This window comes from Tasmannia lanceolata, unplaced genomic scaffold (genome assembly GCF_043159265.1).
Source record: "Tasmannia lanceolata isolate RefF3 unplaced genomic scaffold, GAP_Taslan_0.1 ptg000012l, whole genome shotgun sequence".
Classification (NCBI taxonomy): Eukaryota; Viridiplantae; Streptophyta; class Magnoliopsida; order Canellales; family Winteraceae; genus Tasmannia; species Tasmannia lanceolata.
The window spans coordinates 27,219,843-27,364,021 of record NW_027518689.1 but is presented as its reverse complement, the minus strand read 5'-3'; the positions used below and the strand labels follow the sequence as shown (position 1 = coordinate 27,364,021).

General features: G+C 38.4%; 5 protein-coding genes and 1 non-coding gene across 7 annotated transcripts; 5 read left to right on the top strand and 1 right to left on the bottom strand.

The window, feature by feature from the left end:
• Positions 1 to 48,673: 48,673 nt before the first annotated feature.
• LOC143887777 (putative galacturonosyltransferase 6) lies at positions 48,674 to 69,806 on the top strand. 2 transcript variants are annotated; one of them, XM_077391952.1, is made up of 9 exons: positions 48,674 to 48,888; positions 48,976 to 49,010; positions 49,138 to 49,179; positions 49,620 to 49,767; positions 49,855 to 49,934; positions 63,172 to 63,404; positions 63,604 to 63,961; positions 64,413 to 64,922; positions 69,040 to 69,806. In XM_077391952.1, the coding sequence occupies exons 1-9, from the start codon at positions 48,771 to 48,773 to the stop codon at positions 69,313 to 69,315; spliced, it is 1,800 nt and encodes a 599-aa protein (XP_077248067.1). In that variant the 5' UTR covers positions 48,674 to 48,770; the 3' UTR covers positions 69,316 to 69,806. The 2 variants fall into 2 exon arrangements, with proteins under 2 accessions (XP_077248067.1, XP_077248066.1); XM_077391951.1 differs by having other exon boundaries at positions 63,169 to 63,404.
• Positions 69,807 to 72,000: 2,194 nt separating this feature from the next.
• On the top strand, positions 72,001 to 73,373 carry LOC143887778 (photosystem II reaction center W protein, chloroplastic-like). Its single transcript, XM_077391953.1, has 2 exons — positions 72,001 to 72,181; positions 72,919 to 73,373. The coding sequence occupies exons 1-2, from the start codon at positions 72,085 to 72,087 to the stop codon at positions 73,221 to 73,223; spliced, it is 402 nt and encodes a 133-aa protein (XP_077248068.1). The 5' UTR covers positions 72,001 to 72,084; the 3' UTR covers positions 73,224 to 73,373.
• Positions 73,374 to 82,191: 8,818 nt separating this feature from the next.
• Positions 82,192 to 98,416, top strand: LOC143887775 (Sec23/Sec24 protein transport family protein). The gene is made up of 2 exons (XM_077391949.1): positions 82,192 to 83,099; positions 96,587 to 98,416. Exons 1-2 carry the CDS (start codon positions 82,368 to 82,370, stop codon positions 98,246 to 98,248), a joined length of 2,394 nt encoding a protein of 797 aa, XP_077248064.1. The 5' UTR covers positions 82,192 to 82,367; the 3' UTR covers positions 98,249 to 98,416.
• Positions 86,959 to 87,039, top strand: LOC143889016 (small nucleolar RNA SNORD36). The gene has a single exon (XR_013254642.1). It is a non-coding gene; the product is annotated as a small nucleolar RNA SNORD36 (small nucleolar RNA).
• On the top strand, positions 89,389 to 92,374 carry LOC143887146 (uncharacterized). Its single transcript, XM_077391250.1, has 2 exons — positions 89,389 to 90,895; positions 90,998 to 92,374. The coding sequence occupies exons 1-2, from the start codon at positions 90,669 to 90,671 to the stop codon at positions 91,614 to 91,616; spliced, it is 846 nt and encodes a 281-aa protein (XP_077247365.1). The 5' UTR covers positions 89,389 to 90,668; the 3' UTR covers positions 91,617 to 92,374.
• Positions 98,417 to 103,542: 5,126 nt separating the features above from the next.
• GR (glutathione reductase) lies at positions 103,543 to 118,942 on the bottom strand. Its single transcript, XM_077391950.1, has 11 exons — positions 118,516 to 118,942; positions 110,575 to 110,800; positions 110,179 to 110,457; positions 109,919 to 110,095; positions 109,344 to 109,397; positions 109,094 to 109,242; positions 105,770 to 105,833; positions 105,526 to 105,696; positions 105,139 to 105,276; positions 104,889 to 104,947; positions 103,543 to 103,799 (listed from the first exon to the last, which is right to left on the bottom strand). The coding sequence occupies exons 1-10, from the start codon at positions 118,878 to 118,880 to the stop codon at positions 104,906 to 104,908; spliced, it is 1,665 nt and encodes a 554-aa protein (XP_077248065.1). The 5' UTR covers positions 118,881 to 118,942; the 3' UTR covers positions 103,543 to 103,799; positions 104,889 to 104,905.
• Positions 118,943 to 144,179: the final 25,237 nt, after the last annotated feature.

The following is a 144,179-nucleotide window of genomic DNA, read 5'->3' as shown; positions in this document are numbered from 1 at the left end:
GTTAGCTTTTGGAATCGAAGACCGATTATCGGGCAAGAATGGTGCATGTGGTGGATAACTCCCCATACCTTCCATTCTCGTAACCAGGTAGCGAGTCTAGATTTCTGGTTAATTACGGGTCCTAGATCCCACATCTAGGTGGCGACTCTGTCAGTCTCTTTCGTGTGGAATTCGGATTGCCTTAGTGATCCCAAGTTCACAGGAAAGATTAATTCAAATCAATAATAAAATGCACACGCCAATCGCGTGGATACGAGAGACCAAGAGAGAGAGCGCGGCGGCTCGCGCCCCACACCCCTCTCGCGGGATCAGGGTACCACACAACCCATTTTGAATTGGACTGTCAATCATAGTGTCCAAGGTCATACTTACGTTGGACACAATCAGGGCTTAGGATTGAGGGAGGGAAGAAGGATAAATCTTCAAAGAGAAAAGACTAGTCATCAAAACGAAAAGCAGGAAAAATAGTTTTTTGAAGAACTTCTCTACATTAAATCTGCGCTGATTTACACAGGAGACAACATGAATGAAAAAACTTGTCTGGTTTCTTGTTGAATGCAGAGAAGTTCCACCTGATTGGACGGTTAGTGTATTAACAAGGTGTATTAACAAGGTTTAGATTGTGCATTGGACGACGGAGATCAGACTACCTATAGTGTATTAAAGTGGTTTCGATCAACCAGACACATTTTTTTGTGATGCCCACAGGATTAATGCGGTTTAATTAGATGAACAGCCCCACTCCCAATTAGTGTGTGGGAAGTGATACATCCACCCCTTTTGATTACTAGGGACACCCAGCAGCAGTGTATCAATGAGTGCAGAGGGGCTGATGTACTTGAGTACTTCACGTCAGAAGGATTCAATGGGGCTGATTGCCACGTACACTGCTGTTGGGTTTCCCAAGTACTGAAAAGGGGGATATATCACTTCCCTTAGTGTATTTATGACTACATTTTTTACACTACAAGGGGTTGGCCTGAGGAAGGAAAATGTCTTGATTATATCATTTCCCTAAATAATATAAAAATAGGGAAGTATATGATCACACCCCTCTTTTTTACTTGGGACAGCCCCCTCTAGTTAGAAAGAGTTGTCATAAATACACTAGAGGGGGTTGTCCCAAGGAAAAAAAAGGTACGAGTATATCATTTCCCTAAAAATAATGTGGGGTTCACTTTATTGGGCCCACAAATAAAGGGTTTAGATCTAAGTTGGGCCTCTCTATGTTGGGCCCACAAATCAATAGTTTAGATCAATCTACATTATGGGAGCCACTATTATTGCTGCATTTGCATGCATGGTTGTTCACTCATTTAAATTTCAAAATTTGAATTTTCCCACTCATTTTTACTAGTGAATTTGAATTTTGAGATCTCCCACTTTTTCACGGAATGCAGTGGTTATAAAATGATGACGCGAAATGCTCATTTAAACAACCATTTTTATCATCAAATAGAAGAAATACAATGAGGTGGTGCGTAGGTGAGGAAAGCATGGCCCAGAGCTTTGATTGCGGTTTGTTGGCGAGGATCGGTGGGTTGCATGCCATGGAAGTGATGAACCTAGAGAAGTTAGGCCTGAGAGTCCTTGCTGCTCCATCCTCCATCCGTGTTGATTGAACTTCGATCTGCGATTCATTTTTGGTATCCTGAGGGACTCAGTCTTTCGTTTCGGGATGTAGTAGCTCTACCCGATTCATGAGAAACTATATACGATGCTTACACTTTCTGGCAATGGTAAAATTGGGCTTTCAACGGAGTTCATGAGCGTGGGTGAAAATACAGATTAACATCGGTGTAACTAACACCGACGGTCATCCCGATTGTTGGCAAATATGGCGTCCCTAAAGGGTTATACCGGCGTTCAATGAAAAACGTCAGTGAATGCATTTACACCGACCGTCCCAAAAAACCAAACATTAAATGCCGGAATTTACATATTCACTAACGTTTGAGGAAACGTTGGTGAAATATGAAATTTACCGACGTTTGTTTATCCCTGGCAAATGGCTTACATATACACCAGCATTCAGTAAATGTCGGAGAATAACTCAAATACGCATGAGAAAAAAATTTCACCGAGGTATATTGACCGTCAGAGTTATGCATATTCACCGACGCTTTACTTTAAACGTCAGTAAATTTTACAATCGCCGACGGTTTTAGTGAACGCCGGTAAATATATGATTTTTTTGTTTTTAATTTCAGATACAAAGAAACCCCAAATAGGGTAAAAGAACCTGCTAATTTCGACATACAAATACATGCTATAGTATCAGACATTCACATTCACATTCAATCCCATTAAATAGAGAGAGAGAGAGAGAGAGTTCCAAAACAAATGTCAGAATGTTGACTAAGGTGTGCAAGTAAAAAGATGTGATCCAGAGGCACAAAGTCAAGGATGTGATCCAAAAGGTGAGCTCCACCACTACACAAAACCATCCAACTCCCACACATGAAAACTACCAAGTTCTTTGTAAATGCTCTCATATATAATAAAACTACAAGGAAAAGCATAAGGTGGAACAACCTCAAGCTATCCAGTAAGCCACACTCGAGAAGTTTGATAGTATTTATCCTACTTGGAGAAAGAAATAGTAAGTTAGACCTTTTGGTATTGGCATGAAATGCGAACAAGAATTTCTCTTTTTTTAATGATTAAATGGGAACAAGAAATGCAAGGATGTTATGTGAAGCGATAATAAAAACAATCTGAAAGTTCCCATTTGTGCAAGCTTCCCAAAGACCAGAACACAAACACCAAAAGGGGGATACGATGAGAAACATAAAGTATTATAATTAAACCCACATACATTTGCACTTAATTACAGCCAACGAGCAGAAATTACGGCGAAGAAGCAGGTGTGTGCGATAAAAATTTTGACATTGTGAAATTTCAGAAAAACTTTTCTGCTTAGAAAAAAACAGAATTTCGACTAAGGTCATTTTCTAACAATAACTTCATCAAGTAAATAGGTTTTGTAACTTTCCCTTTGATTAATTTTAACAGTACATTTAGCACTATGAAAACAAGAACAAACATGGAAATCATCAGACCAAACATGAAAGACAAAAAGACAGGCCAAGTACTTCAGAGTTCAAATCAAATGACAGGATTCTTGATTCCAATTTCAAGAAATTAATAAAAAAAAATCAGATTCGAAAACAGTTCTTCTGACTTTATAAAGATCGATCAGAATTCAATGTTCCCCACCATCACCTTGGCATATGTTGAACATCCCAGCCAAAATAGGGAAAATGATGGAGGTGTTTGATTAGCTTGTTGGAAAATATAAAAGCCCATGCTAGGTATGATGCGTAAAAAAATCACATGAAAAATAATATATAATCGAAGATGCAATCATTCATGAATTCAGGACCCGCTTTTGACAGCAAGGCGATAGCACCAGATATACCCTAATTTCAGAATCATCCAACTATCCATAGGTGCAAAATAGTGACCTCACCCCTCAGAACACATCAAAATTTTGGGTGTAAATGGTGGGACACGACCTATGCATGGTTTTGTGGTGATGGTGGCCCCCATACCATCGAAACATGAGGTGAAAAAAATAGCTACAATTGGATGATAGTCAATTGTGCATAGTGGCAAGAGAGGACCATTACTTCATAACTCATTTTTCAGAAAGTAGAAACCTTAAAAGTGAATGACGCCATGAACAACTTGCTTCCATGGCTCATCCACTAACTTTAATTAATTCATGTGTTCCAGATAGAAGAAAAAATCCGCATCATACGTAGGCTAAGTGATCAAACAGTTAATCCAACACCAATCAAAGGCTTGACAATAGAGTAAAAGCTAGGTTACATAAAGGTGTTTCAGGAAATGCGGGTTGATGTAACCTGAAAACAAAGGGAAACCAAGTGTAATGCATAACAACTAAATATCCTACTTGTGAATAAATCCGATTATCAAGATATAATAAATTTGTCGTCGTATTATTATTACTTACCAAGAAGGACGGCCAAGCGATTACTCCACCTAAATCTTCACCAATCTCAGTGTAGATATCGGTTTGTCTAATCAGAGGTTCTTTAGGTTCCAATGCAACTGTGATCTGAACCTCAGTGAAATGAATGCCTAATGGCACCCCCTCGACTACATGTGTCTGATCGATGCTCAACCGAATACCACGGGCCACTTCAACCCCCTAATTTTGAATGCTCATTAAGGTAACCTTAGAAAAATCCAAATGATCATAAATAAATAAAAACAATTATTTATTAAGTCGCAAACCAATATATGATTTATACTAAAATTAAACGACATTAATACCCGATCGCCATGGATATCTTTGTGGCGAGGTCGCATGTGATCGTAACTGAGTAGGATCGCCAGGTGGCTAACATACAACAAGATAGATACATATAAAGGTAATAGTGAACTAAAAGAACTATGTAATGGAAAAAATTAAAGTCATACATTGCTATTTTCGACGCCTTGGAAATGTGCTAAGAGTGCCGTCAATTGGCGTTCCATATGGGCCAGATTTTGTAACATTTGGGCCTGCTTCTCTCTCAAACTTCCCACCTCATTTGTGAGTTGCTCGTTGGCCCTTTGAAGTGATGCAGCCCTTTCCTACGACATCCCACCGCTGCGTGTAGAGCAAAATAGGGTAGTAGTAGGGGTTGGTCCGGCACCCATCATGCACACCCTGTCGCATCTCTCCTCACCAAATACAAGGCCAAGGTTGTCATTTGGGGCAACCACGGGGATGATATCGGGATGCTGAGACTCAATCTCCTTTATTTTATCCTGAATAAACCAATATGTGATACAATAAAATCTTTTATACAGTTCTATAACATAAAAAAAAATAAAGTATCAATGTTATGAAACGTACTATAATATCTCTACAAACATCATCATAAGGGTTCTCGTCTTTGGTGTTGTTTTGGTGCTGTGAAGACGAATGAAAAGTTGGGCTCGACTTATAGCATTACCACCATTCTTTCTAGTCTGTTGTCAAATGAACAATATCATTGCTAGCTTGTCATAATCAAAAGAAAAGTAAATTAAAGAAATTCAATCACGACCCCACCTCTTCCTCCCAATATACTGGGATGGCCTTAGATCCACCGGTGTGTTTGATTATTTGTTTAGAGCTATTGAGTTTCTCAAATTGAAAATATAGGAGATTTGAGAGAACATAATAGTATAATCAATAAGTACATATTCCATCTGTTAGCCTAAGGGTTCAACAAGTACTCCCATTGAAATATTTTGATGATTAACAAACTCAATTTGTTATAAAAAAAAAGATTTTATATACTAATTATTTCCATTGGCAAAGTTATTGTGTTCATAGCTTTAGCATCCTCGAGATTGAACGACAAATGACAAATCATTCAAGCTCAAAGACATGAAAAAGGCATCACCATCACAAAGGCAATTCAAAGACAAATGAAGACCAACACAAAGGCAAGTCAAAGGTATTCAAAGACAAGTTTGAACTCATGCCCAACAATGATGGCAATCAACTCAAAAGTTCAAGCTTGGCTAAAGCATCAATGGAGTTGAGTGAAGACATGCCAAAGCCTCTACAAGGTGCCAACAAGATTGAAGACCAAGCAAAATTAGAATGTAAATGGTCTATCATGTATTGTCTAGGTCTAAAGCACAAAGGAGAGTTAAAATCAACATAAATAGAACTTAATGGGTTAGTGAATGTTCATAGTGGTGTCCCAACATTGTTGGACACTCATGACATTCCATTTAACTTGATAAAATAAAGTTCCAAAAGCCAAAACAAAATCAGCACAAAATATAAGGAAAAACTGCTGTGTGTAGGCTTCTCGGAGCTCCGAGAATGATTCCAGGTTAAAAAAATATATAGGACTACGGTCCGCTCGGAGCTCCGAGCCCGGACTCCGAGAAGACCGTGGAGGAGCTTAAAAAAGGCATATTTTCTCCCCTCTATAAATATGAACCTTGGGACTTTTGGGGAACAACCTAAGGAGTTTACAAAATATTCTAAGAGCACTAAAAGGCATTCATTTTCCTTCTCCTCAAGATTTTCACTCTCTATCTCTCTCTTGTGCCTTTACCTTAGATTATTCTTGAGAGATTTTAGGGTCTTTCATTTATTGATCTTTTTCTTGTGAGAGTGAGTGAGCTTTACATGTAATTAGCGTATCTAGAGGCAAGCAAGCTAAAACCTTCATCTTCTTTGTATTTGGCACAAAGGGCGCCGTAGAAGACCCTTGGAGCTCGAAGCTCGATTTGTACAAGGTGGAAGGAACGCCGTATTTAAGTCCCTTGGAGAAGATAGTGGAATCCTCAAGGAGAGCAACATGAGAAGAGTGGAGTAGGTCTTGAGCTAAGACCGAACCACTATAAAAATCCTTGTGTCAAAGCTTCTTTGTCTCTTCACCTCTTCTCATGTGGTAAGCATTTTACTCTTGCTTTGAATCCTATTTTTAATTTCCTATTCAATCTAAAACTAGTGCAATCAAAGTTTTCAAAATCCTTAAAATTTGAAAAGACACCCAATTCACCCCCTCTTGGGTTGCTAAGTGGAATTTCACTTGGTATCAGAGCTTACGCTCTTACATAGGACTTCTCTTTGAAAACCTACAAGGGAAAGATCCAAATGGCAACCTTTTCTCATAGCAATGAGGGGCAATCCACTACTAGACCTCCCTTCTTCAATGGCTTAAACTATCCATATTGGAAAGCTAGAATGAAAGTGTTTTTGAAATCTTTGGATTTTGATGTTTGGAGAAGCATCCAAAGTGGATATAAGGAACCTAGTACTAATATGGACCTATGGAATGAAAATGAAATAAAAGAGTCCACTATCAATGCAAAAGCAATGAATGCCTTGATTTGTGCCTTATCTCCCGAGGAGTTCAATCGAGTGTCTACTCTTGAAACTGCTAAGGAGATTTGGGATATGCTAGAGGTAGCTCATGAAGGGACAAATCAAGTGAAAGAGTCCAAGATGAATCTTCTCTATAGAGAGTATGAACTATTCATGATGGACCCTAATGAAATCATTGCCGAAATGCATACTAGGTTTAAAAACATAACAAATGGTTTGAAATCATTAAGTAAACAATTGTCCAACAAGGAATTAGTTACCAAAATACTTAGGTCTTTACCTAAAGATTGGGATCCCAGGGTCACCGCCATTGAAGAAGCAAAAGACTTATCAAGAATGGGCTTAGAAGACTTAATATGTTCTTTGATAACTTTTGAGATGATTTTAAAAGGAAGAGAAACCTTAAACAAACAAAAGGAAGATATAATAAAGAAAGGAATAGCTTTTAAAGCAAGAGTTGAGAGTGAAGAAGAAGAGAGTAAAGAAGACATACAAGATGATGATCTTGCTCTCTTCACAAAGATATTCCAGAAATTTCTTAAGTTCAAGAGAGGAGCCAACTCTAGCCAAGGAAGAAATAGGTCTTCAAGCAAAGAGGAGATGAAATGCTATAAGTGCAACAAGGTTGGTCTTATAAGGATTGCCCACTCATCAACAACAATGACAAGAATAAGCAGAATAGAAGAAGTTGCAAAAAGACTTTGTGTGTGACGGCTTGGGATGAAGGAAGTGCTTCATCCGGAAATAAATCCAACGAAAAGGATGAAGATGACCTTTGCTTCATGGGACTCGCCGATGTGCCACAAGACATCTCCGTATCCGAGGTAAATGATGTTGATGATATGTCTCATGAATTCTCTAATGATGACCTATTAATTGCTTGTGAAAAACTTCATGAAAATTTGGATTTACAACTTGCCAAAAACAAAACCAGGAAAAAATCCTTGCAAGATATAACTAAGGATTTTGGGTTCTTGAAAAAGAAACTTGATTTGCAAACCAACACAAGTGAAAAATTGTTTTGGAAAACAAGGCCTTAAATGAAGAAGTAGACAAATTAATTTTTGAAAACAAAAGCTTGAAAGAGGAAACTGAGAAACTCGTTTTGAAATGCAAAGAACTTGATTTAACGTTTAGAAAATTCTCATGTGGAAAAAATAAACTAGATGAAATTCTTGAAAATAAGCTTGTCTCTCTAGAAAAAGTTGCTCTTGGATACCAACCCCTTTCTAAAGGAGAAGCCTCATTCAAGAATAAGTTTGTAATGTATTCTTCTCACATGCATTCTAGCAGTAGTGCACTTGTCCCTACTTGTCACTATTGTGGTAGAGTAGGACACTTAAAGTTTGCATGCAATGTTAAGAAATCAAAAGTGTCTAAGTTTATTTGGGTTAGAAAATATGAGCTTTATGATGTTGCTAACCATGAAGAAACCAAGAAAAAGTGGGTACTTAGAACTTCAACATGAGCTTTGATTCTTGTAGGTGTTCTTGAAAGGAAAACCCTCAAAGGACAAGTGGTTCTTGGATAGCGGTTGCTCAAGGCACATGACGGGAGACGTAATCAAGTTCGCCTTCGTCGCCATGAGCCATCAAGAAAATGTCACATTTGAGGATGATACAAGAAGTAAAATCATCAGTGAAGGTACCATCAAAATTAAAGATATTAAAGTTGAACATGTTTTGCTTGTTGATGATCTTTCATTTAATTTGATAAGCATCAACTATGTGATCTTGGTCACAAAGTTCTTTTTGAAAAAGATAGATGTAAGATTTTGAATGCTAAGAATAATGAAGTTGAATTTGTTGCATATAGAGATGGCAATATGTATTCATTGGCATTAAAAGACCTTGAAAATCAAAACATCAAATGTCTCTCCGCCATGGATGATAACCCTTGGTTATGGCATAGGAGACTTGGTCATGCTCATATGGATTTGATTTCAAGATTATCATCAAAGAATCTTGTGAGAGAGTTACCTAAACCCAAACACATTAGAGATAAACTTTGTAGTGCTTGCATTCATGAAAAACATTCTAAAGACTCTTTTAAACCCATAAGTGTATTATCTACCTCTTGTCCACTACAACTCCTTCACAAGGACCTATTTGGTCCCATAAAGACTCGTAGTAGAGGAGGAAGTAGATATGCATATGTGATTGTTGATGACTACTCTAGGTTTACTTGGGTGTTGTTTTTAACTAGTAAAGATGAAACCTTAAAGAAATTTGTCAACTTGTGCAAGAGAATTCAAAATGAACAAGGGGTTTTCATAAATGAAATTAGAAGTGATCATAGAACCGAGTTTGAGAACATATAGTTTGATACCTTTTGTAATAAAAATGGAATCAAGCACAATTTCTCGACTCCAAGAACTCGCCAACAAAATGGGGTAGTTGAAAGAAAAAATAGATCACTTATTGAAATGGCTAGAACCATGTTAAATGAGCACAATGTTCCAAGAAACTTTTGGGTGGAAGCCGTTCACACCGCTTGCTATATTTTAAATAGAGTACTCGTTAGACCTCACCTTAACAAAACACCTTATGAACTATGGAGTGGAACACCCCCCCAAAGTTAGCTATTTCAAAGTTTTCGGTTGTAAATGTTTGTTAGCCCAAGGGTTCAACAAGTACTCCCATTAAAATGTTTTGATGATTAACAAACTCAATTTGTTATAAAAAAGGTTTTATACACTAATGATTTCCATTGGCAAAGTTATGGTGTTCATAGCGTAGCATCCTCAAGAGTGCATGACAAATGGCAAATCATTCAAGCTCAAAGTGATATCAAAGGCATGAAGAAGGCATCACCATCTCAAAGGTATTCAAAGACAAGGTTGAACTCTAGCCTAACAAGAATGGCAATCAACTCAAAAGTTCAAGCTTGGCTCAAGCATCAATGGAGTTGAGTGAAGACATGTCAAAGCCTCTACAAGGTGCCAACAAGATTTAAGACCAAGTAGAATTAAAATGTAAATGGTCCTTCATATATAATCTAGGTCTATGGCACAAAGGAGAGTTAAAATCAAACTAAGTAAAACTTAATGGGTTTGTAAATGTTCATAGTAGTGTCCAAACATTGTTGGACCCTCATGACATTCCATTTAACTTGATAAATTAAAGTTCCAAAAGCCCAAACAAAGTCAGCAAAAAATATAAGGAAAAACTGTTGTGCATAGGCTTCTCGGAGCTCTGAGAATGGTTCCAGGTTTAAAAAATAAAGGAATTTCGGCCCACTCGGAGGTCCGAGCCCGGAGTCCGAGAAGACCGTTGGGGAGCTTAAAAAATGTGTATTTTCTCCCCTCTATAAATATCAACCTTGGGACTTTTGGGGAAGCAACTAAGGAGTTCAAAAAATATTCTAAGAGCACTAAAAGGCATTGATTCTCCTTCTCCTCAAGATTTTCACTCTCCATCTCTCTCTTGTGCCTTTACCTTAGATTATTCTTAAGAGACTTTTGGGTTTTCATTTGTTGATCTTTTTCTTGTGAGATTGAGCTTTACTTGTAATTAGCCTATCTAGAGGCAAGCAAGCTAAAACCTTTCATCTTCTTTGTATTTGGTACAAATGGCGCCGTAGAAGACCCTTGAAGCTTGAAGCTCGATTTGTACAAGGCGGAAGGAACGCCGTATTTAAGTTCCTTGGAGAAGATAGTGGAATCCTCAAGGAGAGTAACTTGAGAAGAGTGGAGTAGGTCTTGAGCTAAGACCAAACCACTATAAAAATCCTTGTGTCAAAGCTTCTTTGTCTCTTCACCTCTTCTCTTGTGCTAAGCATTTTACTATTGCTTTAAATACTATTTTTAATTTTTTATTCAATCTAAAACTAGTGCGATCTAAGTTTTCAAAATCTTTAAAATTTGAAAAGACACCCAATTTACCCCCTCTTGGGTTGCTAAGTGGAATTTCACTTTGTATCAGAGCATAGGCTCTTACATAGGATTTCTCTTTGAAAACCTACAAGGGAAAGATCCAAATGGCAACCTTTCTCATAGCAATGAGGGGCAATCCACTACTAGACCAGCCTTCTTCAATGGCTCAAACTATCCATATTGAAAAGTTAGAATGAAAGTGTTTTTGAAATCTTTAGATTTTGATGTTTGGAGAAGTATCCAAAATGGATATAAATAACCTAGTGTTGATATGGAACTATGGGATGATAATGAAAGAAAAGAGTCAACTATCAATGCAAAAGAAATGAATGCCTTGATTTGTGCCTTATTTTTCGATGAGTTCAATCGAGTTTCTACTCTTGAAACCGCTAAGGAGATTTGGGATATGTTAGAGATAGCTCATGAAGGGACAAATCAAGTGAAAGAGTCCAAGATGAATCTTCTCTTTAGAGAGTATGAACTATTCATGATGGACCCTAATGAAACTATTGCTGAAATACATACTAGGTTCACAAACATAACAAATGGTTTGAGATCATTAGGTAAACAATTGTCCAGCAAGGACTTAGTTACCAAAATACTTAGGTCATTACCTAAAGATTTGGATCCCGATGTCACCGCCATTGAAGAAGCAAAAGACGTATCAAAAATAGGCTTAGAAGACTTAATAGGTTCCTTAATAACTTTTGAAATGGTTTTAAAAGGAAGAGAAACCTTAAACAAACAAAAGGAAGATACAAAAAAGAAAGGAATAGCTTTTAAAGCAAGAGTTGAGAGTGAAGAGGAAGAGAGTGAAGAAGACACACAAGATGATGATTTTGCTCTCTTCACCAAAAGATTCAAGAAATTTCGCAAGTTCAAGAGCAACTCTAGCCAAGGAAGAAATAGGCCTTCAAGCAAAGAGGAGATGAGATGCTATAAGTGCAACAAGGTTGGTCATATAAGGCCAAATTGCCCACTCATCAACAGTAATGACAAGGAAAAGAAGAATAGAAGAAATGGCAAAAAGGCTTTGTGTGCGATGGCTTGGGATGAAGGGAGTGCTTCATCGGGAAATGAATCCAGCGAAAAGGATGAAGATGACCTTTGCTTCATGGGACTCGCCGATGTGACATAAGATATCTCTGTATCCGAGGTAAATGATGTTGATGATATGTCTCATGAATTCTCTAATGATGAACTATTATTTGCTTGGGAAAAACTTCATGAAAATTTGGATTTACAACTTGCCAAAAACAAAACAATGAAAAAGTCCTTATAAGATATAACTAGGGATTTTGGGTTCTTGAAAAAGGAATTCGATTTGCAAACCAATACAAGTGAAAAATTAATTTTGGAAAACAAAGCTTTGAATGAAGAAGTAGACAAATTAATTTTTGAAAACAAAAACTTGAAAGAGGAAAATGATAAACCTGTTTTGAAATGCAAAGAACTTGATTTAACGTTTAGAAAATTCTCATGTGGCAAAAATAAACTAGATGAAATTCTTAAAAATAAGCATGTCTCTCTAGAAAAAATTGGTCTTGGTTACCAACCCCTTTCTAAAGGAGAAGCCTCATTCAAAAATAAGTTTATAATGAATTCCTCCCACATCCATGCTAATACTAGTGCTTTTATTCCTACTTGTTACTATTGTGGTAGAATAGGACACTTAAGGTTTGCATGCAATATTAAGAAATCAAAAGCATCTAAATTTATGTGAGTTAAAAAAGATGAGCTTTATGATGTTGCTAACCTTGAAGGACCCAAGAAAAAGTGGGTACCTAAAACTTCAACATGAGCTTTGGTTCTTGTAGGTGTGCTTGAAAGAAAAACCCTCAAAGGACAAGTGGTTCTTGGATAGCGGTTGCTCAAGGCACATGACGGGAGACATAACCAAGTTCGCCTTCGTCACCATGAGTCATCAAGAAAAATTGACACATTTGGGGATGATACAAGAAGCAAAATCATCGGTGAAGGTACCATTAAAATTAAGGACATTAAAATTGAACATGTTTTGCTCGTTGATGGTCTTTCATTTAATTTGATAAGCATTAGTCAACTATGTGATCTTGGTCACAAAGTTCTTTTTGAAAAAGATAGATGTAAAATTTTGAATGCTAAGAATAATGAAGTTGAATTTGTTGCATATAGAGATGGCAATATGTATTCATTAGCATTAGAAGAGCTTGAAAATCAAAACATCCAATGTCTCTCCGCCATGAATGATAACCCTTGGTTATGGCATAGGAGACTTGGTCATGCTCATATGGATTGATTTCAAGATTATCATCTAAGAATCTTGTGAGAGAGTTACCTAAACTCAAATACATTAGAGATAAAGTTTGTAGTGCTTGCATTCATGAAAAACATGCTAAAGACTCTTTTAAACCCATAAGTGTATTATCTACCTCTTGTCCACTACAACTCCTTCACATGGACCTATTTGGTCCCATGAAGACTCGTAGTAGAGGAGGAAGTAGATATGTATATGTGATTGTTGATGACTACTCTAGGTTCACTTGGGTGTTATTTTTAACTAGTAAAGATGAAACCTTCAAGAGATTTGTCAACTTGTGCAACCGAATTCAAAATGAACAAGGGGTTTTCATAAATGAAATTAAAAGTGATCATGGAACCGAGTTTGAGAACATTGAGTTTGATACCTTTTGTAATGAAAATGGAATCAAGCACAATTTCTCGGCTCCAAGAACTCCCTAACAAAATGGGGTAGTTGAAAGAAAAAATAGATCACTTATTGAAATGGCTAGAACCATGTTAAATGAGCACAATGTTCCAAGAAACTTTTGGGCGAAAGCCGTTCACACGGCTTGCTATCTTTTAAATAGAGTGCTCATTAGACATCACCTTAACAAAACACCTTATAAACTATGGAGTGGAACACCCCCCAAAGTTAGCTATTTCAAAGTTTTCGGTTGTAAATGTTTTATATTAAACATGAAAGACATCTTGCACAAGTTTGATTCAAAATCCGATGAAGGTATCTTCTTAGGCTATTCAACCCATAGTAAAGCTTATAGAGTCTATAGCAAAAGAACTCAAATTGTGAAAGAATCCGTGCATGTCAAATTTGATGAGTCATTTGAACCTCCTAAAGTTATTGATGAAGATGATGATGGTGTCAATCTTTTAGAGCCTTATAATCAAGTAGAGTCCATTGTTCAACCCTTAGAAAATCTTGATTTAGAAGGTCAACCTATAGAAGAGCTTGAAGTAGAAGGTCTTCCCAAGCATAGTAGAATCATGTCTAGTCACCCTTCTACTCAAATAATAGGTGAAACCTCACAAGGAGTCAAGACAAGATCTCACTATAGGAATGTTTGTACCAACATGGCCTTTATCTCCCAAATAGAACCCAAGTCCATAAAAGAAGCCGAAAATGATGAATTTTGGATGGTTGCTATGCAAGAGGAACTAAACCAATTTGAGAGAAACCAAATATGGAGAGTAGTTCCTAGGCCTAGTGATCACCCGGTTATTGGGACAAATGGGTGTTTAGAAACAAACTCGATGAGCATGGAGATATTCAAAGGAATAAAGCTAGATTGGCAGCCCAATGTTACAACCAAGAGGAAGGTATCGATTATGATGAGACATTTGCTCTGGTTGCTCGATTGGAAGCCATAAGGATGCTACTTGCATTTGCATCCCATAAAAACTTTAAGTTGTATCAAATGGATGTGAAGAGTGCATTCCTAAATGGATATATTATGGAGGAAGTTTATGTTGAACAACCTCCCGGTTTTGAGGATTTCAAATACCCGAATCACGTATATAGGTTGGACAAAGCCTTGTATGGTCTAAAGCAAGCTCCTAGAGCTTGGTATGAGAGACTTAGCTCATTCCTATCAGATAGTGGCTTTCAATTGGGCACAGTTGATAAAACCTTGTTCATTAAAAGAAAAGGAAAAGATATGCTTATTGTTCAAGTCTATGTAAATGATACAATATTTGGTGCTACTAATGATAAGATGTGTGAAGAATTCGCACAATCCATGCAAAAAGAGTTTGAGATGAGTAAGATGGGAGAGCTTACATATTTCCTAGGACTTCAAATCAAACAATGTAAAAATAGAATTTTCATCAACCAAGAGAAGTATACTAGTGAACTCCTTAAGAAATTTGGCATGGATAACTCACAAATCAAGCCAACTCCTATGAGCACTTCCACCAAATTAGAAAATGATGAAATTGGCAAACCGGTTGATGAGAAGAAGTTTAGAGGAATGATAGGTAGTCTATTATATTTGACCACTAGTCGGCCGGATATAATGTTTAGCGTGTGTATTTGTGCTAGGTTTCATCGGCTCCTAAAGAGTCTCATTTGAGTGCCGTTAAGAGGATATTCAAATATCTCAAAGGAACTCCTTCTTTAGGTTTATGGTATGAACGATCGAATGAATTCAACCTAGTAGGATTTTCGGATGCCGAATTTGCCGGTTGTAGAATTGATAGAAAAAGCACAAGTGGCACTTGTCAATTTCTAGGAAGGTCTCTAGAATTTAATTTAAAGCTCCCCCTTTTTCAAGGAAAAGACAAACCTGAAACTCCCCCTATTTAGAATTTTTATTCAACATAAGAGGGGATATTTTAATTATCCATAGAAAGATATTCAATTTTAGAGCAAGCCCCTAATCTAAGCACATATGAAGTGGATCATATGGGGGCTTTAGGAACCCAAGATTTCTTGGTTCCAACACTATCCCTAATCTTAGATGCACATTGAAATTGGTAATGACCATTTATTCCTCAATAATAGCATCTAACATGAGGGTTAGATACGCTAGTCCTATCATATGCATGTTTAGGTCTTTGACTAGTCTTCTTTAAGATTATGTTAATAATTTTGTCACCATTAAGAATCCATGGAGACATAATCTTCACCTTTCATTTTCATTATGAAGATGGGTTATTTGATTTAGAAAATCATTAAATTCATCTTCATAAGATTTGGAAGAGCTTGCCACATCTTGGAGTTTTGCAATTTGGCAAGTTTTCTCATCCAAACAACCCTTAAGGGTTTCAATCTCAAGTTTAAAATTTTCAAGTTGTGCTTGAGATTTGGAAGAATATTCATTTTTCAAAAAATTAAGTTCATTTTCTAATTTTAAAATGAATTTCTTTTGAACTTTATTTTTAGAAATTTGAGAGTGCAAGGTTGAGCACAATTCATCATATGATATTTTTTCACTATCACTACTAGATGAATTACACGAGGGGTTAGAGTTTACCTCATCTTCATGGGTGAGTGCCATGAAGCAAAGATCATCTTTTTTATCTTCCCCTTCGCTTGAACTCTTTTCCGAGGTGCTAGTAGCATCCCATCCGGCGGCAAGAGCCTTATGTTTCTTCCATTCCTTCTTTCCCTTGTATTTTGAGGAAGATGACTTGAGAAGTGGACAATCCGGTCTTTTGTGTCCGGTCTTCTTGCAATTATAGCACCTTATGCCTCCTTCTACTTCACTTTCTTCTTTCTTCTTCGTTTTATCCTTTTTATGTTTCTTTCTCCATAAGCTTTTAAATTTTCTTAAAGCTTCTTCTTCATCGCTATCCGCCTCGCTAGAGGATGATGAGTTCGCTTTGGAGGCTTGTAGAGCTAGAGATCGACTCTCTTTTTCTTTCTCTTTCGGCTTCTTCTCCTCTTGTCGGCTAGTGAGGAGCATCTCATGGGTGATGAGAGATCCTACAAGCTCCTCCATGGTTAGCGTCTTGAGATTCTTTGATTCTTGTATGGCGGTTACCTTTGGATCCCAATATGGAGGAAGAGACCTGAGCAACTTACTCACAAGCTCATCAGTAGGATAAGATTTACCAAGATTTGCTAGTTCATTAGAAATTTTAGAAAAATGGGTATACATTTCGGAAATGCTTTCGTTTTGATCCATTCTAAACATTTCATATTTGCTCTTTAACAAGTTTATTTTGGAATCTTTAACTTGAGATGTTCCCTCATGGGTAACGGCAAGTGTATCCCAAATAACCTTGGCGGAATCAAAAAGAGCAACTCGATTAAACTCCTCCGTAGATAGGGCGCAAAACAAAGAATTTATAGCTTTGTAATTTAAATTTGCATGCCTTTTTTCTACGACATTCCATTCTTCAAATGGTTTGGAAGGCAACATGTATCCATTTTCAACAATGTGCCAAAGTTCCACATCTATCAAAAGAAGATAGATGCGGATCCTTGTCTTCCAATGTCCATAATTGGACCCATCAAAGAAATGAGGTCTAGTTGTGGAATGGCCCTCCGGAAGTCCGGTTCCATTTCTATCCGCCATTTCACAATTAGAAAGTTGCCAAAGATCTTATGATCTTTCCCCTGTTGAAAACAAAAAAAAAATTTCCAAAGATTTTTAGAAAAGAAAATCTTTTAAGAGCCAAGGCTTTGATACCAAGTGAAATTCCAAGGGTGGTCCCGAGTACGGCAACTATGAGGAGTGAATATTAATTAGGTTTCTAGCAAGTTTTAATCCTTTTAAAAACTCAAACCCAATTTGGAAATTAAGAGATCAACAATGAAATTCAAGCACACAAGTTAAATCTAAAGGTGCAATGCAAAATAAAGAGCAAGAGTTCAAGAGAGAGTGCACCCGAGATTTAAAGTGGTTCGGTCCTCAAAACGCGAGGCCTACTCTACTCCACCAACCAAACCCGTTGATGGCTTCACTATGTGATCTTCTTAACTTCGGCGAAGATCGGTGCCGATGACAATTCCGATTACCTTTAACCTTGGTGGCAATCTTCACCACGGAGAGTGGGCTACGCTTCTCCGAACACTCGCCCAATACAAGTTCTTTGAGTAAGAAGGAAAGAACAAAAAATCCCTCACAAGGGTTTACAAGAATTGTAGAAGATGTACAAATTGAGCCTATGATCCAAATCCTAATCTTTAGAGGATGAGAGGCATAATCAAGTTTGATTCACTCTTTGGATATTCAAATGGAATTTAAGAGTGTTAGGATTGATCATTAGTATGTTAGGAATATCCATATATATAGGAAAAGACAAATATGACCGTTCAAGGGCATTGTCATAATTCCTGGAAAGTTCCCAACGGCTAAAAATCTGACTGTTATAGGGTTCTCGGAGTTCCGAGAAAAAATCTCAGAGTTCCGGGAATACAAACAGAAGTTGGAAAATGTCTACTGGACCATTTCTCGGAGCTCCGAGGAATCTCTCGGAGTTCAGAGCTCGAAGCTCCGAGAATTCTCTCGGAGTTCCGAGAAGCCTATGTCAAGCAGTTTTTCAATTCTTGTTTTTGGGCTTCCAACTTTACACCAAGTTTGGATTGTTATGAGGGTTCCACATTGTTGGAACACCATAAGGACAATCTTTTATACATTTAGGGTGTGTGTTTATTTACTTAATTATGCCTTTCAAAATCCTAAACTAGGATTGGATCTTAATACAATCTAATATAACTTTGATCTTCAATGGATTCTTCAAGTCTTCATTTGTCTTGGACTTCGATGTCTTTGGCCTTCATGATGTGGTCCAATGAGATCTTCTAGGCCTCAATCCAAGCAATGTTGTCTTAGCACCAATGTGATCTACAACTTAGACAATCAAACACATTAGTGATCATAAATCACTTGTGTATTAGAATCATCAAAATAAGATGGGAATGCCAAGGTGGAAACCATTGGGCTTATAGTTTATATATTTATGTCACTGTTATGATGTGTCGTGGATGCTATATCCTTTGACTGGTTGTATGCACTTCTATGTATGCCATTTCACATCATCTATATATATATATTTATATATAGATATATATATATATATATCTATATATATCTATATCTATATATATCTATATATATATATATATATATATCTTTGGTTTGTTGTGCGGTGTGCTTCTCTGTTCTATATTTTTGCTCGCATACCTTGTCTTATGATTGCTTTCTCTATTGCATTGCAATTCACTTGTCTCATTGGCACTCACCTACCCTCTTTCCTTTTGTGCCACCTTTTTTGTGATGACAAAAGGGGGAGAATATTTGAGCTCCTAAGTCATAATAATATGCATATATTGAGGGGGAGCAAAGCTCTATGCTTATAATTTTGCAATCAAATTCCATAATTAAAAGTAATGCTTTAAATGTTCAATTAAATCAAACTCTTAGGGGGAGAAAAAATTGTTTTATTCATCCCTAAATGGGGAACTCCTACCCTAAAACAAATTATGTTTGTCATCATAAAAAAGGGGGAGATTGTTAGCCCAAGGGTTCAACAAGTACTCCCATTGAAATGTTTTGATGATTAACAAACTCAATTTGTTATAAAAAAAGGTTTTATACATTAATGATTTCCATTGGCAAAGTTATGGTGTTCATAGCGTAGCATCCTCAAGAGTGCATGACAAATGGCAAATCATTCAAGCTCAAAGTGATATCAAAGGCATGAAGAAGGCATCACCATCTCAAAGGTATTCAAAGACAAGGTTGAACTCTAGCCTAACAAGAATGGCAATCAACTCAAAAGTTCAAGCTTGGCTCAAGCATCAATAGAGTTGAGTGAAGACATGTCAAAGCCTCTACAAGGTGCCAACAAGATTGAAGACCAGGTAGAATTAAAATGTAAATGGTCCTTCATGTATAATCTAGGTCTATCACACAAAGGAGAGTTAAAATCAAACTAAGTAGAACTTAATGGGTTTGTGAATGTTCATAGTGGTGTCCCAACATTGTTGGACCCTCATGACATTCCATTTAACTTGATAAATTAAAGTTCCAAAAGCCCAAACAAAGTCAACAAAAAAATATAAGGAAAAACTGCTGTGCATAGGCTTCTCGGAACTCCAAGAATATTCTCGGAGCTCCAAGAATGGTTCCAGGTTTAAAAAATAAAAGAATTTCAGCCCACTCGGAGCTCCGAGCCCGGAGTCCAAGAAGACCGTTGGGGAGCTTAAAAAATGTGTATTTTCTCCCCTCTATAAATATGAACCTTGGGACTTTTGGAGAACCAACTAAAGAGTTCAAAAAACATTCTAAGAGCACTAAAAGGCATTGATTCTCCTTCTCCTCAAGATTTTCACTCTCCATCTCTCTCTTGTACCTTTACCTTAGATTATTCTTGAGAGACTTTTGGGTTTTCATTTGTTGATCTTTTTCTTGTGAGAGTGAGCTTTACTTGTAATTAGCCTATCTAGAGGCAAGCAAGCTAAAACCTTTCATCTTCTTTGTATTTGGCACAAAGGGCGCCGTAGAAGACCCTTAGAGCTTGAAGCTCGATTTGTACAAGGCTAGAGGAACGCCGTATTTAAGTTTCTTGGAGAAGATAGTGGAATCATCAAGGAGAGTAACTTGAGAAGAGCTAAGACCGGACCACTATAAAAATCTTTGTGTCAAAGCTTCTTTGTCTCTTCACCTCTTCTCTTGTGGTAAGCATTTTACTATTGCTTTAAATACTATTTTTGATTTCCTATTCAATCTAAAACTAGTGCAATCTAAGTTTTTAAAATCCTTAAAATTTGAAAAGACACCCCCTCTTGGGTTGCTAAGTGGAATTTCAATATTTTATATTAAACATGAAAGACACCTTGCACAAGTTTGATTCAAAATCTGATGAAGGTATCTTCTTAGTCTATTCAACCCATAATAAAAGCTTATAGAGTCTATAACAAAAGAACTCAAATTGTTGAAGAATCCTTGCATGTCAAATTTGATGAGTCATTTGAACCTCCTAGAGTCATTGATGAAGATGATGATGGTGCCAATCTTCTAGAGCCTCATAGTTAAGTAGAGTCCATTGTTCAACCCTTAGAAAATCTTGATTTAGAAGGTCAACCTATAGAAGAGCTTGAAGTAGAAAGTCTTCCCAAACATAGTAGAATCATGTCTAGTCACCCTTCTACTCAAATCATAGGTGAAACCTCACAAAGAGTAAAGACAAGATCTCAATATAGGAATGTTTGTCCTAACATGGCCTTTATCTCTCAAATAGAACCCAAGTCCATAAAAGAAGCCGAAAATGATGAATTTTGGATGGTTGCTATGCAAGAGGAACTAAACCAATTTGAGAGAAACCAAGTATGGAAGTTAGTTCCTAGGCCTAGTGATCACCCGGTTATTGGGACTAAATGGGTGTTTAGAAACAAACTTGATGAGCATGGAGATATTCAAAGGAATAAAGCTAGATTGATAGCCCAAGGTTATAACCAAGAGGAAGGTATCGATTATGATGAGACCTTTGCTCTGGTTGCTAGATTGGAAGCCATAAGGATGCTACTTGCATTTGCATCCCATAAAAACTTTAAGTTATATCAAATGGATGTGAAGAGTGCATTCCTAAATGGGTATATTATGGAGGAAGTTTATGTTGAACAACCTCCCAGTTTTGAGGATTTCGAATACCCTAATCACGTATATAGGTTGGACAAAGCCTTGTATGGTCTGAAACAAGCTCCTAGAGCTTGGTATGAGAGGCTTAGCTCCTTCCTATTAGAAAGTGACTTTCAAATGGGCACAGTTGACAAAACCTTGTTCATTAAAAGAAAAAAAAGATATGCTTATTGTTCAAATCTATGTAGATGATACAATATTTGGTGCTACTAATGATAAGATGTGTGAAGAATTGGCAAAATCCATGCAAAAAGAGTTTGAGATGAGTATGATGGGAGAGCTTACCTATTTCCTAGGACTTCAAATCAAATAATGTAAAAATAGAATTTTCATCAACCAAGAGAAGTATACTGGTGAACTCCTTAAGAAATTTGGCATGGATACCTCACAAATCAAGCCAACTCCTATGAGCACTTCCACCAAATTAGAAAATGATGAAATTGACAAACCGGTTGATGAGAAGAAGTTTAGAGGAATGATAGGTAGTCTATTATATTTGACAGCTAGTCGGCCGAATATCATTTTTAGCGTGTGTATTTGTGCTAGGTTCCAATCGGCTCCTAAAGAATCTCATTTGAGTGCCGTTAAGAGGATATTCAACTATCTCAAAGGAACTCCTTCTCTAGGTTTATGGTATGAACGATCGAATGAATTCAACCTAGTAGGATTTTCGGATGCCGACTTTGCCGGTTGTAGAATTGATAGAAAAAGCACAAGTGGCACTTGTCAATTTCTATGAAGGTCTCTAGTGTCTTGGTTAAGCAAGAAACAAAACTCCGTAGCCTTGTCTACTACCGAAGCCGAATACATTGCGGCCGAAGCTTGTTGTGCACAAATCCTATGGATGAAGAACACTCTCATGGACTACAATCTTACATTTAGTAATGTTCCAATCCATTGAGATAATACAAGTGCCATCAACTTGACAAAGAATCCAATTCAACATTCTAGAACCAAGCACATAGAAGTAAGGCATCATTTCTTAAGAGATCATTCTAAAAAAAGGGATATTCACATTAAGTGCGTCCAAACCAATGAACAATTGGCGGATAACTTCACAAAATCCCTTAATGATGATAGATTTTGTGACTTTAGGAGTGGACTCAACATTTGGAGTTTGGATCAAGTCAAAGAGTTTGCACATGAAGAATGAATAACAGACAATATTCTCCTTATATGTATATATATCTCTTGTATTGATAGTGACTACATGGTTTAAGATGATCCAACCCTAACTCTAAAACTCACTCAATTGGTACCCATAGCCCACTTTGTTTCAAGGGGGAGTCAGTACCATCACCTTAATTAAGATACCTAACCCTTTGGTCATGTGTCATCATCTAAACCTTCGGTAAGTCATATGTGTGATTCATGCATTGGATTATGGTTTGAATTTGCAATGTCACCTATATACATGTCTATCTATGTGTATGTGTGTATAGTGTTATGCATGAGTGTTAAGAAGGACCCCATGTGTATGTGTCTATAGTGTTATGAGTATGTGAATTTGAAATATAACCTATATGCATATGTAACTATGTCCTCTATACAAAAAAAAAAAAATTCTCGGAACTCCGAGAATATGGGCAGAGGGAACCTGGAAAGGTTCTCGGAACTCTGAGATTTCATCCAGGAGCTCCGAGAAATGCGACAGTAGAAAATAAAAATAAAAACTGTTGTGTTCTCGGAACTCAGAGAATTTTTCTCGGAACTCCGAGAATCAGGCCAGAGGCGTTAAAAGCCCTGGACCGGTTCATTTTTTTCCATTTTCTTTCTTCTCTCCTTCTCCCTCTCTTATTTCTTCCCCAACCATACCTTCCCTTTCCCTTTCTACCCTAATCCGACCCCCATTCATCCTATTCTTCCTTCCAACCTCTTTCATTTTCCATTAAACCCTAGTTTCTTCCTCCCAAACCCTATTTTCTCCCTTGAAACCCTAGGATTTCGTCCTCTCTCCTCACACACCTCTTTTCTTCTCTTTTTTTCTTCCATTTTCTCTTTGCCTATCTTCTTTCCCTTCCATTTCCCTCCATCTTCCTCCATTTTCTTCCCTTCTCTTCCCCTATTTCTCCTTTTTCTTCCCTTTTAGGACCATCTTTTTTTTCCTCCACCCATATTTTCTCTCACCATGCCTCCTAAAACCAAAAATCTCAACATTAGAGGCTCCTCCCAAGTTGTCGAACCCGAATACGATCCCGAGGAAGAAAGACCTTCACGGAAGAAGGCAAAGGCCAAGGCTATGGTAGCCCAACTTCTTCTTTACTGGGGATAGGGCCAAGAAACTCTGGGCCGATGACAGCACTCGGGGCATCCTAACCGGTAGGTACATTGATCCCCTTGTCCTTTAATATTTTGATTTACAAGCCAAATTTGATGCCCTCCATTGGACGCCCATCCTTTACATCAACGAACCCATTTACCCTTGCTTGGTGTGTCTCTTCTACGCCAATCTCACCATTTCTCCTTCATTCTTCAAAATCGAATCTAAGGTCAGGAAAACTGTCATTAAACTCAACTATCACACTTTTACCACACTTCTTGGGGTTAGCCATGAGGGCTTGTTACACTATTTCTGGCCGAAAGATGGGACCCATTCCCTTGATGATCTTACCCATCACACTGTCTTTGGTAGGATTATCTACCGCTACAAACCCAATATGCCTGTGCGAGCCTCCGATCTCATCCCGGTTGGGCGAATGCTCCATAATTTCATGTACCACATCTTCACCCCTCGTGCTGGCATGCGCGAAGCCCTATGACCCTTAGAGGCCTATCTCATCTACTGCATCCTCGAGGGTCACCAGCTCTGTCTCCCCTACATCATGTTTCGATACATATTTCAGACACCTGGTCGCTACCGCTCTTCCTTGCCATATGGCATGATTCTCACCCATGTCTTCTGCCACTTTGGCATCACCATAGATGGCGAGATGACCATGACTCCTACTACCCCGTTTGATGATCATACATTTAAACGCATGGACTTTAATAAAGCAGTGGTTGAAATTGACTCTGATGAGGCCGATTCTGACGCTGGCGACGAAGACGAAGCAGAGGACCAGGCTACACCAACACCCTAGCCATCACAGGATACATCTCAGTTCTGCACCCAACAAGATTTGGCTCACATGCAGGAGGCCATGGAGCGATCCATGGCCTCACAGTTTGAGCGGCTGTCTACTCATGTCGACTCTGAGATGTCCTCTCGCTTTCAGACTCTTACTACCCATGTTGATGACCAGTGGGCCGCCTATTACCACTACATCTCCAGTGGCCAGTGGGGGCAGCAGCCGGGCAGTTCTTCTCATCAGCCACCGCCTCCTCCCGAGCAGTAGATGGCTTTAGGTCTCTGATACTGGACATCATTTTGATCAGACTTCTCTTATCTCTTAGGCTTATCTATATGTTTGTATTTAGCTAGGTTGTATTCGGATCGTTGGATCCTATTTAGATGGATGCTTTTATGATAGCTTGGAATTTTTTTGGGCTGTATTAGGTTTATCTTTCTGTAGATGTTATGATGTGTGGTGGATGCTATGTCCTTTGAATGGTTGTATACACTTCTCTGTGTGGCATTTCACTTCCTCTATATATATATATATATATATATATATATATATATATATATATTTGGTTTGTGTGCGATGTGGTTCTCCGTTCTATTTCCTATTGCTCGCATACCTTGTATTGTCATTACTTTCTCTATTGCATTGCCCTTTCATTGTCTCGTTGGTTCTCACATGCCTCGTTTCTTTTGTTTCGCCTTTTTGGTGCTGACAAAAGGGAGAGAATATTTGAGCTCCCAAGTCATAATATTATGCATATATTGAGGGGGAGCAAAGCTCCTTGCTTAGAATTTTGCAATCAATTTTCATCATTAAAATTAATGCTTTAAATGTTCGATTAAATCAATCTCTTAGGGGGAGCATAAATTGCTCTATTCATCCCTCAAGGTGGAGCTCCTACCCTAAAGCAAATTATGTTTGTCATCATAAAAAATGGGGAGAATGTTAGCCCAAGGGTTCAACACGTACTCCCATTGAAATGTTTTGATGATTAACAAACTCAATTTGTTATAAAAAAGGTTTTATACACTAACGATTTCCATTGGCAAAGTTATTGTGTTCATAGCTTTAGCATCCTCGAGATTGAACGACAAATGACAAATCATTCAAGCTCAAAGGCATGAAAAAGGCATCACCATCACAAAGGCAATTCAAAGACAAAAGAAGACTAACACAAAGGCAAGTCAAAGGTATTCAAAGACAAGTTTGAACTCATGCCCAACAATGATGGCAATCAACTCAAAAGTTCAAGCTTGGCTAAAGCATCAATGGAGTTGAGTGAAGACATGTCAAAGCCTCTACAAGGTGCCAACAAGATTGAAGACCAAGCAAAATTAGAATGTAAATGGTCTATCATGTATAGTCTAGGTCTAAAGAGTTAAAATCAACATAAATAGAACTTAATGGGTTAGTGAATGTTCATAGTGGTGTCCCAACATTGTTGGACCCTCATGACATTCCATTTAACTTGATAAAATAAAGTTCAAAAAGCCAAAACAAAATCAGCACAAAATATAAGGAAAAACTGTTGTGTGTAGGCTTCTCGGAACTCCGAGAAAATCTCGGAGCTCCAAGAATGATTCCGGGTTAAAAAAATATATAGGACTAAGGTCCGCTCGGTGCTCCGAGCCTGAACTCCGAGAAGACCGTTGAGGAGCTTAAAAAAGGCATATTTTCTCCCCTCTATAAATATGAACCTTGGGACTTTTGGGAAACAACCTAAGGAGTTTATAAAATATTCTAAGAGCACTAAAAGGCATTCATTCTCCTTCTCCTCAAGATTTTCACTCTCCATCTCTCTTGTGCCTTTACCTTAGATTATTCTTGAGAGATTTTAGGGTCTTTCATTTGTTGATCTTTTTCTTGTGAGAGTGAGTGAGCTTTACATGTAATTAGCCTATCTAGAGGCAAGCAAGATAAAACCTTCATCTTCTTTGTATTTGGCACAAAGGGCACCGTAGAAGACCCTTGGAGCTCGAAGCTCGATTTGTACAAGGCGGAAGGAACGGCGTATTTAAGTTCCTTGGAGAAGATAGTGAAATCCTCAAGGAGAGCAACTTGAGAAGAGTGGAGTAGGTCTTGAGCTAAGACCGAACCACTATAAAAATCCTTGTGTCAAAGCTTCTTTGTCTCTTTACCTCTTTTCTTGTGGTAAGCATTTTACTCTTGCTTTGAATCCTATTTTTAATTTCCTATTCAATCTAAAACTAGTGCAATCAAAGTTTTCAAAATCCTTAAAATTTGAAAAGACACCCAATTCACCCCCTCTTGGGTTGCTAAGTGGAATTTCACCTTCCTAACACACTGAAAATACAGAAGAAGAAGAAAACTAACCTAAAAAATTAGAAAATCCCAATATACAGTGGGGAATATCAGTGAGTAAGAACTCAGACATACATGTGGAAAACATTTAAAAATATTGCAGAAACTAAAACATAGACCATTCATATGCAGAGACCATTCATAAATTGAGATTACAACTCAGACATATATGTGAAAAACATCATATAGATTGTAGAAAATATAATAGTGACCATTCATAAACAGTGATTTGGGAAAACGAAGAACATGAAACTATAAACAAAGATCAATCTAGACTTGAAAAAATGAAAAGATTGCCAAAAAAAATCCTCAAGGGTTTAGACAATAATACTTGAAATATTAGCACTCGGCTTTCACGAAATAGGCAGATTTATACTTGTATGTGCATGAAAAAATCACGAAAATAGGAGAAAGCTAGGGTTTCGACCGTGGTGGATGAAACATACCAGGAACAAATACATCACGGAATAGGAGTAAGCCGGTTCACTAGTATTGAGAGACAGAGAGGAGAGAGACATTTTTTTGGCCGAAACCATAGCTTTCTCGCAATGGATTAGATAGACAAAGATAGAGAAAAGGAGAAATAAATGGGGGTTTTGCAAAGAAGACATTATAGAGAGAGAGAGAGAGATTACCTTGTAACGATGGAAATATCGTCGAAGCTTTCAGCGTGTTAAAAGAATCACAAAATTATGAAAAACCAACAACGTATGGAAAGGATTGTCGCAAAATCAGTTGAAAACTGACTGGAATCTTAAAAAAAGTAGTCGGAGAGGGTGAGGGTTTCTGCAGCGCGCGGAAGAAAGAAAGTCTCTAGACGAGGGAAGAAACAGTTCTGCCCTAATAATTTATTTAGCATACACTGACGTTAGTAAATGAATGCTAGTGATTATTACCTTCAGGGGCATTCGCACACACTCGGTGCTTTTCATCACTTAAAAAAATAATTAGCGACATTTTTTAATAAATCGTCGCTATTGTATTTATTTAGCGATGCTCAATGAATGTCGGTATAGACATACGACGTATTTTTTAGTATTTTTTGGGGCGAGACAAGTTAGTGGCGCGGGAATATCACTCCACCGTTGTTACTTTAGAAACGTCGGTGTATATGTAAAACTAGCGACGTTTTTTTTCGAACGCCGGTAATGGAACGTCGGTGAAGGCCCATTTTCTTGTAGTGTCCCTTAGTCAAGAGTTCCTTGGGGATGGGCTTCAACACCCTATTAAGCCATTTGATTGGTGTGTCGAAGTGGTCCTTGGCTCCTTTCCTTGACAGTCATGGCATTGCTCTAACTTCACTGTATCATAACCATCAAGAACATGTTTCTTTTCCATTTCATTCAATAAGAGCGACGCCATTACTTCCTCTAACTTCATTGTATCCTTACCACAAAATAAAGCTATCACCAGGTTCTCACACGAACCCGGAAGCGGATTAAGAAGCAAAATGGTCTTGTCTTCTTTCTTCATCTTTTGTTCAACCTTGTGGAGCTGATTCACAAGCCCATTGAACAAGATAATGTGCTCTAGAAGATCTCTAGCTTCATGCATCTTAAGTTGTACAATTGCCACTTCAGATACAATTGATTGGCCAAGCTTTTTGACAAGTAAATCTTTTCCAATTTCTCTCATAACTTAGGTACGTCTTGTTCTTCCATAATGTTAAACATTGCGTTAATTGCCAGACATATCGGAATTGTGTTGTCCGGCTGCGACTTAATGTTTTCTCACTCAACGTTTGTCATCTTCACTGGCTTCCCATCCTTTCCTTTCAATATCTTAGGTAGACCTTGTTGAATAAGGATGTGTTAGATTGTATGCCCTAAAGCCAATTCTTGTTGTATTGAAACTTTCATTTAATAAAGATTCATTATTTCATGACATCTATTGGGCACTTATTAGAGAGTACGAAGTGCTTCTTGACACACGCTTGTCCTTAGGTAGCATCATAGGATAGGTCATGCATATATAGATTATGTGGCGGGGAGATATGACCTTTCAATTCTTTGCAAACCTAAGATGTTCCTGGTTGGGGTTGAGATTGGACATCTCGTACCTGTACGTAACCTACATTGAACCTGCCTCCATAGATGCATTGGGGTGGCCTATCTCAGGCACTAGGGTAGTTGACTCTAAGTAGGTGGAATGGGTGCGGTGATTGGATCACGCACTGAATGGATCATTCTACAAATTAGCCCGTGGACAAGGATTTGGATAAGGTTATTCTGTCAGACAGGACCCTTGGGTATGTCCTTAAACCTGAGGGGTCATTTTGATTTGTGGGCGCTCCATGTGGCTTTGGTCTATCTAACCGTAGTCTCTAGTTTGGATTTCTTGAGGGTAGTATTGGGTCATCGGGAAAACTAATGGGATCAATAGTGATGCCTAACAAGGAATCCTCCACCTCTTTCGCAGAGGAATATCATTTACAGTTTCGATCTCAGCTAAGCCCTTTGAATAAAGGTTGGCCAGCTGGTTCAATAAAGTTTTTAATCAAAGGCTTCGTGAAAAGCATTGGTTGTTTTCAAAAGATGTTTGCAAATGCATTTGCGGGTTCAAATTGATAGATTGAAAGGTATTCCATTGAGTGGGCCTAGGGGTAATTGATGTCCACCCTGTAGGACTCAACTCAGTAAATGTATAATTGGAGGCAGGACGTGCATATTGGATGCGATTAGGGTAATTTGATCTAATGGTCTTTTTTTAAGGATAATGTCTTGGTGGGGGCCGTTGTGGGACCCTCGAGGGAAATACAACCCTCTCGATCTCCACATTATGGAGATCTCCGTGTGGCTCTCGATGTCGCTGCTCTCTCAATATGGATCATGGTGTACGATACCACTGGATTTGTGGTTAAAAGACCCAAAATCAAGTCGTACCGACGATTTCCCCACACTCAAAGATTTGATGGGGAATAAAGAATACAGTTGCCATCTGGGATTAAGGCCTAGAACCTAATATGAAACTATGTGCTAAATAAGGCATGCCAATGTCCCAAAGTGAAGGGTCAGTGCCTGGTTACGAATGGGGAAGGTGTTAGGCACCCCACTCGCTTGATGAACTCTATCACTAATGCCAATCTTATTACTTTTGGGAATTTTGGGCGAAAAAGCGTAAAATGGGAACAAGATAAGAACTATCTAATAACAGGCTATGCTAAGAAAGCAATAACCGAATACATGCTGATAAAGTGAATGGAAAGTAAACATACAACTAAGCAAAAGTTAATGCTAAAGAAACAGTAACCAATCACGTGCTCAGAAGAAAACACACAAGCAAACATATCACTAAGCAGGATAATGCTAAGGAAACAGTAACAAGTCACATGCTCTGAAGTAAATACACAAATAGCATACAACTAAGCAAGAGACTATACTAAGAAGTAAACAATCAGAGTAGAAAAGCAAACACATTAGCATCTAAAAGTAAGCTGTTACAAACCCGAATCGGTTCGTAACGTGATTGATCTTCTTACAGGGAAGATCGCCCTCTTGATCCACTTCGAGGGAAGGATCAATCCTTCTTTGTGCAAAAAGACACAATTTCTAAGATGATTTCTTGATTCATTCCTTTCCATTACAGTAGCATGTTCTTATATAAAGCACTCCAAGATAAAGATAGAAAGATCTAGAAAGATCTTATGATAGGAATACAAATAACTAAATAAATATTATCCTAATCTAAATTAGTATTCTAATCTATCCAGCTACTAAATATATCAGATCTGATCTTATTCTCTAAAATAACAAAGTAATTTATTCCATTCTAAATGGGATCCATCTAGGCATGTATCATTCCACCCCTCTTGGAATCAACCTTGTCCTCAAGGTTGGAAATGAAGCTTGAAAAATAAGATCTTGCATAGAACTTTCTGAATTTCTTTTCTTTTCTTTTCTTTTTCTTTTTCTTTCCCACTCCCTTTCTTCTTCTTTTTGTCTTGCAATTAATTACCATTTCATCTGTCATCATCAATGGTTGAGGCGATTCCATTTTCAAATCGATATCATCATGACGTTCGTCAAGGCTCCTTCGTTGTGATTTCTTTGAATGATTTGGATGTTGGCGCACCAATGGTTGTGGGTGGGAATCTTTTTTATGGCATTGGACGGTTTGAGAGGAACTATGGACTCTTTGGCGACGACCTTTCTTTTGTGCATTTTTCACCTTTTCTTCTATTAGATTTCTTTCTCCCCTCTTTTTTCCCCCTTTTTTTATTTTGCCGTCTCTTTTTCATAGTGTAGGGCTTCTCAATCATCATGCTGATTTTTTAAGCCTTCCGCAAATCGTTTTTGTCATTCCGTCATTTTCAAAATCAATGCCTTAATCTCTTGTAGATCTTCATGTATGCATTCCCAAAACTCCGAAGGTGCTGCCATGGTTCAAGATCGATTGCTCTGATACAAATTGTTACGAACCCGAATTGATTCGTAACGTGATTGATCTTGTTAGAGGGAAGATCGGCCTCTTGATCCACTTCGAGGGAAGGATCAATCCTCCTTTGCGCCAAAAGACACAATTTCTAAGATGATTTCTTAATTAATTCCTTTCCATTACAGTAGCATGTGCTTATATAAAGCACCCCAAGATAAAGATAGAAAGATCTAGAAAGATCTTATCGTAAGAATAAAAATAACTAAATAAAGATTATCCTAATCTAAATTAGTATTCTAATCTATCCAGCTACTAAGTATATCGGATCTGATCTTATTCTCTAAAATAACAAACTAATTTATTCTATTCTAAATGGGATCCATCTAGGCACGTTTCATAAGCACACAGGCAATCAATGAATCACAAGATAACAAACTAAAGGTACTCGGGAAATCGGCAAGGTGTTAAAGAAACAAATGAAAGAGGAAAAACATTATCCTGAAGGAACGATAGGCTCATGAGGGCGTCATCGTCGCCTATTGTCTACAGGGCTGAATGAGTGGTGAGACTCATCACGCCGTCACCCGAAACCGGCAGAAAACACGGCTAAACGCGAAAAACCACAGGAAAATTCGGGAAATCTAGAGAAAATGCGGGAAACCACGAATGCGAGAAACCATGGGAAACGTGGGAAACCGCGAATACGAGAAACCATGGGAAAACACAGGAAAATGTAGGAAATCACGAAGAAACACATGAAACTGTGGGAAAACCCGATGAAATCCGAAAAACGTGGGCGCCAGTGACCTGACGATCACCATCCTTGCCCTTTTTGATTTTTTGTGTTTTTTAGTTTTTATGTTTTGTGTTTTTAAGTTTTTTTAATCACTTTGGTTTGAAAAGGGTTTTTGGCTCAGGAGGTTGTCGTCCGTCGTTGTCTAAACCCAACGATTTTGGAAAATGTTTTTGTTGTTTTTGGGCTTTTAGTGTTTTATGATTTTTTTTTTTATCCCTTTTGTTTGAAAAGGGATTTTTAGCTCGGGAGGTTTTTGTCCGTCTTCGCCTAAACTCGAAGAAGTAATCCCAAAATTGTTGGAATCCCGAAACTCAAAGAGGATCCTGAGGAACGTGAAGAGAGTATCCTAAAAGTGAAGGAACCACTAAACCCTATAAGAAGTGATGATCTAGAGGAAGAGGGAACCCCTAAGCCCCATAAGAATGTTGGGAATCTTACCTGGTAGAACTCACCCCTAAAAGCTAGCTATGATACCACTTGTTGGGACCCGAGTAGAACTCGCCCTCAAAAGCTAGCTTTTAGGGGTGAGTTCTACCCGGTTAGATTCCCTACAAATTTACGTGGTTCGGCCAAGCCTACTCCACGAGCAAGAAACACGATCTTCCACTATGAGAAAAACAAAATACAAAGATTACAATGGATTAATCTCAAACCCACACACCCACAAACCCGCAACCCTTTCTTTGCTTTTCAATCCAAGACCGTACCCAAGAGTAACCCGAGAAATAACCCAAGAGAATACCCGAGAAAATAACCCACGAGAGATAACCCAAGAAGAAACCCAAGAGAAAAACCCTCTCTCCTTCTCTCTCTCTCTCTCTCTCTCTCTCTCTCTCTCCCTCCTCAAGGGTCTTGCCGACTCCTATTCACATAAGACTTTTTAGACTTTTATATACTCTAGGTTTCTAAAACCAAAAGAAGAAATCTCTTTCTTATTTTGGCCTTCCCACCCAAACCGACACTCCTAATCAAATTAGGAAAGTGTCCTGAAACAAGGCAACTTTCTAACAATCTCCACCTTGACTTGTTTCCCACCCACCTGAAGATTTTTCCGTTGATGTCGCCACTAGTCCGCTATCACCGTGAAACCACCATTGGCCTTTTGAAGTGCCAGCTATAAAAGCTAGCTTTTAGGGGTGAGTTATACCCGGTTAGATTCCCTACAAAGAAGTCCTAAGATAGGGAAAGAGACATGAAGGGCGAGGGGTAGCTCAAGAAACATTCCGTCGTCGCCTTGACCCGACAATCAATTCTCGAAAACCGATGTGAGTGTCAAACACCAATGATAACTCCAAACTCTGATGAAACTCTCGCAAACAAGGAGAAGCTTAGAAACGCGATTCGGACGACGTCACAAGACCTGAGGGGAGAAAAGGAAATGGAGAAAAGGGGCTCCGAGTAGCCTCAGCATAGCCCTTTACCTCCTCTTCCTAGGAAACTAAGCTTGAAATCAAAACATCAATGAAATTAAATCCGAAAATCAAGCTCCTCCCTTAGTTTGTTTTGACAACACGCCCAGAATCGAAAAATCATGGGGGAAATTAAATTAAACACTCGACTACAGATTTACAATGTTTGAATAAACACATCAAGAAGCATGGGATGAGAGCAAGACTAGAGCCAAGAACTGAACAACAAAAGGGAGATAGCTCAACTCAATAATTAAGTTGAGCGCAAATGGAGGATTTAGCTACGAGAGCTACTCTTTGCAGACTAGACCAAGCCCAATTTGGCTTCTATACCTTTCTCACATGCCCATTAGAATAAATGAAACAGAATGACGTGGTGCAAATATTAAAGCCTAATGGTGCCAATGTCAGTAACTGCTAGCCAATGTTTGCACGACAAAGTTTCAATAGTGGCTACACCAATAAAATGTGATCCTTTTCCGTTTTACCATTGAATGCGAAACAGTCACTACAGAGTTAGTTCCAAGGGGGGAAAACAACAAAGTGATATTATTATTGAAACATGGTAATGTGAATATCAGTCATCTGAAAGGAGAAAGGGTGGCATTAATATCATTAGATACGAATATTAGCATGCATATTACCCTATGTTGATAATTACATTTCTCTCATTTTGTCTCTCGCCGGAAGAAAAATTACTTCAATTGCGGACATCCTTGGAAGCGGCGACTTGAACTGAAGAATGACTTCCATTTTACATATGATTTCACAGCACATGGAAAACAACTCAAAATATAGGACACTAAATGTCGGCCACGAAATGAGAAAAGGGAAGCTATCTTTATAAGACCAAATCAAATTGTTTTTAAAATGCTAGTCAAGTTGGGGCCAAAAATATAAAAAGAAGGGTACTGATATGGAACCATAATCTCTAATACATGAACAAACTTGATTTGTCTACCACTGTCCATCAAAATCACCACGGATTTTTCAAGCACTGATCTATATTAGAATTTGATCCACCCTCAAAGGGAAATATCTTCAACATGTATATTGATAATGGCAAATGAACATAGAATGAGTGAACTGGATCCAATAAGCATAAAAATAAACCAAAGACTAATGGATTTACTGATATCAATGCAGAAACAAAGCCACAGGAAATGAATCGAACAACTTGAGAAGAAATTTGGGCTTCAAATATTATGGAGAGCTGCATTAAATGGAAAGTAAATGAAAGAAAATGGAACTTATCTTCCCTATTAATGGAGAAATCACCCTGGCAAGACAAAATAAATGGCAACCCAAAGGCATCATCAACAGACAAGTCAGAAACCCAGAAAAAATAGAACTAGAAATGTAGGATTGTTATTTTTTCATCTAAAGGAAATTGAAAATTGATATTAATTTGATAAACAATGTGGTGCTAAGGAAGATGAAGAGTAAAACACACATCAAAGACCAAATCCATACATAATCACTAACAGAGAATAAGGAAAATGAATTAAAAGAGATAAGTGGAAGAAGCATTACCTTCTTCTCTGATCTAACTCCTCTTTTGATTGAAGAAATGTCTAAAATGATAGCTCTAATCGCGAGATATCGCCAGATCTTTCAAATGGAGTAATCGGAATTTCCCTCTGCTCTCTCTTTCTCTTCTCTTGATTTTTCTCCGCCCTCCAAATGCCCCAAGTCATGATATATATAGAAAAAGGAGGGTGCTGATATCAGCACCTCCATGCTTTGGTCATCAAACCCCCAAATGCTTCTTACCCTTTAATTGTCTTTAAAAAACACTCCTATTACGCTAATTCACTCTCCTGGTGCTTAAAAATTGATGTAGGTTTACCCAAGCATTATGCTTGTCCCATGTCTTTCTTCTTTACTTTGGTTTTTTTTCCATTGAATATTATTTCCATAGAATGTTTTACTGTAACGACCAAGATTTGGGGCAAATTTTTAGACATAATTTTTTTTGCCAAATCCCAAAATCTGAATCTCTACCCCAAAAAGGGAAACAAGCTGACACACTACAAGAGGAGCAAGATAAAACTCACCATATTAATTCCATGAGACTGAAAAATTCTAAAACTACAATTCTTGAAAATAAAAGAATCACCTACTACTACGGGATGTGAAGGAATCGTCTTTCCCAACACTAACTCAAACTCTATGAAGACTCTTCTCCATCCCATGATGCATGTCTATGTGTATTTCTGCGTGACAGAAGCTCCATCGCCATCACCTAGAGGACCTGTGGGTTGTAACTGAGTCAGCAACAAGCTGAATAAGATCCCCTAGTGGCTCGCATAATAAGAGCCACTAAATGAGATTTGCATTATAAAATCATTTCTTATGATTAAAGGGTTAGTATAAGCAAAATAACTATTTATTAAAATAAAGGTGGAGACAGAACTGGAAGTAAAAATATAAATAGAAACTGAAAGTGCAAAGATGAATGCATGTGAAAGAAGAATGCATGAGACTACCTGAAGACCAAACGGCATTTCAAACTCCCTTTCATTCATTTACTTTTTCCTTTAATCCTCATTTCATGGATTTTATATGCCATCCGTTGATCTTGATCATCTAGGAGCCCACCGATATTTGGGTGCAGCCTAGGTAGGATTTTCTTTGTCATCCTGTCGAATAGGTTCACCTGAATGCATCGCTAGCCCAATGTGGTACGCTCTCCTCGGGGTGGCTTTTGGCATCTCGCTCAAGGTTGGCTCCCTGCCTCCCTCCCACAATTTACAATGCAACGCATGCATGAATTTATACCCACCTCTCTCCTCTCTTTCATGAGGGGTTTTTCCTTTTTACTTTCACCTACATGATTAGTACTTGACATTGCCACCATTTTATCTCAACAATTTATCAAAATAAAATTTACTATCAATTTAACCGTTCAGAAGAAACAAGTAGGAGCCAAAGAGACTAATCATACGATATAAGATTATAATCACAAAACCATTTTTGAAGCTATTATGGTACAAGTCACTATCACTTGCCTTGGTGTTTTTGAACGCTGAAAGAGATGAAAATCTCTCAGTATGAAGCACTAGGTATCAACCTGAAATAATTATATATCCATGGTGTCATTAAGCTACCTAAATACCATTGTCCCTATTTGGAAAAGTTATTTCCTACAAGTTTCTATTCTACACACGCCAAATCCATATTTCCGGGTTGTTTACAAACACCTTCTCACACTATCCAAGACACCTGCCAGATCTGATTTATAATGAAAATCACCATCATGACTCTATCTACCTCTAAAAAGTTAGTTTTTTTTCTCAAAAAACAACTTGGTCATTCCAATTATGTTACGCTCATTGACTGATTTTTATAAAACAATTGTTTAGTGACTTAATTTTGAAACATACGCGCTGATTTTTCTACAAAGATACTACTATACATATCATCAAAATTACATATAAAGGGCTGCTTTCTAAAAAAATCTATTCATTGGTGACCAAAAGATTACATACGTGGGCTATTTTGGTGTAAAATCCTAGCTTACAATGCACTCTTTTCATATACAGCTAGATTTCGTAAGAAAACATCACTATAGTTCATCTAGTTCACATGCATCATGTTGTTTTTCTTAAAAAAAAATTAGTCTTTAGCATATAAATTACAATATAACCAAATTTGATTTTGAAAAACAGATTTTTGCCATGGTAAACATCACACGTATATCCTGATTTTGTGAAAATCAGCCATCTTGGGTCAATAGATTACATACATATTCTTGTTTTTGTTAGAAAACAACTATCTCGCAATTTGGTAACATGCACATAGTGAAATCTTGGAAAAACAGTCCTTAAAACATGCATATTACACCCATACAAAATCTGATTTAAAGAAATGTATTTCCTAGATAGTAGAACTCATACATATATCAATTTTTAAGAAAAACAGCCACTTATGGCCTATAAATCCCATGCATAAATCTGATTTTTTTACAAAAACAATCCTGAACTAATAATCACACATATGGATAGTTTTACACAAAAGAAACATCGTACATACATATTCCATAACCTGAGCACACTTATTTTTTGAGAAACACACCCCCTTTTCCTTACAAAAATCAAGAAAACGAATCTTTTTTTTCCGAAAAAGAATATCCCGCAAAACTCAATTCGAAAGAAAATAACCGAAAACCCTAATTCGAAACAAACTTAAGCAAATTTAGATCAAACACACATAATTCACACACATAAAACAGAAAAGAAGGTTTGTAGACACTTACTCGAATAAGCTTTTAGGATTGAAGATAAAACCCTAATTCCTCTACTCTTCTTTTCTTTCTCTTCTTCCCTTTTTTTCTCTTTTTTCTTTCCTTTCTTTCTCTTTTCTCTTTCCTTTCTTTCTCGGTTTTGGGCATGCATTTTGGGCATGCACAAGTGGGTTATGAAAACCCACACGTTTGGCTTTTATAAAACCCGAAAATCCTTGTTTCTTATTCTATCTCTAAAAGTATACCAAGTGTCAAATTTTATTAGGTCTCTCTAATCTTATCTTATTAAATAAATTAACTACAAAATATATATTAAGTGGTCTCACTTACTATTTATAGTAGGTGCAGACTTACTATTTTAAGTAAGTTCAGACTTACTATTTATAGTACAAACGGACTTAGCACTTATAGTAAGTTCTGACTTACTATTTATAGTAAGATATTATAATGCCCGACCCCACCAAGGGTCAGTAGAGTTGGTAAATTTTGATTTAATCTTAACCATAGATTTCTCCGATAGAAGGTCAACGGTCTAGATCCTTGATTTGGAGCCGTTCGGACAGTCAGATCAAACATTGGGCCCCATGGATCTTCGATTAGGCATGTTTGGATTCGAGATTGTACCATCGGAGCGTTGATCATGCCTCAACTATCTGATTAGTGGATGGCATGCAAGTCGATGGTTCGTAGTGTATTTTCGTGATTTTATTTGTAGTCAAATCCTAAATCTTGTCCATTTGACTTGATTTTGGCCTTATTGGAAGGATTTTTCGATTCCCTATCCAATGGGCCCAACATCAAGCAATTATGACATGATTTGATGAAGTTATGACCCATTTACCATTATGGTATGGGTCAGATATGAGATTTGTGTTTTATGACTCTTTTAGGCAAGTTTAAAGTTGTTTTATGCTATTTAAACTAGAAAAAAATTAGTGAGATTGTGTATATCTTCCAAATATTAAAGACTTTGCTTTTCTCAATTTAGTAAACCATACTAGCACATCATATTTTAGACACTTTTTTAAAAAACTTAAAACTTAAAACCCTTGGAGGGGAAAACCAAAAGGGAAAGCCTACAACAATAAATGAGAAATCACTTAAATCATGTATTGGAATTAAGAATCAAAAAGAAAGAAAGAAATCTTGGATTTGAAAGAGAAAAAAGAGAGGGAAAAGAAAAATAGAAAGACATTATAAATAACTGAAGCTCTTCCCTTAGGTTAGAAAATTCATCCAACCCAAAGAGAAAGATGGATAAAAAGAAAAAAAAAAGAGAAAGAGAGATGGAGGAGAAAGGAGGATAAGGGGTATTATTTTTTATCAAATCTGGCCAAACTCAGGACTGGCTGTGCGAGAGTTTTTGGAGCACAAAACTGTCCATATTTAGGACTGTTTGTGTGACTTATTTTGGAGCACTAAACTATCCAGATTTGTTACTGTCTGGGTGCCCTATTTTAAAGCACAAAACTGTTCAGATTTGGGACAGTTTGTATGCCCTATTTTCAAGCACAAAACTGTCCAGATTTGGGACAGTTTGTGTCCTATTTTCGAGCCCAAAATTATCCAGATTTGGGACAGTCTGTGTGCCCTAATTTCGAGCACAAATCCGTCCAGATTTGGTAATGATTGATGTGTGTTATTTTCGTATACCACATAATCAATTAAGAGAACAATTTTGAATGTATTCTTGTACGCAAAATGACCAATTTAAGTAATTGTTTGCATATTACTATCACATAAGAAAATAATAAATATAGATATTGTTTATACTCTACCTTAATATAGATTCTTTCTACCTATTTTTATATACGAAAACACTCAATATAGATATTGATTATACATTACTTTCATTACTTTCATATGCAGAAAGAATCAATGTTAGTATTGTTGTATGTTACTTAGATGATTGGTATGGGTACTTTTGGTGTGGTTGTTTTCACATACGGAAATGGTAGCATAAGTGCTACTTGTATATATTTTTAATATGCAAAAAGTAATCTATTTCTAATACTATTTATGTGTTCAGTTTCATATATACACAATATATATACACACACACACACACTAGTATTTCGGACCCATGCTATGCATGGGTGCAAAATCATGGGCCCTACCCCATCAAAACATGAGTTCCAAATGGTAGTCCCACTCAAGAATGATAGAAACATTGGATGACAAAAGCACGTGTCACATAATATCCAATGTCGAGATTTTTATGCAGCAATCTAAAAATCAAATGTATATTATTAACAGCACTACATGATAGAATCATGTAGAATCAAATGTAATATGATAGAATCTGTTGGTGGGTTTTCTAGTGGGGAAGGACAAAGGATGAAGGAATGTCAATTCCATGGAAATTAGAGGGTTGGTTCTTTGTTCTTGTTGGTTTTTTAATGTGTGTGTGTGTGTGTGTGTGTGTGTGTGAGAGAGAGAGAGAGAGAGAGAGAGAGAGAGAGAGCCAAGGTGGAAAAATAGTGCAAAATTTTCTTATCTATATTAAGTTTATTGGTCTCAAGCAGTGGGGCCCATCTAGGGACAGTGCAATGTGGCCCCATCTAATTATTTCTTGAAGTAGAGATAATTAGAATCATTGTCTTAGATTGGACGTTTCAACAGGCCGTCAACAAGGAGAAGAGTACGGAATGTGTGTGATAGTTTTGAGAAATTACGGATTTAGAGTATTTTTTAAAACAATCATCAAACAGGGGTGATTCTTCAAGATCGGGTGGAAAAAAGACCCTGATACCCTTCTGACATGATCAGAGTCCTCGTATGTTGCCCTTCCTGATGGATGAGAACGTCAATCATTATCTTTAAAATTTTAAAAGGATGAGAACGTCAATGCAGGGGGAGTGAAAATATTATTAACAGCACTACATGATAATATCATTACTCAATTTCGACAAAATTAGTTTATCTTCTAAATATTTCATCTTCATTTACAAAAGAAAAATAAAAGACTTAAGAAACATAAAACATGTAAAACCAACACTTAGTGAAATCGAATAGAGAAACTAGAATATAGAAAATAGAAAATAATGGCTGGAAAAGAATAAAAAAGAATAAGAGCAAATCATACCTGAGAAATTATAAAGAAAATTGTAGCATCATTGTCCAAGTTCTGGGTCCTTAAGTGATATCAAGTGTGAGGCTTCTTTATTTTACCATTGTACCAAGTAAGCAATTCCAGCCAAATTACAATGGTATTCCTTAAAAAATGAATGTTCTGGTGAATACAAATACAACAAGTACAACTCCTAAATTGCTTTGTTGACGCAATTTAATGAAGGTGGTTGCAAGATAATAGACATTGATTAAAAGAAATATCAACAAAAAAACATGATTTGTGAGGCAGTGATCCACGTGTTTTTTGATACCAGAATGAAAAGAAATACCAAGCCATAAAAACTAAACTCTCAAGTAATATTTTCATTATTGATATCTATAATCAACTGCAAGTTGTGCATATGTGCAAGATCTTGGAAATTTCATTTTTGTGGCTCCCATTGAAAATTAGCATAGACCAAATCATTACACAGGTTGGTCAATCCTTACTCTACAGTGGACAAATGATCACTTCCATGGATAATATGCCATTATATGGTGTATTCTTGACAATTTAAACAATCAGAAAGAGATAAAGTAAACAATAGGTTTCTTGGCTGCAAACCATCTTGGAAAACCATAGTTTATATATAATATGCCATTATATGGTGCATTACTATCTAAGAACCGAAGAGTAACTTACTACAAAATCAGTCTTGCCCAAGTAAGCTTGCTTCCCTAGAAAATAATCACCTACAAATTACGACCCCCAAAAATTTTGAGATTTCCCTAGAAAATAATCACCTTCAAATTAGAACCCCCAAAATTTTTGAGGTTGGGATCAAAATTTAACCCCACGATTGTGACTGTTATAAAACTAAATAAGTTAAATAAAAAAAGGAAAAATGAAATTACTTGAGAGTGAATTCATTAGGAGTTCCGTAATCATTGATGGATTTCTTTGTTGTGGGGGTGACCATGACAAAAAAATTGAAGGTGGTGTAATGCAATCTGATACGGCGTAAGCGCGAAAAAAAATCACAAGAATAGGAAATCGTAGTCCTACGATAGCAAAATACAGAGAAAAAGAAGAAAACTCCAGGAACGGATGTTTCTCTTCAATTCATTAATTTCATAATCAAAGTCAAAAAGTCGCCTTACATGTCTCATCTACCATCTTTTATAGATTAAGAGGGATTCTAAAAATGGAATCTCATACAAACAAAAAGAAACATCTAAAGTTGGCACCTTCTTATTAAAGGCAACCTAAATATAAAAAGTAAACCCAATCCTCATGTTTTGGTGGGGCTCGCCATTACACGCCTCATGTTTTGGTGGCATGGGGTGAGTCCCACTATCTCCAACCAAACCCAGGCATAAGGTGGTGCATGCCATTCCACGCCTCATGTTTTGATGAGGTGGGTCCCACCATCTCCACCTAAAAGCATAGGACGAGGCCCACCATTCCACACCTCAATTGAGAGCTCCTAGTAAGATGGGAACTCTTTTTCTTTTCTATCTCTTTTTTTTCTTTTTTTGAGAAAATGAACTGTGCATGAGCAAGAATCACAATGCAAGTTAAGGATGAATTTGCTTTCAATCGCATGATAATTTTTCCTACAAAACTTCATTGCCCTGCCACACTGCAACGGATGAGAGCCTGGGAAAGGTTGTCCATAGAACATATTTTGTGTTAGTATTTTTAATATAAAATGTTAGCCTTTTTGAAAAAGATTCCCTTTTTCAAGTTTCCCACCAAAAACTGAAATCTTTTAAAGTGTGCTCTCTTTTCTCTCATAAAAGATAGCCCCACATGAGATAGTGGGAAAGATCTTAGCATCCATATAAGAGATATTGTCGAGGGAAAGGCTTGAGCCTTTGAAGGGCATTCAATTTGGTTTGGGTGAGGACTTTATAAAAGAACAAAATACAAACTAAAACACGCGCGCGCGCCAAGCCGCGTCGGGCGCGTGTGGGTTTGGGTTTGGGTTTGGGGTTTCCCTAAACGAGATTATCTTTTTTAATAACAAGAGTTGTCTCTTTGTTTTCATTTAAAAATGTGTTTTTTATCTTTTAAACCCAAAGGACTTGTCTTTTGACTTCTCTCTTAATCTGACAGTTGCAAACCTCATTAATAACTTTTAAAAACGGATTTATTTTTTAAATAATGTTTAAGGGACGTGTCCTTCCTTTTTAAAGGATATAAATACGTTTTTAAAGTTTTTCTTTTATTAATTTTAAAAGGTGTCTTAAACAAAAACGTTTTGCCTATAAAAGCATATCATTATCAACGTTTTTAACACACAACAGACTTAAGAAAACTTCTATATTTTGCCTTTAGCTCTTTGCTCACATAAGCATACTCTCTCTTTCTCTGTTTAGCGAAACCGTGTCCTCTGTTTCTTGCAAACAGAACCTTGTCCTCTGTTTATTCTAAACAAAACACTGTATTTTCTCTGCTTATATCAAACAATGTTCTTTCATTCCATTTTCTTCTCTATTTTATCTTCTTTGCTGTGCATTCAGAGTGCTTGTTGTTTGGTTAAGATTTATCTGATTGTTCAGTTCAGATAAATATTGACTGTGCGTCAAGCTGTTGTATCCTGGGGGTGATTGCGTTTGGATCTGCTGCATCGGAGGTTCTTCAGTAGAGCAGCAAATTCATCTTAATGAGAGCAACCTAGTTCATGCCTCATCTCACTGCATCGAAAAAGGTTCATCTAATCATTTATTTTTCTATTTTTTTTAACAGAAATCAGAAGTCAGGTATGTCATAATTTTAATTTAAGAGGAAAATTCTACAATAATTTTTAGGTGAATTCGTTTATGTTTTCCTCTTTCTAAAATATAACATCTCATGGTGAGGTTATGTCGGATTCCCCAAATCTGAACAAGCCTTTTTCGATTCAGCAGTGCAAATTTTAAGAGATGGAAGAAGAAAATGCTTTCATATTTATCCACCAAGAAAGCAGCATATGTCTTCGGTGACCAAAAGCCATGGAAATCATAACTTGAATCGGTTAGAACGATGTTGAAAAAAAAGTGGAAAAATTCTGATTTCCTTTGCCAAAATCTCATACTCAATTGTCTTTCTGACGAATTGTATGACTGTAAGAATTCCAAAGCACTTTGGAGTGCCTTACAAAATAAGTATGATACGGAAGAGGCTGGGTCCAAGAAATATGTTGTTAGCAAATATTTTAGATACTATATGGTAGATGAGAAGACGGTAATTTCTCAAACCCACAAGTTGCAAAAGATAGTTCAAGACATTATTGCAGAAGGAATGAGAATAAGTGAACAATTTCAAGTTGCAGCTGTGATTGACAAATTACCTCCTTCTTGGAAAGAGTATAGAAATTTCCTTCTTCATAAAACTAAGGAAATGCCAATGAAAGGTCTTCTTGTTCGTCTCCGAATCGAAGAAGAAAACCGTAACCAAGATAAGAAAGAAGGGAATATGGAAAATATAACAAATGTGAATGCTATATCTATAGTTAAAAATCAAAACCAGAAACCGCAAGTGAATCTTAAGCCCAAAAAGAAGTTGAAAAAAAAAGCAATAAAACCAGAACCGAGGTATCTTCAAGCGTTAGAACCAAAACCCAACTTCTGAAAAAAAATGATTATTCCAAAGTTGTGTGTTATATATGTGGGCTTAAAGGTCATATTGCGCGGATGTGTTAATGTAAGAAAAATGCACCAATCCCTCAAGCCAACGTGACAGAAGAGCCACTTGTGGCTATGATCACTGAAGTGAACACAGTTGGTGGATCTGAAGGATGGTGGGTTAACATCTGGTTGAGCTCGAGTCGGGTTGCCTAAGGCCTCAACCCTAACCCAACCTGAAACTAAATCGGGTTGGCTTTCCCCAACCCAACCCTAGGAAATACCAACCCAACGCGAGGCAAAATCAGGTGAACCCGTTGGGTTTGGGTTGAGTCCAACCCAAGTTGCACCCCTAAGGAAAATGATTCAATACACTTTTTAGAATTAGACAACCACCTCAAGTTGCTGCATGTACAAAAGTAAGTGGATGCTTGTCATTTACCAAAGATATTAGGTTATTTGAAATACCCCAAAATGTTAACGTTTTTGGAGGGCGTAGTTCCATCCCAAAAATAATTAAATTCTATTTATTTAATAAAAATAAATAGAGGGATAAACTAGTTTCCTACTTAGAATAAGTTAGGATTTCTAAAAGACTGTTACCTTAGGACTCTTAAGGAGAGTCTATAAAAACACATTTAAACTACATCTTTTAGAACTTTAACCCTAAAGAGAGATTGGAGTTCTTGAAGTCTAGGAAAGAGAAGAGCAATAAAGCTTGAGGAAATCACCAACAAACGGTATGTTGAACTTAATTTCATAATTAATTCTATTCTCTATAGAGATCTAAGATCTCTTGAGGAAAAGATTAAAAGTTTAATCTAGGGTTTGTTGGATGGAAAACAACAACTATAGATTCGAGGTAGAAATCTTGTATTACTCGAGTAAAGAATCATTGATTAGGGTTGTGGGAATTGATTTCCCGAAGATCTTCACGACTTTCCGCATTTGATGCCCTGATCTATTGAAGAAATCAAGAAGGAATTTATTAAGATATTTTAATATGCTTAAAGAAAGGAGAAAAGAGGGTTTTCGGGTAGAAAATCAATGGAAACTAGTGTTCTTGCACGAATTGGGAAAACCCAAATAGTGACTCTCGGACGCCCAAACACACTATGAGGGGCCGATTTTGGCAGGTTTTTCCAATAAGTTTTGGGGACACAGATTTGTTCTGTAAGATCTACATATTAATTCAAAGTGTTAATCAAGGGTTAATATGGTTGTAGGTGATACTACACAGTGATTTAAAGATCTTGTTCGGGGGAAATGATTCAAACCAATACCACAGTCGAGTTGTTCTACCACAATTATTCTACATATTGAATATAACTTATTATTCAAAGTTATGTATGTTCTTGATGGATATTGACTGTGTTGGTGTACACAAGGGTCAATATTCACAGTATGGTATGACTCCTGGTTCGGATCTACTATTGCATGTATATGCCGGTTAAACTTTTATAGTCACAGTTTTGCGTCAGGACATTGTGTTGTCCGAGTAAGGATGCAACAGTTAATCTCCTTGAGACGAAGCGTTTTGCATAATTACTAGTGTATGAGACTTTTTCTAGGCGGTCGAAGAAAAGTCACGGATCAAGCTGCAGTTATAGCTCTTCGCAGTATTTTCGAGAGCTTCACCCTACGCAGTATTTTCGAGGGTGTAATCTCGTACGGGATCGTTGGGATTCGGCTTCCTATGAGTTAGTAGACAGATTCCATTGGCTATGTGGTCTAGCAGTACTAGTCTCACTATACTATGCATCATGCACAGTTACAAGACACAGTTACAGTTACAGTTATGCATGTTTATGCCAGTTATACAATTTTGCTAACTAGATTGCTATGCCGGTTATAGTTATTACATAAATTGCCAGTTATTCTACAACTATTGATTGATATCATTTTATTAGTATAGACATAACTATTTCATTGGGCATTAGCTCATTCTACGCATTCTATGTTACAGGTGGAGAACAATAGGATACTTGTTGCATGGGCTTCAGGTGTAAGCAAGGGCGACAGTTTAAGAGTTTATTATTTCCAGTTATTCAGTTAATTGAGATAGTAGTTTAGTAGGAATGAACATCTAATTATTTCATTTGGTTTAATTGATGTAGTCTGTTGGACAAAGATATTTTGTTTCCGCATTGATTACTCTTGATAGTTAATTAATAAATTAGTCATTACTTTAGTGGCTTTTATTGCATGGTTCCAATCAGAATGTCTTACATATTTGTGTTTTGATGAATATGTGGCGTTGTTATGTACCTAGATCTGAAATTCGGTTTGGGGGCATGACATTATTAATGCAATGTTAATGTGAGGAGACAAAGAGGAGAACTATTTAAGGCCTCCTAAAATGGGCATCTCTTCCGAGTATCGTTATTCAAAAATAAAAGGAGAGATAAGGATAACAACCACCTCATATGCCATTGACTCAAGCATGTGAACATCTCTATATTTCTGCTCTGTTTTTTTTTGGTGTTCTCTCTCTGTCTCTCTCTTTCTCTTTTTGGTGTTCCTTTCATAATTTTACAAAGAAGGGATACACATAATAAAAAGAAGACAGAATAAGATACGAGGTTTGCCCCCCACACGCAATGCATCATCATCATGACATGGATGCCATCAACCACATGCTTTTAATCCGAGGTGCCCACTCCGAACCCCCAACCTAAATAGGCTGTGCCCAAAAAATTATTCCATAGGATTATCCTAGCCCATCTATGTGAAACTCCATATTATACTCTGTATAATGCAAACATCTATAGATCATAGGGCTATGATAATCCTATGGAAATGATTTTCGAGGCACAACCGATTTACATCATGATCCATAAAATGGACGGTTTGGATCATCCTATGATACGGGCCGCACAGTCCATATTGAAAAATACTAGACTATACGGGCTTACACTATAAAAACTCTATTATCACAATAAGTAGTCTCTCTCTCTCTCTCTCTCTCTCTCTTCTATTTTTGAACACGAACCTTTAGTGCGGCCCCGACAATGAATGGTTTAGATATTTGAAGAAGATGGACGCCATAAAAAAAGATTTTTTTAAAATGACTTGGTCTTACTTTCTTCAAAGATCCAAATCATTCATTTGTTGCGATGCGACCCAATGTAAATAGGCCTTTCCCTAAAAACATCTCCTTAGGATGATCCTAACTCTTTGATCCGTGGAGATTCATATATGGTGTCGTCGTAATATATCAGAGGGTCAAGATCATCAGGATGATTTTTGGGCAACAGACTATTTATGTCGAAGCTTAGCAAAAGAATGGTTTGGATCTTCGACCAAAGTGGCCCTCTAAATTTTCTAAAAAATACGTGTTAGATGATCTATGCATGTAAGTGAGGTCTGGATCATGGAGATGATTTTACGGGCAAGGCTTATTTACGTTGGGGCCCAACAAATGAACGGTTAGGACCTTCGACTCAGGTGGGCCCAAATGATTTTTTTTTTTAAATAAGCTTTTTATAAGGTCCACCTTCAAAGATCTAAACCATTTATTGTTGGCCGCAATAAAGGTTTGTGCTCAAAGAAAGAGGATATAGAGAGTACTAGCTGCGAGAATAAGCACAGGTGGGGCCTACATGCTTCAAAGATCTAAACCATTCACTTGTTAGGCCCCACCAAAGGTTCATGTTTGAGAAGGGGATGGATTATCACCGCCGTAAGGAATCGAATTTAAACATACAGGACAAAATTACTAAGTTGTAATTGCATGATTTATGTGCTGGGCAATGCCGGCCATCACCGTCCTACATTCGTATCCATTTGGGTTATCCCAAACCGCCTTCCGTAGTGCAATCCATACCTAAATAAGAGTATATTTGTCATTCTAAGAAAGTCATAGGGGTCTCTGTATTTAACAAAAAGTACTAATATATTGGGTTATTGGCACAAAAGAGAGAACTGTTAGCAAGCTCAATAACACAGGCGTGTCTTCCTAAAAGCTGGAAATGTTTTCAGCACTACTGTATTTTGATGAGGGTACTCTCACTTTATTAAAAGTACGATATGGCCCTCACAATAGGATGATCTAGGTTGTGCTCCAAAAATTATTTCGATAGGTTAATCCTAACCCTCTGATGTCCGCACCATAAGATGATATAAACCATCCAGTAGATGGGTCACAGCCTAAATAGGTTGTGCCTCAAAAATCATTTCCATAGGTTGATCCTAACCCTCCGATCTGAATGTTAGAGTGTTGATCCTAGCCCTCCATAGATCGGAGGGTTAGGATCAACCTATTGAAATATTTTTTGGGGCACAATGGGTATCTAATGGATGGTTTGGATCATCTTATGGTGCGGACCATACCGTACTTTTAATAGAGTGAGAGTGGCCTCATCAAAATACAGTAGTTGCTGATAACATTTCCCTTCAATAAAGTTAGAAATTTCAATAGGGAGATGATACATAGGTCATCAATATATCATGACTCACCATCACTCTCCCTCACAATAATTCCATAGGGTACTCATATTGGCACTACAATGTTTTGATAATCGTACAAACCCAGATTGTCTTTTCTGTTCTATTTTAGCTTCAAAGAGCTTTTGGGAACTGTTATAAATAACGAGACCTCTGTTAAATGCTTAAAATAATAAAAGACAAAACTATTTACTGCAATTAACAAAATAAGAGAGTGCCAATATTAGTACCCTGACTTATATTAAAAAAACACCCAATTCCAACTCACTCTCTGTACGAAAAATTTTAAAGAGAAAAACAACCCAACCCTCATTTCAAAGAGGGAAAAAGGAGAAAAAAACCCTAAAAAAATAGGCTCTTGATGAAGCAAAATCTCTTCAAATTGCAGAGGATTCTAATCCTCGTTTTGCTCTCCTTCACTGTCTTTACTCCGATCCTCTTTCTCCCTAAAACATTCACTCATTTCACATCTTCTTTTGGTAACCTTCTCTCTCCGATTATTACTTTTTTATTCATCCTCCTTTTTTTAGGGTTTATTTTGATCTTTGAATCTGTCCTTGTTGCAGCACATAAGGAGTTTTTTGGAGATGTCTCCAGCTTTGTAAGAATTTTTTTCTCTAATACTTTATCTGGTTTTTTTTTTGTTTTTTTTTTTTTTCTTGTATTTTCATGAACTGTTTTTTTTTTTTTTTTGGGATATTGAAGATGAATTTTCTTTGTGATTGTAGAAACACGCGAGGGATACTCCGAGATATAACGCTATCCAGCAGGTTCGTGTTTTTTTTTTTTTTCACTTTGTATATCATTCTTATTTTATTTGAAGGTTTTGACCTTTTTGGATTGCAAGAAAAATATTTCTGATGGAAAATTTGTCTTGGGATTTTTTGTTTCCACAATTTGGAGGGAAATAATATGATTATGATTAATTTGGATGGGTTTTATAAAAAATTGAAGTTATCTCTTAAGTAAAAATTGAATATTATTGATTCAAGCTATCTTTTTCTATGTGCAAAAAAGTAGGAAATTTTAGAAATATTTTTCCCCTCCAAACTTTTCCATGAAATTCCTGCAATCCAAAGAATTGGGTTTTCTTAAAATTTTTATTTTTTAGTTTTTAGATTTTTTTTTTCGGCTTTTGAAATTTTATTTTGTTTGCCTTTATTATTCTTACTTTTGTTTTTTGGATTTGGTCTGGTTTGTAATTCGTTAGATGGGTGAAGATTTGAACGAGCCGGATCACATTGTTTTTAAGGATGAGGGTTTTAGTTCTGTAGTTGCTGGGAATTCTTCTGACGATCAGTTCACAATCAAGAGCAATGGGAATGCTGGCAAGGAAAATGGTTTATCTGAAAGAAATGGTCGGTTCACTTTTGTTGAAACAATAATGGTTTTGTTTTTGATATATGAGTGTCTTTGAACATGATGAATAAGTGTCATTTCTTCAGGGATTAATCGTGGTGGCGGTGGGGTCAAAAATCAACCCAAAACTGCATCAGGCTCTTCTGGAGGAAAGGTTATGATCTTGGTATGATTGCATTAGCTCTGGATTTTTCTCAGTTTAGATGTTATTGATGTTTAAGGGTCTTTCTTGATATTTTTTTTTCTTTTTTCTTTTTAAATCGTCACTGTTTATAAACCTCAACAATGCCAACTACCATTGACACAATCTCATCACGATCATTTTCTGGCTCACGAGTGTAGTTTCCATAGTTTTTAACTCTAGATGCGCATGCTTTTTTTAAAACACTATCATTGTTATGTTAACACACACACACACATATATATGTTGGTGTTGAAGGGTCTTTCTTGATAGTTTATTTTTTATTTTGCTTCTACAACAATTCCAACTACCATTGGCATGATCTCATCATGATCACTTCTGACTCACTAGTGTAGTTTCTATTGTTTTAAACACTTGTTGTGGATGTTTTTATAAGCACAATCACTGTTAAACTAATGTTTAGTCTTCTTGAGTATCTGATATGAACATCTATTTGCTACTTTTGTTTTCTCTCTAGTCTTTTTGTAATAGGTCGAATCCTATACATTTTCTTATGGGATAGATTTTCCTTGAGGATTTTCTTAAGTTTTTAGAAACACTAATAAGATTAATTTGAAAACTAAATGTTTGACTGACAATATACAATTTTGTGGAGTCAATGAGAGTTAATTCTTGATCAATTTTGTAAAGGCTAATCCCTATGTAACGTGGACAGAAACCTGTATGTTGATGTTTGACATAGAAATGGGGTGACAAACATGGAAACCTAGAAAAACTCAACCCATTGAAATGTCTGTTCAGTCACATGACTATTGGTAGTCATAATACTATTATAAATTCTAAGAAATCAAATTTAAATCCAGATACATTAGAAAAGTGCTTCAATATATAACTGTTATTTAATAACAGAACTAAGAAAGAGATAAACCAAGATATTTTCCAACTAGCTATTCTATGACTTTTTGACGCATGCCTCAATATGTCTGTTTTTAAAACCACGGGGTTCAGTGTTGCATGGATTTGGATTCGCGTGTCGGGATCCAACACGGATTCGAGGTGTCATATTCGGCAAACCTCCAAAAGTAGGATTCGGATTCGGTAATTTTTAAATAAAATAAAATTTACAAAATAAAAAAAAAATAAAAATAAAAAATATATATATATATATATATATATTCATGAAAAATTTGAGGGTAGAGGGTTAATGCGAGTTTTGTATTAAGAGAGTTGAAGGAGGAAGGGGGTCAATGTTCGAGGGTCGAGGCGCTAGGGTTTTTATTAAAAGAGTATGGGTTGTGCTTTCATATAAAAAAAGTTAAGAAGAAAATACGTTTAAAGGAAAAATATACAGGATTCGCATTTCAAAAGAGACAACGATGAATCGGATTCGCCCGAAAAAAACAAGATTCATGCGGGACATGGCTACGACAAGAATCTGTGTGTGTCCCACTTGAATCCATGTCTGATTCGGATGCAGAGACATGTCGACACGGATTCGGCATAGTGGGGGCAAAGAATCCATGAAACATAGACAGGGTTTCATTGTTACATGGGTTTTTTTCCTAGTTCAAAGGAAACTAGGTTTTATCCATATTAGGTGAGGATCCTTTGCGATGCTAAAGCATAACTTTGATGGCTCTAGATTTCGTAACCCTGGCCCAGCAAGAATTGGAGGCGTCCTTAGAGACTCAAGGGGAGATGTTATTTGGGCATTCTCGGGGCCTATAGGGATAGCAGGTGCCATCGAGGTGGAGGTATGTGCCGTTCATCAAGGAATACAAGGTTTGGATTCAGACCCCTTGGATAGGGTGTTGGTGGAGGGAGACTCCCTCAATGTCATCCGGTGGCTAAGAGGTTCTATCGTCCCGCCTTGGAGTTTTGCCCACTTCTTTGATGAGATACTGGATAAAGTGGAACGGTCGTCAGTCATCATGAGACAAGGGTTGGAGATGTTTGATTTCCTCCCCCCTTGAGTTGTGGCTGCATTCTTGTATCTTCTTTTCATGCTTTCTTTTGGTTCCCTTTGTATGTTTCGGGTTGACTATCTCGGTCCCCCCTTTCCTCTTGAATGAAATTTGCTACCATTCAAAAGAAAAGGGTGAGTATCCTTCTTAAATTACGATTTTAATGAATAATACAGGCTTTCAAGGCTATACTTGGGAGGAAGTCCACCAAGTAAACACATTTGCTCCTTTATTTATTTCCTAATTATATAGTTGAAACATGTGTCATATTGCTTATAATTAGTGGTCAATGATATATTTGTTACGGTGAAGATGATCATCTTTTGAGTATAGTTTCCTTGTAAACTTAATGTTAATCACTAGAGTCAGATTTAGGTATCCTAAGAAGTTTTTTAGTTCAATCGGTTAATCCTATAAGTTTTGCACATGTTTGGGAGAGCCTTGCTTCATTTTCTCTGGAAGGGAGCTATTGGAGCTATTGCTGGGCAAAGTCTCATGTTTTAGACACTTGTGGAAATGGGTGAGTTCTCTCTCACAGTTTTGTAACATCACAGTCATTCAGGCATTCCTCTTCTGCCTCTTTCCTTTCATAGTACTTGGTGATGGTGACCGCTTTGTAAATGGATAAACCATATGAAGCTACAGTCTGCAACATATTATATGGGAAATAAGGTCCCTTTAATCTGTTTTGTGAAGGAAGAGTTGTTGGGTTCATCTGAGAATACTCTTTGGAAGGAAGGTATGAAAAATTAGCATATCAGTTAATGTTATCTTGTGTTTGAAATTTGATATAATTCTAAAGCTTGTGTATTGGACTATTGGCTACTTACCCCCTTGTGTGTTGTTTTGACACAATTGGTCTCCCTCCTTGATCTCTCTAACTAAGCTAGTCTTTCCGAACATTAGGGCTCTAAATCGAATAACCAAAAAGCATAAAATGATTTGGTATGATAACACATTCTGAATGTATTATTGCTTCCTTTTTTCGAACATCAGGGCTCTAAATCAAACTACCAAAAACGCATCAAATAATGAAACAATGGGGTATTTCTGTACAAAATTGTGCTCAATTTTTTATGTGGCAATTCTGCCAAGATCTCTTCGTTAGTTGGGGGAAGAATCAGCACAAATTGAATAGAATATGGAGATCGATCCATATCGATTCAATTGTATGTGCGTCTATTCGATATATTAACCACGTGCCAAGATCCAGATTTTTGGTATAATACCACATTTTGAATGTATTATTGCTTCTGTAGATGAATTTTGAAGATGCTGCGGACATTATACTGTCAATTTGACGGAAGACTTGGCACTTTCCATCCTTAAGACTAGATAGTCAAGAGGATTTGGATTATATGGGATCCCTCCTATTTGATTGGTCACGGAGTGCTTAAAAACAACTACTTATGTTCTTGGTACCGAGTTATTACTTGTGGTTGAAGTCGGCGGTTTGCCAGTTTCCAGTTATTAATGATTCAAACATAGGTTCTGTCTTGACTTTGGTCCTCACAAATATTCCGATTTATCAGCTATCGGTTTTTCAGTGTCCTGTGAGCGTGATAAACAGAATTGAAAATATACAAAGAAGGTTCTTATTGTGTGTGGGGGTGGGGGGCTGATGAAAAGCGGAAATTGCACTTACTAAAGTGGAAGGAAGTATGCAAGCCTATTAAGGCGGGTGGCCTGGGCATTAGGCAATTAAAGGAGGTTAATAATTCTTTGTTGGGAAGTGGCTATGGCGGTTTGGTGAAGAAAGCCACCATTTGTGGGTAAGAGTAACAGAAAAGAAGTATGGCATCCTGCCTGGAAGTGGGAATCAGATGACAGATTCAACCCCAATGGTGTGACAATGTGGAGAGATATTCGTAAACTAAATTTCAAGTTTAATGAAGGTATCAGGGTGTACTTAGGGGATAGAATCAAATTCTGGAAAGATAAGTGGTGTGGTGATGAGGCCCTATGTGAAATTTTTCCGGATCTTTTTGTAGTGTCCATGAAGCTGAAAGTATGGGTGAAGGAAACATGGTTCGTGGGGAAAATGGCATAGCTTGGGACTTGCATTTTAGAAGAAATCTTTTTGATAGGGAAATTGCGCAGATAGCATATCTTCTGCAGATTGTGGATGAGCAGTTTATTCGAAGTTCGGGTGCGGATAAGAGAGCTTGGATCTGGTGCACTTCCGGGGTATTTAGTCTCAAATCATTTTATCAATGGCTCTCATCTTGCACGGTATCCCTGTAGGCCGCTAAAGTGTGGAGCTTCCCGGCACCCCCAAGGGTGTGTGCTTTTAGTTGGACGGCAACTTTAGATATCTTGACCGTTAAACACTTACGAAGCCGCCACATGATAATAATGGACCATTGCGCACTTGGTATAGAAGTAGGGGATACAATGGAGCACTTGCTTTTACGCTGCAAAATAGGAAGAGAGGTTTGGGGTAGACTCGTATGTAGGTTTGGCATTTCCTGGGTATTCCTAGCTCACTTGGATCAACTATTGGACTCATGGTCGTCGGTACCATGGAAGAAGAAAGGCAGAGTGTTATGGAATGTGTCTCTTCTAGTGACTTAGAAGCAGGAATTTTCCCTGGGTGCCGCTCCTGACTCGGAACCTCGCTTTGGGGCTCCTTAGGAAGGAGCTTCCAGGGAGCATGATCCCAAAGAGATAGAAACCGCTCCCATGGCACTCCCAATCCGCTCCTACTACTCCTTTAGACCCCCTCACCAACTTACTGTTCAAAGTACTTCATTGGAGCAAGCACGGAGGCAAATCCTCAGAATGCATGAGGAAAAAGAGGGTATGAAAATTAAGATGGTTAGAAATTACTACTTTTAATGTACTTAAATTTTGAAAGATTTATATGAAGATAGTTAAAAATTACTATTTTTTATGTACTTGAATTTTGAAAGACATGTGATGACAATACTATATTAACTCTCCCACGACGCTCTCAACCTTAGACTCTTCTAGAACCACACGCTTCCCTGTCCCCGTCCTGGTCCCGCACCTGCTTCGTGCTTCTATGACCAGTGATAGTATGGAACATCTGGAAGGAAAGAAATGCAAGAACTTCTAAGGGTGTCGCCAAGCAACCTGAATTCATCTTCGCAAAGGTGATTCCTTTGACTATCTCGTGTGTCAGGGTCTTCCCCATTTAGATTTGTCTCTGTTTTTTACCTTTGGCATGGCTGGAAGGAGGTGTGATCAGATGGCGGTCGGATAGAGCAAGTAGTACAAAGATGGTCCCCCCTCCCCCTTTTGGTTTTCTTAACCTAAATTTCGATGGATCGAGCTTGGGAAACCCTGGTCGTGCCGGGGTAGGCGGTCTTCTTAAAAATGAGGATGTTGCCATGCTTTGGGCTTTTTCTGGACCGCTAGGGATTGCAGACTAATGAAGCTGAGGTCAAGGTGGTCCTACAGGGTATTAAGTTGATCGTGCCGTCCGATTTGGAGAGGGTGATAGTGGAGGTGGATTCCCTCAATGTAATTAGATGGCTGAAAGGAAGTAGCTCGCACCCCTGGAGATTCTCTAGTTGGATTGATGGGATTATGGATTGGGTTTGGGAATCCGGTATTTCTTTTCATCATGTGAAAAGAATGGCCAACTCGGACGCCGATAGATTGGCCACGGAAGGAGTAGCGAGAAGGGAATTAAAACTTTTTGAATTTCTTCCCCCTTGATGGAGCTAGTTGATATGTTTGTCGTACTTTTCTTATTTTTTCTCTTTGTTATTTTTTGATTATTGTTGAACCCTTCAGTCAGTTTTGTACATTCTTTATATTTTATTTCCCATGGAAATGACGAAAATTAAAGATGCAACTTCAGCAAATGATAAAATATGCACAACTATACATTTTAAAGCCATCACATAAGCAAAACAATAATGTCATTCTAAACACTAACATTCAGAATTACATTATTCTAAATATTGATGGTTTAACCGGATCAAACACCTAGTGGCGTGTGTTGTCACGAAAGTTTGGAACAATGATGTCATTCTAAACGCAAATATTTCACATGTTTTGGAAGTCAAGGGTCATGCCATTTCTTTTATTTCAACTTACTCATCTTAGAAATGGAATGAGCATTAATATTTCCTTGATATATGTGTTTTTATTGGTTTGTGGCCGCATGCAAGGGTTTGGACTTACTTCGAACTTCGGTCACCACGGAATTGTACACATTTCGATCTAACTAGTAGTCTCTGCCGATGTTTCTCAAACTCTAACGCCCCGAAAGTTTAAGTGATGGCTTCTTGTGATTGCATGAACTCCGAAGGATTTGGAGGAGAGCACTTCTTCTCAACCTTGGCTCCAAGCTAAAGAAGAAAAACTATGAAGAACTCAAGCATTCCTAAAAACCTTGGCTCCAAGCTCTAATAATCCCTTTCCTCCTTTCCTCTCTTAATATATAAAGGTGGAGAAGTGCATTGGATGTCCAAGGACTCTTGGACCCACAAGCATTCCTAAAAACTCCACTTTCCCTTTTCAAATAAAATACAATAATTGGAAAAAATGAAAATAAAATACAATTATATTGTTTTATACTTTGTTTCCAAAACGACCTCTTTAAAATGAATTTCTCTTTCTCTAAAAAAAAGGGCGGCCTAGTGCACGAGGCTCCCGTCATTGTGGGGTATAGCGAGGGCTAGATGTACACAGCCTTACCCCTACTTTGCAGAGAGGCTGTTTCCGTGACTCAAACCTGTGGCCGTGACCACCAGGTCCCAATGGAGTAACCTTACTGTTGTGCCAAGGCTCTTTCTCTCTTATCTCTTTTTTTTTTGAATGGTTGAAATTTCATCCAAATAGAGGGACCGAGATGGTCGAGTACAAGCCCGAGAAAAGAAAACAAGAAAGATACTGGAAGAGATAAAAATGGTACATAAGAGAGGCTGGAAAAAACTCAAGGTGGTAGAAAATCGAATTGCTCAAGGTCCATCAAACGAACTCCATCCCTGGCAAGCCTATCCGCTACCCCATTGGCCAATCTCCTGATATGATGGAAGGAGATACTCGAGTTACCCAACTTAAGATACCCCTTAAATATCCTGGCATTCTCATTTTCCACAACACTCAAACATCTGCAAGGAAGGATGTGTTCCATAATATTTTGCCTTTTTTCCTCCAGGGAGACATTTGCCAACCGTCTAAAAGATCAAATAAGGTGCTCTCGGAACACCCAAGATATTATAAACCTTTCCAAGATGCCGCTCCATATCTCCCTAGCAACCTTTCAGTGGATGAATAAGTGATCCACTTATTCCCCAGCTTGAATACATAGAGCACAATGGTCAATAATCAACATTTTCCGGTCTCTCAGAAAATCCACCGTCTGAATTTGCTTGAGAAGAGTGGGCCCACCCAAATACTCCAAACCCAGGGTGCGTGTGCGCGTGCGCTTGGATAGACTAGACCCTCAAGGCATTATGAGCATATAGAAAGATTTAACGGAGAATTCTTTCGAAATATACCCTACCCAAACCCTTAAATCTGATCCATTTCTCTTTATGTAGCAGCCCTCTAGTATCTCAAAAGCCTGGTCACCGATTGTAAGCCCTTGTCAAAAAAGTTTCTTCTGAAAGCTTGCACCCATACAACCCTATCCTCTCTTCTCTCGAAGGAGTCTTTGACTAAAGCCTCTGAAGATGTCACGACAAACAAATCTAGGAATAAATCCTTCAAAGGTACAAAAGAATACCACTTATCTTGCCAAAATCTTACTCTTTCACCCGACCGAACGCTGAATTTAGTGCCTGCAAGGAAAAGGTGCTTGTAGCTCATAATGTCTCTCCACACGGTACACCCAGACTGCCTAAAGCAACTGACTCCGAGTGCCCCACGTGTGACCCATACTGTCAATTACTTTGGCCCAGAGCTGTGATTCCTCCTCCCCATACCACGACAACCATTTTCCCACTAATGCCTGATTAACTTCTTTGATCTTTCTGACCCTAATCCTCTTGCCTTACGGGGTTTGCAAACCTCCTCCCATGCAACTAAAGAGATACCTCTTTTTTCTTTTGAACCTCCCCACAAAAATCTTCTTTGAATTTGTTCAATTCTCAATTTTACACTCATGGGGCATTTGAATAAAGATAACTAATAAATAGGAATGTTTGCCAAGACTGGCTTAATGAGAGTTAGTCTTCCACCCCTTGAGACTAAATTTCGCTTCCATGTATCTAGCCTTCTCTCCACCCTCTCCAATGTAGGGTCCCAACTAATTTTCTTGTGCCTTCCCACCCCAGCAGAAGTCCTAAGTAAGTAGAAGGTAAACGGTCCACCTTGCAACCTGTGATACCAGGTAGCTCTTGAGTACTTCTGCATCCAAGTGTATGCCAAATATTTTATACTTATGGAAATTTGTCCTTTGTCCTCTCACCACCTCATAGCACCTTACGATTGCTTGAAGATTCATTACCTTCAAAACATTCGAATTACTAAAGAACATAGTGTCACCGGCAAACTATAAATGAGAAATCTCTATAAATGAGAAATCTCTCTCTTATCTCTTCACATAAATCTCCACAAAGTAGGAATTCTATATTTCGTCAATTAATATATCATATTAATTAATTAACTAATATACACCATATACGCATTAAAGTGCTTACACAATATATATGATGTAAATCCACCATGTATCTAATACAACAGATCACATCCGTCTGTGCTATCCATAAATCTGGGACCCTGATCCTCCAAGGATCGTGGGTCAAGCGAGTTAAGAGTGGGATTGATGTAGGGATCCGATGGTTGATCTTGCAGAACCCAAGGTAGGCCCCACTGCGACCTCACGCACCGAAGTCCAATTATGGTTGCATTGGGCAAGTGGCGCTCACCAGGACATTACCATGAAGATGGTTGTCAAATTATCAAATACGCGGCATACGCCTAATCACATCAAATGTGTATGTTCTCCCTCCGGTTCTCATTTACTTGGCTAGGCCTTGCGGGGTGTGGACTGTACTTACGCCCTAAGCCCACCCTGTGGTATACCTTCCGATCTATTAGCTTGGGCCCACAAATGCATTTGCAATTACCTTTGGAAAAAAACAATTGTTTTTTAAACCAATTTAATAAATTCTTTATCAAATCGACTCGCCCACCGCTTAAGTCACACAAATAGTCTCTTATAAAAACCTAAGTAGAGAGCCATACTCCGGATTTGATTTTGGACGTGAGTTCTCGGTTCTCCCCCTTTCAGCTGCCAAACAACAACAACCCCCCTCTTCCTCCCACGGTAAGCCCTCTCTCTCTCTCTCTCTCTCTCTCTCTCTCTCTCTCTCTCTCGCTCTCTCTCTCTCTCTCTCTCACACACACACACACACACACACACACACACACCCCTCCTCACCCAAGGCTTTAAATGTCGGTTTCAAACACCACCGTTTCAGTTGAAATTTCGCCGGATTGCCGAAATCTTGTAAAAAAACCGATTTCAGGTAAATTTCGTGTCGGCCTTGGCCGAAATCTGAAATTTCGGCCGAAATTTAAAACATTGTCCCTACCTCTCTTTCCCACTTTTTCCTCACCTCTTCCTTTCCCTCCTTTCCTTTATGTTTCTTCTTCCCCGCTTCTCTCCTCCCTTCTCCTTTGCTATTTCGGACTATCAACATAGTCGACAATCCTCCCTATTTTCACTTTCCTTTTTTTTTTAAAGGTAACTATTTCATTTCATCTGTAAAATTTACATATTAACACACGGGACAAGCTGTCCCCGTGGATGCACAAAAAGCAAACAAAAATTAATGGATCTATGTGATCCCCGAGACGTTGTTGAAAGATATTTTCATATTTGGTCGTCTTACGCCCTCCTTTGCTAGGATTTCTGCCATCGAGTTCGTTGTTCGTCTTCTATGCCTTAAAGATGGGCGGATATCTCGTATAGGATCTCTAATCTCTTCAACAGAACTTGCTAGCCTCCATGGTCTAGCACATCTACTCCCAGCCCAAGCAATAACATTAGTGGAATCCCCTTCTATGATTAGAGGACCCATGTTATGGGACTTGTACCACCTCAGCCTGAAAAGTAAGGATCGAGCCTCAGCTTCATTTGAATCGCAGTCCCTGAGTAAGTCATGATAACTGATCCGCTTGCATCACGTAACACGCCGCCAATTCCTCCCGAACCTGGGTTTCCCATTGAACTTCCATCAAAGTTTAATTTGTAAAATCCGTCGGGAGGTTATGAGATTTGATGCTTTTCGTTCTGAGAACACAATTTGACCCTTCCGTAGAATTTGATCAACCGAGTATGGCAGGTCCCCCTTGCATTTCGCCCACTGAATGATAGCAATCTTAATGGTAAGATAGATATGTGGAGCTGCCCTGTATTTACCATTGAAGATTCTATGATTTCGTTCTAACCAAATAAACGAGATAGTGGCAAAAGGTATAGAGCAGCACATCGTTTCGCCTATACGTCCCTTATAAGCGCATCCCCAATTCTTTATAGTTTCAGAAATGCTATTTGATGATACCCAAGTCATACCACAGAAACGCATTATGTCCATCCAGACAGATGAGGAGAAGGGGCACAATAATAGCACGTGGTCTAGCATCTCCACATTCTTTTGACATAATATACACCAGCTGGCGAGTTAGATCTTCATTGACTGCAATCTGTCACAGGTATTTATACAACGATGCGATATTGCCCATGCAAAGGCCGCAACGCGCGGTGCACTATATGATCTCCAACAGATTCTTGGGATGGATCCTCGTCCAGCTTCTGAAAGAAAGACTTCACTGAAAAGACGCCTTCCGTATCCAGGGTCCTAATCCACGCCTCTTTCACATTTACAGACATATAAGTAGAATTCAACAATTCTAGGATAGCCGTGAAACTATCAATCTCACTGTCCTTGAGGTTTCTTTTCAACCGTATGTCCCAGAAATTTCCTCCTCTCCCAGGGTTTCGAATCAAGTAATATGATATCTTGGTATTGCGATCCGAGGCAATACTGTAAAGAGCAAGAAAGGAATCGCATAGAGACGAGTCACTAATCCATAGATCCGCCCAAAACTGCACTGTGTCTCAAATCTTTCCTATCCCCAGACCCCCTTTTTTTTTTTTTTGAATGACATACCGTTGACCACTTTAGCAAGTGTTTCAACCTATTACTCCCATCCTCAGTTTCTTCCCAAAGAAAATTTCGTTGAATCTTCTCTATCCGAGCCGCCACCTTTGCAGGGATTTTAAACATAGACATATAGTAATCCGGCATGTTAGCTAAAGCCGCTTTTATAAGCGTGATTCTTCCTCCAAACGACAAATACTTCTTCCAGGTAGCCAGTTTCCTCTCAATTCTTTGGATCACAGGATCCCACATTCCTCCACTCAAAACCTCAGAGGCAACCCCAGATAGGTTATTGGTAAAGAACTTACAGAGCAGCCCAGAGACTTTGCACGTTCCATTACTATCTCAAGTGTCATGTTTATACCGGCAATAACGCTCTTCGACAAATTGATTTTCAGTCCTGTTGCCATTTCAAACCAACGGAAAACCCGCTTTAGATTTGCCACAAACTGCTGCCCATCCCTTAAAAACACCAACGTATCATCGGCAAATTGTAGATGACATATAGGGGCGGAGTCCTTGCTCGCCTTAGGACCCATTAGTAATCCTTTCCTTTCAGCCAACAAAAACATCTTACTGAGAGCTTCAGCCACCACTATAAAGAGGTAAGGGGACAGAGGGTCACCTTGCCGAAGGCCGCGGGAACTCCTGAAGAAACCGCAAGGGGATCCATTCACCAGAATTGAGAAAGAAGCTGTTGAAACACAAGATTTTATCCAGGAACGCCACTTTGAGCCGAAACCCATATTTTCAAGCGTATAATCAAGCACCCCCCACTCAACATGATCATAAGCCTTTTCCAAATCTATTCTAGCTTTAATGCCGCTTTCGCCCTTCCGTTTCATAGTATCAAGTACTTCATTAGCAATAAGTACCCCGTCCAATATCTGCCTCTTATTCACGAAAGCCCCCTGAAACTTTGATATTTTCACTTTCCTTTTCTTTTCCCTGTCCGTACCAGTCGGCCTGACTCTTTGCACTAGACAGCAATCGACAACCACCCCATCTTCTACCTGACTATCGACTGTTTCTACTTGCACTCGTGCAGTCGACAGCCCCTCAAATCTTTCCCCTTTGCTTCCCTTGTTGGCTGGACCTGATCTGCCCTTCCAAGACACCTATTGTCTCTCCCTGCTGTCCTCCCATCCTTCCACATAACAGTCATAGTGGCGGCTAATTTCTTCTCCCTTCTGTCCCTCATCTATTAACAAAGATTTGCGTCCCCCATCTTCTCTTTCTCCTATTCTATTTCATGATTTTCAGGTATTCCCAGTCGAGCTATAGTCCTAATAGTTCATTGCATCCTTTCTGTTCTTGGTTGCAGTTGAACTAGTTTTAACAGTTCCTTGCATTCTTTCTATTCTCAGTTGCTGCAATGCTGCCCCGATTCATCTCCCAATCAGTCCCCTGCACTTTCCCGGCATTTGGCATCATCTTGGCATCTGATGTCGACCCTGGACAGATTGGGCTAACACGATTGCTTCTCCTCCTATTGGGCTAACACGATTGCTTCTCCTCCTATTGGGCATTCACATCGTGGGATTTGAGGTTGACTCGCACATCATTGGGTGAGATCTGTCCCATTTCAACCAATGACATTATTGATTATTGCTTGCTGCCCTTGGATTAGCCTCACCCATTCACACGCCCGTATCTTTTTTGACATTACCAGTTCAAGCTTGAATGAAAACTAATCCAAATCTATTAGGGCCCGTTTGGATACCTCATATATTGTATTTGGATTTGGAATTGAGTTTTGGATACAAAATGAATAGATTCGGCTGCTCATGAGAGAGAGAGAGGGAAGGGTGTACTTCCTAGTGGAGGGGAGAAGTTGAGGAGCAAAGAGGGTGAAGGAAACTGCCAGATCTGTGGATTTCCAATTTCTTATTTGCACAGCATATTTAGAAATCTGATTTTTTTCACTGTCAGTTGCTGAATTGGAAATCCAAGAATTTGTTCCGGATCCAAATTACAATGCAAAAAGGGCTGCAAATGTGAGAAATCCAAATCAAAATCTTCTCTGCGTCCAAACGCACCCTTAAGGTTGGCTTTCAAAATTGGAAATGATATATGTTGGACAGGAATCTTTTAAGACTGCCCTTTTTTAATCATTAAATTTTTTTTATTTTTATCTCTTATTTAAGGTTCTGTTATTAAAGCAATCTTTTAATTATTATTATTATTATTTTGGATTGGACGCAGCAGGGGAAATCTAACAAAAAAACTGCTGGAGAAGAACCAAATGTGCATTCTTGGTCACAGAAAGTAACTAATGAGAAGGTTACAGCTATGAAAGATCAGTTGATCACGGCCAAGGCATACTTGAATTTTGCACCACCACACAGTAATTCTCACTTGGTGAAAGAGCTGAAACTGCGGATAAAAGAGGTTGAGCGAGCGGTTGGTGAAGCCACAAAAGATTCAGATTTGTCTAGGAGGTAAGCCAATACACATGTCTTGCACATCTATTGCAAGCATCCACTTAATTAAGAAATAAATTGGAGAGAAAAAGTACCTGTCTGAATAATGATCAAAGAAAGAAATGAAAATGACCACATCCAATTCAAAAAATGGGAAACTAAAATAATTTAAAAATATGGAAGTGGCTTTTTCTGATTTAAACGAGAAAATATTCAGTGCTCTGCAGAGAATGAGATCCATGGAGGCCACGTTGGTCAAAGCGAGCCGGGTATACTCTGACTGCTCTGCTATGGCGAAAAAGCTCCGTGCTATGACTGTCAACACCGAAGAGCAAGTCCGAGCACAGAAAAATCAGGCTGATTACCTCATTCAACTTGCCACAAGGACCTTCCCCAAAGGTCTCCACTGCTTGTCCATGCGGCTCACTGCTGGCTACTTTGCTCTGGAGCCTAAGGAGCGAGAGTTTCCCAATAGTGATAAATTACAACAGCTAGATCTCTATCATTTTGCTATCTTCTCGGACAATATCCTTGCATGTGCCGTGGTTATTAACTCCACTGTCTCATCATCTATGGTAAGAGCTACCGCCACTTTCCTTTTTTGTATTTTAAAGTTAGCATTTTGCCAAAATGGGTGCTCTGAGGAATGCATGCATATGATACGACACTAATGTTGGTATCTAGTAGCATGGACACTTTTCTTTGCTAAATTAATTATCATGCTTCAAATATGACGCTTTTTGAAACTGCCCGTTTAGTGTTGTATATTTGCAATTTAAACTTTGATAATGTGAGTCTTAAGGTGCTGTAATGAAAGCATTATGATTCTCTTTTCTAAGTTTGAGTTGTTGGGTTTTTTTTCCCAATTTCTAAGAAGCACATTGAATTCCTTACATGATTCTTTCCTGTCATACTGGAAGCTATGATTGGATAACATGCAATGGCTCACTTTCAGTATACTAGCTCCCATATAAGATTGATCCATTATACATTGTTTTAAGAATTAAGAGTGTCATTCTTTCACAGGAGCCGGAGAAAATCGTCTTTCATGTCGTTACAGATTCTTTGAACTTCCCAGCAATGTCAATGTGGTTCTTGGTGAACTCACCTGGTGAAGCCACAATCCAAGTCAAGAACATGGCCGATTTTAAATTTCTCTCTTCTTCATTGTTGAAGCAGTCAAATTCCCATGACCCAAGATTCACTTCGCCTCTAAATCACCTCCGTTTTTATCTACCTGAGGTCTTCCCCAAACTAAATAAGATTGTGCTCCTTGACCATGACGTAGTAGTGCAGAGGGATCTAAGGGGATTGTGGAGTGTTGATATGAAGGGGAAAGTAAACGGAGCAGTCGAGAAATGTGGGGATGGTGACTCACCTCATAGGATGGCTGCGTTACTTAACTTCTCAGATCCAACTGTTGCAAACTCGTTTGATGCCAAGGTTTGCACATGGGCATTTGGAATGAATGTGTTTGACCTGCGAGAGTGGAGGCGGCGAAAATTGACGACTGTCTACAATAAATGGTTGCAAATGGTAAGGAAATTCATATGCCTTTACTTCGATATGCATTCATATATGTAAATGTGCATTCAGTATATAAAAACATATATTTGCATGCATACATGCCAAATATTCGCGGGTCAGTCATTTTTAAAATGGTTGGTGTGCTCAGGATTCAGGATAATTACCCCAGCCTCTAAACTTGTCTTTCACCTTTTTCATGCTTTCTTAAATTCCATTGTCTTCGAACCTTTGTCAACGGAATTTCTATGTGGTCTCTGAAACCCTTCAAGAGCTAGTCTAATCACTAAAATAGGGGAGTAACCTGTCGTATTGGATGACTTATGATGTACTTTCCTTTATTGAGTTAATCAGGAATACTGTATCAGGACATTCTATTCCCGTTCTTCCTTTAACTAGTCGCATCTGGAATCGCTCATCTCTCTTCTTGAATCGGGAATTTTTGGCCTATGTTTCTTTTAGGGTGCCCCAACTTTTCATAAGGATGTTTTTAAGAGAGGAGTTCACTCATCTTTTGCCATATTCAAAGTTTCAAACAGAATATTGTTAGCTTCAGTGATTTTGAATTAATGCTTGCATAACATCAATAAAATGTCGTATCTGCAAAAAATAATCAATGCATTTCTGTTTGGTAATCAAACAATCTGTTTGATAATTTCTGAAAAAAGTCTCTACTGGATATCTTCTAAGCCCTGTATTTCCTTATTGCTCTTACTCTTTTTTCCTTTTTTTTTTAAAGATGACAGTAGTATATTAAGATCGTATGAAGAATACATGCATGGGGGACCAGTAGTTCCCCAAGTATTACAATGTACGAAAACCTGGATCAATACAGGTCTGAAAAACCAAAAAAAGACAATTATAAAGCCAACGATTGACCCTCCCAACTGTCTTCCATGACCACCCAAAATATATTTGAATTCATCACTACCCATCTAACTTCCAAAAAAACTTCCCATGTCCAACCAATTTCAAAAAATATTACTTAAACCTTTGCGATCTTTCACCGAAGATCTTGAAAACCACTGGGGCCCTTTCCTATTCTCAAAATGGTCCCCCTTTTTATAAACCTAGACCTATTTCCAAACTTCTTAATGTTCTTCCTAAGATGAGCATTTCTTTAAGTCCGACAAAAGTCCTTCTATCTCAGCTGTAAAAACCTCCTCATCAAGATTAGTAGCCGGTTCTTCCTTGACATTCGGGTCCGTTGCTTCAGGTGCTCTTTTCTGTTTGATCATGGCATCCAGTTTCTTAATTCCTGATTTCTTGTCTTCATTCCATCTTGACTGCCTCGACGTCTTTTCCTCCTCCAAGACCTTGATGAAGAAGGGTTGTTTATGCATCGGAGAATGAGTTTCCTTAACATTACGTGACCCAGATGCAGTAAATAATAAATCCGGCCTCCTATTAGCGGCCTCTTTGAAGAGCTTCCACTGCCTTTTCAAGAAGTCTTCGATGACTTCTCTCGGTGTTGGCACTTCTTTAGAGGTCAACTCTTCAGAGTAAACCATTGCCTTTATTCTTTTTAGTGTTTCCTCTATCTCTGGTAACTCCATAGACCGCCTCCTCTTGGCCGGGGTAAGGCGGTATCGTTCAGGTTTTCCATTGATTATCTCAAATGAGTTCGTTTTCCTCTGTTCTTAATGAATCAAAAAGACGATAATTCCCTAATATGTAGATCACCGCCACGAAGGGACCTCTGACCAAGGGGCAAGTGTCCATACACATACTCCTCTTTGCGTACAAGAAACTCTTCCTGCATAAATGTACATTAATGGCGCCGTATTACTCATTGACGTTCGTCCCAATTCGAGGAAACCTTTTCGACTTCCCTTGATGAGGGATACTTTCGAGAGATCAATACTTGAAGTAAAAGTTTTAAAATGCTTTAAATGCTTCTCCCAAAAAATGGAAATACCTGTCCTTCCTCAAATTAAAGGTTATCGATAAAATCTGCCTTAAAAAAGCTTATCGATACTGCCAATGGATGGGTCAATATATAGCGTATATACTTTCTCTGAAACCCTCCCAAATCCAACCACCGTCATCCAGATTTTGGGGGTTCCCAATTAGACTTTATCCTCACGCAAAACTTACCTTTGGGATTTGAGAAAGCCTTCCAGGATTCACAAGGGTCGCAGCAGCATTTTTCTTTATTATTCAGCCCTTCAAAATGAAGTTTAATGAGTGCATCCATGGATGTCATAGGAGATTTTTCTCGCGGATACCCCTTAATGATGGACGGATCCACCCCCCTTAGATTTTTGCCTCCATGCAAAACTAGATTTCCATTTTCGAGGTCAGGGTTCTGATGTAAAAGATACCCCAGAAGAATAGAGCCCAGGAAATTCAGATTTAGAGCCTCCCAAACCTTTCCTTAATTTCGCAAGACTCCTCTTCCGGGTCAACAAGCGTGCCAAACTAGCATTCCTAGTACGCCCAAATGATTGATAAGCACCCTTCAGCCTGAAACCTTCCTCATTGGGGTCCAGAACAGCGGGTATATGGCTGGCTTGTATAGGTTGAAAGTTTGAAGATCCCGACGCACCTCCATCAGTCACGGGAGGGATCAAACTGGGGGGAAGGTCATCCTGCATGTTGTCTGACACTGCTGTTGAGCAGTGAAATTTGAAATTTGAATTCAGAGAAGCGGGCCCTAGGGGAACGACCCTCCTTCCCTGAAGATCCAGAGGCTGTAAAGGAGGCCCCGGCACCATCACCGAAGGTTGACAATCCAAAATCGGATTATCCTTCTCCGGTAAGGGTAGAGGTTCCAAACAAGGGTCTGGCTTCGAAGAAGCAGCGTCAGAACTCTGTTTTGATTTATGGATTTCGATTCTGACTGTGAAGTGCTGGCCCAAGATCCGGATTGGAATAAGGGAAGGGGGTAACTTCCACCATGGAAAAAGGATTTTGGCGGACATAAAACTCATACATTAATTGTGGTTCCCTTCCATTTTTACCTCCAAAACACGGCCAAAAAGGTTTCCTAAGGCTTCAACCGTTGAGGTAGCCCAGACGTGAAGGGCGATACCATAGAAGTTAACCCAGAGAACTTCCATGCCTTGAATGTGGTCACAACTCCAAGTGGATAAAGAGTGCAATTGCCTACTCCATACCTCGAGACCTTTAGCCAGGACCTCAGCAGCCTCCTTCTCCGAATCGAATATAAATAAAACGTCGTCTTGCGATAGGATGCACGGACAAGGGATGGGGTGTCCCATGCTCCCTTAGCCCATATCCAAAGATCATTAAGGGATCCATAAGTCACCTTCCTCCTTCCTATTAAGCAGGCTTTTAAGGTATTCAACCTTGAATCCACCTCCTTACCTGATAATAGATAAGAGTGGGGAACCGCCTTCGATCGATGAAAGGACCGTCCCAGAGTCCGGCCAGCGGTCGTCATCCATACTAGCCAAAGGGGCTTCCGAAATGGCATGGATTGCAGAAGAGGTTGGAATTGCGGAAGAGGTTGGAATGCCCTTCTTTCTGTCCAAATGGCGTCTCCGACATCTACCCCGCCATCGAAAATTAAGGCAGTCGCAAGATAAGCAATCCCAGTCTCCAGGCCTTCGTAATGATTTCCCCTTGTTTCTTGTTTTCCACCACTTCTTCTTTACAGATGGCGTAGTTCTAGATAGGTGGTTTCTCCTGTTCTGCTTACACCTTCGACAACACCTCCGCCATTTAAAGTTGTAGTAAGCACAAAATAAGCAGAGCCAATTCCCCGCCATCACCTGGGCCTATACAAAACTTTTTCCTCTAAATGCTGTTGTAGTTTTTTTGAACTTTTGAAAAGTAGATTCTTCTAGAGACTCTTTCCCACTTTTTTCCACCACTTTTTTTGAACTCTTTTTTCCATTTATAAGTCTCAAATTTTATTTCTTTTAGATGTATTTATACACCTATTATGTGGATGGTTGGGATATGTTTTAATTTGTATGAATGATGTAAGTGTAAGTGTGCCTGTGTATGTACATATGTGCATACATAAACATACTTTTGGCTGTGTTTTTCAGGTAAGAAAGTCGACATAATGGAAAGGTTTTGAAATTCCTGGTCTATGTCTATGCAGAATATCTGTGTGTATATATGATAGTTCATCTTATGTCCATGGTTGTGGTTGCAGGGAAGGACGAGGCAGTTATGGAAAGCTGGGAGCTTGCCTTTGGGTCTGGTTACCTTCTATAACCTCACAGTTGCTCTGGACCGAAGGTGGCATGTATTCGGGCTAGGTTATGATTCGGGTGTGGGCCGGGGAGAGATTGAGAGGGCGGCTGTTATCCACTATGACGGAATCATGAAGCCATGGCTGGAAATTGGGATTGGAAAATATAGAGGCTATTGGAATAAGTTTCTCAACTATGACCACCCTTACTTGCAACAGTGCAACATCCACCAGTAATTTTCAATGGTGGTAACTATCTCATCCTCTACAGCCTTCATTCCTTTTTTAAAGAGAAACATAACTTCTTTAATTTCCAACAATAAGTACATGATTTCAAATTAGCGGGGGAGACAAGGTGTCGCCCAACACAATTACAACCTTTGTTGTACCTATTGATCTGCCCTATACATCAAAACATCCATTACCCATTACCCTAAACATCAAAACATCCTCTCAGCCTTCATTCTTGTCTGCACACTTTTTTATTTTCTTATCTTCCCTCATGGAAAATTCCCTTCCTAATTTTATTTAATTTTTTTCGTTACGGCCATAATCTTCTAGAGCTGAGTCTGTTTAATTGATTAGTGGAGATGGAATAAGTGTCCTTTGGGGGGATTTTGTAATGCTATTAGTTGGACCTTTTGTACAAAAATCTTTCACAAGTAGTTGCAATTTCAAACACTTCATTGTGTCTTATTTTAAGTTAGCAGATCGCAATGTTTGTTCTCTATTTAATTTCTTCACTAGACTCTGGAGATTCAACTGTCTTTATTTGTAAGGCATTTTCACATATAATCCTGATTCCAAAATCATCTTTCAATTCTTCGACGCGAGAAGCATCGGAATGCTCAACTCTGAATCCAACTTCATCTTCAGGTTTAATAGATGATGATGGAAGTCTGTTTACAGTCTCTTACATTTTTTTACTTTTGGTCCTGGAGTATGCTCTTGGACCCTCATAGTATGTAATTCTGGTGGGACTACTGGTCCCCATGTACGCTCCATGGTATGAATATAAAGTCAATTTAAAAAAAAAAAAAAAAAAGTTACTCCAAACGCTTAAGTAGGCGAAGGCCTATCAAATTCTTAGGCTTTAGCACTCTTGCTACCACACCAAGTTGGGCGTTGGACTCTTTGATCTGATTTCATCCTTTTGTAGTTATGTTTTGATGCTGTGTTAAATATAGGGGAAATAATAGAATGAATGCTTGGATTGCCAGAATCACGCATTGGATTCAGTACCCTATTCCAATTCTGCTGATTCTGACATTTGGTTCAAAAAATGAATGGTATTTGGGGGTTGAAATGGCAACTGGGGCAGAATCGAAGTGGGAAAAATTGCCAGAATTTGTTTCCCGCCCCAACAGGTGGTTTTCTGATTCTGCCCCCATCAGAATGAAATTTTTATTTTTATTTTTTTATTTTATTTTTCATTTTCATTAAAATTGGAATAGGATATCGATTCCGATTCATAACAAAATGATTCTAAAATCCACATGGCCTCCTCTCATAGCTGATATCAGAAGAAGTTCTAGCGCACTGTTGCCGAGATGAGTGCCTCTCATAGTTAGTGTGAGAGCCAGAACTTCCTAGCTAAAATGATGGTCTCTCACACAGTTGGTATTGGAGGAGAAAGATTCTAAAGCTAAATGGTTACCTCTAGAGAGGTAGGAAACTAGCCCATTTGATCTAAATTATCCTTTTTCACTGAATCCCTTCTTGGACTGAATCCTTTTTCACTGCACATTAAGGTTTTGAGAGTTTTAACTATTAGATAGTTATTTGTGTGTGTGTGTGTGTGTGTTTGTATAGCTTAGTTTTCTTGTTTTTAAGAGTTTTTCCATACCTGAGATCTTTGCATACTTTTAAGCCATACAATAATATAGTATATTCTAACATGGAGATTCTTTCCAATAGTTGTTTGTGATGTAAGGAATAGCCATAAAGAAATGTAAGGTATATTTAAAAGCTAGGTACTTACTGTAAATATATATTTCATATTTACTATTAAAGGCTGTTGGTATTGTCATTACAATTTTTTGATAATCGGACGAGCTTACCTTGTCTCTTGGCTACCGAGGGCCTTTTGGGAATTGTAATAGCGTTTTATGCAGGCAAGCAAGGATTGAATTGTAATAGCCTTTGACAGTGGTTAAATAATAAAACACAATGTGAATTCGTCTTGTTATGAAAACATTGAAGTGGGAATATTGGTAGCCTTATTAAATTTACATTTATATGGTATTTAATAATTATACAAATAGCTAGCGGTCCATCGCAAAAGGCATTTCGCGGCTGGTCTGTCGCACATCTGACCAGCCACCTCGTGAATGAAGACGACAGCTTTTGTCTCCATTCACGAGATGGCTGGTCTGACATGCAACAGACCAGCAGCGAAAAGCCCTTCTGCGATGGACCCTAGCAAATCCCATATTTACATTTACAGGATTTTAAATAACCCGAGGGCTTTTCATGGCCACCCAAGTTTCCCTTTGCTAACAGGATGGATGCCGGGGCCAAGGACCACCAATCCCTTGTGCACCAGGTAAACCATTCAAGCACATGTTATATCTGCACTCTCTTGTTTTGATAATGGCACCCTTCGCTTTATTAGTACACTGTTATTTCATACTGAGAGCTTTCTGGGAGCTGTGTTTTTAACAATAAACTCAGAAAGTATAAATAATGGCTTGCCATTACTAAAACAAGGCAGTGTGCCTATAACATCAACTTACAATGCTTCCAAAATCTTCTTTCATTGAACCGTTGCTCTCTTTCTGGGGTATTTAGAGAGGGAATCAATGGATATGTGGACACGTGGAGGGAAAAGATTGGATATTTGTGGATGAGAATTTGAAGGAAGCTATCTACCTTTCAATTTCTGTGTGGTTCATGTCCAAAGCCTTTGTAATAATTGGTTAATTTCTTGAATGAAATAATCCATATCTCTAGCAAACACAAATCATCCATTTCTCTACCCTATTCTCCTTTCACAGTTAAGAAAAAATGGCCTCCATCTCTGCAACCACTCCAACTTCCACAATTGCAGGCGCCACTCTTATGCGTAAGGGGGCCAATGGGACCTCGCGGCCGCCCGTTCTAGGTAAAATTCAAACCACATGTAATCATTTGTGGCCGTCGGATCAATCTGGATCGATCAAATTCTCTAATGGGTGTCACACTATAATGTTGCACCATCACATGCCATTGTTATATTGTGTTTCTTTCTTTCATTTATTTTCTGTTCTTCCCTTTGATCTTTTAGTTTTCCCTCTTTGTAATTCCCTTTTTAGAAAAAATTTCTTTACGGCGAAAAAAATAATTAAAATTAGCGATTCTTGATTATGAAAGAAAATAAGAAATAAGAAAGATAAATTTATGTTGGTGTGGTACGCCAAAGAGATAATGGATATTGCAGACTTTGTAATAAAATTTACCCCTTACATCAGTTTTCTTATTATTTTGTAATAAAATATATTAGTTTTTCTATAGTTTAAAAACTCAAAAATTCGACTAACTCTATGGTCACCTCGATTGTGAATCGATAAAATTTGAAATTTTACTATTAAAATATGCTATTTTCATGAATTTATTATACTTTCGTTACAAAATTGTCAGGCGAGTCAATGTTGGTGTGTTCATGATTAGTGTGTTCAATTTTTCATTAACTCGGGCTAATCCAAGGAGTTAGTGATTTACTTAGTAGGGTCCGCAAGGCCAAATGTGGACTCGGGTGAGAACTCGGGAGAGTCAAAAGAGTTTTTAAACAGTGCTTTTGCCTTTATATCTGTTAGTTGTCATGTCAACCGTTAACAGTTTTGTGATTGACATGGGTTTCAGGTTTGCCGGCAATGATGATGAAGGGAAGAGTAAAGTGCTCTGCAGAGGAGAAGCCTTCTGCGTCGGGTGGGAGCGTGAGCATGGGTGCATCATTGATGGCAGCCGCATGTGCGGCGACCATCTCCAGCCCAGCCTTAGCCCTGGTGGATGAGAGGATGAGCACAGAAGGGACAGGGCTGAGCTTGGGCTTGAGCACCAACCTTCTTGGTTGGATTCTTCTTGGTGTGTTTGCCCTCATTTGGTCTCTCTTCTTTGTTTACACTTCCACCCTTGAAGAGGATGAGGAGTCTGGTCTTTCCCTCTAAGCCAAGGGCTATGGGTCCCCTTGATAATGTAAAAGAAATTGGTAGAAGAGGAGAAGGTAAGTGAAAGTTGGGCCTTCGTATGTTTGACTAAGAACCACCCTTGTATTGAATTTCCATGCATCTACCTAAGTAATTCTTCTTTCTCCTTCCTATGGCTCCCTTAATTATTTTCACGTCCTGATGAGTATCTTTGTGATTTTGATATAATTTGGTAATGGTACTCCTTACATAAACAATTCTTTGATTGGATGTTGTGTTAGAGTACGCAGCAGCCACCAGATCGATAACGCAAACAGAAAATAAAAGAGAAATAAAGCCATAGACAAGAACACAGAGATTTTACTTGGTTCGGCAAAATGCCTACTCCACGGGGCGGCAACGGAGACTTCTTCACTAATCAGAGAGAAAATTACAGAGTACACACTCACCTTCTCAAGTAGAAAATAACCCAAGAACAATCCTTTACAAGAGAAGAACCCACCCCTTTGAAGAGAAAATTGTCCTCTCTCTCACAAGGATTTCTCACAAATTGCTCTCACAAAAGTGCTAGGCAAAATCCTATTTTAGAATTTCAATATTTGTGGGTTTTTCAAAGCCTTGAGAAACTAGGATTCACACCAATCCGGCCCACTCTCACGGTTTTGCAAACCGTGTAGAGATAGAGATAGGGAGAGGCGGTGGAGAGTTTGTTTCCTTCCAATAGGAAACAAACTCCTAAAATATAGCTGTTCTCAACATTCTCCTACTTGAAGAATAGTTTCTTCTACAATGCGAAAAATGCTCCTACTGAATTGCTGCCCAACGTCACCATTCATCAAGTGACAACAAACCCGAGAGAAGTCCTGCAAAACACAAACTTCTCTCTAACGACGGGCTTCGTCAATATATCCGCAACATTGTCATTGGTGTGAATCTTTTGCAATGAGATCTTTCCATCTTCCACAACGTCTCGAAAAAAGTGATATTGAACATCAATGTGCTTGGTACGAGCATGATAAACAGGATTTCTTGCCAAATGCAACGCGCTCTGACTGTCACAATGAATTATCACCTTCTTTAACTTGACCTTAAGATCTTCAAGTAACCTTCTCAGCCATATAGCTTCTTTACATGCATGTGTAGCTACCATATATTCTGCTTCTGTCATCGACAAAGCCACTATAGACTGCAACCTCGACATCCAACCAATCGCGCCATTGGTTAAAGAAAACTTGTAACCTGTGGTCGACCTTCTTCTATCAATGTCCCCTGCATAATCAGCATCCACATAACCAACCAAATCTAAACTTTGGCCACTATAACAAATAGAAGCCTCAGAAGTACCCTTCAAGTAGCGAAGGATCCTCTTCACAGCAGTCCAATGATCTTTTCCCGGATTTGCCATATACTTACTAACTGCTCCCATTGCTTGAGCAATGTCTGGTCTGGTGCAAACCATAGCAAATATAAGACTCCCTACTGTAGACGCATATGGTACTTGAGACATTTCTTCCTTCTCCGCTTCGGTGCGAGGACATTGCTTGGAAGATAATTTGCAACCAACAGGAATTGGAGTACTCACTGGTTTGGCGTTGTGCATATTAAAGGGCACATAACCCTTTCAACGTAACTCTTCTGAGTTATCCAGAGTGTCCTATTCTTTTTGTCTCTAAGTACTGTCCTAGCAAGTATCTGATTTACTGCCCCCAAGTCCTTCATATCAAACTCCCTGGCCAACTGAGCTTTCAACATTGCAACATCAGCTTTACTGGTTTCTGCAACTAACATGTCATCGACATAAAGTAACAAGATAATAAAACCACCATTATCCAACATACGAATATAAGCACAATGGTCAGCTTCACATCTAACAAATCCCAAGTTCAAAATAAAGGAGTCAAATCGCTTATACCAACACCTCGGCGCCTGTTTTAAACCGTAAAGCGATTTGGTCAGCCGGCAAACTAGATTTTTCTTACTTTCTTCAACAAAGCCTTCGGGTTGAGTCATATAAATTTCTTCATTAAGATTTCCATGCAAAAATACTATTTTGACATCTAACTGCTCTAATTCTAAATCAAGCACTGCCGCCATACTCAAAACAATGCGAATACTAGTGAAATTAACAACTGGAGAAAAGATTTCGTTGAAGTCAATACCTGATTTCTGAGCATACCCTTCGCCACTAACCTAGATTTGTATCTCTCGATGTTCCCATCAGCATCTTTCTTTAACTTGTACACCCATCTGCAACCTATAGCCTTCCTCCCCTTTGGAAGTTTAACTAACTCCCAAGTGTGGTTTTTATGTAGAGCCTCAATTTCCTCTTCCATAGATACTCTCCAACGATAAACATTTACAGACTCACAAGCTTCTTTAAAAGAAGAAGGTTCATGCTCCTCTGTAATGCAAGCATAAGCGGTAACATAATCATGTAACCACGTAGGAGCTTTGCGGTCTCTTGCAGGACGACCTTGGTCACCTTGAGTTTCAATTTCTGGTACATCAACATCAACATGCTCATTATCACCATCCTCCTCGTCATCTTCCTCAATGTTAGGTACATTTTGGAAGATTGAGAAGATTTTCTGAAGACTCCATATCAAACATCTCTGTTGTACTTGAGTCTGGCTGCAACTTCTCTTTCTGCAAAGAATCTTCTCTGAAGACAACATCTCGGCTAACAACAATCTTGTGGGCAGTGGGATCCCACAACCTGTACCCCTCTTATTCCTGATGCATAGCCAAGAAAAATACACTTTCTAGACCTTTCGTCCAGTTTAGTTCTCTGCTCTTTAGGAATCCACACATAAGCATCACAACCAAAAGTACGTAGGAAAGAGTAATTAACAGGTGTTTCAGACCATACCTCTTCAGGAATTTTGCAATCATATGCAGTGGTTGGAGAAAGATTCACCAAATAATAGGTCGTGCAAACAACCTCTGCCCAAAAAACACTGCTCTAGCCTAGCTAAACTCAACATACTCCTAGCACGATCCATGAGTGTACGGTCCATTCGTTCTGCCACCCCATTTTGCCACGGAGTACCTGGAACTGTAAACTATCTGTCTATGTCGTACTCGCCAGAAAAGTCCTTCAGATCACTATACTCAGTCCCATTATCAGTTCTTAGACACTTAATTTTCTTCCCCTTTTGGTTCTCAACCAAAGCCTTGAACTTTTTGAAACAAGAGGAAGTGTCACTCTTCCTTTTGAGCATATACACCCACACCTTTCTAGAGAAATCGTCAACAAACGAAACAAAATAATTTGCACCTCCAATGGATGCCACAGGAGACTCCCATGTATAAGAATGAATCAAATCTAACACATCTTTAGATTTATAGGTAGAAATGGGAAAACTAGCTCGGTGGTGCTTGCCAAACAAACAATCCTCACAAAAATCTAAACTTGTAGATTTTAAACCAGGAAGTAAATTACGATCAAGGAGTACCTTAAGTCCACGCTCGCTCATGTGACCCAAACGCCGGTGCCATGTCATAACAGACTCAGTCATGGCATTTGCAATTATAGCATCACCGACCACGGTATCCCCAATCAAATGGTACAAGCTTCTATGTAGCTCTCCCTTTGCAACAATGAGTGCCCCCTTCACAATCTTCAATCGACCATTTTCTCTAGAAAAATTTTAACCGTCTTTGTCAAATTTTCCCATTGAAAGCAAATTTTTCCGCAGCCTTGGTACGTGTCTCACATCAGAAAAAGTACGTATCGTGCCATCAAACATAGTAATCCTGACATCTCAAACTCTCACTATTTTACATGTGTTAGTATCACCCATGTAAACAGTTCCTCCATCACACGACCGGTAGGTATAAAACCACTCCCTGCATGGTGTCATATGGAATGAAGTGTCAGAATCCAAAATCCACTAAGAATAACTAATATCTGGAGGAAGAACAGACAACACCTCACTATCTTCTGAAGCACTTTCCTCAGCTAAATTTCCATGGGAATTCTTTGAAGTAGACTCATGTTCATGCGAATCAGATTTGGGCTTATCTTGATTTCCTTTGTGAGACTTACAATCCTTTTGCAGATGACCCTTCTTTTGACAATTCCAACACCGTAAATTTTTCTGCCGTTTCGATTTGGATCTTGAATTATGTTTTGTTTCACCATCTCGCTCCATGGATCCTCCTCTCACCATCATTGCATCACCTGAAGAGTCCACTCCAGATTTTCTGCGACTTTCTACGGATAGCAATGCAGAAACTACAATTTCCATCGTGAGGTCTTTCGTATTACTAAAATTCATAATCAAGCTATCCCACGAACTTGGCAAACTACATAACAAGAGACTAGCTTTCTCTTTCTCATCAATTTTAACATCAACAGTAGTCAATCTACTAATGAGGGTATTAAATTCATTGAGGTGTTCTTGCAATGAAGACCCATCTTTCATCCTTAGGTTGTACAATTGTCTACGAAGGAAAATCCTATTTGACATAGATTTTCCTTCGTACAGATTCTTCAATTTGTCCTATAAACCTTTTGCAGTGGTTTCATCGGACACATTGAACAATACCGAATCATCAAGTGCAAGAAGTAAATCGGCCATTGCTAATTTATTTTTCTTTTGAAAAATAGCATCAGTCATATCAGTAGGCTTCTTTTCCACACATTCAATTGCGACCGCACAATCCTCTTTGACAAAAACCACGTTCATCTTTAATTTCCACAACGCGTAATTTGATCCGTTGAATTTCGGCAGTTCAAATCTCGTTGAACTTGAACCAGCCATCTCAACCCGTGCAACCACGATCAACAATCAATCTTGTGTGAAGATCTGACAACGGATATAGCTCTGATACCAATTGTTAGACTACACAACGGCCACAAGATTGATAACGCAAACAGAAAATAAAAGAGAAATAAAGCCACAGACAAGAACACATAGATTCTACATGGTTTGGCAATATGCCTACTCCACGGGGCAGCAATGGAGACTTCTTCTTCACTGATCAGAGAGAAAATTACAGAGTACACACTCACCCTCTCAAGTAGAAAACAACCTAAGAACAACCCTTTACAAGAGAAGAACCCACCCCTTTGAAGAGAAAACTGTTCTCTCTCTCTCACAAGGATTTCTCACAATTGCTCTCACAAAAGTACTAGGCAAAAGCCTATTTTAGAGTTTTAATATTTGTGGGTTTTTCAAAGCCTTGAGAAACTAGGATTCACACCACGGGGCAGCAACGAAGACTTCTTATTCACTAATCAAAGAGAAAATTACAGAGTACATACTCACCCTCTCAAGTAGAAAACAAACCAAAAACAACCCTTTACAAGAGAAGAACCCACCCCTTTGAAGAGAAAATTGCTCTCTCTCTCTCTCTCTCTCTCTCTCTCTCTCTCTCTCTCTCACACACACACACACACGCACGCACGCACACACACACAAGGATTTCTCACAATTGCTCTCACAAAAGTGCTAGGCAAAAGCCTATTTTAGAGTTTCAATATTCGTGGGTTTTTCAAAGCCTTGAGAAACTAGGATTCACACCAATCCGGCCCACTCTCACGGTTTTGCGAACCGTGTAGAGATAGAGATAGGGAGAGTCGGTGGGGAGTTTGTTTCCAATAGGAAACAAACTCCTAAAATATAGCCGTTCTCAACATGTTGCTATTTTTTTTTCACGAATTATAATACTCTTAGGGGCCGTTTGGATACACGGAGTTTAGATTCCAGGTTTTTAGTTTGAAAACAGTGTAAAAGAGGGTTCATGATCAAGCTGATGTATGCTGTCTTGACATTGTTTCTTGGATTTTAAGTGAGAAATTCAGGTTTTAAAAATCTCTCACGCAGCCTGGGATTTCTAAAACCTGGAAATATGGGAGGATCTGCTACTCTCTTAGTGACCGAAAGAAGGGCGAGACGTCAAAAACAAGTAAAAAACGACGGCTGGTCCTCTTCTTCTCTTGTTTCTTAGCTACAATTTTGAAGAAATCCCGAATTCTAAAATCCACGTATCCTTAGGGGCCGTTTGGATACGCAGATTTTATAATCCGGGATTTCTTCAAAATTATAGATGAGAGACAAGAGAAGAAGTAGACCAGCCGTCGTTTTTTAATTTCTCACCCTTCTTTCCGACATCAAGACATCAACAGATCATCCCATGTTTCAAGGTTTTAGAAATATTAGGATGAGAGAGATTTCTAAAACCTGAATTTCTTACTTGAAATCCAAGAAACGCTCTGAGGACAGCATGCAGTAGCTTGATCAAGATCCCTCTTTTACACTGTTTTTCAAACTAAAACCTTGTTTCTAAAATCTGCATATCCAAACGGCCCCTTAAGCTAATTAGGTAATTGTGAGAGGAGTATCTTTATTGAAACAGGGGAGTGCAAATGTTTTTTTCCCTTTATATTAAAAATGTGAGGATTCTTTCCGTGATTTTCTCCTCCTTGAAGGCTACAAAGACTTTCGGCCCATGCAGTAGAGAGTTGCTCATCATCAGAGTCAACAAAATGAATTATCTTTATTGAAACAGGGGAGTGCAAATGTTTTTTTCCCTTTATATTAAAAATGTGAGGATTCTTTCCGTGATTTTCTCCACCTTGAAGGCTACAAAGACTTTCGACCCATGCAGTAGAGAGTTGCTCATCATCAGAGTCAACAAAATGAATTATCCTCAGTCAAGCTACGCAAAATGAGGTGTATACATACTAATACTGACACAACCATAGTTTGATAATGAGACGAACTATCATTGTTTTATATGTTTTAACCACTTCCCAAAGGATGCTGAGAGCTAGTTGGGAATTGTAATAGCCTTTTGACAGCTGATTAAGGCACGTAAAACAATGAGAGTTCATCTTGCTATTAAAATCTGGTCGCATCAATATCAATGTCCTATATATTCTCCTTGATCATGAAGAAAGAAAGACTGAATGACAATTACAAAAAGGAAAAGAATAAACCTGGCGAGACTGTGGGTATGACCGAGCAGAAGTTGATTTTTTCTTTTGGCAAACATGGCATATTCTCATTGTTGGGCTCTTCCGTCAGTCGTACTCGGTCTAAATATCAGTTTCCTTTCTAAAGGAAAATGCTAAAATGGAGAATTTATATGGTGGCCGACCGTCAAACAACAGGGGCAAAGAGAGAAAAAACTCTCCCTCTTGATTTTTATCCAAGTCAAACCCCCTTTTTTGACTTTTCCCCTGATAAAAAATCAAAGGGTTGATATTTTTTCTCTCCACCCTTTATATGTTAAGGGCAGCTACCATATAATTTCTCGCTAAAATGATAGTGGAAAAAAAGAAAAAGAAAAGAACTAACAATAGGAGTTTTTATATGGTGGCTGACTGTCCACCAGCAAGGGCAGAGAGAGAAAAAACTCTCCCCTTTGATTTTTATCCAGGTCAAACCTCCTTTTTTGACTTTTACCTTGATCAAATATCAACGTGGTTGATATTTTCTATCTCCGCTCTTTACATATAAAGGGCGGCCACCATATAATTTCTCCTAATGATAGTTACAAAAGGAAAAGAGCAATGATAAATTCGCGAAAATAGATATCTTCCCTCCCTCCCTCCCTCTCGCAACTACCCAAAAGTATTGCCCTGTCCTTATTCCTCTCGAGAAGGACCAACTCTCATTTTCCTCACTTCTCGTTCTCGCCTCGACCATGATTATTCATTAGAACCGTATCAATCACGAATCTTCCCTTGTCATCGCTCACTGCCACTCATTACAAAAGGAAAAGAGCAATGATAAATTCGCGAAAATAGATATCTTCCCTCCCTCCCTCCCTCTCGCGACTACCCAAAAGTATTGCCCTGTCCTTATTCCTCTCGAGAAGGACCAACTCTCATTTTCCTCTCACTTCTCGTTCTCGCCTCGACCATGATTATTCATTAGAACCGTATCAATCACGAATCTTCCCTTGTCATCGCTCACTGCCACTCATCCTTGTTTGGAAACAATTAATTACTCCAAAAGCTCACAACCAATTACTCCAAAAGCTTAAGTTGTTAGAGTTGGCGTTATTGAGACATTTATACTTTAACACTCTCCCTCATGTGTGGCCCCTCCTTTTGGGTTGGCTATACATGTGGATTTTTAGTATCTAGGAATTGGTGGAGTTTGATCCCAAGGCCCGCTTTGAGGCAAGCTCAGTACCATGTCCACATGAGAAAACATTAGATCTCATTTTCTTGATCCCTGAAGCTCTTATGCCAACAAAAGCTAAACCATTGATTTCCATATCTCTTACCTTAACGGTTGGGATATCCATTTGACATGCGACCAGGACCACATGGCTTGCCTCACGATCTTCTATAAGATCAATGGTATCGATTGCATATACAAGTTTTTATATGGTGGCCGACCGTCCACCAACAAGGGCAGAGAGAGAAAAAACTCTCCCCCTTGATTTTTGATCAGGGCAAACCTCTTTTTGTGACTTTCTCCTTTATTTCCCTTTCATAAAAAATCAAGAGGGTTGATATTTTCTCTCTCCGCGGCCACCATATAATTTCTCTGCATATACATGCCCCATTTGGGACCCTAAAATTGATCATCATTGTTTATCCTACAATTCTCGGCAAAACATGTCACTGTTAAGCCCACAAAAATTGGAGTAGTAAGACTAGTAACCGATAAAAAAATATAATAATAAATAAAAGTTGTAGTATTTAATTAGGGGTGCCAATGGTTCGGTTTCGGTTCGGTTCCGCCAATTTTGCCACCCCTTACTGATAATAATTGCAAATATTCGGTTTCGGTTCGGTTTGATCCCCAAACCGAAATTTGAATCGGTTTGGTTAAACCGAATTTTCGGTTCGGTTTCGGCTCGTTCCGGTTCGGTTCGGCCAATTTTGCCACCCCTAATCATACTGGGTTTTCCCAAAAGTGGAGTAAAGACCATTATTAGACCAAATCACTAACCCAATTTGGGAGTCTTGGGGTCATCATTTTCACAAAACCATTTTTACTCCGGAAGAAAACAGTCCAATTCCAACCCACTTCCAACTCAACTCTTCTCTCTCTCTCTCTCTCTCTCCCACTCAAACCCCAAAAAAACCCTAATTCTCCCCTTCCCATGTTTAGGGTTAGGGTTGGGTTTTTACCTCTCTGCAAATACCCCAACCTCATAACCTTCCTCTAAGTAAAACAAATCACCATCTTTACCCTAATGGATTTCATCGAACTCGAAGCCATCGAAGGCCTCCGATGGCCATGGAATTCATGGCCTTCTTCAAAATCCGAAGCCGCGACTCTCGTAATCCCTTTGAGTGTTATGTGCACTCCTCTCATGAAATTCAATGATCTTCCTCTTCTTCCTTATGATCCTCTTTCCTGTACTCAATGCCGCGCTGTTCTAAACCCTTACGCCCGCGTTGATTACCAATCTGCCCTTTGGATTTGCCCTTTCTGCCATAGGAAGAATCCTTTCCCTCGATCCTACGCCGGAATCGGTGAGAACAATCTCCCCGCCGAGCTTTTCCCCACTTACAGCACAGTTGAGTATCAACTCACCTCAAAAAACCCTAACCCTAATAACCCTAATTGGGTTATGAATGGGAAAAACCCTAACCCTAGTCCTAGCCCTAATAGGGTTATGAATGGGTTGTCTTCTTCGTCTTCGTCGTCTTCTTTGGCTTCTTCATTCTCTTTGTCTTCAATGTCGGGTCTTGATTCACGGGGCGGCGGGCCAGCATTTGTGTTTGTGGTGGACACTTGTTGTACGGAGGAGGAGCTCCTGGCGCTTAAAAATGAGCTCTTGCATGTTGTGGCGCAGTTGCCGGAGAATGCTTTGGTTGGGTTGGTCTTGTTTGGTTCAATGGTTTGTGTTCATGATCTTGGGTTTGTTGATTGTTCGAGAGCTGTTATGTTTCATGGAGATCGGGAGCTTAGTTCAGATCAGGTATTCTTCTTTTGAAACTTTGTGATAAGTTAAGAGTCAGAGGGGTTTGTAAACTGTGAATCTGGATATATAGATTAAGTGCAAACTGAATTAAATTCAATGGTTGGATCATTTGAGTGAGAGATGGTAATGCAAGAGAAATCAGAGACTTAAAAAAAAATGTAGTGTAAATGGCAAGTATCATATTTTTTTGAACAAGTGTAATGTGGTATACAAAATTAATTTGTTCTTCCTTATTTTATAGACTTGGGATATCTTCCAAGTTAAATTATTTGATGTAATGGATGATATGCACCTAGTTTATGATGTAGATTCAAGACACGTAAATAAGTTAAATTATTTGATATAGGCTCCAATATGGTACGCCCTGCGTTCCCATTAAAAAGCTTGCTATAAAAACTTCATTTTTTTATTGTATATTAGGTGGTGGTAAATTATCCCCTTACTTTCTCAATAGCTGCATGGCTACTGGTGGTGGGCGATAAACTGGCTCCATCAATATCGTCTCCATCTCTGCAAACCAAACAGTTCACTATATCATTGTATGCAATCAAATTATGTCCAGTGGATCCACACGGATCCACATAGCAGAAGGTGTGACTCCACCTCCACGTCTGCAATATCTCTTTAGTGTTCATGCTGTAGTGATCAGAGGCCATCAAGCCATCATTAGGGCTTGTTTGTGTCAAAGAGAATTTCGTCTTTACCATTTCCCATTCATATGTTTGCCTATATAAGAAGGCCTCGATCAAACTTTTCCATGAATGGTATTTGAAATCTTTCCCTTTTCCTCTGCATTTTTTTTCCTCCAGTCCAAAATCCATATAGACCATCTTCCAGCAGAAAATTTTGTGAACTTCAGTTCTATTTTTGGAGCTTTTTCTCCGCTGCCCCAGAAATTAATTGTATTTGGTCCCCCTTTCATGCCATGTGCTATCTTTTTGGTCAGTTCAGCATTATTGATTGCTCAGTGCATGATTTTTCTATGTTTTCTACACAATTAAGTGCTAAGAAACACAACAAAAGATTTCTTGTCGGTGAGAGGGGAGTCCATGCTAATGCGGGTGTGTTTTGATGGAATGGGTTTGGGAAGGGAAAAATCTAGGGCTTGTGGAAAGCAATGGTGGTATGGTTTGAGGGTGAGGGGAGTGGAGAGAAAAGAGGAAGGACAACTGTTAAAAAGAAATGAGAATAAATGAATAGGAGCATACAAAGTGTCATAACCTGTTACCACCCGAACCAGTAGTTGTGAGGTTGATGAAGTTAAAGTAGGGAGAAAATTTATCAGCCCCCTTGTATTTTATCGACCACTTAATAGATAAACTGCGTTTCGATGCCCCAATAGAGATGATGGTCCTCTCTGAAGAATGTTTTACTTTAAATTGTTGTCCTCCTTTTTCTGTGAAAACTGAACATTTCTTGGAGGTAGGAGCAAGTTAAACAAAAGTAAAATAAATCTTAAGCTTTGAATTGTAATCATCAACCAGATCTGCTTAAATTTGAATGTGAGAAAGTTGGACCTCCTCCTATAGCAGATTAGCTAGTCCCATATCTCTGAAATTTTTCATGAAGACCAAAAGCAAACCCTTAGAAAAAGTCAATGTTGATCCATTTGGCCGTAACGGTCTAAAAACCATACTAGGTAGGCCATGATGGGAAACTGTAGTACTGTAGAATTAACATACACTCTTTAAATGTGGCCGGAAATTCTACTAGTCTGCTGTGACTTCTAGCTTTCAAGCTTTGCCCCAATTACCTTTCTTGCATCTGTATAAATTGATCTTGGTTTATCCACAAATAAAGAAATTCATGAATCTTTGCTTAGATCTTCCCTGACATCCAAAGAAGTATCCTAACCAACTCTAGATGATTTGTGTTGGCATTTATTTTGCAAAAGGGAATCCATAAAACCCCATGTGCAGCCATTAATGCATCTCCAATCCTTATGACTGGAATGGTAGGTGCCTCTGAAGGTACTATTATTCCTGTTCCTCAATAAGTGACTAGCAATTAATGGGAAGGCAACTGGGGTGGTATGTGAACATGGTTCAATCTGTGTGAAAAATTATTCTATTGCTGGAATTCCACATCTGATGTGAATCTAGGTTCTGCTACCAAAGTGATATTGAGAAAGAATAGACAATCAAGATCAAGAAAGTTCATATGCATGATTCAAAAGGAAAGAAATAAGAAAAGAAAGAGGGGCCCATTTGAGGATTTTCTAATTTTGAAGGCTTCTATGATCTGGAAGAGATTTCTTTTGATTTTGTAAGGCAACTTGATATGGCCTGCAGGCCTTAGAGTTTCAGAAAATTTAGAAATTTAATTAGATAGATTTTGGCACCATTAAAAAAAAAGAAGATAGATTTTGGCAGTTTTGGGAAGTATCCAACTAGGTAAAAGCTAGTGTGCTATGTTTTTTTTGAGGCGGTGTGTGATTTAATTTCTATTTGATTCTGGGATGATTAAAATAGAATTGGGGTTCATTTAGGTTGACCTAATGGTTGAAAATTTGAAATTGATCTTAAACAATTATTTCGGATTTAACTCGTGTTTTCTGTAGTTTTGATTATCTTATTTGGAGTTTATAAAGGCATACAAATTTTATTCTGTCTTTAAGAGTGATACTTAAAGATATTTTGTGGTCTGATGCTACATGTCCAATGGTGTGATGATAGTATGATACCATATCAGTAAGTACTCTCATTCATGTGGTGTGATGCGGTTGGAGAATAAGAAATTAGATTAAACAGGCTATTGCCTAATATTATTCTATTTTCATATTTTGTGGTCTGATGCTACATGTCCAATGGTGTGATGATAGTATGATACCATATCAGTAAGTACTCTCATTCATGTGGTGTGATGCGGTTGGAGAATAAGAAATTAGATTAAACAGACTATTGCCTAATATTATTCTATTTTCAATTATAATTCTATTTGCTAGATTTTCTCATTTATTTGTATCAGAATAGATTAAATTGTGGTACTTGATGGTATGATTTAAATGCTAAAACTCATTTATTTCATGAATACATCTAATGTTATCGTTTCTTTTGACTGATTGGATTGCACACTCTGGTTAGAACTGTTAGGATGCCCATTAGTTGATTAATCCTCAGGTTAAAAATGTTTAACTAAATTATAAAAATTATGACGAAAATTAAGAAATGAAGAAAATGGGAGAAGAAATGGAGTTTAGGGTAGAAAATAGTAGAATAAATGAAGGAATTTGATAAAAATAAGACTCTTGAAAAGAGTGAGAGTAATAAACAACATAAAATATTAATGCATGCTTGTGTGTGCATGCATGTCTGTATATGATTTGTTTATGGGATAATTAAAGTTGTTGAATGTTTAGAAGTAAACTTGTTGAATGTTTAGAAACTTGTCCTGAGTTGGGGGCTGACACAAGATTCTTTTTTTATGTATTTTTACTTGCCAATTGGGGAGCTTAGAACCACTCTGAATCAGCAAGGATTGAATTTTCCACTGCGAACTTCCACCGTCTGCATTTCTTACCTTTCGATCTTTTACATAATGTCTTGGGTATTCGTTAAAAATAAATTCCTATTGTTTCTTTTGCACTTTAAGGCCAGTCTTCTTCCATGATACCGAGTATGGATAAGGAAATGGACATGGGAACAAGATGGGTATCTTGTTCTATTAGATAAGACACAAGAAATGGAGGGCCGTAGCGATGGAAAAACTCCTGCCCCTGTCGCCTTTCTCTTTGTTCCATCCTTCCTTTTATTTTCTCTCTCTCTTTATTGTATTGTTTAACCCTCTCTTTGATTATCTCATCTTTTTCTATGCACTGTTTTTCTGTGGTTTTGCCGTGTTTGTGAAATGGGGTTTTGAGCAGATGATGATAAAGAAAAATAGAACTGATTTTTCTCCGTGAAGCTTCAAATATCGAGCTTTTTAAAACTGATGCTCAATCCTAATCTTACCCCAACTTTCCACGTTTCTCTGAAATTTCTGGCATTTTCTTGGTTTTACTATTTCTTTTTACAAAAGTTTCTTTCTTTTGTTCTGTTCTTATCACTGATTTCGGTTCTTCAAGGTTTCTCTTCCTGAATGTTTCTCTCTCTTTTGTTTTCCATGAGATTTGCTACAGGGAGCTGATGAGCGGTGCCCCTTTTTTTTATATCAACACTCCCTTTCACCATGGCTTTTGGCGGTAGCCCTTTTGCTGTATTAATGTTTTTGGTAGTTAGGGTTTCTCGTCTGATTGTTCTTCATTCATTTTCGATGAGTTGTTGGGAGCTAACATCAACAACCATTAAAAAAAACAATTTTTTGTGGACTCAAGGTAATTCTAGTAGCATTCCCATAAACAGTAGGCAAAACCCCAGGCCGAGTATTCTGATAACATCAAACTAGCTATCTGATTCGTCACTGTAATCATTACATGGTACTAATATGGATGTCTTAAAAAACACCCAAATCTTGCTTGCAGTAATCATTACATGGTACTAATATGGATGTCTTAAAAAACACCCAAATCTTGCTTGCAGTGATTACAGAAAAACTGATTATAACAGGCATTCAAAATTTGCTAGAACTTAGATGATTGTATGCAATGAAGCACGGGTAGTCCTAAAAAGCCCTCGTACCCGTGTCGGGTGCGTATCCGGTACGGGTACGTTCGGGTACGTCCCGGGTACGCACCCGAGAGATTATTTTTAAAAAAATGAATTTTTGTGAGTCGGGTGCGTTTGGGGTGCGCACCCGACGCACCTGACACGTTTATCCTTTTTTAAAAAAAAACAAAACTTAAGTTAGGGGGGGTGTTTGGAGTAAAAGGGGGGGGGGTCTTTAAAAGCACGATTTAAAAGCACGATTTGGGTTTTTTTTAAAACCCTAACTCTCTCTCTCTCTCTCTCTCTCTCTCTCTCTCTCTCTCTCTCTCCGGCTCCCTCTCCCTCTCCCTCCGGCCCTCCCTCCGGCTCCCTCGTCCGACGGAACCTCTCTCTCTCTCTCTCTCTCTCTCTCTCTCTCTCTCTCTCCCGACGGCTCCCTCCTCCGACGGAACCTCCGGCACTCTCTCCGGCTCTCCCTTCCACTCTATTAAAGGTATTTCTCTCTCTCTCTCTCTCTCTCCCTCTCTACTGCTCTCTCTCTCTCTCTGATTCTCTCTCTCTCCGATTCTCTCTCTCTCTCCCCGTGCTCTCTCTCTCTCTGTGATTCTCTCTCTCTCTCTCTCCCCGTGCTCTCTCTCTCTCCTCTCTCTCTCAGCCTCTATCTCTCTCTCTGTTTCCCTCTCTCTGTGCCTCTATCTCTCTCTCTCTCAGCCTCTCAGGCTCTCTCCTCTCTGTGTTTCTCTCTCTCTCTCTCTATATATATATCTCTTTCTCTCTCTGTTTTTTTTTTTGGATTTTGTCAATCGATTTTGATTCCAAAACAGATTATTGAGTCCAAAAATCTGCTTTGGATTCACAATCTGTTCTCAAAATCCAAAAGTCGAAACAAACAGGGCCCAATAATCATTAATCTGTTTTGGTTTTGGATTTTGAGAACATTTTTTGGATTTTGTCAATCGATTTTGAGTCCAAAACAGATTATTGGGCCCTGTTTGTTTTGGATTTTGAGAACATTTTTTGGATTTTGTCAATCGATTTTGAGTCCAAAACAAAAACAGATTAATGATTATTGGGCCCTGTTTGTTTTGACTTTTGGATTTTGAGAACAGATTGTGAATCCAAAGCAGATTTTTGGACTCACAATCTGTTGAATCTAATTTTGAGTCCAAGAATCAGCTTCGGACTCACAATCTGTTCTCAAAATCCAAATATGATTTTTGGGTGCAATACATGTTGGCTGTTGAGAGTCCAAAACTGAGTTTTGGGTGCAATACCTGTTGGCTGTTGACTGTTGAGAGTACAAAACTTATTTTTGGGTGCAAATACCTGTTGTCTGTTACTCTGTTGAGACTTGAGAGTCCAAAACTGATTTTTGGATGCAATACGCCAATACCTGTTGAGACTTGAGACTTGAGACTTGAGAGTCTAAAATTGCTTCATTATAAATTTATAATTGCATTGCATTGGATTGCCATTTGCCACTTGCATTTTGAATTTATATGGGTATGTTTGGTTGTGTATACAATTGTTTAATTTACATGGGTGTGTTTGGTTGTGTATACAAATTTACAATTGGTGTTGCCTTGTAATTTGTAACCTTGTTTGTTTCAATTTGTGTAATTGAGAATTAGAGTCCCTTGTTTTGTTGGGTTGCAACGTTGCGTACTAAAATTGTTTTTGTTGTTTAATAGATTTTAGAATGTCTTCATCCGGTGCTAGTAGCGACGCCCAAGCCGCACATACGTCTTCCACTGATGAAGATTTGTCGAAGCCTTTATGGAAGCATGTCTCTAGATTTGATGAAGATCCTAAGGGTGGAGGGAATGTGAGGTGGCAATGCAATTTTTGCAGTAAGAGTTTCAGTAGCTCCTACACAAGGGTTAGGGCGCACTTGTTGAAGATAGCGGGACAAGGAATCAGACCATGTCCTAAAGTGAAAGCAAGTGATCTACTTGCAATGCAAAGGTTTGAGGAAGAATGTAAAGAGATTATGAAGCAAAATGCTCCCAAGAAAGTGCCATTGCCGCCATCGTCGAGTACTGGATCATTGGGTTGCACAAGTATGTTTGTGGCTCCAAGTTATGATTTGAAGAAGAGAAAGACAAGTGGAAATGTGAGTGCACTTGAAAAAGCTTTCAACATGGCGGCCCGTGATCAACTACATGCCGAGATTGCTAGGATGTTTTACTCCGGTGGCTTGCCCTTTCACCTAGCAAGAAACCCATACTATGCTAGTTCCTACACTTTTGCCGCCAACAATGCACTTTCGAGGTATTTGCCTCCGGGGTACAACTTGCTTAGGACAACTCTACTTCAAAGAGAGAGGGCTAATATTTATAGGTTGTTGCAACCTATTAGAGACACGTGGAGGGAGAAAGGCGTGAGCATTGTTAGTGATGGATGGAGCGACTCACAGAGGAGGCCTCTCATTAACTTCATGGCGGTGTCGGAAGGTAGAGCTATGTTTCTTAAGGAGGTTGGACATGAGAAGGTTGTCCAGGTAGTTACCGATAATGCTCCAAATTGCAAGGCGGCCGGACAACTTGTTGAAGCTCAATTTCCTTCCATATTTTGGACCCCGTGTGTGGTGCACACACTCAATCTTGCTTTGAAGAATATTTGTGCGGCAAAGAATGTGGAAGTAAATCAAATTGCCTATGGAGAATGTAGTTGGATCTCGGATATTGCGGGAGATGTCATGCTAGTGAAGAATTTCATCATGAATCATTCGATGAGATTGGCCATATTCAACGACTTCAATAGTTTGAAGTTGCTTTGCGTTGACGAGACTCGCTTTGCGAGTGTTATTGTGATGCTTAAGAGATTTAAACTCTTAAAGCAAGGTCTACAATCGATCGTGATTAGTGACAAATGAAATTGCTATCGAGATGATGATGTAGGAAAAGCAAAGTTTGTGAAAGAGAAGGTGTTAGATGACATTTGGTGGGATTCTATCGATTACATACTCTCTTTTACATCTCCTATGTATGACATGCTAAGAGAGTGTGACACGGATAAGCCTTGTCTTCATTTGGTTTATGATATGTGGGACACGATGATTGAGAAAGTGAAGACGGCAATCTATAGGAAGGAAGCAAAGAGAAAAGAAGAAGAGTCTAGCTTTTATGAAGTGGTGCAAGAAATTCTTTTTGATTGTTGGAACAAGAGCAACACTTCGCTTCATTGCTTGGCTCATTCATTGAATCCAAGGTTAGGTGACTTCAAATTTTATTTAGATTAATAGTTATGTTCGTTGTGAACTTTATTTCCTACTTTTAACATGAAACTAAATTATTTTTTCTATTCTTGAAGGTATTACAGCGAAGAATGGCTTAGTGCCAGTTCAAATCGTGTTCCTCCACATAAGGATACAGAGATTTATGCAGAGAGGGTAAAGTGCCTCAAAAGGTACTTTCTCAATTCAGCAGATCGCACGAAGGCTAATGTGGAGTTTGCCCATTTCTCTATGAAGTCTGGATTATTCAATGACATTGATTCCATCAATGACCGAGCTACTTTAGAGCCTGATGATTGGTGGGCTGTCCACGGTACGTGTGCTCCTATGCTTCAAAGCTTAGCTTTGAAGCTTCTTATGCAGCCTTCATCTTCATCTTGTGCCGAGAGGAATTGGAGCACTTACTCCTTTGTGCATTCTTTGAGAAGGAACAAGATAACTCCACAACGGGCTCAGGACTTGGTTTTTGTTCATAGTAATCTTCGTCTTCTATCAAGACGATCTCCACAGTATGCACAGGGAGAGACGAGGATGTGGGACATAGGTGGAGATTCATTTGACTCTTTTGAGGATGTTGGGGTGCTTGAAGTTGCTAGCCTTTCACTCGATGAGCCGGATTTGGAAGCCGTTGTTTTTACCGATGATGTAGATGATGATATTGGAGATGAGGCGACGGACATTGTATCTAATGAATGATGCAATCGTAACATCTTGTACTTAAAGTTGGAAGTTGGAACTTATGAAATATGGAGTAATATTAGATTTTGCTATTTTGGTGATGTTAATTGTAATTTGATTGTTCTTTAATTGTTTTTAATTTTTATAAATATATAATAAAATAATAAAAAATATTATTATATTTAACGTACCCGAACGTACCCGCACCTGGGTTTTTTGAAAAATCACGTACCCGCGTACCCGTGTCGTGTCGTACCCGTACCCGTACCCGTGCTTCCTAGATTGTATGTTTCCTACTAGCCTACACCCCTAATAACAGACATTGAAAAAGCAGGTTTCATGGCACAAATCTATGTGAAATTTAGGAAGCAAAGCAGTCTGGAGAAGATTTTTTTGTGATTAGATTCAACTTGGGTTCCCATTTCAATGATGAAAGATCCATTTAACCAGTTTTAAAAAAAAACAAGGAATGGATATAAAACTTAACTAACTATCTCAGAGGATGTAATTAATTATAACATAAAATAACATCTATAAGACTCACATTACATAAAATAACATCTATAAGACTCACATACTCAGAATTATAATTGCAAATATGCAACACTAATAGTAGAAAGCATGGTAATTGATTTAAAGACAGTGACTTGTCTGAAACATCATAGTTTTTGGCCAACAAAATTATCCATTATCTATTACGAATATTCTTATAGTTTTGTTTCATACATGATACTTTGCCCTACACGAGTGTCCTGGTACCATTCATCTTCTTTCACTGCTTTGATTCCAAAGGTATCATCACATCCCTCTAATTTATATGAGATATGAAATCAACTTTTTGGTTCCTGTTGTTCCCAATTATTCTTGAAGACCCAACAAGTAGTATATCTTTTCCAAAGGTCATACATTAGTAGTTAGGAAATTGATTCCAAAGGTCATACATTAGTAGTTAGGAAATGGATTCCAAAGGTCATACATTTGTACTTAGGAAATTGATTACTGTTCTGCATCACTTGACCTTTTCTATTCTTTCTGATGGTGGGCTTTTTCTAAGCAACATAACCTTTACTGGTGTGCATAAACATTTTTTCTATGATTAGGATCTATTATCCCATGAACATGTTGTATTCCCCAATGGAGAGATGTGATGATGTTAAGTACATTTCCACCAGCCTTATTCGTATGCACCAAGCCTGCGGAGGTTATCCCAATGATTGCTTTTAATGTTTCAATGAGGTTCAAGTGCATAATTCTTGAAGGTAGCTAATTTAAACCAAACCCTTTACCGATCTTAGTGTCTGCTCTTGATTTTGGGGCTAGAAAACTTATATTTATGTAGGCATACTACTTTGTTAACTTGCCACCTAGTTTGGGCAAGTACCGTTGCTACTACCTATTGAATCTTTTTTTGAATGGCAATGATTTTATTAATAAAGGCAAATTCCAAGGGACTGATATGGTCGAAAAGAAATAAAAAAAATCAACAAAAACAGGGCTCAAGGAGGGACAAAATAAAAATTCTCTAAATTTAGCTTGCCCACCCCACTATGAGCGAGTAGATTTGTTTCGCTCTTGGACTAGTGTCTAACATGCTGAAACCCCCTACTCCTTAGTGGTACCCTCCTGCTCGTTAAGTTGAATTTTGATGGTTCTAGCAGTATGGGAGACCTGAGCCCAGTGGTAGTGGGAGGTCTTCTTCGAGATGAGGTTGGAGAAACTATGTGGGGTTTCTTTGGCCCTTTAGATGAAAAGGATGATGAGGCAGAAGTGCAAGCATCATCAGATAGATGAACCCTAGGGCATATTAGCCATGGAGATTCACTGAAGTGATAGAAGAGATCTTGGATCGTAGACCTCTACACAGGATGGCCTCATGGAAGATTAAGAAATGCCCCTAAAATTTGGGAGAACTCATACTTAATGAATTATCATCGATAAGATATGCTAGTAGATAATAAAACACAACTTTCTGGCTAACCCTTTTAAGACACGCACATTTTGTTTCCTTCCAAATCACCCAAATCATAGCAAGTAGGCCAAATTCCACTGAATGTTGTCCCACTTAGACCACGGGGCAAAGTTCTGTCTTTTAAGAAGATCGTTAGTTTAGGAGCAGTGGCATGACACTGTGGAGGGTTATTCTGAGGTTAAAACACAAATACAAAAATCCTTCTTCTCACATTTTCCTTTTTTATTTTAAATATTTTCCTAAATTTTCATCTTTGCATCTGTGCTTATTTTTTTATTCGTTTTTATGCTTTTACATGTTTTTATAACTAGAACTATGAAGTTATGTTGTTTATTAACTGTTATTGAGCTACATCCAAATATCTTTGAGCTTGCTCCAGAGTCTGAGTCTGTGTGCCCATTTATTGGTACTCCATTTTTTTAATTTCTTTTCAGGTGTTTTCCTCTTCATTATCATATTACTCATAGGATTTTCATTCCTTTTATTCAGTAATTATGTAGTATATAAGTGCACCTTTAGTGCAGTACATGATTATATTATATTAGTGTAGGCAGTAAACCAAAAAAATTGACTGGCAATCATACAGGACGGGCCTGACAGACGTGCCATCACACTGGGAATGATTTATATCATAATAAAATTAGGGCAATGATAAATCGACTCCCTATGTGTCTTCCTCTCTCCTCTGGGTTAGAGAGAGAAAGAGGAGAGAGATAGACACATAGGGGGTCGATTTAAGATATATGGGGGTCGATTTATCACTCCCCTAAAATTACTAAGATATACATATTTACTAAAAAGACTTCAAATTTTGTTAAAAATCAAAGAAAACAGAAATCAATGTTGGAGACATATTGTATCAGTGTTTTTATTCAACCTTGGGCGGAAGGTTTGGCATCTCTTGGGTCTTTCCTTTTTCTACGCCGGACTTGTTGCTTCAATGGGGACATGTTCCGTGGAGAAGGAAAGGTAAATTGTTGTGGAAAATTTGCTTGCTTGCTACATGGTGGGTGATTTGGAAGGAAAGAAATTCTAGAGTATTTGAGGGGATTGCCAAATCTCCGTATTGGCTTTTCATGAAAATTATTTCTCTCTCTATTTCTTGGGCAAAATGTCTCCCGGTTTTCCGCTTTGTACCGGCCTTTGATTTATGGGAGGGGTGGAGGGAAGTTTGCTTCAATGGGGGGGGGCTCAGATTGTTCAGAGGTGGAAGGCTCCACCCATTGGGATACTCAAAATGAACTTTGATGGTTTGAGTATTGGCAACCCGGGACCGGGTGGGGTTGGCGGTCTGTGTTGTAATGATTGTAGTAATGTGGTGTGGGCTTATTCCGGTCCTCTTGGGATTTGTGACGCGTCAGAGGCCGAAGTGAAGGCGGTATATTGTGGCATTAAAAGACTTGATAAAGAGAGTATGGATCGATTTATTGTGGAGGGGGATTCACTTAATGTGATTCGATGGTTGAAAGGGGCTGTGGTTCCCCCTTGGAGATTTTCCTCTATTTTTGATGAAATAGAAGATCTAATCTCGGGCTCTGCTATAGTTTTCAATCATGTGTGGCGATTGGCTAATGCGGAGGCGGATGCGTTGGCTAGGGGAGGGGTTAGTTGTATGGGTTTGGAGTGGTTTGACTTCCTTCTTCTGTGAGAGCTGTATTTCTTCTGTTCTTTTTTGTTTTTGTGTTTCTTGTTCTCTTGTAGTGGTCATTCTCGGTCTACTTTCTGTTTTCTTGAATGATTTTACTGCCATTTCAAAAAAAGAAAAAGAAAAAAAGAAAATTGCAAGCGTATTGGTTTTTATTCAGGCTGATACACTTGCCGATACAGATATTTTGAACCTTGATTGAAATTCATGCGTTGGCTAGGGGTGGGGTTAGTCGTATGGGTTTGGAGTGGTTTGACTTCCTTCCTCCGTGAGAGCTGTATTTCTTCTGTTCTTTTTTGTTTTTGTGTTTCTTGTTCTCTTGTAATGGTCATTCTCTGTCTACTTCCTCTTTTCTTGAATGATATTTTTCTGCCATTTCAAAAAAAAGAAAAAGAAAATTGCAAGCGTATTGGTTTTGATTCAGGCTGATACACTTGCCGATACGGATATTTTGATCCTTGATTGAAATTTAATATTGGTTTTGATTCAGGCTGATACACTTGCCTATACAGATATTTTGAACCTTGATTGAAATTTAATATGTATCAATGTCATGACATTCCAAATTCACCTATAGCATCTTATCAATCAATGGCAAGAGTTTTAAGCCCCATGATTATCTGTATCAATGCATGCTTTTTGATCGAAAGAAAATTCTTATTTCCATCGTTTGTATTTTTATAGAGAGGGAAAAAAAAACTGCATTTACTATTTAGGTACCAAGATCCACACCGGATGCACTTTTACTAGACTTTCTGTCTTTAATTGCAATGGAATTTATTGGGATTTTGAAACCTTACTTTGCAAAGAAGCTAGTCTTAAACTTTGTTCTTCCATGCTACTTCTTGTACATAATGGCTTTCCTTGTCTCAATAGTGAGCATTTTGATTTTTCTTGTATATGCTTCCTACGAAAAAATTCAAGTTGCATCAACTCAACTATCCAAATTATGAATTTGACATTGCTACAGTGTACTTCTCCTGATGCTTAGCTTGTCATCATGGTTATCTGATCAGCAAGTTCGTTTGTATTATTTTGATTTGACTCTATAAATATGTACCCCGTGCAAAGGCTAAAGTTTGCTTTTAATTTTGCAAGGATTGCTTGTTTTATTGGATTCAATTGATCATGATTGACTTCTATGTAATTAGTGTTTGTCTTTCTTCTTGAACCTCATAAACCACTAATAGGTGCTAGTAATATCTTGAGTTTTCTGTGGTTTTTTCTTCCAGAATGCAATGTATGTGTGTCTTCCGTTCATGTCATGTAATCTATGTTACATGGATTCATTGGGGATGCTCATGAATCACGTGTCAATACAGTTCTGCACAGATCTGGCCATGATGGATTTGAATGCTGCTGTTTATTTTCCAGATTCAAGAGTTCCTTGGCATTTCTGGCCATCAGCATCAGAAGTTTGGGAAGGCATCATCTGTCCGAAAGCAGGGTTTTCTGCTACCTGTATCAGAATGCGAGTTCAATCTCACCACCGCAATTGAAGAAATCACTTCTTCATTACAGGCTGTTCCTGGTCATCGCCTTCAAAGGGCCACTGGTGCAGCTATATCAGCTTCAGTTGGACTTCTAGAAGGATGCTTGCCGCCTAACACAGGAGGCCGGATCATGGTGTTCACGTCTGGGCCCGCAACTGTGGGCCCTGGGATAGTTGTAGAGACCGATCTCAGTAAGGCTATCCGAACCCATCAAGATCTTATCAACGGCTATGCACCCTATTATAAGAAGTCTTGCAACTTCTACAAGCAACTGGCGCAGAGATTGTGTGATGCATCTATTGTTCTCGATTTTTTTGCTTGTTCTCTTGATCAGGTCGGAGCGGCAGAACTAAAAGTTCCTGTTGAGAGCTCTGGTGGCTTCATGGTACTTTCAGAGTCATTCGAGTCAGACCAGTTCAGAAAATGCATTAGGCACATTTTCAAACATGACAACGATGACCAATTTAAGATGAACTTTGCCGCCACTATTGACATAGTGACAACAAAGGAAGTAAAAATCTGTGGTGCCCTTGGTCCTTGCATATCTCTCAAGAGGAAAAACAGTTCAGTAAGTGAGAACGAGGTTGGTCAAGGTGGGACCGATCTGTGGAAGTTGGGCACGCTCACAGACAAGACATGTATTGCTTTCTTTTTCCAAGTGGGCAACGAGCAGAAAGACCAACCGGGCCCCGTGTTCTTCGTACAGTTCATAACTCGGTATCGACACGGGAACACTGGAGTCCGGTTAAGGGTGACAACGACAGCTAGAAGATGGGTCGGGTTTCGGTCACAAGAAATTGCCTCTGGGTTCGATCAAGAAGCTGCTGCGGCAGTCATGGCTAGACTCGCTGCCCACAGAGCCGAGCGATATTCTGCCCAAGATGTTATCAGATGGCTTGATAAGATGTTAATTCGTTTTTCATCCAAGTTCGGAGACTATGTACAAGAAGACCCATCTTCCTTTCGTCTTTCATCCAACTTCTCTCTTTATCCGCAGTTCATGTACTATCTAAGGAGATCACAGTTCATTGATGTGTTTAACAGTAGCCCTGACGAGACTGCATTTTTTCGGCTAATGCTTAACCGGGAAGGTGTCGTCGGGTCTCTGATCATGATCCAACCCACACTTTTCTGTTACTCTTTTGATGGGCCTCCAGTTCCGGTCCTTCTTGATATTAGTTCAATCTCTCCAGATGTTATTCTGCTCTTTGATTCTTATTTTTATGTGGTGATCCATTACGGGTCTAAGATTGCTCAGTGGAGAAAGCTTGGGTATGATAGAGATCCAAGCCATGAGAACTTGAGAAAATTGTTGGAAGCGCCAGAGATTGATGCAGAAGCACTGGTAGATGAGCGGATTCCAGTGCCGAAACTTATAAAATGTGATCAGCATGGTAGTCAGGCAAGGTTTCTGCTTGCTAAGTTGAACCCTTCTGTTACTCAGAAATCACAGTACGCAGAGGGCTCCGATGTCATATTCACTGATGATATTAGCTTGCAACTTTTTATAGAGCATTTGCAAGCTTTGGCAGTTCGGGGTTGATACAAAGGCTTTTGATGTACATAGGAAAGTGTGTTTTTTCTTCGATTGTTGTAATTTGTGTAACATTACATATTGATATTGAGATTGGTGTACATGGCTTTTTCTTTATTTTTTTTGGTGTTGTAACTTGTGTAACATTATATTGATATTGAGAGTTGGATTCATGCCCAGATCAAGCTCAAGATCAGCTGTGCTATTTCACAATCTCTAGCTTCCATAGATATGTCCTCCATTGAAGTTAACAGGGACTGGGGATCTTCATAGGTTTTATAGACTGTCCTACAATCTTAACCCTAAGGAAAGGTTTGATTTGTAACTTTTTTGAAGGATAAAACAGCCATCCATAACTAGTTCTGAGATAATCAAAATAATTCCTTTGTTCCATCTATTCTTTTATTTTTGGATTTTCTCTACTCATTGTTTCTCGATTTGATCATCAAGACAAAATAATATATTATCATCTCTATTTTATTTTATGTGTTTATCTTTTTATTGAGCTGGTAAAATCCCATTGGTAGTTCTTGTTATCAAATGTGTTAAGAAGAGTTTGAGTCATCTAGGACTCTAGTTAGAGTCATTCTATTTAGTTGTATTGGACGATTCTGCAGAAATAAGAAAGGATTAGTATTTTTCAGAGTATTTCCTCTCTAAAAGGAAGCCATTTTCTATTTCTTTTGCGAGGTTCCTCAGAATTGGTAGAGGCAGCAACAACTGAAAATCAGGGAAGGAAAGAATGTGGAATTGAAGGACTCGAATGAGAGGCTTGATCGATTGGAAGGAGAGTTGCAACAGCACGGTAATCTTCTTCAAAGGTTGCAGGACACTCTCAATGCTCTCTTTCTTACCGTTGATCGTTTTCCTGGACATTTCCTGGACATTCTACAACGATCAGCGATGGAGCGAGTGGAACTTTGGGCCGCGTTGAGATGGATAACAATGGAGGAAGAGCAGGGGGCATGATGGAGATCATAGATTCCCACCTCGTTTTGCTGAAACCGAGTTTCCTCGTTTTGACGGAAGGGATCCTACCGAATGGGTTTATAAGGTGGAACAATTTTTCTCATATCAGAAATACCCGAAGATCAACAGATCTTGTGGGCCTCATTCCACATAGATGGTGTAGCATCCCAGTAGTTCCAATGGTACCAACGAATTCATAAAACCGCTTCGTGGCGCGAGTTTGTTGAAGCCTTATGCACCAGATTCGGACCACTTGCATACGAGAGCTTCGATGGGGCCATGGCAAAGATACAATAGCAAGGATCCGTCGCAGATTACCACCACCAATTTGAGTGTCTTGCTAATAAAGTAGAAGGGTGGTCTGAAGAAGCACTGCTCGGAAGTTTCATCATGGGTCTGCGAAGTGAAATCGGGTCGGAGGTAATGATGTTTAAGCCTGCGACTCTCATGGAGGCTACACGACTCGCACGATGCCAGAAAGAAAAGCTTGCACGTCAAAGACTAGCTGACAAGCATAGTGGTACCCGCCCTATATCACCAACACCCTACACAACTTCTGGGAACGATGGTGCAGGATCCAAACATGTGGTCAATTCATCTATGCCTCTGATACGTCTTTCTTATGCGAGATGAAAGAGTGCAGAGACAGGGGCCTCTGTTATAAAACCGCTTCGTGGCGCGAGTTTGTTGAAGCCTTATGCACCAGATTCGGACCACTTGCATACGAGAGCTTCGATGGGGCCATGGCAAAGATACAATATCAAGGATCCGTCGCAGATTACCACCACTAATTTGAGCGTCTTGCTAATAGAGTTGAAGGGTGGTCTGAAGAAGCACTGCTCGGAAGTTTCATCATGGGTCTGCGAAGTGAAATCGGGTCGGAGGTAATGATGTTTAAGCCTGCGACTCTCATGTAGGCTACACGACTCGCACAACGCCAGGAAGAAAAGCTTGCACGTCAAAGACTAGCTGACAAGCATAGTGGTACCCGCCCTATATCACCAACACCCTACACAACTTCTGGGAACGATGGTGCAGGATCCAAACTTGTGGTCAATTCATCTATGCCTCTGATACGTCTTTCTTATGCGAGATGAAAGAGTGCAGAGACAGGGGCCTCTGTTATAATTGTGATGAGTAGTTTAAGCCAGGTCATCATTGTTAGAGTCTCCAAATTTACCCATTGGATGGAGATGCCGAGGAGGAAGGAGAACATACAGTAGGCGTTGAATTTTTCTCATTTCCCACCTTAAGGATAAGGCGTTTTTCAAGCAGAGGGAATGTTAGGATTCGTTAGGTTTATCTTCTTTATTTTATTTTATCTTTACCTTTTTATTGAGTTGGTAAAATCCCATAATATAATTGTTTGATGCAATTATATTTCATAAATCCCTAACACCGAGCATCATTGAAAAGGTTCCTCTGTGTAACTTATTGCATTGAAAAGTTCATTGCTACATCAATCTCCTACTAAGGACTGTGGAAACTTGAAGTTTGTCTGGAACTGGGTATCCTACAGCTGCTCGGTCTTTGGCACTGACTGTCATTTGGATTATAGTCAAATACGGATTCACTTTCTTTCATCTTTGAAGAGTCAAATCTATCTTTCAGAAGATAATGTATGATTCAGATACACTGTGATTTTGTGTTCACCGTAGATGATCTCTAGGTCAAGTTTCATCAAAGTGAGGAGTACTTTTTAATAAATTGAAGGTTGCCCTATGACTTGATGAATTGGGCGAGGGTGACCAAATCAACGAATGATGGATGGTTGTGAATTGGGAAGCTAAGGATGCGTAATAAGTCTCTATTAGGTAAATGGCTATGGAGGTACGGGAATGAAAAGTTAGCTCTCTGGTACCGTGTGGTCAGATCCAAATATGGTTCGGAATGAGGGGGGACTGGAGCATTAAGATACCGGTAACTGAAAAGGGTTCAGGATTTTGAAATCCATTTGCTCAGCCAAGGTTGACTTCGAACAAAAAATACATTATAAGGTGGGAAAAGGTATGGCGGTGCGATTCTGGATGGACCTTTCGTGTGGCAAAACACTACTCTGTGTGGAGTACCCGAGGTTATTCCATGTTGTAGTGCGAACCGATACAGCGGTGGTAGACTATCTGGTATGAGAGGGACAGATGGGGAGAGGATTCTGGGACATTCGACTACGAATGGATCTTAAAAAGGTGGAAATACAAGACTGCCAAAGACTCCTTATGCAGCCGAATTCGGTATATTATTCAAACTTCAAGGAAGATGAGAGGATTTGGTCACCAGAATCAAATGGTGAATTCACGGCCAAATCTTTCTTTGCGGTATTAAATGCAGGTCAGGCAACAGATAGAAGGCGCATCGGAAAATCCCTTGCACCTCCAAGAGTGGTAGCTTTTGGATGGATGTTGGTGCACATAAAAATTAATACTTGTGATTGCTTAAAAAGGAGACATTTCAGTCTAGCAAGCATGTGTGTTCTTTGTTAATAGGATGAAGAAACATTGGATTATCTGATGTTGCATTGTCCTTTCTCATATCACCTGTGGTCAAGGACAATTGGAGCTTTTGAAATGAACTGGGTATGCCCGAGTTCAATTAATTCACTCATGCTTAATTGGCCAAATGGGCCTTTTGGGGAGACCGGTAAGTTCTATGGTCCACCTTCCCTTACGCCATTGTCTTGAATATCTGGAAGGAACGGAATAGACGTATCTTTGCAGGACAGAGAAAGACATTTGGCCGGTTAGCGACGGATATCAAGGTGGAACTCATTTCATGGGTCAAGATCAAGAAGAGAATCCCCTACGGGGTAGAAGATCTCATAAGGAATTTGTTGTCAATTATTTGGGATAGAACAATATGCACCAAACCTAAACCAAAATGGAAGGCCCCACCATGTGGGTGCCTGAAACTCAATTTTGATTGAAGTTCTATTGGTAACCCGGGGAAGGCTGGCATTGGGGGTCTGATTAGAGATGATAAAGAAACTACTATCATGACATTCTCAGGTCCAATAGGGATATGTGATGCAAATGAGGCTGAAATTAGGGCTCTCCTCTTCAGCCTGCGATGGGCATACGAGAACAATCAACGACCATTAATTGTTGAGGGTGATTCGACAAATGCGGTGGCTTGGGCATCGGGTACTTTAGAGGGACCCTGGAGATTACAAGACTTAATAGTGGAAGTACTTGATTTAGTAAGGTCGTTGGGTTCTAGGATTGAACATTGAAGGAGATCGGCAAATGAGGAGGCGTATAGCTTAGCAAAAGTAGGAACTCTGAGAGAGGAAATGTTGGTTGTTAGTTCCTTGTAATCCCTTTACGGGTTTGTTTCGGACCACTGATCCTTATCTTGCGGGGGGGGGGGGAATGTCCCAACCGCTTTAATAAATTGTCAATTTTCAAAAAAAAAGAAAAAAAGATTGGTTCAACTCATCTTTCTGCATGTGTAAAAAAAGTTGGAAATTTTAGATTTTTTTTTCCTTTCTAAACTTGTTTAGAAAATTCGAGCACAATCTAAACAGGGCCATAATTTTTCGAGATTCAAATCCTATATTGTTAGATAATAAGGCCCCATTAGGCAACGTCCTTCTCATTCCCTGACTATTCCCTGACTCAGTTCCCATGCTCAGTGCGGGGAGAACAGAATCACCCGAAGGGGACTCAATTTTGCTTTGAGATTTTAGTTTCTTTTGGCACTTGAAAGTGTGAATTTCAAAAGATGGGTGGAGAAAATGATTTCCAGACTGCCTAAGATAATGTCATTGACTTCTTAGAAGATAATTTGCAAAGAAAAGATGTACCGGCAAAAGTCCACATACTGTACAGTAAATTTAAAAGCTTAAACAAAAGCAACCTTTAACCATCCCAAAAGGATTTTTCTGGTTCCACCCACCAGGTAGAAATGAATGGGATCCATAGCATGAAATTTCAAGGTACAATCCCTTCTACTGAAAAGAGACTAGTGGACTACGACCTCCTTTAGATATATGACACTCCATTGGGATGTTGTATTAGGATGATGGGTAAACTCTTTGGAGCTCTTAATGGGTTATAATTGGTTTGAACAGAACAAAAAAATCTAGAGGTAAGACTGACCAAACTAGCTAGACTCTAGCCTGAATAAAAATCTAATCAGGCCAAGAGAGTAGTAAAAACCAATAAAGAAACTAAGGTTTACAACCCTTCATTTTTATACATTCACCCCTCTTTGATTAGTATTCATTAGACTCAGACAGTCCGATGGGCTCCAATTAGTAGTCATTTGGGTCCGACTATAATGGTCGGATCTTATCTGAGGCCGGAGTGAGCACGGCAGCACGACAAACCCGCCAAGACTACATCAAGTAATATATGAACATTATAGTAAAAAGAATATTATTTCACAGCAGTACATTCAATAAACATTATTGGGACCTATTATCAGTAATGGGTTCCCTCTAAACCCAAGATAATACATGTAACTCTGCAAGTTAAAAGAGCAACTGCTTTTGTCGAGTATGAACAAAACCTGGATCTTAAATAATTAGACCTGAAAGCTCCCATGAATGCAAGTCTCTGGTCTTGATTGAGACTTTCCCATTGAAGAATGAACCCTAGAATAAATGCCAAAAACCAGAAAGTTGTAGTTTAGAGGCAATAATAATGCTGACATGTGGGTAATATACAGACAATTTGCACCATTAACTTCTTTTTTTCCTTTTTTTTTTCACTTTGCCATCAGTTGACAAAACCACGTGCTTCCCTAGAATTATGAGTTTCAACGCAAATTTCTGAGGGCTAAGGGAGATGATCTTGAAACAAAAATTCTAGAGTGACTAAGGTACGTAGAATACTCGGGGTTCTGGCCACTTGACTGGCTTACAGAACATTGAGAAAAAAAATAAAATTCACCAAAGGTTCCTGAAGTCAGCTGTTTAAGAATCTACAACGCACTAGAATGCCCTTGTTGACGATCCTTTCTTCCTCGAACAATGTGATGTCACACAAATCACATAATGTTCTTGTGAATTACGACCAATACCAGGTATACAAGCAGTGATTTCAAATCCTGAAGTCAGTGTATCAAAACTCATACTGGTTCCTGAACTCGGTGTTTCCAAACTCATAAGCAAAAAGAACTCGGCCAACGTAAAACCATATTCACACTAGGCGAGTCAGTGATTGATGTGGTCAGGTTCTCATTTACTCGGCTGAGTCGAGAGTTCTTGATTTACTTGGATGGGCCAAAACTGAATCGACTTGGAGTTTGATTGAATTTGTGGAGTTTTTAAGCAGTTCTTGGATTTAACTACAGATTATGGCTGCATTTTGCAATGCTAGCATTATTCGATTCGAGGGGCCAGATTCCAGTTTAAAAATGAGTTGAGCTGTTACAGAAAATACTGGTGAATCACAGATGAGTTATTGCGATTGATTGGCCATGGAAATCCAGATATTCTACTCATCCTTCGACATATATTATCCTTGGTAACGACCTTAAATGAGTAACTATTTTATTTCATGGCTTTAAATTTCAAACTGGCTTCCAAGTTAAGACTAAAGTGGATTCAAATAAATACTTAGACAACGGAAAATAACAATCAAAGGGATAAAAAAAAGGACATTAACAGGGCATGACAAAAATATTTATCAGTACATGAGATGCTTCTCCAGTTACCAACACAACGCGGTAGATAACTTACCTCACAAATCGCAAGTGCTAAACTTTTGCTGTGCTTTTAAACTCAGCATCAGATTTTCCCTGCAAAATACAATATGTCAAACTGACGAAGAAAACCGCAATATTTAAATGCCGTAGGTCAAAAAGGAATTCAAGGAAAAAGAAAGCACAGCCTGCAATAATTGTAATAGCCAGAGACCAATTCTCAATGTTTCATTAGTAAGGACCTGCGTATGAACTGTCATATTAAAACATGGCTTGCAGGAACAAACCTCAGATGTAGGATCCCTCCGGATCTTTTGAGTGGGAGTCCTCATTGTAACAAACTCCTCAGCGGCCGTAGGGTGAATTCCAATTGTGGAATCAAAATCTGCCTTGGTCAATCCAGCTTTCACAGCAATTGCAATCCCCTGACAATTAATAAGATCCAATGATAGAAAGACCAGATGCAGAAAAGTATGAAAGCAAGCATGCTTTTAAATTTCGGCCAAAACCCAAAATTTCGGAATTCGGGCCGGGACCGATATTTAAAACAGAAACCGAAATTTAAAAATAATTTCGGCCAAAATTATAAGATTTCCCATTTTCACCTTAGGCCGAAACCGAAACCAAAACTGAAATTTAAAACCATGAAAGCAAGCAACCAATGAAAAACAAACCTGTATGATTTCTGGTGCATCGTCTCCACACATGTGTACTCCTAATACTTTGTTTGTTTTTGCACAGACAATGACTTTCATCAGAACCCGGTCGGGGAGCCCAGAAAGAGTTGCTTTTAAAGGCATAAAGTTGGCTGTGAAGACATCGATGTCACCATATTCTTGAACTGCCTGCAACATTTAGAAGATATTAAGGGATAAAAGGTGGTCTCCAATGGTGCAGCAATGGGAGTTTTGATATTACCTGCTCTTCGGTGAGACCAACTTGTCCAATTGGCGGCTGGGAAAAGACAGCAGACGGGACAGCTCTGTTTCAAATATAATAACCCATTAACCGCCCATATGATAATTCACGAACAACAAGAAGTCCATTTCAAGGAAATTTTGTATTAGAAAATAATCAAAGAAAAGGGAGTTGATTGAAGAAAGAAATGAGAGAAAACGGCCGAAGTAGCAATTGCATGATCATGAATATGTTGTAGGACCTCACTTCTTCAGCATGCAAAATATAAAAAAAGCATAGCTGAAGTTCATAAAAGATGATCACATGTGATATAGATCTCTGCTGGAAATCAGATAGAAATGGAAAATTTCTTCTCAGATGAGAAGAAATTCGAATCTGGACCGAATCCTTGCAAAAAACAACTCAAAAGTTTGGAAAAAATCGGAATTCTTGCAGATTTTTAGCTCTGACACCATATTAGATGTAGATCTGGTATGGATCCACTCTTAATTGGTTAATTATTATCCAGAAACCAATTTAGATCAGTGAAAGAGCACTAATCGAATGAAAATTCTGATAAAAACCGGTCCAAAAACAGAAACTTGCTGGTTTAGAACAGAAAATTGATAAAATGAGAAGAAAAATAGCAAAAAGTTACTCTTTTACTATTAAAAAATAGCAAAAATTGAACTAGAATAGAAATGAGGCTAAAACAACTGAAATTTTATTGAATTTTGATGAAAAATGATAGCAAGAGGTATACTTGGCTAAGTTTAAAGCTCAAAACTGAGATGAAAAAGAAGAGGAAGGCCCTCTTAAGCAGGATTTCTCTTCTAACATCAATCTAAGCTCCTCTTACAAGTGTTTTTTTTTTTTTTTTTTGAATGCTCTTAGAAGTGTTTTCTCTCTCCCAAAGCTAGGGTAAAGCTCACAAATTTCAAATCTCAGCAAAAAAGTCCCTCTAAAATTCAAAAGAGAGCTACTTATATGGGGACCCAAGCCTAGACTACTCTCATTACAAGAATGCCCTCACTACATCTCTCAATTATAAGTATACCACTCCTACTCAAAGACTAGAAATACACCCCTACTAAAAGAGAAAATTTCTTGGCACATGAAATGATGCATTGAATAAAGCTTATGCTTGCTTTTGCAATTCTGTGGATATGATACCCTCCACGGTCATGATGTGATTGAATTGGTGAACTATCCCGCTACTTTCTTCTTTCCAAAAGATAATTAGATTCTTTTTACATTTCAGTTCATCTTCTTCAATTTCAATCTTGAACTCCCTTTGATTTCTAGTTTTATTCCAAAACAAACATGCACTGTTCACAAAGGTTTTTTCCAATTCGTGAACTGCCCGAGCTTCTTTTAAACACCACAAATACATCTAGTGTACGGTTTTCTGATACATCCTTTCTTTATCCCCTGCGCATGTTAATAATTTTGCTTGAGGATTTTGTTAACAGTTTTGCATTGTAATTCTAGATTTGATAAATTGATGGGTATTCCTATCTTCTCTAATGACAACTAATTGCCCCACGATAGTCCTAGATCAATTCTAATATTGAATTCCCCTACAAACGGTTTGGATTTCGTCTAGTTTACTCCCTACAACTTGTCTTTCCCCTAAAATTCAGTTAGGGCCCATTTGGATGCCGAGAAGATTTTGATTTGGATTTCTCACATTTGCAGCCCTTGTTGTGTTGTAATTTGGATCCGGACCAAATCCTTTGATTTCCAAATTAGCGACTGACAGTGAAAAAAATCATATTTCCAAATATGCTATGGAAATAAGTAATTGGAAATCCATAGATCTGGCAGTTTCCTTCACCCTCTTTGCTCCTCAACCTCTCCCCTCCAGCAGGAAGTACCCCCTTCCCTCTCTGTCTCCCTCAACAGGAACTGCCAGATCTATTCATTTTGTATTGAAAACTCAATTCCAAATCAAACTACAAAATATGAGGTATCCAAACGGGCCCTTACTGAAGTTTTATGAAATCCCTCCCATAGATTGTCCTACGTCAATTGCTCTGCTCTTGCTCACTCATGCCGTCTGCCCAGTCTCTAATGAGGTGGATAAGCAAGGGCCTCTCCCAACATCTCCTCATCTCCTAACCTATGGAGGAATTATAAAATGATTTACTTCTGGAGCATCTTATGGCAATAATACACGGAAAATATTTAAAGAACATATAGATGACATAAAATGACAAAAAAATGCTTCATGAAGCACTTCCCCATAAATTTAATGGCCAAAGGGATGATGGAATGTTTAATTTGTAAGAAAACTAAGCTGATAACTTTAATCCTAGAACGAAAAATTTCTAACCACTAGAATTCGAATAACTTCAATCCTTCAATCCTATGGACTCAAATAAGAACTCGATGAAAGAAAATCTGGAAAACTGGATGTAATCCTTTACACAAGAGAAAGGCACCCACATCTATCTACGAACAATTGTACACATCATCATGCCTGCGATTAGTGTCATTTAGATGTTTATGCAAGAACCATAAAAATATTTTTACATAGAAAAATTCAAAATCAAGAAAAAGCAAGAAATATCTAATTCTGATCGTACTCTATATGATCACCAACTGAAAATACACAGGTCTGAACAGATAATTGGGAAGGCACCTTTGAAGGCATTAATCAGCATCTTAACATGTCAAGCAGTCAATTCAGAAGAAATTTGGTAGCTCTATCCAACACTTTATTCCTGTATTGTCTTAATGACAGATGCTACTAAATAACAAAACCGGGTACGTTATAATAGAAAAAAGGCATGCCCATCCTAGCACCAAATCGGCAACATTATAATAGAAAAGCAGTTGGTAAAATTTGGATGCGGATGGTAAGAATTTTTTCAACAGAAATCAGTAGAAAAAAATCAATTACTTCACATAAATAGGAGAAAAAACTATGCTTGTTATATCTATCATATGTTGAAAAGAAATATGAATACTAAAACCACCTGGCATTTTTCAGTCCATGACAATTTCTACATACATTTTAGCAGCCTGTTGGTTTTCCTAGACATATATAATGTTGGTACATCTCTAGAATATTCTATTTTAATTCCTGATCTTCGAAAGTGTTTTACCATAACCTTTAAATTCTATTTGAGGCAGAAAACGCTGAAAAATCTAGAAAATAAAGTTCAGAAACTCAAATACTGGAATTATTTATTGTTTGGACCAGTAGCAGCATGACTGCATCAGCTTTCAGCAGTCCTTGCTCTATTTCAGCAGCAAAATAAAGAAAGTTCTCTGTTTTTTTTTTGAAGGGAGAAAGTGCTTACATACACACAATTTACTCACAAGTCACAAGGTATGTACCTATAATCAGGTTTTATGGGTTCTTTGCCAAATACAGTTTTTGCAAATGCCCCTCCTTCCATCAATGCAACTGGAGTCAAATTTATCCTATCGGTCACATCACCAACAGCCCAAATGGAATCAACCGATGTTCGTGAATATTCATCAACCTGAGGAAGTCATAAACAATGATTAAAAAAACTCTATTGGTAATCATGAAAATAAAAGATATACTGATGACAAATGCAAAGTGATAAAGCTATAAATTTGCCTCTATTGCTCCATTCTTGGCCGTTTTCACCCCAACCATCTCCAGACCCAAGTTCTGCAATGCAAGGAGAGCTCAAGTAACATCATCATTTTAATGGGTGTTAAAACTCATGGATGACTCAGAATTGTTTTCTAGTTTCCCAAACTCAGGTTGTTGAATCAATTTAAAGCTTAACCGACCTTTATAAATCAGAGTTCTGACCAAGGACCAAGACCTGGCCAAAATGAATCAACTTGGCTTAGGTCCAAGTCAATCAACAAGCTTTTGAAAACTGATTTTAATTCAGTATACATATGGTTTAGTTGATTGTTCACTCTTAGTCAATCATTCACTGAGCCGAGTTGACTTGGTTTTGGCCCAGCTGAGTCAATAAAAAACCTGTTCGACTCATCTGACCCAATAAAGGACATGTGTCATTCATTGACTCGCAGAAAACTTGTTCGACTTACCTGAGCCAATAAACTGGACTCGGTTTTACCTTGGGCGAGTTCTTGTTCAATTAGAAGTTTCTAAACACGGGTTAAAATACCATAGATTTGGATTAGAAAACTTGAAATTCGTAACTGATAGCAAACCTTAGTGTTTGGTCTACGTCCAGTTGCAAACATGACATGTGAGAAGCCGTCAATAGTTCCTTTATTAGTTTTCAGAGATAGTGAACCATCTGCTAATTTTTGGATTGCCTGAGGAGATTCCTCTGTGTGAAATTCGATTCCTCTTAGAGATATCTGTTCACCAACAAAATCTCTGATCTGCAATAATCTAGACGTGAGATAAAATATTATACTATTTGCAAACATGAACTATTCAAGTGCTTTGACAATGACTTTCTCACCTCCTCATCAAAGCCTCTTAAAACTTTTTTCTGCCGGATAAAAACATGGACTTCACTACTTAATCCATTGAAAATTCCTGCGAACTCCAAAGCAATGTACCCACCTCCTACTATTGCAATCTTATCAGGTTTTGCAGGCAAATCTAGAGCAGCATCAGAGTCTATAACATACTCTTTTCCAGGAATATCGGGAATGAAGGGCCGTCCACCAACTGAAATGAGTATATGTCTTGCAGAATATAATTTCCCATTCACATCAACAGTATGTGGATCAACAATCTGGGGAAATACACATTACAATTCATGCAACAAATTAAAAATGTGTGCATTAATTTGTAGAAGTGTTTGCAGTAGACTTTCTTTAAACTTTAACCTGATTTTATAATGTCATCCAACCTTTCCACGACCTTCAATTAATGTCACACCAGCATTGTTCAAAATATTTTTGTAAATCCCAGTAAGCCGCTGTAACTCGGCATTCTTGTTGGCCATCAGAGTGCTCCAGTCATGCTTAGGATCAACTTCATAGTTCCATCCAAAGCCACGACTCTCTTCAAAATCATGGGAGTATTTGGATGAATAGACAAGTAGTTTCTTTGGCACACACCCACGAAGTACACATCTACATTAGGAAAGGGAAAAAAAAGAGGAGTCATTCATTCATACAGTAAACCATATAAGAAGTATACCTATTACAATCCAAAGGTCATATGAAAATGAATCCTCAAACTACTTAATATAAGAGTCTACCCACTTCTATACTTTTCCTCAGTTAGGATGACTGCACGAAAAAGGGATGGAATGACTGTTCAATGATACTGATTATCAGCAGTTCATCATTGTGAAAGAACCAATTACTCCAAAAGCTTAAGCTGTTGGAGAAGGTGTTATTTAAACTTTTATACTTTAACACTTCTCCTCAATGTGGCCCCCCTCTTTTTAGGGTTGGCCTAAACGTGGCAGAAGTGGCTCCTCTTTTTGGGTTGACCATTACATGTGGATTTTTAATATCAAGGAGTTTTGAACCCAGGACCTTTACTCTGAAACCATGTTAAACAATCAATTACTCCAAAAGCTTAAGCTGTTGGAGAAGGTGTTATTTAATCTTTTATACTTTAACAATCATCAAGCTAGAGATTGTGAAATTCTCATTTCAGTATGAGCATGGTTCAAAATATTTGTATCGGTCGTGATATCAAACAGAAGCTAAAACGACATATAACAGCCATATGTCAATATGGATCGACCATATCAGCGGCATGTGTCGATCGCATTTGTGATATGTATCGACCGTATCGGCAGTACACATGAATCAAGCGATCCAAATTCTCATGGTCCAATAAACAGGATGATACGCAATGTTTCAATCATGGTTTTGTCTCTGCTTCTATTTTAATAATTTTTGGCATATTTAATTTAACTAAAAATTATTATTTGATAATTGTAACATGAGTTATTATATTCGCACTGTGTTAGTGAAGTACTGGTTGCTTGCCAGTCAAGTTCTTTTTGTTCCTATTGGATTTCTACATGATGGAGTAGATGGTGGAAATATCGGTGGCTTGCCAGTCAAGTTCTTTTTGTTACTGTCGGATTTTGAGTAGATGGTGGAAGAGAAAGTGAGTGAAGAGAAGAAGAGAGATAGAGAATGGCGTGAAAGAGAGAAGAGAAAATCATGTTCTCTCTCCCTACGATTTCATATGTTAGTGAAATAGAATACAATGACCAAATTGCCCTTAAAGTGGCGTGAGTACATTTAACACTCCCCCTCAAGCTGGAATGTATATATCATACATTCCTAGCTTGTTAAAAGCATCCTTTAACTTAGCAGACCCTAATGGTCTGGCGAACACATCTGCAAGCTGGTATGTTGATCGAGTCAAAGATGGTACATATTTCTCCTCTTTGGATTCTCTGGCGAATGAAGTGGCAATCCACTTCAATGTGTTTGGTTCGTTCATGGAAGGTTGGTAGTGATATGAACAGCAGATTTGTTGTCACAATACAACCGTGTTGGACTTTGTTAACTTACCAACTTCTCCAATAGCTTAAGCTGTTGGAGAAAGGCGTTATTTATCTTTTATACTTTAACACTCCCCCACACGTGTGGCCCACTTGGCAAACACGTGGCACATGTGGTCCCACTTTGGGCCGACCATCGCATGTGGATTTTTGCTATCCGGGAGGTTTGAACTCGAGACCTTTTGCTCTGATACCATGTTAACTTACCAACTTCTCCAAAAGCTTAACATTGTATCAAAGCCAAAGGTCTCGAGTTCAAACCTCCCGGATAGCGAAAATCCACATGCGATGGTCGGCCCAAAGTGGGACCACATGTGCCACGTGTTTGCCAAGTGGGCCACACGTGCGGAGGAGTGTTAAAGTATAAAAGATAATAACATCTTTCTCCAATAGCTTAAGCTTTTGGTGAAGTTGGTAAGTTAACAGACTTGAAGGTGGAAAACCAATTTCTGATAGAAAAGACTACAACCAAATCATTTCTTCACTCATGTATGACATAGCCCTGTATTCTGCTTCTGCACTTAATTTAGACACAATATCTTGCTTCTTACTTCTCCAAGACACCATATCACCTCCAACAAAGGTACAATAACCCGTTGTGGACCTCCTATTTGCTGCAAACCCCGCCCAATCTCCATCAGTGAACCACTCTACTCTCTCATGACCATTTTCATTAAAACATAAGCCTTTCCCTGGTGTATCCTGCAAGTATCTGTCAATCTAAATCACAACTGCCCGATGGGATGTACAAGGAGAACTCATACCCCTACAGCGTATGAGATATCATGACGGATGACTGTCAAATAAATCAACTTTCCAACCAACCTTCTGTATCGACCTGGATCATCTAACAGGTCTCCTTGATATGGAAAGAGCTTCATAGTCGGATCCATAGAAAGGGTTTGGGAAGAAAAACCAAAGGTTGGGGGACGGCGGCTAGGGTTTGGAGGGTTTGGGGTGGGTGGTTGGAGGAGGGTAAGGGTTAGGGTGGTGTGAGGCAAGAAGTGTAGGAAGAAAGATGAGGGTTAGGGTTTTATTGAAAAACCCCAAAAGAGTTTGGCTAGGGTTTCAAAAACATGGAAAAGAAAAGTAAGTGAGAGGAAGATAATGGTACCTTTAACAAAGAGGAATTACCTCCACCTTTAGCTCTGATACGATGGTGGATTTCTACATGACGGATTAGATGGTGGAAGAGAAAGTGAGTGAAGAGAAAAAGAGAGATAGAGAATGGGGTGAAAGAGAGAAGAGAAAATCAAGTTCTCTCTCCCCACGATTTCATAAATTAGTGAAATATAATAAAATGACCAAATTGCCCTTAAAGTAGCATGAGTACATTTAACAATTACCACTTGAACTCAAGTGTTGAAAATTGTACTAGCAGGTCACATGGTTAAAAAAACAGTCGAAATGAAAAAAGAACAGTTAAACAAGAAGAAAACGCCTACACATATAGATCTAGGTCAAAATTTCTAAATCATCAAACATAAAAGAAACACATTTATTAAATAAATTAAAAAAATATGAAAATATGCAATATAACAAAATATATGTTAAGTATAATAATTAAATAATGAAGAAAATGAAGAAAAAAAACCATGCATAACTTGATAGATGTAGCCTAATAGATGTTTTAAACAAAAATGCATTACATGTAAGTCTGTCATTGAAAGATGGAATTTTTTTTTATTTTTTATTTTTAATCTTAAACCAAAACATTATTTTTTTAAAGGACGGAATATTACAAAGACAAAACAATAGATAAACCAGTAAACATAAAGACTGCAAAAATAATGCCGAAATCTCCTCATACATATGCAATGAGTCATGCATGGTTATGCATGGTTTTGATGTACTACAACTAATCCATAAAAAATTAGATGCAACGAGGATTTTACCTACACCAGAAAATTCCGATTTTTTTTTTTGAATAGGGCATCAATTCAACAATTCAAGTTTCAAATCTTGTTTTTCATGGTTAAATGTAGTATATCTACTTTGTTTTAGGTCATACGACCCAAAATCAAGAATGAACCTTACGAAAATGAAAAACAAAAAGTTAAAATGAGGTTTGAGGTATTCACCTAAGCAGGACAAGATATGGACTTTGCTTCGGCCCCATAACGCTGATGAAATCCCATATCGACCGATACAATTATGACATACATGTCCGATACACTTGGATTTTTCTAAACACTGATAAGGGATGTACGTAGCGTTTAATATTTCATATCATGAGTATATTATGTGAGCAATATTCGTCAATTGTATCCTCTGGCATTGATATAGCTTGCTTTCTGGTTACTTCATTTGCACATGATATCAGAAAGCATTGTTGCATTATTTCCTTCTATTGAATCCATGAAAGACATATAAAACCTTGTGGCTAATAAGGTATTTACTTGTTATTAAATTAACTAAGGTTTATCCAAGGAGCACTAGATGCTAAGATTCACCAAGCATTGTCAAGTCAGATTGATTGGATTCCCTGAAAATAATGCCATCTGTTTCCATATTTCTTTCCCTGTTTTGCTCAGTGGCTGGTCCAAGTTACATGGTAAACTTGGTACTGGTGTGGCTCCTTGGTCCCCAATTCACTAGTAGTGAATGTACTTGGTAGGATGGAGCAGGCTTAACTCGTTATCAAACTTTTTGCATCTAGTCACTCTTATTAATTACTATGAAATTTTCATATTTACAGGTTTCATTGCATTTCTATAACAACTTTTACATTTTAGGGTATTTATAAATTTAATTTGCGTTTTAGAGTTATATTCACTTAGCACTAAAATAGTAAAGGGAAAGTTAAGAAAACAAAGAAAGAAAGAAAAAGGAAATGTGCATCTACATAACACAAGGTTAAGTGAATAGTAAAAAAACAAAAGAACCAACTTTAAATTCATAAACTGAGCAAGCCAATACAAGCACCAGAATGCCCAAATTAAAAATAAATTCTGAATGACAATCAGAATAGAAAAATGTAAAACTCATAATGCCAAGATTTGCGTATCAAGGCAGACCATACCCCCAAGTGGCGTGTAGCTTACTGGATCAAGATTCGATAGCTTTTTAAACTATCATGCAACCCCAAGTCAGTCGATAACCTAAATCTAATAAGCATGTGGCAAATTTGTCAAGCCACCAATCCTATCATTTGCACTTTAGCTGTCGGTCATGGAACAATGTACACTCTGGGATTCTGATCATAAGGATCCTAGCAGGCCCATTTAGAACAGATTCTGATTCTCAGATGGGGATACGTGATCCATGAAATGAGAATCCAACATCAACGGACCCTCCCCACAATATCAAAAAATTGATTGGAGTGCAAGAAAGGAAGTAATCATTACTTGATCTCATTGCAACTTAACACCATCTAACCTGGTCTAATCCTTGTACCCATGAGAAACCAAGAGCAACAAGACTATCTTGATGACCACTATAGAGGGGAAAATACAGAGGCTTTCCACGTCAATGACGTTGTTGTGTGAATTCAATTGAGGGGATGACATTGCTGAAGAAGCTACCAACACCTTAAATTCAAGAATATATGAAGAAAGAGAAAACAAAGAAACATTTCATGCATACATCACCCAACTGCTCTTGTTGCAGTTATATGGTTCTACATGTCCAGAAAAAAAAAGTATTGGAGCTGATATCAGCAACCCCTGTTTGATAAAAACACCTCATGTATGGTCTTTTTATGACAAATTATCTTTTTTCTTTTGCATGACAATCAAGAAGAGAGAGAGAGAGAGAGAGAGAGAGAGAGAGAGAGAGAGAGAGAGAGAGAGAGTAGCTTCTGAGCTGGTCCATATCAGCTAGTTTGTGGAGACTAAACACATCCAGGGCAAATAGTTCCCTAGAAATATATTTTGCAATTATTTCATGGAAGAAGATAATTCACTATATTTATAGAATCAAATAATCTTTGAGGATTCAATCATATTTAGCTTTTCGTGTTCTTCTATTGTGTGATCCATATTCATGTTGTGTGATAGTCAATTGTTTGTTCTTTTCTATTATAAATGGAGATAAAAGAAAAAAAAATTCTGTGATCAGAACGAGTTTTTGCCCTCGCACAAGGTTTGAAAAGATGTAACAAACACTCTGCTTCTAGCAAGAGGCTCATGCTTTCATTCTCTTTTCAAAGTAGTGGTTAGTGGCATTTGGATAATGACAGAAGTGGTACAATTTTCAGTCATTTTGTGACAATCTGGTGATCTGACAGCTCCAGGCTGTAGATGACTACAAAGGCAGCTGCAAAGCTGCAGATAGCAAGGCATCCCCCTTAATGGAAACTTTATGCAAAAACTCAAGCAAGTAACAAAGAAAAACAGGAATAAAATCATTTAAAATTACAAGACCAGTGTACAGTAATGTGAATAGCAAAATTACATATGAGGACTCAAGGTAAGACTAAGACTCCCAACTTCTAATCTAATCCAAACTATTAACTGCCGAAACTAATCCAAACTACTGATTTTAGACTTCTTTCCTAATTCAAACTTAATAAACTCAAATTACATCACATATAGAAAACCAATTACACTACCTTACTAAGTAACCTAAAGCTCACTTAAATTTTCTAAATACCCAGACTAGAAGCAGGGTTCTTTGTTGACTTCAATAGGAATCATGATGATGTCATCAAATCGAGCCTATTTGTGCCCCCTTTTCTACTCTTCAATAGGACTGGGGTAGAATCCCTTCCCACAGATTTTCTTCACAATCAACTAAAAAAAGATCATTGACTGCTTCCATTCCGAGACAGAGGCCAAAGTGCATAATTATAAATTCCTTTTCGTTTGCCGTTTCGTTTGGCGACCAAAACAGAGCGTTTCGGTGTTTCGTCGTTCAACGTTTCATTCGAAACTTTCGTTCCACTACGGCGATTGAAATTTTTTAATATTAAAAATATGAAAAAAAATCTAAAAAAAATCATTGTTAAAAATATAAGAAACAAATAGTCAAATATATGAAACCAAATTTGTAAAAGATCCAACCTTTACTTAAAGAAAAATAACTATTAGCTTAAATGCTTGTGTTGAACCGTGGGTTGACCCGTGCATGACAAGATAAAAAAAAATTAGAGACAAATTATGAGATTTTTTTACCTGACTTTTGTGATTTAATAATGTTTTGACATGATAGAATTTATGAATTTTTAAAATTCAAAAAATACTCCATCGTTTGGAAGTTAAGATTTTGACCTTGCTCGATTTTTTCGAATTTTGTACTAGAACTGGAAAGTTGACTTTTTATCCTTTTAGAATTGGGTCTTGAAACTATTTTTAATGAATCCAAATGGGGGTATTCCCTTATTTACATGTTAATCTTCAGACGTTACATGTAAATACTAAGAAGAAGAAAGAAAAAGAGAAGAGAACCAAGAAGAGACAAAAGGAGTAGAAGAAAAAAACAACTAAAATGATATTTCGGACGAAATTGGGCATTTGCCCTTTCTTCCGGAATTCCGGATCCCAGTCGAATTTCGTCCGAACCCAGACGAAATCCGGAACGAAACGAAATGGGTACCCATTTCGTACCGGATTTCGGTATGGAAAGAATCGTTTCATCCGGATTTAACGAAACGAAATGGAATTGATATCTATGTCCACAACTAAAACAACAGAGATAATCCCCCCCTCCTGATGCTCACTTTTGGCCAGCATAGGATCCATGTAAATTGGTTTTAGAATTTATTACGAAAGCACCAAAGTTATGTAGCACCATATTGCATAGCTAGATTTCTGAATTTTCCTAACATGTCTAAAACCAACAAGCTAGTCATCTAAAACTAACGCTATTTAACTTCATGCAATCTATACAAAAGATCACCATCTGCCATGCTCGTTACTGAATAGTTCAGCAAGCCACTCTGGTCCAAAGCCGAACATTCAATCCAAATTTCAAAACCTATGCATAGAATCTACACTTTTTTCAAAGGTCTTGAAGAATCCACTTATTTATTGCTGCAAAGTAGCAAAAGTCTTGATTTTCGCCATTCGTATCAGGCCAGAAATGACATATTTAAACCCATAATACAATATTTCTACAAGAGAAACATAGTTCAAAGTTAAAACAACACACAAAATGAAAAAAATAAAAATAAATACCCAAAACCCATATCAAACTAAATTGTTAAGGAATAATCAAACAAGTCATCATCTTCACATATTCCTTGATTTTTCATCATACCCAGAAAAGAAAACATCCAAAGTGCCCAAAACACAAAACCCAAGAATGAGGTAAAAGAAAATCAAGTTACCCAAAACCCATATGAAAAAAATATACAGAAAAAAATTCCCAACTTACGTTCCACCAAATCCACCGGTGTTGTCTGAGGAAATTGTACCAAAGGGAAGCTCACAAATGGCAACAGAAGCCCCATAATTCGCCGCGAAACGAGACGCGCGAACGCCACCACTACCTGCACCGATTGTGAAAAGATCAAAATCAAAGTTTCTAGGCTCTGCACCATTGTTAGACTCTGCCCTAACACTGAAGTGGCGATAGGGTGAAAGGGGAGATCGGTGGGTAGAGAATTTTAGAGATTTGAGAAGGGGAGCAGTGGAGTTTGTGGAGAGGAATTTAGAAGGACAAATTGGGATTTTCTTGTAGAGATTGTGAAGGGCTGAGGATGAGAAGGTAAGCTTGGGAGCTCCAAGAGGTGTGCCCATGGCTGTTTTGATATGTAATAATCTATACGACTGAGAGCAAAACCCTTGTTTTGGGTGTGGTTTTAGATGGATGTGTTTTTATGCCCGGAATAGCCTTGAGATTATTGGATGAAAAAAACGATATTATATTTGGCCCCTTTTTTACTTGGGATAGCCCCATGTAGTGTATTTGTGTGACTCCACTTTTAGACTATAGGAGGCTGTCCCAAGTAAAAATGGGCTTGATATATTATTTCACTTTTTTGAACATTCATGCCTTAGCTTTACGCAGGGTACAATGGAACATTGCCTTAGGAAGCCTATAAATTATGGTGAGCAAAAGAGAGAAATGAAAGGGGTTTGAGTACGGGTGCAACGGTTTTCTAAAACGCTACGCTACCCGAGAATTATCTTGGGTCGGGTCGGGTCTATTTTTTTTTTTCCAGAAACCCAAGATTTGTAAACCCGACCCTACCCAAGATAGTTTCTCGGGTTGGGTTTTCATTTTTTAGCGCAGATAGTGACTAATTTTAAAGATTGTAGGAAAAAAAATTCTTCACACCAAAAATCCCTAAATTTATGACATCAAGTGTTTAAATTTAAGAAGGGCAATATATTTTCACATGACAGACATAATCACCTCAATGAAAACAATTGTATCAATATATTGGAAAATAATTTGCTGTGTTATTCAAGAGATATTTAAGAAAGTCACAGTTCACCCGTATGAGTTGGGTCAGGCTTCGGGATTCGGGTTTTTGTTTTACTTTAAACCCGGTACTACCAAAGATTGAGTAGGGTTTTCCAATTTAAAACCCGACCCTACCCAAGACCCATGTTATTTTCGTGGGTCTGGTCGATGTGGGTCGGGTAAAACCTGTTGGTATTTTAATACAAAAGTGACCCTTGTTGATATTTTACAAAGTTGTTTTGTTTACGAAAAGAAGGCACTTTGGTTTTAGAAAATGAGTTTGCTCACTTCCTTCACAAAAGTGAATAGTCCCGTATTGGAAAGTGGAGAAAAGCTTCATGTGTTTATATAGCTTTTCACTTCTTTAGCTTTGTGAATGAGAAGAGGAGAAACGGGGCCTACGCGCATGAGCCACCAAGTGGACCCGGTGGGCTTTTGGCTATACCACACGCGCACCGCCCGGCCCGGCCGCGCGTGTAAGTCAAGATTTTTCATTCCCTTGTATTTTAATTTTTGTTTCTGTCCGTTTAGCTTCCCTTTACCTTCGCCATTCTTCAAAAAGAACGCCGACGTTATTAAGGTAAGCCGACGTACTTGAGTAAGCCGGTTTACTGGAACATCAATTAATTGGGTAAAAAACGTCGCCGTCATTTTACGAATAACTGCGTCGTTCGTGAACGTTATGGCTGTTGGGATGCGCTTTCACATCTGTAACGTCTTTTGAACGACTCTTTTCTTAAAGGGCATCTTTACTCCATTAAAGGGTGTGTTGAACAGACATATTAGGTTTATAAAAAGAGGAAGTTCTCTGTATTTTCACATACAACAGAACAGAACAAAAGAACCCTTACAGAAGTTTACTGTTTCTTCTTGTTTTTCATTATCTTTCTGTAAACGAAGTTTTCTTTCTTCCTCTTTCTACTTTACGTATTTTGTTAGGCAATTGAAGTGTTCGGGTGGTTCGAATATCTTTGATCGTGCAGTTCTTGGAGATCGACGGTGCATAGGGCTGTTGTATCCTGGGAGTGATTGCGCTAGTAATTTGGTGCATCAGAATTAGTTTCCACAGAGGCGCAAACTTTACGTAATTTGTTTGTTTCTGTTTCTCAACAGAAGTCTGGTAAGCCGTATTATACCCTAAATCCACGACAATTTTAAGGTGAATTTTGTTGTCTCTTTATAATATGGCATCATGTGATGAAGTTTTATCGGATTCCTCCAATCCGAATAAACATTTTCGTTTTAACGGTGCAAACTTTAAGAGATGGACGAAGAAGATGTTCTTTTATCTACAAAAAAGGTAGCCCATGTATTAACTGAAGCAAAGACATGAAGATCAAAACTGGAACCGACTCGTTCGGTCTTGAAAAAATAATGGAAAGGATCTGATTTCTTGTGTCAAAATTTTATCTTGAATAGCTTTTCTGATGAACTGTATGATTTCTATAGTGACTCGCAAGATTCTAAGTCACTTTGAGAAGCATTACAGTAAAAGTATGATACAGAAACGGCCGGTTCAAAGAAGTATGATGTAAGCAAATACTTTAGGTTTTACATGGTTGATGAGAGAACTGTTATATCACAGACTTATGAATTGTATAAATTTTTCCATGACATTCTTGCTAAAGGAATGGTCATTAGTGAACAATTTCAAGTGGCTGATGTGATTGACAAGTTGCCTCATTCGTGGAAAGATTTTAGAAACTCTCTTTTACATAAATCTAAAGAACTTTCAATGGAAAGTCTTCCTGTCTGTCTTCGGATTGAACAAGAGAATCGTAACCAGAATAAGAAAGAGGAAAATGTTAGTAATGCAAATGATATTACTGTTGTCAAAAGCCCAAACCAGAAACCGCAAGTGAATCTGAAGCCTAAGAAGAAGTCGGTGAAGAGGAAACAAAACCAAAACTGAGGTACCAATAAGAGTCAAAACCAGAACCCCAAAAGAATAGTGATTATTCTAAGGCTGTATGCTACAACTATGGCTTGAAAGGGCATATTGCCCAGATGTGTCGGCAAAAGAAAGGTGCACAAGTCCCTTAGACCAATGTGACTGAAGAGCCACTTGTGGCTATGATCATTGAAGTGAATTGTAAGCCCAATGGTTTCTACCTTGGCATTCCCATCTTATTTTGATGATTCCAATACACAAGTGATTTATGATCACTAATGTGTTTGATTGTCTAAGTTGTAGATCACATTGGTGCTAAGACAACATTGCTTGGATTGAGGCCAAGAAGCACTCATTGGACCACTTCATGAAGGCCAAAGACATCAAAATCCAAGACAAATGAAGACTTGAAGAATCCATTGAAGATCAAGTTATATTAGATTGTATTAAGATCCAATCTTAGTTTTAGATTTGAAAGGCATAATTAAGTAAATAAACACACACCCTAAAAATATAAGTGATTGTATTTCTGGAGTTCCAACACCTTGGAACCCTCATAGCAATCCCATCTTGGTGTTAAGTTGGAAGCCCAAAAACAGAAATGAAAATCTGCTCAGACATAGGCTTCTCGGAACTCCGAGAACACTACAACGGTCGGAAAAATGGCCGTTGGGAATTTTGCTAGAATTACCACAATGCCATTAAACGGTCATATTTTGGTTTTCCTATATATATGGGCATTCCAAACATTACAATCATCAATCCTAACACTCTAAAACCCTACTTGAACATCCTTAGAGTGAATCAAACGTGTTTATGCCTCTCATTATCTAAGATTAGGATTCGGATTTATAGGCTATATTTGTACATCTTCTGCAAAGTTGTAAACCCTTGTGAGGGATTTTTGTTCTTTCTTTCTTATTCAAGAAATTGTATTCGGGCGAGTGTTCGGAGAAGCGTAGCCCACTCTCCGTGGTGAGGATTGCCACCAAGGTTAAAGGTGATCGGAATTTGTAATTGGCACCGATCTTCGCCGAAGTTAAGAAGATCTCTTAGTGAAGCCATCAACGGGTCTTTGTTGGGGGAGTGGAGTAGGCCTCGCGTTTTGAGGACCGAACCACTTTAAATCTCGGGTGCACTCTCTCTTGAACTCTAGCTGTTTACTTTGCATTGCACCTCTAGATTTAACTTGTGCGCTTGAATTTCATTTTGATCTCTTAATTTCCAATTTAGGTTTGAGTTTTCAAAAGATTAAAACTTGTTAGAAACCTAATTAATTCTCACTCCTCATAGTTGCCGTACTAGGAATCACCCTTGGAATTTCACTTGGTATCAGAGCAAAGGCTCTTAAAAGATTTTCTTTTCTATAAATCTTTGAAAAAAATTTCTTTAAAAATTTCAACAAGGGAAAGATCATAAGATCTTTGGCAACTTTCTAATTGTGAAATGGCGGATAGAAATGGAACCGGACTTCCTGAGGGCCATTCCACAACTAGACCTCGCTTCTTTAATGGGTCCAACTATGGACATTGGAAGACAAGGATGCGCATCTATCTTCTTTCGATAGATGTGGAACTTTGGCATATTGTTGAAAATGGATACATTTTGCCTTCCACACCATTTGAAGAATGGAATACGGTAGAAAAAAGGCATGCAAATTTAAATTACAAAGCTATAAATTCTTTGTTTTGCGCCTTATCTACGGAGGAGTTTAATCGAGTTGCTCTTTTTTATTCCGGCAAGATTATTTGGGATACACTTGTCGTTACCCCTGAGGGAACATCACAAGTTAAAGATTCCAAAATAAACTTGTTAAAGAGCAAATATGAAATGTTCAGAATGGATCAAAACGAAAGCATTTCCGAAATGTATACTCGTTTTTCTAAAATTTCTAACGAATTAGCTAATCTTGGTAAATCTTATCCTACTGATGAGCTTGTGAGTAAGTTGCTTAGGTCTCTTCCTCCATATTGGGATCCAAAGGTAACCGCCATACAAGAATCAAAGAATCTCAAGACGCTAACCATGGAGGAGCTTGTAGGATCTCTCATCACCCATGAGATGCTCCTCACTAGCCGACAAGAGGAGAAGAAGCCGAAAGAAAAAGAGAGTCGTTCTCTAGCTCTAAAAGCCTTCAAAGCAAACTCATCATCCTCTAGCGAGGCGGATAGCGATGAAGAAGAAGCTTTAAGAAAGTTTAAAAGCTTATGGAGAAAGAAACATAAGAAGGATAAAACGAAGAAGAAAGAAGAAAGAAGAAAGTGAAGTAGAGGGAGTTATAAGGTGCTACAATTGCAAGAAAACCGGACACAAAAGACCGGATTGTCCTCTTCTCAAGTCAACTTCCTCAAAATACAAGGGAAAGAAGGAATGGAAGAACATAAGGCTCTTGCCGCCGGATGGGATGCTACTAGCACCTCCGGAAAGAGTTCAAGTGAAGGGGAAGAAAAGAAAGATGATCTTTGCTTCATGGCACTCACCCATGAAGATGAGGTAAACTCTAACCCCTCATGTTATTCATCTAGTAGTGATAGTGAAAAAATATCTTATGATGAATTGTGCAATACCTTGCATTGTCAAATTTCTAAAAATAAAGTTCAAAAGAAATCTATTTTAAAATTAGAAAATGGACTTAATTTTTTGAAAAATGAATCTTCTTCCAAATCTCAAGCACAATTTGAAAATTTCAAACTTAAGATTGAAACCCTTAAGGGTCTTTTGGATAAGAAATCTTGCCAATTAGCACAAGTTCAAAATATGGCAAGCTCTTCCAAATCTTATGAAGATGAATTTAATGATTCTTTAAATCAAATAACACATCTTCATAATGAAAATGAAAGATTAAGATTATGTCTCCATGGTTTCCTAAAAGGTGATAAAATTATTGACATAATTTTGAGGAAGACTAGTCAAAGACCTAAACATGCATATGATAGGACTAGCGTATCTAACCCTCATGTTAGATGCCATTATTGTGGAATAAATGGTCATTACCAATTCCAATGTGCATCTAAGATTTGGGATAGTGTTGGAACCAAGAAATCTTGGGTTCCCAAAGCCCCCATATGATCATCTTCATATGTGCTTAGATTAGGGGCTAATGCTTTAAAATTGAATATCTTTTTCAAAGTTAACTAAACATCCCCTCTTATGTTGAATAAAAATTCTAAATAGGGGGAGTTCTAGGTTTGTCTTTTTCCTTGAAAAAGGGGGAGCTTTAAATTGAATATTTCATCCCTTTGTTTCTCTTTTACCCCAATCTTTTTGATTAATGCCAAAGGGGGAGAGAATTCTTGAGTAAGGAAAATATATGTGCTTTTTATTGGAAAATCTCTTGTGCTTGTCATCATAAAAAAGGGGGAGATTGTAAGCCCAATGGTTTCCACCTTGGCATTCCCATCTTATTTTGATGATTCCAATACACAAGTGATTTATGATCACTAATGTGTTTGATTGTCTAAGTTGTAGATCACATTGGTGCTAAGACAACATTGCTTGGATTGAGGCCAAGAAGCACTCATTGGACCACTTCATGAAGGCCAAAGACATCAAAATCCAAGACAAATGAAGACTTGAAGAATCCATTGAAGATCAAGTTATATTAGATTGTATTAAGATCCAATCTTAGTTTTAGATTTGAAAGGCATAATTAAGTAAATAAACACACACCCTAAAAATATAAGTGATTGTATTTCTGGAGTTCCAACACCTTGGAACCCTCATAGCAATCCCATCTTGGTGTTAAGTTGGAAGCCCAAAAACAGAAATGAAAATCTGCTCAGACATAGGCTTCTCGGAACTCCGAGAGTTTTTCTCGGAACTCCGAGAATTATTCTCGGAACTCCGAGAAATGGTCCAGTGACATTTTTTTCATCTTCTGTTTGAATTCCCGGAACTCCGAGAATTCTCGGAACTCCGAGAACACTACAACGGTCGGAAAAATGGCCGTTGGGAATTTTGCTGGAATTACCACAATGCCATTGAACGGTCATATTTTGGTTTTCCTATATATATGGGCATTCCAAACATTACAATCATCAATCCTAACACTCTAAAAACCTACTTGAACATCTTTAGAGTGAATCAAACTTGTTTATGCCTCTCATCATCTAAGATTAGGATTCGGATCTATAGGCTATATTTGTACATCTTCTGCAAAGTTGTAAACCCTTGTGAGGGATTTTTGTTCTTTCTTTCTTATTCAAGAAATTGTATTCGGGCGAGTGTTCGGAGAAGCGTAGCCCACTCTCCGTGGTGAGGATTGCCACCAAGGTTAAAGGTGATCGGAATTTGTAATCGGCACCGATCTTCGCCGAAGTTAAGAAGATCTCTTAGTGAAGCCATCAACGGGTCTTTGTTGGTGGAGTGGAGTAGGCCTCGCGTTTTGAGGACCGAACCACTTTAAATCTCGGGTGCACTCTCTCTTGAACTCTAGCTGTTTACTTTGCATTGCACCTCTAGATTTAACTTGTGTGCTTGAATTTCATTTTGATCTCTTAATTTCCAATTTAGGTTTGAGTTTTCAAAAGATTAAAACTTGTTAGAAACCTAATTAATTCTCACTCCTCATAGTTACCGTACTAGGGACCACCCTTGGAATTTCATGAATGCCGTTGGCGGGTCTGATGGGTGGTGGGCTGATACAGGAGCTTCTCGTCATGTTTGTTATGAGAGAAGTTGGTTCAAGACTTATGCACCTGTTGAAAATGATAAGAAAGTGTTGTTGGGAGACTCTCACACCACTAAGGTACTCAGAACTAGTGATGTTGAACTCTGATTCACTTTTGGGCGGAAAGTGCTGCTGAAGGATGTTCTTCACACTCCTGAATGAGGAAGAATTTAGTTTCTTACTTATATGCTTGATTGTGTGAATTCATGGCATGCTAGATTGTGTCACATAAATAAGAAGTATGTGCAAGGTATGAGTACACTTGGTTTAATCCAAAAAATAAAGTTAGAAGATTTTCAAAAGTGTGAAACTTCGAAGATGGCAAAAGAACTAGAAAATCTTTCAAAAGTGTTGAAAGAAATTCAGAGTTATTAGAGTTAGTCCATACTGACATATGTGAGTTAGATGGTATCTTAACCCGTAGTGGTAAAAGATACTTCATAACTTTCAAAGATTACTTTTCTAAGTTTTCAATCATTTATTTGATAAGACAAAAGAGTGAAACCTTGAAAATGTTTAAGGAATATTTGTTAAAAGTTGAAAACCAGTTTCACATGTAAATCAAGAGACTTAGAAGTGATAGAGGTGGTGAGTATGAATCACTAGAGTTTACTGATTTTCTTAAATCTCTAGGGATTATACATGAAACCACTGCACCTTACTCCCCTGCCTCAAATGGGGTTGCAGAAAGGAAGAATAGAACATTAGTTGAACTTACAAATGCTTTACTCTTAAGTTCAGGAGCCCCTTATAACCTATGGGGTGAAGCAATTTTAACTTCAAACTATGTTCTTAATAGAATACCAAAACTATTGTAAACAGTGGGGGTACTAAACATAGTTTAGATGAACACAGTGAAACTGAAATTGAACCAAGGCGAAGTAGGAGGGCTAGAATAGCTAAAGATTATGGCCCAGACTTCTATGCCTTTACCTTAGAGGGAGATCCATCTTCCTTAGAGGAAGCTTTATCCTCTTCGGATGCTGATTTTTTGAGAGAAGCCATCAATGATGAGATGGAATCTTTGATGTCTAACCAAACTTAGAAATTGGTAGACTTGCCTCCAGGATGTAAAACTATTGGTTGTAAATTGAATTTTAGAAGGAAACTAAAACCAGATGGAACCATAGATAAGTTTAAAGCAAGGCTTGTGGCTAAAGGCTTTAAAAAAAAGGAGAACATAGATTTCTTTGACACTTACTCTCCAGTTACTAGAATCACATATATCAGAGTCTTAATTACAGTGACATTCATCCATAATCTTGTTATCCATCAAATGAATGTAAAGATTGTATTTCTAAATGGTAGTTTAGAAGATGAGATCTATATGGATCAACATGATGGTTTTGTTGCCTTTGGTCAAGAAAATAAAGTACTTAAATTGTTGAAATCACTTTATGGTCTTAAACAAGCACCAAAATAATGGCATGAAAATTTTGATAATGTGATTATATTAAATGGGTTTAAGATTAATGAAAGTGATAAATGCATTTACTATAAGTATTTTGATTCATGTTGTATTATCATTTGCTTGTATGTTGATAATCTTTTGATTTTTGGTTCTAACTTAGAAGTAGTTAATAAAACCAAAAGCTTGCTTATGTAAAACTTTGATATGAATGATCTTGGTGAAGTAAATGTAATTTTGAGAATCAAAATACCTAGATCTGAAAATGGTATTTCACTTGATCAATCCCATTATATTGAGAAAATACTTTAAAAGTATAAGTATTTTGACTGTAAACCTGTTTATACTCCTTTTGATCCAAGTATTAGATTGTATTCTAATGATGGTGATTGTAGTATTATTGGTAGTTTAAGATACGCTACAGATTGTACTAGACCTAATAGTGCATATGCTGTTGGCTTGTTATGTAGATATACTAGTTGTCCTAGTATAGAACATTTGAATGTTATATCACGTGTAATGAGATATCTTAAACGTACTATTATTAATGGGATTCATTTTCAGAGATTTCCTGTTGTCTTGGAATGATTCAGCGATGCGGATTGGAATACTCTGTCAGAAGATTCCAAAGCTACCACAGGTTATGTATTTACTATTAGTGGTGGTGCGGTCTCTTGGAGATGCAAGAAACAAACTATAATCGCTCAATCTACTATGGAATCAGAACTAATTGCTCTAACGTCTGCTTGTGAAGAAGCTACTTGGTTAAAGAATTTTCTATCAGACATACCTGTTTGGGATAAACTTGTTTCTGCAGTTTTAATTCATTGTGACAGCATGACAGCCATTGGAAGAGTACATAACAAGTACTATAATGGAAAGTCGCGACAGATCTAAAGAAAACACAGTACTGTGAGAGAGTTGATATCCAATGGCACAGTCACTGTTGATTTTGTGAGATCCGGTGATAACTTAACAGATCTCTTAAGTAAGGCCTTATCAAGGGAGAAAATCTGCATTACATCGAGGGGGATGGAGCTTAAGCCCTTTAAAGAGTAATTACCTATGATGGATACCCAATCTAGGGACTAGAGATCCCAAGAACTAGATTTTCAATGGAAAAAATGACTCATGGTGTAATTGGTGAACAATCATGCTAAATATGAGTTTATCTCGAAGTCCATCCCTATGGTGTAATCCAGCATGATATCCTGAAGCTTTGTGAGGTTGAGTATTTTACTCTTAATGAGATCTATAACTCATATGAGTGGGATGTCTAGGCTACAGGAGCATCATTCATTGACTCACCTACATGTTTGTTAGGAAGTGGGTCGCTTCCAAAGAGAATGTGGGCTTAATTCTCTTTTGCTTCCATGGACACTGGGATTGGCACAGGGCCATAATGTGCAAGCTTGGAAGAACCAATAGAACACTTTAGCTTCATGCATGTGGTGTATTTATTTCATGTCCCCAAGGGTTGTAGTTCAAGACATAGTCACTTCAATTCCTGGCAGTTAGAATACACTTACACTAAGTAAAGGTTCAAGACATAGTCACCTTTATTATTCGTTTTGTTTCGCCGGTTGCCCAACACAAGTTATATTTTATTTTAAAATGTTTTATTTTATTTTAAAATGTTTTCTATTTAAATAAGTGAGGATTGTGGGTATTTTAATACAAAAGTGGCCCTTATTGGTATTTTACAAAGTTATTTTGTTTACAAAAAGAAGCCACTTTGGTTTTGAAAATGAGTTTGCTCACTTCATTCACAAAAGCAAATAGTCCCGTATTGGAAAGTGGAGAAAAGCTTCATGTGTTTATATAGCTTTTCACTTCTTTAGCTTTGTGAATGAGAAGAGGAGAAAGGGGGCCTACGCGCATGAGCCACCAAGTGGACCCGGTGGGCTTTTGGCTATACCACATGCGCGCCGCCCGACCCTGCCGACTGCGTGTGTGAGTCAAGATTTTTCCTTCCCTTGTATTTTAATTTTTGTTTTTGTCCGTTTAACTTCCCTTTACCTTCGTTGTTCTTCAAAAAGAACGCCAACGTCATTAAGGTAAGCTGGCGTACTTGGGTAAGCCGGCTTACTGGAACGTCAATTAACTGGGTAAAAAATGCTGCCGTTATTTTACAAATAACTGCGTTGTTCATGAACGTTGTGGCTGTTGGGATGCGACCTTTCACATTTGTAATGTCTTTTGAACGTCTCTTTTCTTAAAGGGCGTCTTTACTACATTAAAGGGTTTGTTGAACGGACATGTTAGGTTTATAAAAAGAGGAAGTTCTCTGTGTTTTCATATACAACAGAATAGAACAAAAAAACCCTTACAGAAGTTTACTGTTTCTTCTTGTTTTTCATTATCTTTCTGTAAACAAAGTTTTCTTTCTTCCTCTTCCTACTTTACGTATTTTGTTGGGTAATTGGAGTGTTCGAGTGGTTCAAATCTCTTTGATTGTGCAATTCTTGGAGATCGAAGGTGCGTCGGGCTGTTGTATCCTGGGGGTGATTGCGGCTAGTAATCTGCTGCATTAGAATTAGTTTCCGCAGAGGTGCAAATTCACCTTAAAGAGAGCGACATAGTCCGTGCCTCATCTCGCTGATCGGAAAAGGTTTTACTAACGTTGTTTGTTTGTTTTTGTTTCTCAACAGAAGTCTGGTAAGCCATATTATACCCTAGCAAATCCCAAATAATAATCCTTATGAAATTATGCATTTGCCACAAAAATCGATGACAATACAAACGTTAAATTTTCATTTGAAATTAAAGACCATTGTTTCTTTTACTTCTAGCAATAATCTGTAACATTCAATTGTAAAACCATGCATATATCTAGAATACAATCATAAACCAAAACAAGTTGTTGCATACCTTGATAGACGATTGAAGGTCCTTCACTGCATTGGGCCGGTGACATGGGCTGGATCATCTCTCAAGATGATCATATCTCAAATGTGATATATCTCATGATGATCAACAGCAGAGACCAACTCCCTTATTTATAGAAAATAAATTGTTAGTGGTCTATCTATAACAGAACTCTTATCAGTTTAATTGATCTAATCTAGATCAATTTAATTTAATACTAATCCTGATGTAGTTAACTTGGACTACACTAAAACATCAATGTCTCAATAGAATACTTAAGATGCACGCATTACTCTTTGAATCACTTAGTCAATGGGTAAATCGAGTAATTTCGTACTAACGCTCACTTTTCACACTAGATCGTTTATCACAGATCAATGGTCTCCCATATAAGAACTTACACGACCATCTGTGGACCCCGATCCGAGAGAGGCGGCGGGGACGTGGTGGCCCCACGTGAGTCAGTCTCAGGATCATCCACGTGAATGGAGAGCTCTACCAAGGAACTCTCGAAAGAAGTGCCTCTCACAGCATGAGTGGCGATATAAAAGGTGAGATACCTCTCGATTCGGGGACTAGCCCAGATTCGAGGCGTACCTTAAACAAAGAAGAGTCGCCATCCAAGGAAGTGGGCCAAGGATCCCATACTATGCTCTGTTGCAACGGATAACCAGAGATTATAAAAAGAGGGTTCGTGCCTGGTTACGAATTCGGAAGGTCTGAAGAGCACCTCATCCGCCCAAGTGCAAGCACCTGGTCTCTTATGCCATTTGTTATTGATTTTGAAGAGTTTTGAGCGAAAGTCATATGAAATGGGAACATATATCTCTGAGAAGACGTCTACCTAATCATGCATGTCTCAGAGATGAAAATTAAACACATACACAAAATAAATGAAAAATGTGTCACCTAAGCAAAACTAGGTTATAAGTGACATGCCTAATGGGTGTCTAAGTTCCGGTGTGCAAACACATGCATGTCACAGCTAAATGTATAGGATCTGTACATGAAAGTAAGAAAACACAGCAAAAACATACAACACAAATCAACTTTATACCTGACTGGACAAAATGAGTCCTAACTCTAATGCGACCTGACTCGGACCAAGATGGCCGTCCATCCCAGCTGCTCTACGTATCCCGGCCTCGGGAAGAATCGGAGTCAACGTAGTTCGATGCCCTATTCCAAACTACTATGCCTAACCATCTAGAACCGCTATCCTAGACTCGATCCATTAGACTCAACTGATTTTTAAAGCTTTTTTGTATGATTGCTTAAATTCAAGTGAATTGTAATTTTCAGGACTCTCTATATGCCCTAACTAATGTAAGTTGATTAGCCTTAAGCTAATGCAGGTGGGTCCTACATCCCATGTGTAACTAGGCTGTGCAACCTAAGGAAAACCATGGGCTAACTATATGCTTCCTAGTCTAACCATCAATTCGACTAAATGTCTAACCGATCGACTTGAGGCCTCCTAACTCTAGGGACACTCACACGACAGGACACACCATATCAATACAAATCAGGACAGACTCCTAACTCTAAAACACCCCAAACAAACTAGGACGGACTCCTAACTCTATGGGAAGATCTTTTTGAAAAGGTTTTGAAGAAGTTTTGTATTTTTGAAGGTTCGAAATGTTTATTTTTAAAGGTTTGGCTGGACCTGGGATGTGGATCCCAAACTGCACTACGTACCTCGTGGAAGAGGATCAAGCCAACGTAGTTCGGAACAGATTTCCTAACTACTCCTAATGACTCAAGATTTTTGAGATTTTTGGTTTTTCAGATGTTTTTGTTGTTTTTAAATGTTTTTAACTCAAGGGGGACAAATTCTATCATCATAAGGGGATGACAGACTCCCGATATCCCGCAAAGGTTGGACAGCATCCTATGCTTTACGGGGGAAAAGAACAGAAACACAGCTCTGCAAGGGTTGGACAGCATCCTATACCTTGCAGGAGCGGATAGAAAAACATGATACGATGAGAGGTAGAATAGAATCCTAACCCCTATGATGATAGGACTGACTCCCTAGACTAAGGACAGATTCCTATGCTAGTGGACTATCAAACTAAGATAAAGCTCACAAATAATAAGGAAAAAGAGACCTTGTGCATATTTGGCAAAGGTAAAACACCCAGCCGGGCCGGACAGCTACCTAGCCCTAGGGTGCAACAAATGTGCAACCCAATACCCATAAGGGTCGGGGTATGATGCCAAGCCGAGTAGGATGTTCTTCCAAAACCAAATGATGCACAAAGAGGAGGATGCTAATAGAATGAGACTGGGTAAGTCTCTTAGACACATAGGTAGGATAGAGAAAAAATGTGAACAAAGAAAAAGAGACCTTGTGCATATTTGGCAAAGGTAAAACACCCAGCCGGGCCGGACAACTACCTAGCCCTAGGGTGCAACAAATGTGCAACCCAATACCCATAAGGGTCGGGGTATGATGCCAAGCCGAGTAAGGTGTTCTCCCAAAACCAAAAGACGCACAAAGAGGAGGATGCTAATGAGACAAAGCATGTCTCCTAAAAGAAAGGGAGGACAATTATGACAAATGAGACAAAGCCTGTCTCCAAAGGGGTTGAATTTTATCATATGAGACATAGCCCGTCTCCCTGAGGATAAGCTTTTCTACGAGACAAAGCATGTCTCTCTAAAAGAATGCGACTTTGCTCACCTGAGACATAGCTTGTCTCCCTAAATTGAGGCTCTAAATGACAATGTTTAAGGGTATCCCAAAAGACCGGGCAAGTCTTAAAAACAAACGAGGGGAAAGCTACTCGGACTAAGAGAGTCCCCTAAAGATGGGCTTGGGCTAGCGCCTTCATCGCCCTTACTATTAGCATGGTTACCAAGCACCCTAAAGCTTACATATATCACAAGGAAATATAGACAAGCATATGGAATATGAACTTTTGGTTTAATTCATACCAACCCAACCTAGATTTCTAATGCAATTTTCTATTTATGATTCCACAATAATACTTAAATATTTATCACATATATAACTGATTCAGAAAGAATATCTTGATTTGAATTAAAAGAAATTATTCAAAGGATATGATATGGAACCTACTGTTCTTATCATGATGCTTAGGTGTATCCAATATAAAGACCCAAATCTGCTATGAAAACATTCTTAAAAATAAAATAATTAATTGAATAACCATCCATTATAATTGTGTGTCAAAACTAATGAACAACCATCCATTATAATTACACAATAATATCAAAACTAATGGCCTTTATTATTCCCTATCATAAAACATAACAGGTGGTTGAGATTGAATTTATGTGTTTGCCTCAAATCACTCACATTACCACTGAACTTTAACAACACATGATTTAGGATAAAAATGAATTTTCCAACTAATAGACTACCATCACCTGTAACCACATCCATTCATCCTATCATCTTTATCATGGCCTGATCCAACAAAAGCCCACTCTCAAAGAGGCGACACCAAACTATCATTGCATTTTAAACTATCCTAAGGAGTAAGCCTGATGAACAAAATAAACCTATTCATGCGATATAGGCCGATAGCAATAATATCCCCCTGTTCAGATATAAACACTTATCATGGTAATTCTTGAAAAGATAATAACTCTACAGAACATAGCAATTTTTGCAAATTGATACAATTCTACGGAACTTGAAAATGATGCATCATGGCAATTCTACCGATCAAAACAATTCTATGAACCATGTAAATTGTGGATGATGGTTGAGATAATGTCAGTATACTAATTTCAAGAATAGTCATTTCTTTGGCAATTTAAAGATTTATTCTAAATTTAAATTCCAACGGAAGATAAGCTACTATTATGAAAGATCCAAATCAGCAGCTTGACACAAAAGTATATCACAGCTTAAACATAAGCTGCATTTGTATAAGAAATTTCTACCACAAAATTCGATCCAAGCCTAAATTAGAGAATTCCTGGCTAAAAAGATGAAAGATCTAAATCGAGTACTTTAATCAAAATTATAAATCACAAAACTAATTAACCTGTGTATACCAGAAATCTGGTTCAAAGACTTCGATTAAGAGGCAAAACAAGTCACAATTTGTGATACAGCCAAATCGAGATCTTTACACGATTTTAACCCCTTTTATAGTGCGATTTGAACTTAAATTAAGTCCCTGAACTCCCAGTCAACGACTAACAATGAAATGAAGCTTGATTTTTTTTTTATCAAAACTCACAGATCTGGCGATTTCTTCAAAAATTGATGGACAATCAAAATACACATCAAAACATTCAATCAAGCTCTTGTAATAATGCAATTTCCATTCAGGTTATAATCTATAGAGGTGATGAGAAAATTACCTGAAATGAAACAACGATTGCAACCTCACTTTCTTCTTTATTAAATTGGACACAGAAAATGTGATTTCTCGATGGCGATTTGAGATCGATCAATTAAATGCCGGTGCCTGTTAAATACTTGGGATCAAATTGTAGAACTCCAGCAAGATGGCCCGAGAAAATGGAAGATCCGGCGGGAATCTTCTTCCTTCTCTCGTGAATTCTCTCTCTCTCTATCTCTGCTCACAACTTCTTAGATCAAATTAGATCGGATCTAATAAGTGAGGCTGAAGGGAAAAATGAAAGATTGTGATGAAATGATGTTGGATCTATGATTTCAACCGGATGTGATGAAGATCCGCCGGATTCCATGGAGCTTTGCCGGAGGAAAAAAAAAAAGTTTGGTCAAAAGCAATGGGTTAGGGTTTGAGTTCACAAGGCTAAGAACATGGTAGAGATGAAGGGATTTGAGATGATAAAAGATGATTGAGGCAAAGAAAGACAATCCGGCCGGAGCTCCGGTAAGCTTGCCGGAGAAGATGATGCTAGATCGGAAAGGGGAAAAAAAAAATTAAGGCTTGAAGGAGATTTTTCTTCTTTCCTCTCTCTCAGCTCCCTCTAAAAGATTTCATGAAAAAAAAGAGAAGCCCCCCTTTTCAAATCCTTGCTCGGTTGAGCATTTTATAGGTGAGGAGTGTGCTGATTTCAGCACACCCTGATTTTGGTAATGGCACCCCCCTCATTGCATCCCCCTTCTCTCTCTACTCTCGCTTTCACTCACGCCCCCCTCTGTTTTCTGAAAAAAAAAATGAGATCCCCTTACCAACAGAGTTTAATTTGATGGTATATAGATGAGGGGTGTGTTGATTTTGACACCCCCTTGCCTTAGTAAATGTACACCCCCCACTTGGCTTCTTCTCTTTAGACATCTTGCATACACAAATTGGTCTTTGTACCCCAGGTTCTGCTAAACTACCCCCCTTTATATAGAAAATGATATACTTAGACCCTCTTTTTTTTCGTCCCCTGAACATGCCCTCCACGGTGTATTTTTTAACTACTCTTTTGCGCTACAAGGGGTAGCTCGGGTAAAGCTAATTCTAAAGAAAAAAGATATATTTTCCCTCTTTATCTTTCCCCGGTCAGCCCCTTCTAAGTATTCATGAATTTTCTTACAACCAAAGAGGGTGGCCTGGGTAGGAAATGGAAATGCTATAGCTAAACTTCTCTTTGCCTTTGGACAACCCTTTTATGTATGACTCACCTCTCTTCTATAAAGGGAAAATGACATTAGCACACCTATGTGTTTGATAAGCACACTCCCTTAACTTGTCTTTTCTCTCTTATTGGATTTTTGTGAGAAACAATGATATTTGCACACCCTCTCCCTTCCTTGGACAGCACCTCTTATAGAGTACTTTGACTACTCTTTTCACCCAACATGGGTAGAATTTCATTGCAAAATATGGGCAGCTTGAGGGCTGAAATATGCTCAGGTTGTTCATGTAGCTTTTATACATTGGCATGCAACCGAGAATATACATTTTACTACAACGGCAACTTGAATTTACTAAGCTCCATTAGTTGGCTATCTACTGACACTCATTGGAGATTCTTTGTCACCGAGAATTTATACAAACTCAGAGTTGCATAAGCTAATAAGAGATTGAAAACCCACATTCCAAATGAAATTGGAGCTGGAGCTCAGACAATTGTTCTAGGTCTAAATTTGCCCTCATTCTTTACTACCATTTGGAGGCAAATTCAAGGGATATCAAGCTCCAAAACCATCCAATTCATTTCCTAAGTAAATTCAAACCCAAAATGGAAATTCCTTATATCAAATTCTGTTGAAACTTGGGCCCTTCATCAGCCTTTTGCCAGAGATCAGAGCCCTACAGGACATCCACTAGTGAGACAATCTTGTCTACAATTACACCTATGGAGTCACCATTTGCTCCCCACATATATGGCTAGGAGTGCCATTGTCAAAACTCAAGGGTAATCTGTGATTTTTGCAAATTTCGAGAAAATAGGGGAAAGAACTTAGGCCACTTGATGAGGGTCCAATAAGGGTTCAGGGATCATTTGCGGTCCACAAAGGCTTCAACAATGGTCTGCAAATTAGCACTTTCGCGTTCTTTTGCATTTTTGAGCTCAATTCTTCAGAAATTTTGGGCTTCCGTTTCAAAACTTTATTCGATTTTGGGGAATTTGGTTCAATTTTGGGGAATTAGGGTCCGGTCAAAATGGGGTGTCTACAGATGCCCCTCTTTGGCAGAGCGCGCTTGTCACGCGAATGTCAAAGTTGAACAGACATCACATTTTGACTGGCCCAAAATTGAGAAAAGAGAAAGAAGAATGAAGAAGATGATTTTTGTGAATATTGGATTTTTAGAAGAATCAGATACCTCAGGGGTTTGAAAATGGAATGAGTGCCTCAGGGGTCTTGAAATGGAATAGGCTTTGGTACTTCTCAGATTTCTACGCTCGGTGCGGATGCTCTCAGAGAGACTTTGATTCTTTCTACGCTCAGGGCGGATGCTCTTAGGAAGAAATTTGATTTTACGTTTAGGACGAAAACTTTCAGGAAAAATTGGGTTCTACGCTTAGAGCGAATGCTTTTCAAAGAGATAAATTGATCTTACGCTTGGAGCGAATGCTTTCAAAAAGAATTTTGGTTCTACGCTTGGAGCGAATGATTTCAGGAAGAATTTTGATTTTACGCTTAGAGCGAAAGCTTTCAACGAGACAAAATTGATTTTACGCTTGGAGCGAATGCTTTCAAAGAGACAAAATTGATTTTACGCTTGGAGCGAATGCTTTCAGGAAGAATTTGGGTTCTACGCTTTGAGCGAATGCTTTCAGGAAGAATTTGGATTCTACGCTTGGAGCGAATGCTTTTTCAAAATAGACAAATTGATTTTACGCTTAGAGCGAAAGCTTTCAAAGAGAACAATTGCTTTTACGCTTGGAGCGAATGCTTTCAGGAAGAATTTGAGTTCTACGCTTGGAGCGAATACTTTCAGGAGACAAGATGATTTTACGCTTGGAGCGAATGCTTTCTGGGATAATTCGGTTTCTTCACTCGGGGTGAATGCTCTCAAGGAGAATATGGTATTTTCACTCGGGGTGGATGCTCTCAAGGAGAATTTGGTATTTTCACTCGGGGTGAATGCTCTCAGGGAGAATTTTTGGTATTTTCACTCAGGGTGGATGCTCTCAGGGAGAATTTGGTTTCTTCACTCAGGGTGGATGCTCTCAGGGAGAATTTGGTAAACAGGAATCGAGGGTCCATGGTAATAAACCACGAAGAGCCAAGCATTGAATCTGGGGTCCATGACAATAAGCCACGAAGAGCCCAGCAGAAAGGAACAATGACATGTAAAAGATATGAATGGAATGATCATGAATAGTGGGTCCATAATATATCTGAAGGGATATATCACAAAGAGCCACTCAGGAAGCAAGGGTCCATGGTATACCTGAATGTAGACCACGAAGAGCCTTGGAAGGACAAGGATATTGCTAAGAATTGATTGATTTTGAATGATGATTTTTTTTTTAGACTGATCGCCTCTTGCCGAGGAAATTGGGAGTATGAGTTCCTTGCTGAGAATTGGACTCAGATAACTTGCAGGGATTTGGATATTAGCCCTTCTTTGACAGGCGAAAAGCATTCTGCTGAGGTTTGAAGGTTGTGGGAGCAAATTCTAGACTCTACTGGGGAAATTGATTTTCTTTGAAAGTTGTCTCTTGTAGAAAGAGGGTTCATTTGTGGAGTTTAGAGATTTGGCTCGAGACATGCTTGTACATCTCTTATCTCAACTTACTGAAGACATTGACACTGATTGCCTTTTGTGTGCTTGATATCTTTTATGACGCAAGTCATAAAAGATGCCCCTAGTGTGTTGTGATTCCATGACAAGAGTCTTAAGGAAGCGAAACCAGGATAGGTAAGGGAAATTTGAATTTGCATGGGTTCTTTCTTTGAAATAGGAAGAACAATCTCTACAATGGCTGAGTTTGAGAATTTCTTCTTCCATTGATCATTATTTGAGGTTCTTTCCACCACTCACTGCTTGAATTTTGACATCTTCAACGTTTCTGAACAAGATATTTCTTGCCTTTCTCTGGTACCTAAACCAAGGTCTATTCCTGAGTTCTTTTTTTTTTTCACGTTGGAAGATACACACCCATTCTCCCAGTGCCAGATGACTTGGAGCTTGAAGGAAAACAAATACGAATGAGGAACAGACTTTCAAGGACTTTATCAAAGAAGACGTACATTATTCAAGGGACTTGACTCACTTTTGATTCACCCTTAGACCTGATGTGTATTTTTAAATGGTAAGGCTAGCCGCTTTCAGAATAATTTCAAAAATCATGTCAAGAGGCACTAATTTCCTCCATCAAGATTTTTGTCATGGTTATTACCCCTTTGGATTGCTCAGTTTCAATGCCCCTAGTTTAGAAAGATGTCAAAGTAAATCTCACTGACACTACTTGGATTCCAAGATCCTGCCCTGTGTAGTGATTGCTTCTTCATCTCTTCGAGTCTCCTCGAGTGGGAACTCATGATTATTGCATTCCAGGTTTCTGGTCTAGCAAACCATTTGCCTCAGCTTTTGCCTGGAATTCTCACACTATTCAAATGTCAGGGTTCTTCATAACCGAGGAAACTCCTTCCATGCTTATTAGCTCACTTTTTGGAAAGTCTTTGCCCCTGACTGGATTGCCGCTTCAATTTTTCAATCTAGTAGATCGCTACCCTCATTTTGCAGAAGCCGGCTTCTTTAGTTATCGACTTAGCAAATACATGACTTTATCTAGGCCGCCCTTTCGGGTTTTCAACCTAGTGGGTCTTCAGACTCTCATTCCTTTTATTTCTTTCTGTTTTTTGTTTTTCAATTGCCTTGAACTTTTGCTCGTTTCACCAGAAGAACTTTATAGGTAGGCTCGGGTTCAAAAGGGTTGAATATCGGAAGTTCAAACGATTTGGATCGAATCTGGTCTTGCCAGACTACCTACGTACCCCAAAAATGGAGGATCAGATCCGCGTAGTTCGCTTTGGGTTTAACAAAGAATGGTTTAGCTTTTTAGCTTCAAAATTTTGAAAGGGGGATGATTTGGCTTTTATCCCCAAGGATTTGACCGAACCTGAGTTGATCAGGTTGCCTACGTACCCCCGAAGAGGTGGGGATCAGGTCCGCGTAGTTCGGGTGCATAAAATGCCCCTGGTTTATAATGTAGTTGAAAGAATTGTTTGGTTTTAAAATGTTGGCTCAAAGGGCTCACAAAAGGATGTTTTTAAACATTGGGATTTTGGCTATAAAGGCTCAAACGTCCAAGGATGGCTTCCTGGTGTTTTGATATACAAGCTTTTGAATGTTTAAGGTTCAAGACTTTGAATTTTTTTTTTCGAGAGTCTGGCGGTATTTACAAGCAAGACTTCAACAACGGTGCTCCACTTAAACTTGTGCGCTTCTCGAATATCTTGAATTTATGCTCAAGATTATATCGCTCTCGATAGTCTCCAAATGTTGGAGACAATTCTGATATTCAATCTATCTCATAAACTCCATCACTTGGGTCCTTGATTTTTCTAAGGAGTTGTCTAAGGGACACATTCCCTTCTCCTTCTTGTCTTTCTCAGGCTCTTGTTTCTTTTAGATGTGCTCTTTCTTTCTCTTGAATATTTCCTTTCTTTGGATATAAGAACTGTCCCACTCTCTGAATACAATGACTTCAAATCCCACCAAGATTTACAACACAAATGCTCTTCATGGGGATCAAGTCTATGACTTTCTTTTTTGAAAGTCATCTCTCAATGTCTTCTCATCAGCTCGACTGGATGTCTGATGCTCATTTCTCGAGCATTTTAGTTTCTGACTTGATGTCTAAAGCGGAAGGAGTCTTGCTTTTCACAACAACAGGGCGTTCACTTGGTTTATCCTTATAGGATCAAGCAAGACTACCTCAAACCCCTAAAAACAGGTTTATCAATTCCTCGCTCTCCTCGGGAGATAAAGTTTTGCCAATCCATCTTTCCCGAGTTTCGGATTTCAATACCACTATCAACAGCTTTGATTTCTTCTTTGAGTGGCTATGCTCGACGCTCTTCCTCTCGTTTGACCATCTTTTAGATCTCGAGGGGAATTTCGTCTGCATTCTCATCCGAGAAGGGTGTCTTTAGTTATTTTAAACATTAGATCTAAGAGTGAATCATAGAATAACAAAGATATGAAATCAACAACTTTATTGAATTGAAAATTGGATGTACAATGGTAACACTCTTTCTTTCCTTTCTTTTCTCTTTTTTTTTTCGACGCGCCTCAATGGGCTCTACCTTAGACTTGACAAAGAACGGAAACAACAAACTTTGAATGAACAAGACTGACAAACATGACTCTTTCTTTTTCTTTTTCTTTTCACATTGATACAATAAGACTTACCAACTTTGAGAGAAAAAAAGTTGGTGTACACTCAACGAAAAACAAACTTAACAAAACAAGACCCTTCTTCGTCAGTAATGGGCTGGCACTAAAGGTTATGGGTGGCACTCCTTCCTTCATGATGTCCATAACTAGGGGTTCAACCTTGGTGTAGGTTCTGTTGACCTGGCTGGGTGAAATGAAAGGAAACTGGTTCAACAAATGGGTGAAGTCAATTAGGTCTGACTCCTGTCATGGAAATGACAAACACTAATTTTAGTGTGAGACAATCTCGTTGAATGTTATACACAAGTTGAAACAAGAGATAATACAAACACATCTCTCCCTCGGGTAAGAACCAACAGCATAACAATTGGAAGAAGGATTATGGTAAGATAAACACATGACTCATCAACAATCCCAAAAGATGGCGATCACACTGAAAATGTGCTGGGTAAAAATTGGCAGCATGACGGCCACACAAAGGGACCCCACAAGTCATCTCAAGGGTATATAAATAATCTCTGTAGTATAGGACTCCCAGCAAGGATACTTGCACTCAAATGATGGTGGCAAGATAAGCTCATGAGTGAAAAACAGAATATGGTCATCAGAGGGATGTGAAGAACTGACCATGAATTAGGACATTTAGAGATGGGTTGAATTTGCAACCACAAGGTCAAAGGATAGATCGTGACCATAAGAATCAGAAGTCATCGATCTAATCATAATCTAAAAGAATGAATAGATAGGGATAATTGATTAGATTATGAAGGAAAACATAACTAAGAGGTAAACCCTAATCTAATAATGGATATTAGCATAGGAATTCAATGACGTAGGATATACTCAGATTTACAATCGAAGGATCAAGGAATAGATCATGGCCATAAGGGTGATAAGTAAAAGTCACCGACCAAATCTAACTCTCAAAGAATATGACTGATTGGATTAGATAGGAAACATTACAAAGGAGTAAGCCCTAATCTAATAATCAATACACAAGATATATACATATATATCCTAACCAGGGGCACCAACCCTAAATATAATCCCGCAGAGTCAAGACACTTGACTCAAGACAGACATGTGAGTGTACTAGGACTGCGTCTGTAGCCACATAAAGCGAGCTACCCTAGTCTAAAGATAGGACAAGGTTCCTAAGTCTAGGCTTCAACATGTGTAAGCAACACATGTTCGTCCTTATATGAATGCAATATATGTATATAAGCACATGCAGATCCTAATTGGGGTTTCACTAAGTCAGCAAATATATTCATGTACATAATATATGTAAAATGAAAGTAGAGCTCCGGACTCAATATCAGGTACTATGCATATGATCCATACTTTAAGTATATAACACAAGTACACCGAGTGTTATATACAGTATGCTTCATTGCTCACCGGCTGCTGTAAACACAAGTACACCGAGTGTTTACGACAGCAGCACTGGCGCATAGCTTGGTAATAGATACAACAGCACCATCTGGATAGTGATATCCCATGAGGCACGCATTATATCTATCCCGTGGAGCCAATAATAAGAAAATCAATAAAAGAAAATAAAGAACAAAATGATGTATGCTGTGCAGTGTGTGAATCCCTTGTTTTAAACACCTATCTGGTGCCCCTGGATTCTAAGCGATTAAATTCCCATTTATAATGATTTTAGCTCAAAATTCTTCAAAATTAATAACAAATGGCATTTTAACAGAGTTAGGCAATGTTCCAAGAAATCCCCAGTGAAGTCGCCAGCCTGTGGACCCCGATCCGAGAGAGGCGGCGGGGACGTGGTGGCCCCACGTGAGTCAGTCTCAGGATCATCCACGTGAATGGAGAGCTCTACCAAGGAACTCTCGAAAGAAGTGCCTCTCACAGCATGAGTGGCGATATAAAAGGTGAGATACCTCTCGATTCGGGGACTAGCCCAGATTCGAGGCGTACCTTAAACAAAGAAGAGTCGCCATCCAAGGAAGTGGGCCAAGGATCCCATACTATGCTCTGTTGCAACGGATAACCAGAGATTATAAAAAGAGGGTTCGTGCCTGGTTACGAATTCGGAAGGTCTGAAGAGCACCTCATCCGCCCAAGTGCAAGCACCTGGTCTCTTATGCCATTTGTTATTGATTTTGAAGAGTTTTGAGCGAAAGTCATATGAAATGGGAACATATATCTCTGAGAAGACGTCTACCTAATCATGCATGTCTCAGAGATGAAAATTAAACACATACACAAAATAAATGAAAAATGTGTCACCTAAGCAAAACTAGGTTATAAGTGACATGCCTAATGGGTGTCTAAGTTCCGGTGTGCAAACACATGCATGTCACAGCTAAATGTATAGGATCTGTACATGAAAGTAAGAAAACACAGCAAAAACATACAACACAAATCAACTTTATACCTGACTGGACAAAATGAGTCCTAACTCTAATGCGACCTGACTCGGACCAAGATGGCCGTCCATCCCAGCTGCTCTACGTATCCCGGCCTCGGGAAGAATCGGAGTCAACGTAGTTCGATGCCCTATTCCAAACTACTATGCCTAACCATCTAGAACCGCTATCCTAGACTCGATCCATTAGACTCAACTGATTTTTAAAGCTTTTTTGTATGATTGCTTAAATTCAAGTGAATTGTAATTTTCAGGACTCTCTATATGCCCTAACTAATGTAAGTTGATTAGCCTTAAGCTAATGCAGGTGGGTCCTACATCCCATGTGTAACTAGGCTGTGCAACCTAAGGAAAACCATGGGCTAACTATATGCTTCCTAGTCTAACCATCAATTCGACTAAATGTCTAACCGATCGACTTGAGGCCTCCTAACTCTAGGGACACTCACACGACAGGACACACCATATCAATACAAATCAGGACAGACTCCTAACTCTAAAACACCCCAAACAAACTAGGACGGACTCCTAACTCTATGGGAAGATCTTTTTGAAAAGGTTTTGAAGAAGTTTTGTATTTTTGAAGGTTCGAAATGTTTATTTTTAAAGGTTTGGCTGGACCTGGGATGTGGATC

Excerpts from the sequence above, each read along its gene's own strand:
- LOC143887777 (XM_077391951.1), top strand. The coding sequence starts at position 48,771 with ATGAAGCAAAATCTCTTCAAATTGCAGAGGATTCTAATCCTCGTTTTG. Across the intron at positions 49,180-49,619 it reads GATATAACGCTATCCAGCAG|ATGGGTGAAGATTTGAACGA; the intron begins GTTCGTGTTTTT and ends GTAATTCGTTAG. Across the intron at positions 49,768-49,854 it reads TGGTTTATCTGAAAGAAATG|GGATTAATCGTGGTGGCGGT; the intron begins GTCGGTTCACTT and ends TCATTTCTTCAG.
- LOC143887778 (XM_077391953.1), top strand. The coding sequence starts at position 72,085 with ATGGCCTCCATCTCTGCAACCACTCCAACTTCCACAATTGCAGGCGCC. Across the intron at positions 72,182-72,918 it reads CTCGCGGCCGCCCGTTCTAG|GTTTGCCGGCAATGATGATG; the intron begins GTAAAATTCAAA and ends CATGGGTTTCAG.
- LOC143887775 (XM_077391949.1), top strand. The coding sequence starts at position 82,368 with ATGGATTTCATCGAACTCGAAGCCATCGAAGGCCTCCGATGGCCATGG. Across the intron at positions 83,100-96,586 it reads GGGAGCTTAGTTCAGATCAG|ATTCAAGAGTTCCTTGGCAT; the intron begins GTATTCTTCTTT and ends TTTATTTTCCAG.
- LOC143887146 (XM_077391250.1), top strand. The coding sequence starts at position 90,669 with ATGTATGACATGCTAAGAGAGTGTGACACGGATAAGCCTTGTCTTCAT. Across the intron at positions 90,896-90,997 it reads GCTCATTCATTGAATCCAAG|GTATTACAGCGAAGAATGGC; the intron begins GTTAGGTGACTT and ends CTATTCTTGAAG.
- GR (XM_077391950.1), bottom strand. The coding sequence starts at position 118,880 with ATGGGCACACCTCTTGGAGCTCCCAAGCTTACCTTCTCATCCTCAGCC. Across the intron at positions 110,458-110,574 it reads TAATTGAAGGTCGTGGAAAG|ATTGTTGATCCACATACTGT; the intron begins GTTGGATGACAT and ends GTATTTCCCCAG. Across the intron at positions 105,277-105,525 it reads ATGCACCAGAAATCATACAG|GGGATTGCAATTGCTGTGAA; the intron begins GTTTGTTTTTCA and ends ATTAATTGTCAG.